Below are 144,179 nucleotides of genomic sequence, written 5' to 3' on the forward strand. Positions count from 1 at the left end.
TATCGCCCAGTGTTTACCCAGCTTGACCTCCACACTTCCTACCATCAGACGACATGAGGACACTACAGCCAAGCTTACACCACGGGAAGGCATCCGAAACAGAGCAATCCAGAGTAAACTGTATATTGGCCCTCATTCCGAGTTGATAGCTCGCTAGCTGCTTTTAGCAGCAGTGCACACGCTAGGCCGCCGCCCTCTGGGAGTGTATTTTAGCTTAGCAGAAGTGCGAACGAAAGGTTTGCAGAACTGCTCGAAAATCTTTTCATGCAGTTTCTGAGCAGCTCAACACTACTCCTATCTTGCGATCACCTCATTCAGTTTAGTTCCTGGTTTGACGTCACAAACACGCCCTGCGTTCGTCCAGCCACTCCCCCGTTTCCCCAGACACGCCTACGTTTTTAGCACACTCCCTGAAAACGGCCAGTTACCACCCAGAAACACCCACTTCCTATCAATCACTCACCAATCAACAGAGCGACAGAAAAGCGTCTCTCGACCTTGTGTAAAACTGCATAGTTTTGTGTGAAAAGACTTTGTGCGTGCGTACTGCGGCCCGTACGCATGCACAGAAATGCAGATTTTTAGCCTGATCGCTGTGCTGCGAACGGCAGCTAGCGATCAACTCGGAATGAGGGCCATTGTTATGACATTGTTGAGATATTGCCTTCATTGTTGTGGCAGCATATTAGCAATAATAATAATAAAAACTCCAATTATTACAAGGACACGAGATTAGGGAAATCCAAAAAGTAATTTTTTATTTTATTTATTCTTTATACAGCCACAAATGAACATAAATGAAAATTAGTTGGGTGTCACCTTCTTAAGAGATGACAAGTGCAAATCTCACAGTGCTAAGAGTGTACTTCCATATCTTCATTGCAGAGCATGCTTTCTGACAGGACACTGAGCTCCTGATGTACCTATTCACAAGCCCATCATGGCTTGTGAATAGGTCCCTCAGCACGCCACCACCCCTAACAGAGCCAGAAGAATGAAGAGTGGTGAGCACTGAGCCGGCATCCCGACTAGTGGGGCACCAGCCATTATGGCGGCATGAGGGTACGGAGACGCACGGCTTCTAAACGGGGCAGAATGCGTCTCCGGACACAGTACACAACTGCGTCCCCGTACACTGTACACAGTACCCAGACTGACACAACAGCCTTAAAACAGTTTTCTCCATTTTAAGCACCAGATTCCTCAGCACCATTTTCCCTCTGCAGTGGACACAGACGCTGACAGGACAGGGACACGCAGCTCCTCCAGTGTGACTCCAAATTAGCTCATCGGTACCAGGGGGTCATAGCAGTGGGGGGGGGGGGGGGGGGAGCGATTACTAGTGTACTAAGTCCCCTATCAGTGTACTTAGTCTGCGACCCTGCTAAGCTTGGCATTAGCATAAGGGCGCGGTGGGGGCTGGCACCAAACATCCGTGCCTCCCTGAAGGGCTCTTTGTGGGTTAATTGTGCTTAACCTTTTGTGTGTGTGTGTGTGTGTGTGTGTGTGTGTGTGTGTGTGTGTGTGTGTGCTGTCACATTTACATTATGTCAGGCAGAGTGTGTGTCTTGTACCACAGAGTGTTCCTCTTCACCAGGGGGCTCACTACTGGGTACTGAGTGTTCACAGACTAGCGGAGCTGAATCAGCATGGGTTAATTCTCTTAAGGGAATGATCTCAACTCTTTCTACAAAATTGTCCCGCAATGAGAAAGAGACACAATACTTAAAACAGACTGTGGACTCAGTCCCCAAGACAGCATCTCAATCCCCTCCCATTTGTCCGCAAAAGCTAGCTCTGGCCCATATCCTGCAGTCTGACACTGACAGGTCAGACATGGAGGAGGGTGAGGTAGATTTTGAGGGGGGGATGCTACTCTGTCACAGGGAATAGAGGCTCTTATAGAGGCTATCAGAGATGTTCTGCATATTCCTGATAAGGTGTCAGAGGAGAGTGAGGAATCTTATTTTAAATTCAATAATTTGTTATTTGAGTTTTGATTTTGCATTAACAACTTACATACAAAACAAACCTAAGACTACAAACATACCCACATTACACAGAAACAGCTGTACATTCACAGGGCACATGGAACAACCAGTGGATAACATATTGCATAAAACACACAGTCGCAGCTCGTCGGCGTCTGGGCGTGGCATACCCAAACACATCACTATCCATAGTAGCAGAAGCATAGCACAGTAAGCGCAGTATATTGAAACATAGCGTAGCAACGCCGGCCGCGAGGGCACCCACCCCCAAAACATCCCAGACCAAAAGAAAAGGGATACAAGTCTAAACATTATCTATCCCGAAAATATTTAGATTCCAACCACCTGCCCCATATTGTGAATAATTTCTTCTCCACCTTCCTAGCCAGGAACACAAATTTGTCGTGTGCAATAGTTTCATTGATCAGGGATATCCAAGCCTTAGGTGCCGGGGCCTCAGCAGCCAGCCACAGCCGGGCTATGCAGACCCTAGCCAGGGCGCATAGATTGATGACATATCGCCTGCTGGCCGGATCTAGAGCCTCCTCGTCCACAACCAGCAATGTACACAGCACAGGCGTACATATAGAAGAGGGAATACCGGTATCAATTATGGTGCGTATAACAACCTTCCAGAACAGAGACACGCTAGGGCACACCCAGAGCAGATGCCAAAAGTCAGCACCCATGGCTCCACACTTAAGGCACCGTGAGCTATGAGATCCCCCAATGTGTGTTAGCCTCACCGGGGTCATATACACCCTATGCAGAATATATAGTTGTATTTGCTGGTATCTGACAGAGGAAGTGGAGATCCGATGGGATCCCAAGGCAGTGTTCCACGCGTCATCGGATAGCACACCTACATCAGACTCCCATCTACCCCGGAGACATGGGTCGCCATGGTGCATCTGAAGAATGCGACCATATATCTTCGAGACCAAGTGTCCCGAGTCCAGTGTTCGCAGCATTAATTTGACCGGGGAATCAACAAGGACCGGAGGGCCATTCGGAAATTGGGCGGCCAGAGCGTGTCTCAGCTGAAGGAAACAAAAGAAAAACACAGAGGGGACATTGTGTGCCCGTTGGAGTTGTTGGAATGAGTTAAGGGTGCCATCGCTATATAAATGGCCTAAAGAATACACTCCCCAGTGTCCCCAGACCTCCCGGACCTGAAGCCGGCACAGCTCTGGCAGCCCATGAGCATTATCCAGTGGGGTATCAGGATCAACACCGTGACCTCGCATCACAGAGTGCACCAATTTCCATATTAGGATGGATTGTTTAATCAGTGGCAATGAGGACATTTTGACTCTACCGCAAAGGAGTAGCTGTAATGGGGAGCCACCGGGATAGTCATGGCGCATCATCAGCGAGTGCAAGGCCAGGGCATCGAGGTCGTTAACCCACTCCCAGACATGTGCCAGCTGTGCTGCATAGTAATAAAAACGGAAGTTGGGAAGAGCCAGACCCCCCAGTTCCCGTGACCTGGTCAGGGTATCCAGTCTCAGATGTGCCCGCCTGCTAGCCCACACCAGGGAGGAAAGCAACCCATTTATTTGTTTAAAAATTTTCTGCGGAATATAAACGGGAGAGTGCTGCAAAACATACAGAAGTTTGGGCTGAAAAACCATTTTAACCATGTTAACCCTTCCCGTAACCGTTAAAGGTAACTTCCCCCAGGCCTTCACCCGGGTACGGAGATACGTAATTTGAGGAGTGATATTCAGGGAGGAGAATTTCTGAGGATCATTAGACACCCAGATGCCCAGATATTTGAAGGAGTCCACCCACCGCAGCGGGAGAGCTACTAACGGGGCGGAGGGAACTTCGCCCTGAAGTGGGGTAATAGAGGATTTCTCCCAATTAATCAGGAGCCCAGAGTATCGCCCGAATCCAGTAATAACTTCTAAAATCTTAGGCATAGACTCAGCATAGCGATCCACAAACAGCAAAATATCATCGGCGTATAAGGCCACCTTATCCTCACGGGCACCCACTTTAAAGCCATAGATCCCCACATCCGCCCTCAGGAGGCACGCAAGGGGCTCAATGGCCATGGCAAACAGAGTAGGAGACAGTGGGCAACCCTGTCGTGTACCCCTAGATAGGGGAAAGGAGTGGGATACAAAGCCATTTACCGCACCCCTCGCCGAAGGAGAGGAATACAGTAATTGAACATATTTAATAAAGTTTGGGCCTACGCCAAATCTGCACATAACTTCCCACAAATAATCCCACTCCACAGAATCAAAAGCCTTAGCGGCATCCAAAGAAACAACTATGGAGGAAGAGGGGTCCCTATGGGGAATCTGTAGGAGGGTATACAGACGTCTAAGATTAATGGAAGTCGATTTAGTGGGCATAAATCCCGTCTGATCTGGGTGTATTATATGGGAAATAACTGCATTTAATCTGCCCGCCAGCACCTTGACCAAAATTTTAATATCAGTGGGTAAGAGGGATATAGGGCGATAGGACTCGACTTTCCTAAGATCCTTGTCAGGTTTGGGGAGAACCACAATCACTGCCTCCGCCATGGACGGAGGGAGAGATTCCTGTGTGAAGATTTGGCTATACAACTCAAGTAAAACGAGGGACAAAGAAATCCAAGTGATGCTTATAGACCTCGGAAGGTATGCCATCCAAACCTGAGGCTTTCCCACCAGGGGAGGCCCTCACGGCGGCCACAATTTCATCAGAGGAGATAGGCGCCTCTAACATAGCACAAGCCTCACTGGACAAAGTGGGGAAGCAAACCCCGTCTAGATAATCATTCAGTTGTGAGAAAGTACAATCCAGTTTGGATTCATATAAACGGCTATAGTAAGATACAAATTCAGCCGCCATTTGCGGAGTCTGAGTCAGGGGAACACCAACAGAGTTCACAATCTCTAGCACAACACCAGTAGGTCTATCACCTCGGGCCAGGGAGGCCAGGTATGACCCGGGCCTATCACCAGTAGCGCAAAATGTATGGGAGGAGAAAAGGAGTCTATGCTGAGTCTTTTCCATTAGATAATCTTTCCATTCCCTCTGAGCCGACAACCAGGCTAGCTTAGAACTGTTCAAAGAAACTTGTAAATATTGTAATTCTGCAGCGACACTCCGGGCCTCCAGCTCAACCTCCCGCCGCCTATAAAATTACTTCAGACTAGACACCCTTTTACTCAAACTCCCCCTCAGAAAGGCCTTAAACGTGTCCCATAGAATAGAGATAGATTTTTCAGCACTATTTAGTTCAAAGAATTCCCGCCATGCAGCCTCCAGGTCCGAGCCGTCCCCCATATGTACAAGCCAGAATGGATTAAATTTCCATACAGCTTGGCCTCTAGAGCAGTTAAAGTCTAAGGTAAAGGACAAGGGGGAGTGGTCAGAGATACCCCTAGTCTCGTACCTAATACCACTAACCCGGGGCACCATGTCGCTCGAGAGGAGGGCCAGGTCAATCCTGGAGAACGAAGAATGAGAGTGAGAGAAACAGGAGTATTGTTTAAGAGACGGGTGTCTCAATCTCCAAGGATCAACCAGGCCCAACCCCGACACCACATTTGCAAAAACGGAGTTCCCAGGACATGCTACGAATGAAGACATAGAGAGCCTGTCCTTCGCCGCATCTAACACATTATTGAAGTCCACCAGGCAAATAACGGAGATCCCGGGGGATGAGGCCATGAACCCAGCAGCCTTCTTAAGAACATCAGGGGAATAAGGAGGGGGCACATATACAGCTAGAAGGAGGACAGGGACATAAAATAGTCTACATTTCAAAAACACATATCTCCCCCAGGGATCCGTTTGTATAGACTCCAGCACAAAGGGGACGGTCCGCCTAATAAGGACTGAAACACCACGAGAGGCAGAAGTGTGCGTGGAGTGGTACGCCCATCCCACCCAGGGTCTTTTCAAGGATAAAATCTTACTACCCACCAGGTGAGTCTCCATGAGGCAGACAATATCAGCGGCATAATGTTTAATCTGTCGGAGTACCAGGGACCTCTTAACTTTATCATTGAGCCCTCTCACATTCCATGATAGCATTTTAAGCCCAGCCATAGGACGTCAGAAGCGTAATGAGCGCAACCCCCCGCGGCCGGCCACGCCCGCCACGCAGAAGTGTAGTCGACGCGTGCCAATGCTTAAATAGTACAGCTGCGATCCATATACATCCACAACATAAACTACCACACATAAAATAAGTACAACCCGAAACTATTCCCTGCCCCCCTCCCTGTATACCACCCCCAACATGCAGCATACTTGGATCCCAAAACAAAATACAAACACCTAAAGAGAAAAATAAACAATACTCCGTAGCACCATTAGCTAGTGCAAACACACCGCAATCGGGGCCAAGAATATAATGACCCTCGGGAGAGAAAAAAAAAAATAGAGGTAGCCACCAGCCACCGATTACCGCCCCTCCCATAAAATTGAGGGGAAATCATAGAGGTCCACCCCCTGGGTCAACCTAATACAGAAAGCGAAACATATACGGATATCAGAGAACCAAACATATCAAACCATATATGCAGCCCTCTCCCCCCCTCCCCCCCTGGGAGAGACGAGCATAAAAACAAAAAACTAAATAAATAAAAAAAAATAAAAAAAACACCTAACAGAGATATCCGAGCAGGCAAATGAACAACCACATAACCCGTCCCAATCTCGGGAGCAGAATAGCGGGGAATAAAATGGTCATCAGTATCAATCAGACCCTCCCACCTCCTACCGCCTTGCAGTAACTAGCTTGTATGAGCACAACAGGTAAAATAAACAGCAAGGAAAACAAAAAGGAGGGAACCGGAGAAAGTCTGCCTCCAGAGTTAGGCCAGGTGTTCAAGGATCCGCAAGGGCCCGTCTCGCCGGGAACCGTCTGTCCAGCCATACCATGGCCTCACGAGGAGTTGCGAAAAACTTTGTTTCCCCATCAGCCACCACCCGCAGCCGAGATGGGAAGAGCATGGCATATGGCAGGTCAAGTTCACGGAGTCTCCTCTTAACAGGCAGGAATTGAGCCCTATCTTTTTGTACATCCACCGCAAAGTCCGGGAACACCGATATGGGCGTCCCATTCCATTTCAAAGGGCCTTTGGTACGAGCCAGCCGTAACACTATGTCACGGTCACGGAAATGAAGGAACTTAGCAATAAAGGTGCGGGGTGGAGCCCCTGGGGGCATTGGGCGCAGTGGAACTCTATGAGCCCGTTCAACCGAGAAGTATGGCGAGAACTCCTCAGATCCAAAGGCATCCCGGAGCCATTTTACGAGAAACTCCTCGGGAGCGGAGCCCTCCTCCTTCTCGGGCAGGCCAACGAAGCGGACATTATTACGCCGCAGACGTCCCTCCATGTCTGTCAGCTTTTTGCGCACATCAGTCATCTGAGATTCCAGCGGACCGACAGAGTCTTCAACATTGGATATACGGGTCTCAGCCTCTCCCACTCTCTCCCTAACCCGCTGAAGGTCCTGATGAATAATGGAGAGGTCCGACTGCACCTGCCCAATTTTGTCAGCCAGACGTGCCTCGCTGGCGGTCACTGCATCCAACACTCTCTGTAATGCGGCATCTGGAGGGTCAGAGGAGGCGGAACTATACGCAGGAGATGGGGGTGATGCCTCAGATCTTACAGTCTCTCCCCTCTGTTGCTGAGAACCAGGATTACGGACAAATTTATCCATCGCTCCCGCCGCCGCTCTAGTCTGGCGGCCTTTCACCATTTTGGACAGCACGGTGTCACTCCCTCCAGTCAGCCGGGTATATCAAAGCAAATACAGGCAGGGGGGGGGGGGCGCCCGCTCCACCACCCCACAAACCGACCAGCGGGCGTGAAAGAGGATATAGATATGTATAAATAGGCAGCAGGGTCAGAGATTCCAAGTGGAAAGCAAAGTGTCCGCTGAAGGTATCAGGGGGGCAGGGACTGTCCCCCTCAAACAGAACCGTGGGTTGCAAGGGATCAGTCCCCCGACGCCAACCCTCAGGCGCAGCAGATCCACTCACGTCACATATAATGGAGGCAGGGTCGACAAGCTAGAGGAACGAAGCAGGAGGAGGGAGGATAGGTTATATGCACCTCACTGACACGGCTCCAAATATTAATAGTAACAATAGTCTCCACAGTAGTGGCTCGTGTCTCATATATCTGGGTCCCAGTCTGGAAGGGGACACACAGGAGCCAGGAGTCCGGAAAATGGCCGCGAAGACAGGCAGGGGTTATGACACAGGGCGGCTGCACTGCGCGTCTTCTAAGGTTTCCCCACAGCTAGAGGGCCGGGTGATGTGGCCTCGCAGCTCCGTCAACCGAGTCCCCTGTCAGCTGCAGCGGGCGGCAGCGGATAGCGGGAGCCGCACTTCCGGTTTCCCGGGCGGCGAGAGTCCACGGCAGCCGGGCAGCGCAGGCAGCCCACACTGGACCCTGGTGTACCCGCAGATCGATAGGGCGGCAGAGGAGAGTCCCACACTCCCGTCCCTCAGCGGGAATGGCTGACCGTAGCGGGCGACGGAGCACCACAGGAGCCGGACTTCCGGGTACAGGGAGACACGAGGCAGCGCCGGCTCAGCACGGATCAGGGCCCGCCGGGTAAACAGGGCTCCAGGGCATCGGGTAACAGCTGCAGCCGGCTCAATCTCACTCCAGGGGGGGCAGGAGACATTCACGAATCGATGGTCTCAACTTTAGACCCAGGGGGGGAATATAGGATAATAATACAGGATCAAGTGGCTGGAGAGCTGCACACTGCAAGTGCTACTCCATGCCCGTCCAGGCCACGCCCCCCAGGAATCTTATTTTAATGTAAAAAATAAGTCCTCAGTCACTTTTCCTGCGTCAAAGGAATTGAATACCCTGTTTGAAGAACCTTGGGTTAATCCTGATAAGAAGTTTCAGATCCCTAAAAGGTTGCTCTCATCTTTTCCTTTTCCTCTGGAGGATAGGAAAAAATGGGAAAATCCACCAATAGTGGACGCATCAGTCTCTAGGCTGTCACATAAAATCGTATTGCCTGTTCCTGGTGCAGCTTCCCTGAAAGACACTGCTGATTGTAAAATTGAGACTACTCGCAAATCATTGTACACAGCTGGAGGCCCAAAGACTCACTATTGCATGTGCGTGGATCACTAAGCCATTGCAAAATGGTCAGGTAACCTAATTGAGGGGTTAGATTCCCTATCTAGGGGGGATGTTGTCTTACTCCTGCAGCATATACAGGACTCTGCAAACTTTATAGTGGAAGCCATAAAGGAAATAGGCGTGCTTAACGCACGCACCACCGCTATGGCAGTGTCGGCATGCTGAGGCTTGTGGCTACGCCAGTAGGTCTGCTGACGCGGATTCCAGGAAAGGCCTATTATTCACAGGAGAGACTTGTTCGGAGATCAATTAGACAAATGGATCTCCACAGTTACTGCGGGTAAGTCTACATATCTTCCTTCCGCAGCCCCCCCCAACCAAGAAGACTTATTCAGCTTCTAAGTTACAGTCCTTTCGGACGGCCAAGTTCAAGGGCAAATCCAGAGGTGCTTCTATGTTCCTCCAGTGGCGCAAGAGATAAACCAAGCAAACCAGCAACACCAGGTGCTCAGGAACAGAGCTCCGGCTCTGCTTCCTCAAAGACTTCAGCATGACTGTGGACCGCAATGCCTGGAGGGCTGTCAGATGGGAGCTCGCCTACAATTCTTCAGTCAAATCTGGTGCAGTTCGTGCCAGGATCCCTGGGTCATAAATCTTGTTTCCCAGGGCTACAGACTGGAGTTCCAAGAGCTCCCACCTCACAGATACTTCAAATCAGGCTTACCAGTTTCACAAGAGTATACAAAAAGAAAAGGTCGCACAAGTCGTCTGTTCCTTTAAACCAACCCTCTTAAATGTTTACCGTTTTGTTCATATGAATTATCTTCACTGAGGGGTGCTGCCACAGGCAAGATAGGGTAATATATATGCAAATAAATAGAGAAACAAGATTGCCTTATAGTGGTGCACATTGCTAATATAAAATTTAACTTTTAATCTGTATTAATAAAAAACATTGCGAAATATAGGATAAAATATAGAAGTGAAAAAATAGAAAAAGTGTTTTAAAATATGTGACTCCTCGCACACAGGGCGTCCGCAAACTGTAAGTTCTGTATGCCTTTATAATATGCAAATGTTCATATATTTTACTGTATTTGTTAATAAACGTTATATAATTCCCAGCAGTGATTCATGTCTTGTTTTATATTTATTAAATATTATATAGTTACCAGCAATTCATGTCTTGTTCTTTATTCCTTATTTTAAATATAACCAATAAAGGTCATGTATGACAAGATATACTAATATTCAATTTATATGTAAGAGAATCACTATAGGAGTCTCTAACAAATCAGTGTGCTCACAGAAATCCCTGAGAGATCAATCTCTTTGGTTGTACCGCAAGAGAGTCCGATTAGATACAATAACCCAATGTTATATATCTTTCTTAAGAAGTTAATTTCTTCACAGCAAGATGTTTACAGATGATTTTATTAATTTCTATGTATAGTGTGTGTGTGTGTGTGTGTGTGTGTGTGTGTGTGTGTGTGTGTGTGTGTGTGTGTGTGTGTGTGTGTGTGTGTGTGTGTGTGTGTGTCTCTCCTTGGAATTCATTCATTCCAGTGAACAAAACAGTCCTTGCTTGGCTGCGTTTCTAGAATAAGTAACGTCCATTAAAGACCAGATCCATATCCCACAAATGTCTGGACATATGGTAGAGGTCACTATTATTCCATTTCCACACATTAAGAAGATACTGTATAATATAGTGCTAAGAGTCTAATGGATGTTGTTATATTATGTGTCTGTTCTGCATTTATAGTACACTCATTCCGTCTAGCTGTGACTCATATATTGCCGCATATATTTCAATGTTGTGGTTGATTCTATGGGGTTAATTCCTTTCTACACAGGCAAGTATTGATAACAACAGTCACACAGCGTCTGTGTCCTTTATTAGCAGCACAAGCATAGGTGTGCGCAGGGGGGGTGCCTGGTGCGCACAGGCACCCCCTAATGTCTGGCACCCTGATCTCACATGCCTGATGTAGCAAGCTGATTACTGTCCCCTCTACGCTGCACCCTGTCAGGACTTTATTAGCGACCGGACTCCTGGGTTAATCAAGGGTACCACTGCCACTGGCTTTCAAACTCCCAGCTCCACCTCCATGTACAAAAACAGTATGATGTGATGTGATTACCCGCCACACCTGCCACATGCCCACCTCTCTCCTTCAATGCTATGCCAACGCCAGCCACTGATGAGGATCAGCAACATTGACAGGTCACTCGTTTTTCCAGCAGCAGCAGTACTAGTCTGCGACTGTCAGTGTCAGTGAGTGACTGACTTGTAAGTAAGCTGCTGCAGCTTACAGGGGAAAGAGAGGGGGAGCCAGACCAGGCTGAGGAGGAGCAGTGTAATTGCAGTGAGTGCCATCAGAGGTGTTTGTTTGGTGCACACCGCAACATCTGACAATATATTTGCTTTATTAGGATTGGTACAAGGGTGGATATTTTATATTGCGTTGACCGTCAATAGATGGTGCTAGACACGCCCAAAAGGCGGTGCTAGACACACCCCTCTGACGGTGCACCCCCTAATAAAATGTGCTGCGCACGCCTATGAGCACAAGTCAAACAGTCTGACTATATGGGCTGTAACACACTGGCCGGTTTCTCCCGGATGGCAAAAAGCCGGACAAACTTTGTCCGGCTTTTTGCCATCCGGGAGAAACCGGCAGAGTCTGTCACACAGGACGGCTTTGGCCGTGTGTGATGCTGTGCACATGCTCAGCATCAGACACGGCTTGGAAAAAAAACGTTGTGTGTGAAAGCTCCCCTTCACACACACGGTCCACTGGCTGCAAAGACGGCCCGGCGCCCGCCCGGCAGCCGGACCTTCCAGTGGTGAGACCCGGCTGCAACCCGGCAGCCGGGCCGGGGCCGTGCAGTGTGAAGGGACCCTAGCCCTCACACTGTTAACTACAATGCCGGCACGGGAAAAAGCCGTCCGGCTTTTTCCCGGCCGGCAAAAGCCGGTTAGTGTGTTTTAGCTTTAACTCATGTGTGGCTCCAAATGTTTCAATATTGTAGCTATTCCTTAGCTTCTATCAGCACAAGCAGTTGTTGATTAATGTTGTTACACTGTCCATATTCTTTATTGGTAGCCCAGTTACACAGTCTAGCTGTGACTCATACACTGCTGTGAATGTTACAATATTGTAACTATTTCAGTGAGGTTAATTTCTATCAGTACAGACAGCTCTTAGAACATGATTTCTGTTTAAATCCGCAGTATGGTTTATTTCTGTGTGATTAGTGTGGATTATTAGTGCATTCCTTTATTGCAAATTATCCCACCTCAATAATTAACACAGTATATATCCTTCCCTAATTATCTACAGTATTTTACTGCATATATACCATACACTAAAGGGCAGATGTATTAACCTGGAGAAGGCATAAAGAAGTGATAAACCAGTGATATGTGCAAGGTGTTAAAGGCACCAGCCAATCAGTTCCAATATGTAAATTTACAGTTAGGATCTGATTGGCTGGTGCCTTTAGCACCTTGCACATATCACTGGTTTATCACTTCCTTATGCCTCCTCCAGGCAGAGCCGGCCTTAGGTATAGGCAAACTAGGCAAATGCCTAGGGCATTTGGTATGCTTAGGGGCACCAGCAGCTCCTGCTGATTAAAATGATATGCGGCATGCCTATATTCTGTGTGACTGCGGCTGTATCTGCATACGAAATGCTACGTTGTGTGCATTCCTGGAAATCACTGTAATGTAGCATTTCGTATGCAGATACAGCTGCAGTCGTACACAGAATATAGGTATGCAGCATATCATTTTAATCAGCAGAAGCTGCTTGTACATCCTAGCCATATAGTAATGCAAACAATATGCATTTTCATAAACAAAAGGTGCCCGACGTTAGCAGAGCTGCCAGCTGACTCATGCCAGGCATCTCCTGCAGAACTAGCGGCGGTGCTAGGGGGCACCAGCCAAAATCTTGCCTAGGGCATCATATTGGTTAGGGCCGGCTCTGCCTCCAGGTTAATACAGCTGCCCCTAAGTCTCATAATAGAGTGTAGAGTGTGTTGATAGTGGTAGCTGATTCTATGGGGTGAATTCCCATCAGCACAGACAGCTATTAATACATAGAATCACACAGCGTCTGTGTCCTTCACTAGCAGCACGAGTCACACAATCTGACTATAGCTCATGTGTGGCTCCAAATAGCTGTTAATTAATGTTGTTACACTGTGTCTATATTCTTTATTAGTAGCCCAATTACACAGTCTAGCTGTAACTTATATGGTGCTGTGAGTGTTGCAATATTATAACCATTTTCGTGGAATTAATTTCTATCCGTACAGACAGCTATTAGGACATGATTTCTATTTGGATCCAAAGTATGGTTTATTTCTGTGTAATTCTTGTGGATTATTGGTGATTCCTTGTTACAAAATATTCCACCTAAATCAATACATATCACACACTGAGTCTCATGGTGGAGTGTGCGGATAATAACAGCACGTTGAAACACTGCTCTCCGTATGGCTGTCTAAGCACACTTTCTATCTATATAATTGTACCCTTCGAGGGGTGTAATATTAGAGTATCAATCTAAATCACTGACATGCTATATCGCTGTGGTACACAAGACTATCTACATACACATTTCTCTATCTAAATGATCATTCCCTTCCGGGAGTGTGTAAGATCTTTGTTTCACTGCCTCGGCATTAAAACAGTAGCGGACGCCTCCCTGCGCAGAGCCCAGTGCTGGTTGCTTAAATATGGGGGAACCCCTGTCAATTTCCCCCCCATATTTTTGCAACCAGGGCCGGCTCAAAGAGCCCGAGGCTGGTTTGGTTTAGGAGGGGGGACCCCACGCATTTTTTTTTTTTTAAATTATAACATTTCCCACCCCTTCCCACTGAAAAACATACACGGATCTCATGGATCCGTGCATGCCTATACAAACACGGGATAAAAAAGCAGGTCTGTTTTTTTTTAGCACTTTTTCACGATTTGTATTTTAGCACGGCAGTGTTTGGCTATTGTCGGCAGTGTTTGTGTTTTGCACTTTTTAGTAAATGACCGATTTCTACCTAATTGCAGATGTATTTGACCGATGGTGTATTGATTCGTGATTTTTTCCTAGGACTTCCAAAATATTACGAATGCCCTCATCACTGCCGTGATTTTTGCTTAGTAAATTACCGAGATGACACTTTGAAGAAAAAACGGCATCTCGGTCAAAATCGGGACCTTAGTAAATATACCCCAATGTGTTCAATGGTGCGGTGCTGAGGCAGGGAAGGTCTGGATCGATATTGAGGCTACTGAATTGGGACTCTCTTCGATTTCCTCTCTTCTATGGTGTGGCTTCTCATCCGATTGTGTCTCGTTCTTTATCAATCTGGGATTATGCAAATAGAAAATATAAGAAAGGTAATGGATACCCAAGAGTATTCGGGCGCTGAGAGGCGAGGTGCTCTGCTAAGCAGCAGCCAAATTTAAGAGGGAAGTCACTCCCAATATATTTACACTGAAAAGGAGAAAGAAGGGAGGCTGCGCTTCAGGAGGAAAAGAACAATAATCCACTAAATGTGTACAGTTTTATAATTTATTAAAAACACTAACTTATTAAAAAGCAGCAATTTTCATAAAATTAAATGTGCCATGTGCATACAAAAAAAAGGGAAAGATTTTTTACCCAGAGTATTGGTTCAGGATAGATATCATATGAACTCAGGATCCGTTCCAAGTATTGCCCTAGAATACTGAAAGTCCAGTTGTAATCCACTGTGTAGAGTCCCTGTTAGATGTTGTTATGAGAGTCCTTTATAAATTCCATATGCCGCTAGAGGATTGGATTGAAATGCAATGTCCCGTATACAGTGGGTACCTCATGCAATGCGGTAATTGGATGGTGCATCTCTGGGACTCCTCTGGATAGCTGGAAAATTGATGAGGGCTGGTCCGGATCCAATTGAGGAGATGTCCTGCTCCAAAGGGTAAAAACCTGACGCGTTTCGCTACATATGCCTTGCAGCTTTTTCAAAGGTAACTAATAGAATAGAAAATAAATAGAAAATATAGTCTGGCTCCCTCTCCCACCCCTGTTATTCCGCTCCTCCATAATCCGGCTTTTCCTCCAGGAATGCATAATATAGCATTTCTTCCATGGAAAAGCAGAGGCATTTTGTTCCTTAATGATATTTCTAAGGATAAGAGTTTCCCCCAATTCTCTCAAATTCAAGATAATAATTACATACCGACTACATATTTTTTCCAATATTTACAAATTAGACACTTTCACTCTACAGTGAAACATACACTTGTTAATAGGCCATTATCTGCTTTTGAAGCAATGTGTCTCAGACGCTCTTCCACCAAAGGACTGATTTCTTTTATCTATACACTGCTCTCTGACGGCCCCACAACTCCACAACCTCCCTACAAAAAAGCCTGGGAAACGGATCTTAACTCTCCTCTCACTGAGGACGAGTGGTCAGAGATTTGGGACAATGCGGCCTCTAGCTCTATATGCGTCAAAATAAAGGAAAACATTTATAAGTTATTATATCGGTGGTACTATGTCCCCTCCAGACTTAGTAGGATCTATCCTGGTACTTCTGATAGGTGTTGGAGAGGGTGTAACTTAGAAGGCTCATTTATGCATATATGGTGTTCTTGCCCTAAGATAGTTAGCCTATGGAATGAAGTCGTCAACTTCATAGCAATTCTATTGCATATCCCCATTCCAAATGACCCCAAATATTTTCTTCTACCACTAGATATCCCAACATTATCCAAACATCAAAATAAATTGATACACCATGTGATCTCTGCGACCACCTGCCAAATTGCGATGGATTGGAAGCAATTAGCTGCCCCTTCTCTGCACACTATAATGTCCCATATTTGGTACGTGTACCGTATGGAATATATGACGAGCATCCTCAATAACTCTTTCAAAAAATTTATTGCCATTTGGTCTCCGTGGATCTCCTTTCATCGAATCAGCTCTCCTTTCGCCATTTGATACTTACCCCCATTGGCGGTATTTTTTTTATACGGGAGCATGTGAACTTTTATCCCTTTTTGTCAAGGGTCCAACCCACCCCCTTTATTCCTTATTCCTTCTTCCTTACTCTCTGTTCTTCTACTGTCCTTTAACCCTCTTTTTTTTCTTTTCTTTTTTCCTCTCTTACTTTCTGCCTTCTTAGGTTTATCACTTTCTTAAGTAACTACACCATCCAGACGTTTGTCTTTTCTTTTTCTTTATTTCTTTAGAAAAGGATAAAATGGATCACATACAGCAATTTAATAGTACAATGATTATCAGGTTTTTATAGGTGTTTTTATTTTATTAGATTGTGAATGTTGGAATTTGTGTTGATGTGCTGTGATCTCCCAATAAACAAATCTTTAAAAAAAAAAAAAGAAAATGGACAAGGCCAAAATCTGGACTTTTATGAAGACCAGATGTAGGCCCACATCTACTCCTGCTTGTAGAAAAAGCAGGAAACGTCCTAGATGAAATTCCACCGCAGAAAATTTTCTGCTCTCACACCAAGAGACGTATCTCTTCCAAATACGATTGTAATGCTTAGACGTTACCCCCTTCCTGGCTTGGATCATAGTCAGGATAACCTTGTTAGGGATCCCTCTCCTGGCTAGAATCAGCCTTTCAACTTCCATGCCGTCAAACGTAGCCATGGTAAGTCCTGATAGACGAATGGGCCCTGTTGCAGAAGATCCTCGCAAAGAGGAAGAGGCCACGAATCTTCAAGGAGCATCTCCACAAGGTCCGCGTACCAGGCCCTTCTTGGCCAGTCTGGAGCAATTAGAATTGCTTGAACTTTTTCCCTTTTTAGTCTCTTTAGCATTCTTGGGATCAGAGGAAGTGGAGGAAACACGTATACCATCTAATAGACTCATGGAGTCGCCATGGCGTCTACTGCCACCGCCTGTTGGTCTCTCGACCTGGAACAATACCGCTTGAGCTTCTTGTTGAGACGAGAGGCCATCATGTCGATCTGTGGATATCCCCATCGATTTGTCAAGCACCTGAACACTTCCGGGTGAAGGCCCCACTCCCCCGGGTGCAGGTTGTGTCTGCTGAGGAAGTCTGCTTTCCAGTTGTCTACTCCCAGAATGAAGATGGCTGACAACGCCACAGCATTTATCCCTGCAAAGAAGATAATTCTTGATACCTCTGACATTGCTGCTCTGCTTTTCATTCCGCCCTGTCGGTTAATATACGTTGTTGCCATCACATTGTTCAACTGGAGAACCACAAGTACCAGCATGCGGCGGAAAACCGGGCCCGCTGGTACCTGTAGTACTACTACTAAAAAAATACCCCAATAAAGACATTACACACACACACCTTGAAAGTATAACTTTAATGCATACATACACACCACCATATACACATACTTACCTTATGTTCACACGAGGGTCGGTCCCCTTCTCCAGTAGAATCCATGGTGTACCTGTTGAAAAAATCCTACTCACCAAATCCAGTGTAGAGGGCTCCTCGGATAATCCATTTGTAATCGACGTACTTGTAAAAATAAAAAAAGGGGACACCCGACCACGAACTGAAAGGGGACCCATGTTTTCACATGGGACCCCTTTCCCCGAATGCCAGAAACCCCCTCTGACTGATGTCTAAGTGGGTTTCTTCAGCCAATCAGGGAGCGCCACGTTGTGGCACCCTCCTGATCGGCTGTGTGCTCCTGTACTGTATGACAGGCGGCACACGGCAGTGTTACAATGTAGCGCCTATGCGCTCCATTGTAACCAATGGTGGGAACTTTGTGGTCAGCGGTGAGGTCACTTTCGGTCAACCGCTGACTACAAAGTTCCCACCATTGGTTACAATGGAGCGCATAGGCGCTACATTGTAACACTGCCGTGTGCCGCCTGTCAGACAGTACAGGAGCACACAGCCGATCAGGAGGGTGCCACAACGTGGCGCTCCCTGATTGTCTGAAGAAACCCACTTAGACATCAGTCAGAGGGGGTTTCTGGCATTCGGGGAAAGGGGTCCCATGTGAAAACATGGGTCCCCTTTCAGTTCGTGGTCGGGTGTCCCGTTTTTTTTATTTTTACAAGTACGTGGATTACAAATGGATTATCCGAGGAGCCCTCTACACTGGATTTGGTGAGTAGGATTTTTTCAACAGGTACACCATGGATTCTACTGGAGAAGGGGACCGACCCTCGTGTGAACATAAGGTAAGTATGTGTATATGGTGGTGTGTATGTATGCATTAAAGTTATACTTTCAAGGTGTGTGTGTAATGTCTTTATTGGGGTATTTTTTTAGTAGTAGTACTACAGGTACCAGCAGGCCCGGTTTTCCGCCGCATGCTGGTACTTGTGGTTCTCCAAGTACCAGCTTGCGGGGGAGGCTTGCTGGGACTTGTAGTACTGCTACTAAAAACAATATTCATAACTTTCAACAAAGGCTATCAGCCCCCCATCCGCAGCCCATTGGATGGGGGGGGGGACAGCCTCGGGCTTCACCCCTGGCCCTTGGGTGGCTGGGGGGGGACCCCTTGATTGAAGGGGTCCCCACTCCCCCAGGGTACCCCGGCCAGGGGTGACTAGTTGGATATTTGATGCCACGGCCGCAAGGCACTGTATAAAAGTGACCCCCGGCTGTGGCATTATCTGTCCAGCTGGTGGAGCCCGGTGCTGGTTTCAAAAATACGGGGGACCCCTACGCTTTTTGTCCCCCGTATTTTGGAACCAGGACCAGGCGCAGAGCCCGGTGCTGGTTGCTTAAATATGGGGGAACCCCTGTCAATTTTTTCCCCATATTTTTGCAACCAGGGCCGGCTCAAAGAGCCCGAGGCTGGTTTGGCTTAGGAGGGGGGACCCCACGCAATTTTTTTTTTAAGTTTAAACATTTTTTTTTTTTTTTACAAGGTGCACAATGAAACCCTGCACGGATCCCTCAGATCCGGCCGAGATTCATTGTATTAAAGCCGGCAGTGTTTTACAAGTCACTCACGTAAAACACTGCCTAAAAAAACGCATGACATCGAAAAAAACGAAAATGCAGAATACGGCAGCTTAGTAAATTAGTGGTAATCAATTCAAAAAGTTGCATATTTACACTTTCGATGTCATTCGTGATTGAACTTTGACCTCAAACGGAAAAATACGATTCTTAGTAAATTTACCCCATTGTGCCAACTGCGCAGCAATATAGTATTTTCTAAAATCTGGAATACCCAGTCCTCCACTATGAGTGGAGCGCTGAAGCAGTTGTAGGCGAATTCTGGGATGTCTATTCGTCCATATGAAGCGAGAAGACTGAAATCTCAAAAATGTAAATACATAGGACGGGATAAAGATTGGAAGAGTCTGAAAAAGGTAAAGGAGTCTGGGGAGTATGTTCATCTTGACTGAATTTATCCTTCCTATCCAGGAAACAATGTGAGAAGACCATGAGAGTAAATCTAATTTAATCTGGTCTAAAATACGGGGGAAGTTAGCTTGAAACAATTGATGATGTCTATGTGTTAAAAAAATACCTAAATATTTAAGTGTCTTCTTATGCCAAGTAAATGGAAATGAGGCTTCTAGGGTTAATTTGGTTGGTCCAGGAATATAAAAGTCTAATACTTCAGTTTTTCCAGTATTGATTTTATAGCCTGAGAGTTGGGAGTAGAGGTCAATTTCATTCAAAAGGGGATGTAAAGATTGGGTCGGATTTCCTAGAGATAGGAGAACATCATCCGCGTATAGGGCAATTTTGTGATCAGTCGGACCAACACGTACACCGATAAGGTCAGTGTTATTACGTATTCTTGCAGCTAGGGGTTCCATGACCAGGGCGAAGATTAGGGGGGAGAGTGGGCATCCCTGTCTAGTACCATTGTTGATCTGAAAAGGAGAAGAGGTGAGACGGTTAACAGATACTGTGGCTGTAGGGTGTTAGTATAGGGCCTGAATGCCTTGCGAGAATTTACCGGTAAAGCCCATTCTGTTAAGGACCTGAAAGGCAAAAGGCCAGGAAATTCGGTCAAATGCCTTCTCGGCGTCTAGTGCAAGGATCAGAGAGGGTAGTTTCTGTTTGTGTATAGAATGAATTATATCTATAGCCCTTCTGGTGTTGTCAGATGCTTGGCGACCCGGGATGAAACCCACTTGGTCTGGGTGTATGAGGTGAGGGAGATAGGAAGCTAAACGTTTTGCCAAGACCTTTGCATAGATTTTAAGATCTACATTGAGCAACGAAATTGGCCTATAATTGGCGCATTTCGTGGGGTCTTTGTCAGGTTTCGGAATCACCACAATGTTTGCTTGCAGAGAGGCCGGTGCGAAGGAGGAGCCACTTAGTATGCTATTGAACAGAGGAGTGAGGTGGGGGGTGAGTTCATTTACAAAGATTTTGTAATATTGGGCCGTGAAGCCATCAGGTTCTGGAGCAGCTGAAGACTGCATGGACTTGATGGCAGCTGTGACTTCCTCCGGTGATATGTCTGCATTTAGTGATGCTAGCTGAATATCAGTAATGGTAGGTAGCGGTGTGTTCAGTAAATATGTCCGTATATTCTCTAAGTCAGTCGAGGGAGAGGAGGATTTCGGCAGGTTGTATAGTAGTTTGTAAAAGTCTCTAAATTCATCCACCATGTCTGTGGAGTTATACGTAAGACCATTTGATTTTTTGGTGAAAATTTTATCAATAGTAGTGGAAGCTTGTTTGCGTCTCAGCTTAGCTAGCAAGGAGTCAGCCTTATCTGATTTATCGTAAAATCTTTGTCTCAGTTTTTGTAAGATGGTCGCTGCCCGTCGAGAAAGTAAAGCGTTCAATTGACCTTGAGATTGTCGATCTGGGATAGGAGTGGTGCTGAAGGAGATAGTTTATGTTGGGCCAGTAAAGCAGTTATTTGAGTTTCCAAGGATGAAATTTCTCGTGCTGCTCTTTTCCGCAGAATAGAGGTCTTAACCATTAGGTGGCCTCGGAGAGTGGCTTTATGAGCCTCCCATACAATTCCAGGAGTAACATCTGGGGTGGTATTTTCGTCAAAATAGTGTTTCAGGGTCATTTTGAGGTCAGTTAAGGTCGAAGGGTGTAACAATAATGTGTCATCCAGGCGCCATTTACGAGTTGGCGGAGGGCCCTGGAGGAGGTCTAATAAAATATACACTCCTGCATGATCGGTCCACGTAAAAGGGGATATGCCAGCGTCCGCAATTAAAGAGGTAGTGTAATGAGAGATGTGGAGCATGTCAATGCGTGAGTATTGCTGATGAGGGGCTGAATAATGTGTGTAGTCTCGAGCCGAGGAGTGGCATAACCGCCATGAGTCGCATAGGTTCAGTTGTTTAAGAGACGAGGAAAGGGTGAGAGACACCTTAGGAGTGGTAACGTCCTTTTTAGCATTTGAGGGGCCAGATTTATCTAGTGAGTGGTCAATAACAGTGTTGAAGTCCCCACCTAGGATTATGCGACTCTGTGCAACCTTTTGAAGACGCCTAAATAAAACTTGGAAGAATTGGGACTGATCTTGGTTAGGGGCGTATATGGAGGCGAAGGTGAAAGTTTCGGAACGTAGGGAACCGATTACCAGAATATAACGCCCTTCCGGGTCCGTTATTGTTTTAGAGTGAAGAAAAGGAATGTTGTGGTGAATCAAAATCGCGACCCCCCCTTTTTTTTACAATTAGCCGAGGCAAAGAAGGTCTGAGAGTACTGCTTGCCTTTTAGCTGGGTGTGCAGACCCGTGAGGTGGGTTTCTTGGAAAAAGACAATATCTGCTTTCTCTCTTTTACATGCGCTAAGAACCACAGTACGTTTTTTGGGGGAGTTTAGCCCATTAACATTTGATTGATAATAATTTCAGAGCCATGACTGAGTGGTAAAGAAGGGGCAAGCTCTAGATTCCCGGAAGCACTGAATGCGTTGGTAAAAAATAAAATAAAATAAAAAAAGAAAATATAAAAAAAAAAATAGCAAGGGTCCAACCCGAGATTAAAAAGGTCGGGAGGGAGGGGGAAAAGAGAGAAGTTAAGTTTATAGCATAGAGTGAAAAGAAAGAGAGACAGAGAGTGCCCATAGGGGCGTAAACCCTAAAGAGGTGGGTCCCGATCAGGGGCCGCAGTATCAGTGATGAAAAAATTGCAATCACTACAAACAAAGGGTGCATGGGGGTGGTGGGATTCGAAACTGGTGCCACCAGAAAACTCTGGTCCCCAACCTGTCGGAAAATTCCAACAGCATAACAAAGTTCCCTAAACGTAGGGAAAAGAAACAGTGTACTACCTGTAGGGGTAGGAGGGGAGGGAGTCTATAGGGGGGAGGGGGGGAAGGGGGGGCACTATTCAGGTCTGCATAACTTCTAAACAATAACACATAAGCAGCCATGTAGTAACGAGGTCAAAGGTGGCCCTATAACACATAATGACTGTCCAAAGATTAACTAGATAAACAAATAAATGTGAAATCGCATTGAATCAATAAAGGGGTATAACCTGGACCTTTAGGTGAACTTCCGTGTAGCAGATTCTCAGAGAAATGGTTGTCTGTGACCTGCATTACAAAACAAAAAAACAAAACCACAACACATAACACGGGGAGAAAAAGACAAGATATGACCTAGGGAGACTGAGCAAGGCCTGTGACCTATCGTTGAGACCGGCCCAATCATATAAAGAGCAAAAAAAAGTCATAAAAAAGGACAAAGTCAATTCGTTGTGGCAGTTGAGAGTAGAGGCACAGAAATCGACCAAGTAAAGTCAAGGGGGGTCCGCCTCCCCAGAACGTCGACGGCCCACTCTTGTCCATTCAGCCATTGGGGGCTTCGGGCGCTGAGATGCAGGAGGGATCGGGGAGGGGGAGGTGTGGGCAGGAGTCCGGGAGCAGATCCAGTTTTGCGAGTAATTTGTGACCCTGTACCAGAGTTTTGATTGGATATATGACATTATTGGCCGAGACTTGGAGGAGAAAAGGAAAGCCCCACCTGTACCGAATATTATGCTGGCGGAGAATCCTCGTAACAGGTTGAAGGTCCCTCCTCTTCTGTATGGCGGAAGGAGCCAAGTTCTGGAATATTTGCAGGTGCATGTCCCGTAAGGGAATAGTAGGAGTGTCTCGAGTGGCAAACAAAATTCGCTCCTTGGATCTATAGTAGTGTAGGCGGACAATAACATCTCTGGGAGGTTGAGATGCTGAGGGTTTGCTTCTTAAAGCTCTATGGGCTCTGTCGCAAATGCAGTTATCAGAAAGGTCTGGTAGCAGGTGTTGAAAAAAGTCTTTTAGAAAAGTCTGCAGGGAAGAACCGGACACAGATTCCGCGACATGCCGGAAACAAAGATTATTTCGGCGGGAGCGATTATCTTGATCTTCCTGCTTCTCCTTAAGCATTTCAATATCATCTTGGAGCCTGGTAAATTCCGAATCCATGCGCACTTGTGAGCGACAAAAGTCGTCGGTCTTTGTTTCCAAAGCATCCGTCCTGGAGCCCAAGGAGGCAATTTGCGTTTTAAATTCCGAGACCGCTTTGGAGAGTTCTTGGCTAAAAGCGGACTGCATGCATTCTAGTAAGCTGGTTATCACAGCCTGTATCTGTGGGTCGATACCAGAGTCAGAGGATTGTGGAGAAGATGGCGAGTCCAGGAGGGACCGCTGTGACTGTGCAGGTTTAGTTTTGTTTCCAAAAAAGTTCGTAGGGGCCGATTGGCCTTTCTTGGTTCTTTGCGACATAACGTAGGAGGGTAGGAGGAGGAATGCAGACTACACCTGAGGTATGGGAGGGAGGGAGCTTAGGTAGTACTCTTATACAAATGGGGGACCAGAGAGAGGTTAGGCCACATTAGAGAGACATGCCGTGGAGCCCCCAGAGGTCTCGTGACCAGAGCTCATCCTTTAAGGAGCGTTGAGAAAGGGTATTACAGTGTGTCACAATTAGTGAATTATTCTATTAATTTAGTATTAATTAGCAGGACTCCAGGTGCCAGTCAGACAATGCCTCCGCGGTGGGAGACGCACGGAAGTCCCACTTAACTTTCAGTGCCAAGGGGTACTAAGAGGGGGGCAATCTGTACCTAATAGTAAAGACTGACCCTAGAGTGGGGGTGAGAGGGACGGGTACTGGGGGGACACAGTGCAGCTCCCCGAATATGCCGGAGACCCACCACCACAGAGCCAGAAGGATATGGCCACTCAGCCTGATGATCCTGTGCACAGATCAGTCAGCAGACACAGCAACCTAGCAGCCTGACAGAGCCATGAGATGACAGCCGTTAGTAGAAAGGCACCCCTGTATGATGGGGCTTGCAGAGGTAAGTAGGTACAGTACCTCCGATCCTGGGTGTCCAGGATCCACCACACGCAGCCCGGTCAGCAGATGGTTAATGCTGGTGCACTGCCAGGGAGATCCGTCAGTGGCATGGCCGGTCGCAGGTGATGGGGACCCATAGCGCGCCCTCCACGGAGCAGGCAGCCAGGTCCTGGGCCCAGCACAGGAGAGCAATTGGCGGCACCTCCGGCCGCGGGCGCCGGGGATCCTCAGTGCACCCCCCCGGGATGCAGGCGAGCGGGTCCAGGGTCCAGTAGAAGAGCCGTCAGCGGCACTTCCAGTCGCGGGTGCTGGGGATCTCCAGCGCGTCCCCGGGATGCGAGCGGGGCCAGGGCTCAGCAGAAGAGCCGTCAGCGGCACTTCCGGTCGCGGGTGCCGGACCTCAACAGCGCGCCCCCCGGGTAGCAGGTAAGCGGGGCCAGACTCCAGCTGGAGAGCGGTCGGCGGCACTTCCGGTCGCGGCCGCCGGGGATCCACCGCGCGTCCCCCAGGCAGAAGGCAGACAGGACCGGGATACCACCTTTCAAACGGCTGGTAGGGAGAGGCAGGAGACCCGCAGGGCAATAGAGAATCCCGGATCACCGGGCCGCAGGAAGCAGGGGACACCCGTCGGGTAGTCACAGAAATCTAATCCCCGGCTTCATTAGGGTGCACAGGCCTCAACCCGCAGAGACGCAGGAGGCGTCTCCCGGCTCAGAGAACTGAAACCGGCCTCGTCCATTTTCTTTCAGAAACAAATGGCTTCTCTCCCTGAGGTCCAGACATTCTTGAAAGGTGTTCTGCACATCCAGCCTCCCTTTATGTCTCCCACGGCACCTTGGGATCTCAATGTTTTGCTGCATTTCCTCCAAACGGACTGGTTTGAGCCGTTACAGGAGGTGGACGTAAAATATCTTACATGGAAGACCGTAACACTGTTGGCCTTGGCTTCAGCAAGACGTGTGTCGGAGCTGGGGGCTTTGTCTTACAAAAGTCCCTATTTAATTTTTCATGAGGACAAAGCTGAACTCAGAACTCGTCAGCAATTTCTTCCTAAGGTGGTGTCTGCGTTTCACATCAACCAACCTATTGTGGTTCCGGTGGTCAGCGACACCTCTGCTACTTGAAAGTCTTTGGATGTCGTGAGGGCTTTGAAGGTGTATGTGAAAAGAACAGCTCGTCACAGAAAGACTGACTCGCGGTTTGTTCTTTATGATCCCAATAAGATTGGGTGTCCTGCTTCAAAGCAGACAATTGCACGCTGGATCAAACTTACTATCCAGCATGCTTATTCCACGGCAAGTTTGCCATGTCCAAAATCTGTACAGGCCCACTCTACTATGTCGGTGGGTTCTTCCTGGGCGGCTGCCCGGGGTGTCGTGGCTTTGCGGCTCTGCCGATCAGCTACTTGGTCAGGTTCGAACACGTTCTACGAGTTCGATACTTTGGCCTCTGAGGACCTTCAGTTTGGTCAATCAGTTCTGCAGGAGCCTCAGCACTCTCCCACCCGGTTTGGGAGCTTTGGTACATTCCCATGGTACTATATGGACCCCAGTATCCTCTAGGACATAAGAGAAAATAGAATTTTAATTACCTACCGGTAAATCCTTTTCTCGTAGTCCGTAGAGGATACTGGGCACCCGCCCAGTGCTTCGTTTTTCCTGCACTGTTACTTGGTTAAGTAATGTTGGTTCAGCCATTGATGTTCCTGTTTCAAGTTTGGTTAGCTTGGCTTTCATCTTGTTGTGTGTGCTAGTTTGGAATCTCACCACTATCCTTATCTATCCTTCTCTCAAAGTATGTCCGTCTCCTCGGGCACAGTTTCCTAGACTGAGTCTGGTAGGAGGGGCAAAGAAGGAGGAGCCAGCCCACACTATCAAATTCTTAAAGTGCGTATGGCTTCTAGTGGACCCGTCTATACCCAATGGTACTAAATGGATCCCAGTATCCTCTACGGACTACGAGAAAAGGGCTTACCAGTAGGTAATTAAAAATAAGATTTTAAACCTACCGGTAAATCTTTTTCTCGTAGTCCGTAGAGGATGTTGGGGACTCCGTAAGGACCATGGGGATAGACGGGCTCCGCAGGAGACATGGGCACTTTAAGAAAGACTTTAGGTCTGGGTGTGCACTGGCTCCTCCCTCTATGCCCCTCCTCTAGACCTCAGTTAGAGAAAATGTGCCCAGAGGAGATGGACAGTACGAGGAAAGGATTTTTGTTAATCCAAGGGCAAGATTCATACCAGCCACACCAATCACACCGTATAACTTGTGTATCAAGTAAACAGTTAACAGTATGAAAAAATAACGTAGCATCAGTCCAACCTGATGGAACTATAACATAACCCTTATGTAAGCAAAACTATAAACAAGTCTCGCAGAAGTAGTCCGCACTTGGGACGGGCGCCCAGCATCCTCTACGGACTACGAGAAAAAGATTTACCGGTAGGTTTAAACGTCCTAGAGGATGCTGGGGACTCCGTAAGGACCATGGGGATTATACCAAAGCTCCCAAACGGGCGGGAGAGTGCGGATGACTCTGCAGCACCGATTGAGCAAACAGGAGGTCCTCCTCAGCCAGGGTATCAAACTTATAGAACTTTGCAAAGGTGTTTGACCCCGACCAAGTAGCAGCCCGGCACCGCTGTAGTGCCGAGACCCCTCGGGCAGCCGCCCAAGACGAGCCCACCTTCCTAGTGGAATGGGCCTTAACCGATTTCGGTAACGGCAATCCTGCCGTAGAATGCGCCTGCTGAATCGTGTTACAGATCCAGCGAGCAATAGTCTGCTTTGAAGCAGGGCCGCCAACCTTGTTGGCTGCATACAGGACAAACAGTGCTTCTGTTTTTCTGATCCTAGCCGTTCTGGCCACGTAAATTTTCAAAGCCCTGACCACATCCAGGGACTCGGAATCCTCCAAGTCACGTGACGCCACAGGCACGACAATAGGTTGGTTCATATGAAAGGATGAGACCACCTTAGGTAGGAATTGAGGACGAGTCCGCAATTCTGCTCTATCCATATGGAAAACCAGATAGGGCTTTTATGTGATAAAGCCGCCAATTCCGAAACTCGCCTAGCCGAAGCCAAGGCTAACAACATGACCACCTTCCAAGTGAGATATTTCAACTCCACTGTTTTAAGTGGTTCAAACCAATGTGACTTAAGGAAACTTAACACCACGTTAAGGTCCCAAGGCGCCACCGGAGGTACAAAAGGAGGCTGAATATGCAGTACTCCCTTCACAAAAGTCTGTACTTCAGGTAAAGAGGCCAATTCCTTTTGAAAGAAAATGGATAAGGCCGAAATCTGAACTTTAATGGAGCCTAATTTTAGGCCCAAATTCACTCCAGTTTGTAGGAAGTGAAGAAAACGGCCTAGATGGAATTTTTCCGTAGGAGCATTCCTGGCCTCACACCAAGAAACATATTTACGCCATATTCGGTGATAATGTTTAGATGTCACGTCCTTCCCAGCCTTTATCAGCGTAGGAATAACCTCATCCGGAATTCCTTTTTCCGCTAGGATCCGGCGTTCAACCACCATGCCGTCAAACGCAGCCGCGGTAAGTCTTGGAACAGACATGGCCCCTGTTGTAACAGGTCCTGTCGTAGAGGAAGAGGCCCCGGATCTTCTGTGAGCATTTCCAGCAGATCCGGATACCAGGTCCTTCTTGGCCAATCTGGAACAACGAGAATTGTTCTCACTCCTCTTTTTCTTATTATTCTCAATACCTTGGGTATGAGAGGAATAGGAGGAAACACATAAACCGACTGGAACACCCACGGTGTCACCAGGGCGTCTACTGCTACCGCCTGAGGATCTTTTGATCTGGCGCAATACCTCTGTAGCTTTTTGTTGAGACGGGATGCCATCATGTCTATCTGGGGCAGTCCCCACTGACATGCAATCTGTGCGAAGACTTCCCGATGAAGTCCCCACTCCCCTGGATGCAGGTCGTGTCTGCTGAGCAAGTCTGCTTCCCAGTTGTCCACTCCCGGAATGAACACAGCTGACAGTGCGCTTACATGATTTTCCGCCCAGCGAAGAATCTTGGTGGCTTCCGCCATTGCCACCCTGCTCCTTGTGCCGCCTTGGCGGTTTACATGAGCCACTGCGGTGATGTTGTCTGACTGGATCAGAACTGGTTGGTCGCGAAGTAAGTTCTCCGCCTGATGTAGGGCGTTGTATATGGCCCTCAGTTCCAGGATGTTGATGTGAAGACAAGTCTCTTGACTTGTCCAGAGTCCTTGGAAGTTTCTTCCCCTTGTGACTGCTCCCCACCCTCTTAGGCTCGCGTCCGTGGTCACCAGGATCCAATCCTGAATGCCGAACCTGCGTCCTTCCAAAAGGTGAGCACTCTGCAGCCACCACAGGAGAGATACCCTGGCCCTGGGGGACAGGGTGATCCGCTGATGTATTTGTAGATGTGATCCGGACCACTTGTCCAATAGGTCCCATTGGAAAGTCCTTGCATGGAACCTGACGAAGGGAATGGCCTTGTATGCTGCCACCATTTTTTCCAGGACTTGAGTGCAATGATGCACAGACACTTGTTTTGGCTTCAATAGATTCTTGACTAGAATCATGAGTTCCTAAGCCTTTTCTATCGGGAAAAAAACCTTTTTCTGGTCTGTGTCCAGAACCATGCCCAAGAAGCTCAGACGAGTTGTAGGAACCAGCTGCGACTTCGGGATATTGAGAATACAGCCGTGTTGCTGTAACACCTTCACTGAAAGTGACACACTGTTCAGTAACTTCTTTCGTGATCTCGCTTCTATGAGGAGATCGTCCAAGTATGGGATAATTGTGACACCCTGCTTGCGCAGGAGCACCATTATTTCCGCCATTACCTTTGTGAAAATCCTCGGGGCCGTGGAAAGCCCAAACGGCAACGTCTGAAATTGGTAATGACAATCCTGTACCGCAAATGTCATGTACGCCTGATGAGGTGGATATATGGGAACATGAAGGTATGCATCCTTTATGTCCAGGGATACCATAAAATCCCCCCCTTCCAGGCTGGCGATGACCGCTCTGAGCGATTCCATTTTGAACTTGAACCGTTTTAAGTATAGGTTCAGGGATTTTAAATTCAATATGGGTCTGACCGAACCGTCCGGTTTCGGAACTACAAACAGGGTGGAGTAGTATCCCTTCCCTCTCTGAAGTAGGGGAACTTTGACCACCACTTGTTGAAGACACAATTTGTGAATAGCATTTAACACTATCTCCCTTTCCAGGGGAGAAGTCGGTAGAGCCGATTTGAAAAACCGGCGAGGAGGCACCTCTTCGAATTCCAGTTTGTATCCCTGAGAAACAATTTCTATTGCCCAGGGATCCACCTGTGAGTGAACCCAGATGTGGCTAAAAAGTCAAAAACGTGCCCCCACTGGGGCGGACTCCCCCAGCGGAGCCCCAGCGTCATGCGGTGGATTTTGCAGAGGCTGGGGAGGATTTATGTTCCTGGGAACTAGCTGTGCTGTGCAGCTTTTTACTTCTGCCCTTACCTCTGGCAAGAAAGGACGATCCACGCACTCTTTTGCTTTTATTTGAACGAAAGGACTGCATTTGATAATGTGGCGCTTTCTTAGGTTGTGAGGGAACATAAGGCAAAAAATTCGATTTACCTGCCGTAGCTGTGGAGACCAGGTCCGAGAGACCTTCCCCAAACAATTCCTCCCCCTTGTAAGGTAAAACCTCCATATGTCTTTTTGAGTCGGCATCACCTGTCCACTGCCGGGTCCAGAGGACTCGTCTAGCATAGATTGACATAGCGTTTATTCTGGAACCCAGTAAACTAATGTCTCTTTGAGCATCCCTCATATATAAGACAGCATCCTTTATATGGCCTAGGGTCAATAAAATGGTATCCTTATCTAGGGTTTCAATCTCCGCCGATAAGGAATCTGTCCATGCTGCAATGGCGCTACAAACCCAGGCCGACGCAATTGCCGGTCTGAGTAATGTATCAGAATGTGTGTAAATGGATTTCAAGGTAATCTCCTGCTTGCAGTCTGCAGGATCCTTGAGGGTAGCCGTATCTTGTGATGGCAGCGCTATCTTTTTTGACAAGCGTGTCAACGCTTTGTCCACCTTAGGGGATGATTCCCACCGTACCCTGTCCGTTGGCGGGAAAGGATACGCCATAAGAATCCTTTTGGGAATCTGCAGTTTTTTGTCTGGAGATTCCCAAGCTTTTTCACATAATTCGTTCAACTCATGTGAGGAGGGAAAAGTTACCTCAGGCTTTTTTCCCTTATACATGTGTACCCTCGTGTCAGGGACAGGTGGTTCCTCTGTGATAAGCAACACTTCTTTTATTGCAATAATCATATATCGAATACATTTAGCCACTTTTGGCTGTAACTTTACATCATCGTAGTCGACACTGGAGTCCGAATCAGTGTCGGTATCAGTGTCTGCTATTTGGGATAGTGGGTGCTTCTGAGACCCTGAAGGTCCCGGCGACATAGGGACAGACACGGGTTCACTCCCTGACTGTTCCTTAGCCTCAGCTTTGTCTAATCTCTTGTGCAATAAGTTCACAGTAGCACTTAAAACATTCCACATATCCACCCAGTCAAGTGTCGGCACCGCCGGCGGAGACCTCACATTCATACGCTCCACCTCCTCTCTAGGTGAGCCTTCTACCTCAGACGTGTCGACGCACGCGTACCGACACACCACACACACAGGGAACCTCTTATCTGAAGACAGTTTCCCCACCAGGCCCTTTGGAGAGACAGAGAGAGAGTATACCAGCACACACCCCAGCGCTGTATGACCCAGGACAAAAACACAATAACATTATGTTTACCCAGATAGCGCTGTTTACATATACAATATGCGTCAATTTTGTGCCCCCCCCCTCTCTTTAAAACCCTCTGTCTACTGTGGTATAAGCATGGGAGAGTCCGGGGAGCTTCCTCTCAGCGGTGCTGTGGAGAAAAAATGGCGCTGTGAGTGCTGAGGGAGAAGTCCCACCCCCTCGGCGGCGGGCTTCTGTCCCGCTGAAAATCTCAAAATTTGGCGGGGGCTCTTATATATGTACAGTGCCCAGCTGTACATATACTTATTTTTGCCAAAAGAGGTCTATATGCTGCCCAGGGCGCCCCCCCTGCGCCCTGCACCCTTACAGTGACTGCCGTGTGTGAGGTGTATGGGAGGGGTTCACTACGATATGCCGGCGGTCGGGCTCCCGGCGACCAGCATACCGGCGCCGGGAGCCCGACCGCCGGCTTACCGACAGTGTGGTGAGCGCAAATGAGCCCATTGCGGGCTCGCTGCGCTCGCCGCGCTATTTTATTCTCCCTCCAGGGGGGTCGTGGACCCCCACGAGGGAGAATAAGTGTCGGTATGCCGGCTGTCGGGCTCCCGACACCGGTATGCTGGTCGACGGGAGCCCGACTGCCGGCATACTGAAGACAACCCGTATGGGAGCAATGGCGCACAGCTGCAGTGCTGTGCGTTACCTCAGTGAAGATCATGAAGTCTTCTGCCGCCTCTGAAGTCTTCTTTTCTTCTCATACTCACCCGGCTTCTATCTTCCAGCTCTGCGAGGGGGACGGCGGCGCGGCTCTGGGATGGACGGCGAGGGTGAGACCTGCATACCAATCCCTCTGGAGCTAATGGTGTCCAGTAGCCTAAGAAGCAGAGCCTTGAAACTCACAGAAGTAGGTCTGCTTCTCTCCCCTCAGTCCCTCGATGCAGGTAGTCTGTTGCCAGCAGGCTCCCTGAAAATAAAAAACCTAACAAATATACTTTCTGTCAGGAAGATCAGGAGAGCTCCCTGAAGTGCACCCATCTCCTCTGGGCACAGTATCAAACTGAGGTCTAGAGGAGGGGCATAGAGGGAGGAGCCAGTGCACACCCAGACCTAAAGTCTTTCTTAAAGTGCACATGTCTCCTGCGGAGCCCGTCTATCCCCATGGTCCTTACGGAGTCCCCAGCATCCTCTAGGACGTTAGAGAAATCCTATTTTTCCTCTTTAGAAGGTGTGATAAATTACTGTTATAAATATGTAACTGCGTTAGCAACAAATAAGTTATTTTATACAATTTTCAGCGCTAAGGATAAAAAAATCCTGACTCAATAAATGAATATTATTTTCTACATTTCCTCTTTGTAATTGCCAAATGCAAATATGAATGGACAAATGAATAAAGCACTCTTGTAGTGATGCATTACCTAGTTCCTGTGATGGTATCCGTTCAGATGGTCGACATTCATTAGGTCGACATTGACATGGACAAATGGTCAACACATGAAAACATGGTCAACATGTCTTTTTCTTTTTAATTAGATCTTTAAGTTTTTCATACTTTACCATCCACATGGACTACGATTGGGAATAGTAACCTTGCCCGCAGCTGCAAGGGGACACGGTACACTAATTGTGGTTCGCGGTCATGTTACAGGAAAAAATGACACAAAAAACAGTTCAAAAATCCATGTCGACCTTTCCATGTGTCGACCATTTGTCCATGTCGACCATGTCAATCAATAGTGGTCGACCTAATGACTGTCCCATAATATTTTTTATTCCCCCCCCCCCCCCCCCCCCCAGCTATAACTTCGATGGTTTGCACATGGGCCCTCATTCCAAGTTGTTCGCTCGCTAGCTGCTTTTAGCAGCATTGCACACGCTAAGCCGCCGCCCTCTGGGAGTGTATCTTAGCTTAGCAGAAGTGCGAACGGAAGATTAGCAGATTTGCAAGTAGAAATTTTTTAGCAGTTTCTGAGTAGCTCCAGACTTACTCAGCCATTGCGATCAGTTCAGTCAGTTTCGTTCCTGGTTTGACGTCACAAACACACCCAGCGTTCGCCCAGACACTCCCCCGTTTCTTCAGACACTCCCGCGTTTTTCCCAGAAACGCCAGCGTTTTTTCGCACACGTCCAGAAAACGGCCAGTTTCCGCCCAGAAACACCCACTTCCTGTCAATCACACTCCGATCACCAGAACGATGAAAAATCCTCGTTATGCCGTGAGTAAAATACCTAACTTTTGAGTAAAATAAGATTTTACTCACCGGTAAATCTATTTCTCGTAGTCCGTAGTGGATGCTGGGACTCCGTAAGGACCATGGGGAATAGCGGCTCCGCAGGAGACTGGGCACAACTAAAGAAAGCTTTAGGACTACCTGGTGTGCACTGGCTCCTCCCACTATGACCCTCCTCCAGACCTCAGTTAGGATACTGTGCCCGGAAGAGCTGACACAATAAGGAAGTATTTTGAATCCCGGGTAAGACTCATACCAGCCACACCAATCACACCGTATAACTCGTGATACTATACCCAGTTAACAGTATGAAATATAACTGAGCCTCTCAACAGATGGCTCAACAATAACCCTTTAGTTAGGCAATAACTATAAACAAGTATTGCAGACAATCCGCACTTGGGATGGGCGCCCAGCATCCACTACGGACTACGAGAAATAGATTTACCGGTGAGTAAAATCTTATTTTCTCTGACGTCCTAAGTGGATGCTGGGACTCCGTAAGGACCATGGGGATTATACCAAAGCTCCCAAACGGGCGGGAGAGTGCGGATGACTATGCAGCACCGAATGAGCAAACACTAGGTCCTCCTCAGCCAAGGTATCAAACTTGTAGACTCTTGCAAAAGTGTTTGAACCCGACGTTCAACCGCCATGCCGTCAAACGCAGCCGCGGTACGTCTTGGAACAGACAGGCCCCCTGCTGCAGCAGGTTCTGTCTGAGCGGCAGAGGCCATGGGTCCTCTGAGATCATTTCTTGGAGTTCTGGGTACCAAGCTCTTCTTGGCCAATCCAGAACAATGAGTATAGTTCTTACTCCTCTCCTTCTTATTATTCTCATTACCCTGGGTATGAGAGGCAGAGAAGGGAACACATACACCGACTGGTACACCCACGGTGTTACCAGAGCGTCCACAGCTATCGCCTGAGGGTCCCTTGACCTGGCGCAATATCTTTTTAGCTTTTTGTTGAGGCGGGACGCCATCATGTCCACCTGTGGCCTTTCCCAACGGTGTACAATCATTTGGAAGACTTCTGGATGAAGTCCCCACTCTCCCGGGTGGAGGTCGTGTCTGCTGAGAAAGTCTGCTTCCCAGTTGTCCACTCCGGGAATGAACACTGCTGACAGTGCTAACACATGATTTTCCGCCCATCGGAGAATCCTTGTGGCTTCTGCCATTGCCATCCTGCTTCTTGTGCCGCCCTGTCGGTTTACATGAGCGACCGCCGTGATGTTGTCTGACTGGATCAGCACCGGCCGGTGTTGAAGCAGGGGTCTAGCCTGACTTAGGGCATTGTAAATGGCCCTTAGTTCCAGAATATTTATGTGTAGGGAAGTCTCCTGACTTGTCCATAGTCCTTGGAAGTTTCTTCCCTGTGTGACTGCCCCCCAGCCTCGAAGGCTGGCATCCGTGGTCACCAGGACCCAGTCCTGTATGCCGAATCTGCGGCCCTCTAAAAGATGAGCACTCTGCAGCCACCACAACAGCGACACCCTGGCCCTTGGAGACAGGGTTATCCGCCGATGCATCTGAAGATGCGATCCGGACCACTTGTCCAACAGATCCCACTGGAAGATCCTTGCATGGAACCTGCCGAATGGAATTTCTTCGTAAGAATCTACCATCTTTCCCAGGGCTCGCGTGCATTGATGCACCGACACCTGTATTTGTATTAGGAGGTCTCTGTCTAGAGACGACAACTCCTTGGACTTCTCCTCCGGGAGAAACCCTTTTTTCTTGTTCTGTGTCCAGAACCATACCCAGGAACAGTAGACGCGTCATAGGAACCAGCTGCGACTTTGGAATATTCAGAATCCAGCCGTGCTGTTGTAGCACTTCCCGAGATAGTGCTACTCCGACGAACAACTGCTCCCTGGACCTCGCCTTTATAAGGAGATCGTCCAAGTACGGGATAATTATTTCGGCCATTACCTTGGTAAATACCCTCGGTGCCGGGGACAGACCAACGGCAACGTCTGGAATTGGTAATGACAAACCTGTACCACAATTTTGAGGTACTCCTGGTGAGGAGGGTAAATAGGGACATGCAGGTAAGCATCCTTGATGTCCAGTGATACCATGAAATTCTCCAGGCTTGCAATAATCGCCCTGAGCGATTCCATTTTGAACTTGAACCTTCGTATATAAGTGTTCAAGGATTTCAATTTTAGAATGGGTCTCACCGAACCGTCTGGTTTCGGTACCACAAACATTTTGGAATAGTAACCCCGGCCTTGTTGAAGGAGGGGTACCTTGATTTCACCTGCTGGAAGTACAGCTTGTGAATTGCCGCCAGTACTACCTCTCTTTCTCCGAGGGCAGCAGGCAAGGCTGATGTGAGGTAACGGCGAGGGGGAGTCGCCTCGAACTCCAGCTTGTATCCCTGTGATACTACTTGCAGAACCTAGGGATCCACCTGTGGGCAAGCCCACTGGTCCCTGAAGTTCCCGAGACGCGCCCCCACCGCACCTGTCTCCACCTGTGGAGCCCCAGCGTCATGCGGTGGACTCAGAGGAAGCGGGGGAAGATTTTTGATCCTGGGAACTGGCTGTCTGGTGCAGCTTTTTCCTTCTTCCCTTGTCTCTGTGCAGAAAGGAAGCGCCTTTGACCCGCTTGCTTTTCTGAAGCCGAAAGGACTGTACCTGAAAATACGGTGCTTTCTTAGGCTGTGAGGAAACCTGAGGTGAAAAATTTTTTCTTCCCAGCTGTTGCTGTGGATACGAGGTCCCAGAGACCATCCCCAAACAATTCCTCACCCTTATAAGGCAGAATCTCCATGTGCCTTTTAAAGTCAGTATAACCTGTCCACTGCCGGGTCTCTAATACCCTCCTGGCAGAATGGACATTGCCTTAATTCTGGATGCCAGCCGGCAAATATCCCTCTGTGCATCCCTCATATATAAGACGACGTCTTTAATATGCTCTATGTTAGCAAAATATTATCTCTGTCTAGGGTATTAATATTGACAGGGTATCAGACCACACTGCAGCAGCACTATTCATGTTGAGGCAATTGCAGGTCTCAGTTTAGTACCTGAGTGTGTATATACAGACTTCAGGATAGCCTCCTGCTTTTTATCAGCAGGCTCCTTCAAAGTGGCCGTATCCTAAGACGACAGTGCCACCTTTTTTGACAAACGTGTGAGCGCCTTATCCACCCTAGGGGATATCTCCCAACGTGACCTATCCTCTGCCGGGAAAGGGTACGCCATCAGTAACTTTTTAGAAATTACCAGTTTCTTATCGGGGGAACCCACGCTTCTTTACACACTTCATTCACTCATCTGATGGGGGAACAAAACACTGGCTGCTTTTTCTCCCCAAACATAAAACCCCTTTTATGTGGTACTTGGGTTCATGTCAGAAATGTGTAACACATTTTTCATTGCCGCGATCATGCAACGGATGTTCCTAGTGGATTGTGTATATGTCTCAATCTCGTCGACACTGGAGTCAGACTCCGTGTCGACATCTGTGTCTGCCATCTGAGGTAACGGGCGTTTTTTGAGCCCCTGATGGCCTTTGAGACGCCTGGGCAGGCGCGGGCTGAGAAGCCGGCTGTCCCACAGCTGTTACGTCATCCAGCCTTTTATGTAAGGAGTTGACATTGTCGGTTAATACCTTCCACCTATCCATCCACTCTGATGTCGGCCCCACAGGGGGCGACATCCCATTTATCGGCCTCTGCTCCGCCTCCACGTAACCTTCCTCATCCATGTCGACACAGCCGTACCAACACACCGCACACACACAGGGAATGCTCTGACTGAGGACAGGACCCCACAAAGTCCTTTGGGGAGACAGAGAGAGAGTATGCCAGCACACACCAGAGCGCTATATAATGCAGGGATTAACACTATAACTGAGTGATTTTTCCCCCAATAGCTGCTTGTATACACACTTTTTAACCCTTTGAGCCTGAATACTACAGGGGAGAGGCCTGGGGAGCTGTCTTCCAGCTGCACTGTGAAGAAAAAATGGCGCCAGTGTGCTGAGGGAGTTAGCCCCGCCCCTTTTTCGGCGGACTTTTCTCCCGCTTTTTTCAGGAATTATGGCAGGGGTAATTTATCACATATATAGCCCTGGGACTATATATTGTGATGATTTGCCAGCCAAGGTGTTTATATTGCTGCTCAGGGCGCCCCCTCCCCCCAGCGCCCTGCACCCATCAGTGACCGGAGTGTGAGGTGTGCATGAGGAGCAATGGTGCACAGCTGCAGTGCTGTGCGCTACCTTGTTGAAGACAGAGGTCTTCTGCCGCCGATATTCCGGACCACTTCTTGCTTCTGGCTCTGTAAGGGGGACGGCGGCGCGGCTCCGGGACCGAACGATCGAGGTCGGGTCCTGTGTTCGATCCCTCTGGAGCTAATGGTGTCCAGTAGCCTAAGAAGCCCAAACTATCTCCAGTCAGGTAGGTTCGCTTCTTCTCCCCTTAGTCCCTCGCTGCAGTGAGTCTGTTGCCAGCAGATCTCACTGTAAAATAAAAAACCTAAAATATACTTTCTTTCTAGGAGCTCAGGAGAGCCCCTAGTGTGCATCCAGCTCAGCCGGGCACAAGATTCTAACTGAGGTCTGGAGGAGGGTCATAGTGGGAGGAGCCAGTGCACACCAGGTAGTCCTAAAGCTTTCTTTAGTTGTGCCCAGTCTCCTGCGGAGCCGCTATTCCCCATGGTCCTTACGGAGTCCCAGCATCCACTTAGGACGTCAGAGAAAATAACTAAGCCATGCGCTCTGCGAACCTTGCGCATGCGCAGTAAGCGACTAATCGCAATATAGCGAAACTCGGCAACGAGCGAACAACTCGGAATGAGGGCCATGGTGCTTTAACTACTTTGTGCTTAATTATGAATGTTGCAAACGGGGCCGGATTAATGGGGGGCGACATTGGGAGTAATCCTGGGGCCTCCACACACAGCAGTCACTGCAGCCGCGGCTTACAGAGATAACAGCGGGGGAGGCGACTGGTGAAGGGCAGGAGAAGCAGCGTATCCGGGAAGGCATTCTCTGCCAGGCCCGGTGCTCTGCTGCTGCAGTGATCGCAGCTTCCGGACTTTCCAGAATGACTGAGCTGCTGCTGGGCACAGAGCGGGGGAACAGTGGTGATCCTGCTGCCAGTGAGCGGCAGGGTGACGGCTGGGATTGAGGCTCCATAGCCACTACCGCTGAGGTAGGCAACACTGCCAGCAGGGACTTCATAATACCCCTTTTACCCTGCTGCTAAAAACCCGGGTTATTGCTGTGATGACCCGGGGGCAGCTCAGTGTAAAAGGGTTTACCCAGTACCAGATAGGAAGGACCCGGGTTGTAGTGCAGTGTAAACAGGGTAAGCCGGATCGATGCGACCCGGAACCCATTCACACAGTAGGAAGAGGCAGCGCTTGGAGATCATCTTATCTCCAAGTGCCACCTATGGGACGCGTCACCGCTGATGTCACCAACCCAGCAATATGCCGGGTCAGGGCTCTGTCAGAAAGGGATTTCTTGCCAGGTTGCACCCGTGTAGTACTCCCAGGTGCGACCCGTTATTTTAACATAAAAGCGATATTCGATGCATATAGATGAAGTCTTACTGCCGAGAGACGAAATGCGTTGAGTTTGCTGTATCCCTCTGCATGGTCAGATAAGCTCATACATTTTTTAACCTTGTGTGTTTTGTTTTACCATTTGTATGTGGATTTTTATGGTGGGACTACTATGTTCCTAAAAAGGTTACATTATTTACAGCTCTGCTTTCATATTAAGAACTTTATTCAGTAAGGACTGCAAAATTTGCAAACATCGTGATCGCAATGCAGACGCTGTTTGGCAGGAAGCTGGCGTTTCTGGGCGGAAACCTACCATATTCTGGGTGTGTCTGAAACTGGGCTGTTTCTAGCCAATTTGGCTCCCAGTGCGAGATTTCAAAATGCGCCCCCCCCCCCATTGCCATAAAAAAAATGCGCCCCCCCTCATAGCTATAAAAAAAACAAAAAACATGCGTGCGCTGGAGGCGCGCGCGATCCCGGCATAGGGTGTGTGACCTCATTAAAATGGGTGTGGTCTCATTAAAGTGGGCGTGGCCTCATCTGATATCATCACGGCCACCACAGGGAAAAATCAAAAGTCCCCATTTTACACAGTACGGCAGGCACGTGTCCCCATTTTGCACAGTATGGCAGGCACGTGTCCCCATTTTACACAGTGCGGCAGGCAGGTGTACCCATTTTACACAGTACGGCAGGCACGTGTCCCCATTTTACACAGTGCGGCAGGCAGGTGTACCCATTTTACACATTACGGCAGGCAAGACTCCCCATTTTACACATTACGGCAGGCAGGTGTCCCCATTTTACACATAACGGCAGGCAGGTGTCCCCATTTTACACAGTACGCAGGCAGGTGTCAAGTGGGGGGAAAGGAAGGGAGAGAGAGAGGGGGGGGGGGGGAGAGAGACTACTTACATATAGAGAATCTTCCCGCTCTTCGGATCGGGCCACCTCACCTCCCTCGTGCCGGCCGCCTCCTCCTTCCAGCTTGTCTGCTCCTCCATCATCCCGAGTACTCCTGCTCGGGGGACGTGGTTTTGCGGAATGAAGCGATTGCGTCGTGACGTCACGACGCAATCGCGTCATTCCGTGAAACTCCGCCCCCCTAGCAGAAGTGCTCGGGAAGAGAGAGGATCAGCAGACAAGGACACACAAAGTGCCACGGCGGTTGCACGGCTCACCCGCCGCAAGAAACGGCACTGGTCTGAAAAAACCCAGGCGTTTTTAAGGAGGGCCTCTGACATTAGTGATGACCACTACCACCCTCCTGTGTCGCAAGAATTGTGGACGACCTTGCCTGGTGCAGATAGGAAAAATCTTCAATGTTCCAGGAATTGCATATGGTTTTGCAATCAGTCCGCGTATTGCGATGCATTTGCAATTTCTGCAATGGGCTTTTTTTCTCTATTTCTGGACGGCAACTATTTGATCGCAGCAAGTGCTTTTTAGCAGAAATTGCAATCCTTACTGAATAAGGTCCTGATATTGCAGTGTTAAAAAATGGTACACACTATGTTGCATTTCTGCTTCTGTATTCCATGGGCTGGGTATAATACCATCCAAGTTGGCTGGAGTTGCAGGCTGCCACCGAACTTGGACATTTTTTTAACGCGCCTATCATTTACAAGGGAAAACCGTAACTTGTAAATGATTGCCACTTTAAAGAAAAGTCTGAGTTCGACTGGTAACCCGCACCTCTGGCAAACTCGGACAGAGTTACACCAAAGATATCTATGCCAGATAAGTAGTGCCATAATCTCCTGATTTCACTTTGTTCAACTTCTATGGGTGATGCATTAAAGACCCTGGTCCAGGCATGTCAAAACTGCAGCCCTCCAGCTGTTGTGAAACTACATATCCCAGCATGCCCTGACACAGATTTGCGGTCAGAGAATGCTAAAGCTGTGTCGGGGCATGCTGAGATGTGTAGTTTCACAACAGCTGGAGGGCCGCAGTTTGGACATGCCTGCATCAGTGCTCCACATTCCCTTCAAGGCCTAGGATTTTAGTTCATGTATTGATCAATGCATTTAAGCTTGCAGCCCAACTTTAAGGTTTATTGACAGCAGTTACAAGGGATGTACTACTATATCCCGGCAGCGGGGCGAGTGCAAAAGAGCCTCTTGCGGGCAGGGTGGCACACAACGCTATTTATTCTCCCTCCAGGGGTGTCGTGGACACCCCATGAGGGAGAATAGTTCTCGGTATCCCGGCGCCGCAATGCTGAGCGCCGGGATCCCGACAGCTGGGATATCGAATGCCTCCCGTTACAAGTTTGGTGATTCTGAGTGATAGAGTAGGACTTGCAGTGCGGTCACATACCACTTGCACCCCAATCCTGGGAATGTTGAGTGCAGTTTTGCACCCTAGGGCTGACACCGGCGAGTGCAGTGTATTAATGTTTTTATATATTTTGGTTATTTTTCAAAAATGACCTTTTAGTGATCACATCTTCCAAGGCACCCCTCTGTACACTAATTTATTTCTTAGTAGTTTTGCAGCAACTACGCTTAGTGACTGTCTCCCCTTTAAAAGCCAAGTCAGTGGGCAGGTGAGCTTTAAACCAGTTAGCATTTCTAAAGATTAATTCTGATGTGGCAGCAGATAACAGGTTGGTGATTCTAAAGGGGGTACTCACGGAGCGATATTCTAAGCAATCTGACTAGATTGCTTAGAATATCAGCCTGATCGCTCCGTGTGTAGCCCCCTCAGCGATAGCGATGCGCGGCCCCGCACATCGCTATCGCTGCTAGCGGGTCGCTCACTTCACCCGCTGGGTGAAATGAGCGTCCCCCCAGTCTCCCCCAGCACGCTCAGCACAGATCGCGCTGTGCTGAGCGGCGGGAGAGATGTGTGCTGAGCGGTTCGCTCAGCACACATCTCTCGTGCATCGGCCCGTCTATATGGGCCTTTAGTGATAGAGTAGGCCTTGCAGTGAAGTGGGGTCCCTTGACGTTGGGCTGCAAGCTTAAATGCATTGATCGATTCATTAACTAAAATCCCACTGTTTATTATCCTGAGTGCTGAGCTGTGTTATATACAAAGTCATTGATAGGGGCCCCCACAGACCTTAATCTGGCCCTGGTTACAAAAGCCTCACCTTTGCATTGTCACCAGGGGGTATATTTACAAAGACAGCTGCTGCTTGGTTTGAGTTTGTCCTCAGAATTTAAAGTTGCACTAAAATGAAGTTCAAAGCCTTGCATGTTTTACACTTAAAAGCAGTGCAGTTGTAAATGTTAACGTAAAACCCGCTGATATTAGTATTATTTAGTTAACATATTGTGACCAAGTTTTCCAACTGTGGATTAAACTTCCATTTCATATTTTATGCCAAAGCACAACAGCCTAATAGGCCCCATACATCATACATACGCAATGCACTGGAGCAATTCCCCGATCACCCGACGTCGGGGAATCAGGGAAATCCAACATTTTAGGATTCCCAGATTTGCAAACAAATCGGGTATTTTTAACATGCAGAATTTCTGATTCCCCGACAGATCATCATTGGCTGCCAATCGGCAGATCAGAATGGGTAGTAAGGGAAAGGTGGTGCAGATGGTGCTTGTTACACCAGGAAGAGGTTTCCAGCTGTTCATACATGTTCTTAGACATGTGCCCCTTTACTCTGTATATACTCGTGTTGTAGTTGAGCAATAGCTGCCATACAGTCTGCATTAATACAAGCAAACACTCGCTTGGAAAGGAGAAGTGTTTATTGTGTGGAAAGAGAAATGAGTAGTGTTAGACACGTCTATGGTTAGGAAACAGTGACTCTAACTACATGCTTTGCCAAGTGCCTGGTCAAATAGTGTTTCAGCACAAAACATTTCCCACATTCTGGACATTCAAACGGTTTATTCCCTATGTGAAGTTTTCGATGTGTAATGAGGCCTGAACGGTCAGTGAAACATTTCCCACACTCCGAACATGCAAATGGCTTCTCGCCTGTGTGAATCCTTTGGTGGGCAATAACCCCTGACCGGCCCCTAAAACACTTCCCACACTCAGTACATGAAAATGGCTTTTCGCCGCTGTGAATTCTCTGATGCGCTACAAGACTGGTCTTACAGTTGAAACTCTTCCCACACTCCAGACATGCAAATGGCTTCTCCCCTGTGTGAATTCTCTCATGCCTGACAAGGTGTGACCGACTAGGAAAAAACTTCCCACACCGAGCACAGGTGTAGGGCTGCACTCCAGTGTGAACCCTTTTATGTACAGAAAAACAAGAGCGGTCGGAAAAACATTTCCCACAGTCAGGACAGGAAAATGGCTTCTCTCCTGTGTGTATTCTCTGATGGGTTGCAAGATTTGTGTTACTTGCAAAACTTTTACCACATTCCACGCACACAAAGGATTTCTCCTGAGTGTGGGTCTTCTGATGCGTGGCCAAAATAGAGTTGCTGGTAAAACTTTTCCCACATCCGGAACAAGGAAAGGGAGTCTCCCCTGTGTGAAATCTCTGATGGGTGATGAGATGTGATCTAGTAGGGAAACGTTTCCCACAGTCAGAACATAAAAATGGCCTCTCACGTGTGTGAACTCGCTTGTGAGTATAAAGTCCGGAACGGTCTGTAAAACATTTCCCACAGTCAGGACACGCAAATGGTTTTTCCCCTGTGTGAATCCTTTCATGCGAGATAACATTTGAGCGATTGGCGAACCTCTTTCCACAAATGGAACAGGCAAAGGGCTTCTCTCCTGTGTGAATTCTGTGGTGAGCGCTAAGTTCCGACTTCCGGATAAAACATTTGCCACATTCGTTGCATGAGAAAGGTTTGTCGCCTGTGTGAATCCTCAGGTGTACATTAAAGTGAGTTATGTGGTTATACGATTTCCCACAGTAGGAACATATAAATAGTTTTACTGGTTTCTGTTGGTCTGTAAGAGCATCATCAACTTGTGTCAAACTTAGTGAGAAACCCACGTTTTCTCCTTTGTGTATTGCCCTATGTGTAAGAAGATCTTTCCCGCTTACAAAATGCTTCTGGCACTCTGAGCGGTTACTCACCACCTTTGCGGCAGCTTCTCGGCCAGCTACGTTTCCTTGCTCCCTGGAGCAGTCATTCCTGTGGCTAACAGAGAGCATGTATTGGGAGGGGCTATAATCTGGAACAGTAAAAGTCACAATGTCTGCAAGACTTCCTTCTAAGGAGTTAATGGCTTCCTCTTTAACCTGAACTGTTTTGCCCTCTAAGTGTGAAAGTTGGGCATTAGGACTTGCCATGTGTCCTTCTTCGTCCCAGTCTGGCTCTTCCTTCACACACACAGAAGTGCATTCGGTTGCTGTAAAAATGTTATCATCCATAGAATTTTCCTCCTCGTGTGAAAAGGATTCCTCCTTAACTTGAGCAAATGCATCATCATGGTTACTCCCAAACACTTCCTCGCAAGATTCGGACTCTGATTTTGTAGGACTAGACTTACAGTCTGAGTGTGCATGTTCCGTGAGTGTGTAATCACTGGTTGGTTTGGTCGCTGGTTCTCCAAGTGATGTGGATTCATTGGTTACACACTGCGCAGGCTGTCCTTTTCTGTTCCTTGTCTCATTGTTGTCACCTCTAAATGTACTTCTTGAATCTTGTGCAGGAAGAGTGGTGTGGAAACTGTCAGACGTGTTACTGTCCATGGGTTCACCTAATATAATAGAACACAAAAAATATTACATAAAAAAGTTAACCCCCCCCACAAACAATATGCATTAATGTTTGTTAAAGAGACAGTACACCAAGTACTTTAGAATGTTAACGTAACGGTCACGCACAGTTGAGGCATTTTATGAGCGGAGACAGTATGCATCCTATAAATTGGTTATCATTCAGCTACTGCCTAACGAATATTTATGAAGCCGGATCTGTGGCCATATTGTAAAATGCCACATTCAATACAGCACAATGGAGCATGGCTGGACACTGATTCCACTGCATTTTCTACCATTCATCACCAACATCATCTGACAGGTCACAATGTTGATCAGGGTCAGCAGCCATTTTGGAACACATCCATGTTGAGATTTCAGCCAAATTTGACAAAACTGCTTTGTGGTGGATATTTTAAAGTGGACAACTCACCAGAGAAAAATGTTTATTGAAGTAAAAATTGAAAATGTGAGGAAAAAACCCAACCCTACCCTCATAAGAGGGGCTTCACAATAATATGCCCAATACAGTAAATAAGTTACCCTCTCCTGTTCTTTGTCAGCGCTGCCCACCAGTAAGAAGCACTGTGGGGGGGGGGGGGGCAGAAGAGGAGATGGTTCAGAGAATCCAAACTCTGATCTTATCAATCATAGTCAAAATCGTAAGAAAAGTTAGCGCAAATCGCACCATGTGTATGCATTTGCGATGCCAATGTGCGGTCCCGCGGGATCGGCATCGCAAGGAAATATAGTGTGTGCAGGCAGGGTCGATAATGACTAGATCGGAGGTTCATGCCTCCGGCCAGTTTCTAGTCAATATTGCCCGTTAGCCAGAATTGCACCGTGTGCACCTTAAATGGCTATAATCCCCCGTAGGCAAGATGCACCAATATTGGTGATATTGGGGGACATTTACTAAGCAGTGATAAGAGCGGAGAAGTGAGCCAGTGGAGAAGTTGCCCCATCAACCAATCAGCAGCTCTGTATAATTTTATAGTATGCAAATTACAGTTGCAAGAAAAAGTATGTGAACCCTTTGGAATTTCCTGGATTTGTGCATAAATTGGTCATAAAATGTGTTCTGATCTTCATCTAAGTCACAACAATAGACAAACACAGTCTGCTGAAACGAATACATTAGTTACCAATTATAGGGCAGGGCAGCTTTAACCAACACCTCCAATCTCGTCTCATTGATTGGACTCCAGGTTGGCTGACTCCTGACTCAAATTAGCTCTTGGAGAAGTCATTAGCCTAGGGGTTCACATACTTTGTCCACCCTGCACTGTGAATGTTTACATGGTGTGTTCAATAAAAACATGAGAACATATAATTGTTTGTGTGGTATTAGTTTCAGCAGACTGTTTGTCTATTGTTGTGACTTAGATGAAGATCAGAACACATTTTATGACCAATTTATGCACAAATCCAGGAAATTCCAAAGGGTTCACATACTTTTTCTTACAACTGTATAGATGTTACTTCAGTGCTGATTGGTTGCCATGGGCACTTCTCCGCTCTTATCACTGCTTAGTAAATGTCCCCCATAGTCTAAAAGGCTGCAATTACTTTGTTCTAATGGACCATAAATAGAACAAGAAGCATTTATAGTCAAAGGGCATTTGTAAAGAAAATCCTCTCAGAAAGGTGTCCATCATAGTGACCGAATTAATCATGGTGCCATGAGTATTTAGCACAGTTTCAATTTAGTATATAGGCTATCTGGTATTTAATCTCACATAGGCAGAGCAAACTGGGTGGAAGCTCCCACTAATGTCAGTCAGAACAGTTCTAAATAAAGGTTTTTTTTTTCTAGGCTAAGTACTTTATGCCAATTTCCTTTTTGAGCACTTACATGTGAATATAGTAGAAATAAATAGGATTTTAATTACCTACCGGTAAATCCTTTTCTCGTAGTCCGTAGAGGATACTGGGGTCCACATTAGTACCATGGGGTATAGATGGGTCCACTAGGAGCCTTGGACACTTTTAAGAAATCAATAGTGTGCACTTGCTCCTCCCTCTATGCCGCTCCTATCAGACTGGAAACTGTGCCCGAGGAGACGGACATATACTGAGGAAGGATGTAACAAATCAGTGGTGAGATTTGAACCAGCACACACAAACAAGAGGAAAGCCATGCTGACCAAAACTGAACAGGAACAGCAACAGCTGAACCAACAACAATACTTAACGAAGTAACAGTGCAAGAAACACGAAGCACTGGGCGGGCGCCCAGTATCCTCTACGGACTACGAGAAAAGGATTTAACAGTAGGTAATTAAAATCCTATTTTCTCTTACATCCTAGAGGATACTGGGGTCCACATTTGTACCATGGGGATGTACCAAAGCTCCCAAACCGGGCGGGAGAGTGCTGAGGTTTCTGCAGAACTGATTGACCAAACTGAAGGTTCTCAGAGGTCAAAGTATTGAACCTGTAGAACTTAGCAAACGTGTTTGAACCCGACCAAGTAGCTGCTCGGCAGAGCTGTAAAGCCGAGACACCCCGGGCAGACGCCCAGGAAGAACCCACGGCCTAGTAGAGTGGGCCTGTACTTTAGGAACCGGCAATCCTGCTGATGAATAGGCCTGCTGGATAGTAAGCCTGATCCACTGAGCAATAGACTGCTTTGAAGCAGGAAACCCAATTCTCTTGGGATCACAGAGAACAAACAGCGAGTCAGATTTCCTGTGACGAGCTGTCCGCTTCACATAGATCTTCAAAGCCCTCACCACATCCAAGGACTTTGAGGTAGCAGAGCTGTCCATAAGCATCGGAACCACAATAGGTTGGTTGATATGAAATGCAGACACCACCTTAGGAAGAAATTGCTGACAAGTTCTGAGTTCAGCTCTGTCTTCATGAAAAATCAAATAGGGGCTTTTGTGAGACAACGCCCCCAGTTACGACAGATGCCTTGCGGAAGCTAAGGCCAACAGTGCAACGGTCTTCCACGTTACAAACTTTACGTCAACCTCCTGTAAAGGCTCAAACCATTCCGATTGTAGAAACTGCAACACCACGTTGAGATCCCAAGGTGCCGTGGGAGGCACAAAGGGCGGTTGGATGTGCAGAACACCCTTCAAGAACGTCTGAACCTCAGGGAAGGAAGCCAATTGATTCTGGAAGAAAATGGATAAGGCTGAAATCTGGACTTTCAAGGAGCCCAAACGTATGCCCACATCCACACCTGACCGCAGAAAAAGGAGGAAACGGCCCAGCTGAAATTCCACTATAGGAAATTTCCTGTTTTCACACCACAAGACAAATTTTTTCCAAATACGGTGGTAGTGTTTAGACGTTACCCCTTTCCTGGCTTGGATCAGGGTTGGAATAACCATGTCCGTGATCCACTTCCGGGCTAGAATTTGACGCTCAACAGTGATCGCGCTGAGCCCAAAAAAAAGTGGGTCCCAGGGACCCCTCACTTTTGAAAATTGGGGTCCTACCGGTCTTTTTCTGGGTCCCATCGGAATGAAGGTTCTTTTAAACTTAATCTTGTTTGGACACTACAAAAGTGTTGCAAGCTGGGGTGATGGGGGTGACAATGCTGCTGGGCTGTGTAGCATTAGGCAGGAAGTGAATTGGTGTCCCACCTCCCAGACCGCAAAGCAGAGGGAATGCGCGGCGAAGGCGCGCCACAAAATTTTAGGGGCGTGGCTTCGTGGGGAAGGGGCGTGACCACATAATAGTGCCAATTCACATTACACCACACAGTAGTGCCGTTTATACACATTGCACCAGGTAGAACCTCCTATGCACACTGCGCCAGGTAGAGCACTTTATACATATTGCGCCAGGTACAGCACGTTATACACTTTGCACCAGGTACAGCACGTTATACACAATGCACCAGGTACAGCACGTTATACACAATGCACCAGGTACAGCACGTTATACACAATGCACCAGGTACAGCACGTTATACACAATGCACCAGGTACAGCACGTTATACACTTTGCACCAGGTACAGCACATTATACTCTTTGCACCAGGTACAGCACGTTATACACTTTGCACCAGGTACAGCACGTTATACACTTTGCACCAGGTACAGCACGTTATACTCTTTGCACCAGGTACAGCACGTTATACACTTTGCACCAGGTACAGCACGTTATACACTTTGTACCAGGTACAGCACGTTATACACTTTGTACCAGGTACAGCACGTTATACACTTTGCACCAGGTACAGCACGTTATACTCTTTGCACCAGGTACAGCACGTTATACACTTTGCACCAGGTACAGCACGTTATACACTTTGCACCAGGTACAGCACGTTATACACTTTGCACCAGGTAGAGGACTTATACAAATTGCACCAGGTACAGCACGTTATACACATTTCTCCAGTTATTGCACGTTATACACATTGCGCCAGTTAGAGCGCGTTGTACACATTGTGCCAGGCAGAGCGTGTTATACACACTGCGCCAGGCAGAGCGCGTTATACACACTGCGCCCGGTAGAGCGCGTTATACACAATGCGCCCGGTAGAGCGCATTATACACAATGCGCCCGGTAAAGCACGTTATACACAATGCGCCCAGTAAAGCACGTTATACACAATGCGCCCGGTAAAGCACGTTATACACAATGCGCCCAGTAAAGCACGTTATACACAATGCGCCCAGTAAAGCACGTTATACACAATGCGCCCGGTAGAGCATGTTATACACACTGCACCAGGTAAGAGCACTGAGGCACACTGCACCAGGTAAGAGCACTGAGGCACACTGCACCAGGTAAGAGCACTGAGGCACACTGCACCAGGTAAGAGCACTGAGGCACCCTGCACCAGGTAAGAAAACTGAGGCACCCTGCACCAGGTAAGAGCACTGAGGCACACTGCACCAGGTAAGAGCACTGAGGCACACTGCACCAGGTAAGAGCACTGAGGCACACTGCACCAGGTAAGAGCACTGAGGCACACTGCACCAGGTAAGAGCACTGAGGCACACTGCACCAGGTAAGAGCACTGAGGCACACTGCACCAGGTAAGAGCACTGAGGCACACTGCAGTAATCACCGTCGTCCTCCTCCTCCCTCCCTCCCTCTCCCCCCCCCCCGGGCCGTAGCAGACACAGGGACACAGACAGGGAACGCACCACACGTGCAGGAATCGGCGTCCTCCGTGATCTAGTGGGTAAAGCTGGGCAAAGTACCTGGGGCTTCCCGCGGTGCCGTCTGAGGCAGTGGCCGCGCTACCGCTCTTGCCTTTGATGTGTTCTCTCAAAGCAAGAGAGGTAGCGCGGCCACTGCCTCAGACGGCACCGCGGGAAGCCCCAGGCACTTTGCCCAGCTTTACCCACTAGATCACGGACTCTGATCCCTGCACATAATTGCCAGCACCTCTCAGAGTCCCTGTGGCAACCCCCGTCCCCCATCCGCACTATAAACTTACGGACACCGAGTCACCCTTCCTCTGCAAGCAGCCTGGCGCCAAAGAGGAGGGGAAACTGGCTCCACCTCCTCTTTATATCATTCAGCACGGGGCCTGCATGTCAGTTAAACAAATCCCCCTTACAGATTGGCGGAATGAGGAGCGCGTCCCCGGGGACCCGCCCACTTTGTAAACTTGAGTCCCATGTCTTCAAAAACGGGTAAAAAACGCGCTATAGCGCGTTTTTGCGATCACTGGCTCAACCTCCATGCCGTCAAACGTAGCCATGTTAAGTCTTGACAGACGAACGGCCCCTGTTGTAGAAGATCCTCACAATGAGGCAGAGGCCACGGGTCCTCTAGGAGCATCTCCAGTAGATCCGCGTACCAGGCCCCTCTTGGCCAGTCCGGAGCAATGAGAATTGCTTGAACCTTTTCCCTTTTTATTCTTTTGAGAATTCTTGGGATCAATGGAAGAGGTGGAAACACAAACCATCTGGTAGACCCATGGAGTTACCAGAGCGTCCACCGCCACTGCTTGTGGGTCCCTCGAGCTGGAACAATACCACTTTAGCTTCTTGTTGAGATGAGAGGCCATCATGTCTATTTGTGGAGTCCCCCACCAACGTGTCAAAGACTCGAACACCTGCGGGTGAAGTCCCCACTCTCTTGGGTGAAGGTCGTGTCTGCTGAGGAAGTCCGCTTCCCAGTTGTCTACTCCCGGAATGAAGATTTCCGACAGCGCCACCGCGTGTCTTTCTGCCCAGAGGAGAATCCTTGTTACCTCTGACATTGCTGCTCTATTCTTCGTTCCGCCCTGTCGGTTTATGTACGTTACTGCCGTCACATTGTCCGACTGAACTTGAATGGCGTGATCTTGAAGAAGATGCGATGCCTGTAGAAGGGCATTGTATATGGCCCTTAGCTCCAGAACGATGATCGGAAGGATGGTTTCCTGACTTAACAATTTTCCTTGGAACTGTTCACCCTGGGTGACTGCTCCCCAACCTCTGAGGCTTGCATCTGTGGTTTAGCAGAATCCAATTTTGAATCCCGACCCTCGGTCAGGTGAGAAGTCTGAAGCCACCACAGAAGAGAAATCCTGGCTTTTGGCGACAGGTGTATCCGCTTGTACATGTGAAGATGCGATCCGGACCATTTGTCCAACAGATCCAGCTGGAAGGGCCTTGCATGAAACCTTCCGTACTGCAGAGCCTCGTAAGAGGCTACCATCTTCCCCAGAAGGCGAATGCATAGATACACCGATATCCGTGTTTGTTTTAGAAAATCCCGCACCATTGATTGGATTACCAATGCCTTTTCCAATGGAAGGAATACCTTCTGTACCTCCGTACCCAGTATCATCCCCAAGAACGGAAGCCTCTGTGTTGGTTCCAGTTGGGATTTTGGTAAGTTCAGGATCCACACGTGATCCTGGAGTAGTCGGGTTGAGAGGACAATGCTGTCCAACAACCTCTCCCTGGATGGTGCTTTTATCAGCAGGTCTTCCAGGTACGGTATAATGTTCACTCCCTGCTTGCAGAGGAGAAACATCATCTCTGCCATTACCTTGGTAAACACCCTTGGTGCCGTGGAGAGGCCTGGAACTGGTAGTGACAGTCCTGCAGTGCAAACCATAGATAAGCCTGATGAGGCGGTCAAATCGGAATATGAAGGTATGCATCCTTGATGTCCAGAGACACCAGAAATTCCCCTTCCTCCAGACCTGAGATCACCGCTCTCAGAGACTCCATCTTGAACTTGAACGGGTTCAGTGACTTGAGGTTTAAAATGGGCCTTACCGAACCGTCCGGTTTCGGTACCACAAACAGGTTGGAGTAATAACCCTTGGTTTGTAGTTGGAAGTGTAACTGGGACAATGACCTGAGTATGTACCAGTTTCTGAATTGCTGTCTGCAAAGTCATACCTGCTTCCGGAGAAGCTGGTAAGCCTGATTTGAAGAATCTGTGAGGTGGGAGTTCCTGAAACTCCAGTCTGTATCCCTGGGCGATAAGGTCCTTGACCCAGGGATCCTGGCATGATGTTGCCGAAACGTGACTGAAATAATGTAACCGGGCTCCCACCTGCCTGTCTTCCAGGCAGTGTGGTCCACCGTCGTGCTGAAGGCTTTGAGGAAGCAGATCCGGAGGTATGTTCCTGAGAACCTACAGCTGCTAGTTTTCTGGATTTACCTTTATTGCCTTTGAAGGCTGTAGAAGAACCTTTTGGTTTGCCTTTAAACTTCGCTGTCCGAAAGGACTGCAGTGTTGGAGCAGAGTAGGTTTTCCTAGCTGGGGGTGCTGCGGAAGGAAGGTATATAGACTTACCCGCCGTAGCTTTGGATATTCACATATCCAGTTCATCTCCAAAAAGGGCCTCGTCTGTGAACGGTAGGCTTTCCACGCCTTTTCCGGAATCCGCATCAGTAGTCCACTGGCGCAGCCACAAGCCCATGCGTGCTGACACTGCCATGGCAGTGGTGCGCGCATGGAGCAAACCAATTTCCTTTATGGCCTCCACCATAAAGTTAGCAGAGTCCTGAATATGCTGTAGGAGTAAAATGATCTCCCCCTGGGCAAGGAATCTAATCCATCAATTAGATTACCTGACCACTTAGCAATGGCCTTAGTGATCCATGCACAAGCAATAGTAGGTCTCTGGGCCACACCAGCAGCAGTATATAAAGATTTGAGAGTGGTCTCAATCTTGCGGTCAGCCGTTTCCTTTAAGGATGCTGCCCCAGGAACAGGTAAGACTATCTTACGTGACAACCTAGATACCGATGCGTCCATAATCGGCGGGTTTTCCCATTTCTTTCTATCCTCCAGAGGAAAGGGAAAGGATGTAAATAAGATTTTAAACCTACCGGTAAATCTTTTTCTCGTAGTCCGTAGAGGATGCTGGGACTCCGTAAGGATCATGGGGATAGACGGGCTCCGCAGGAGACATGGGCACTTTAAGAAAGACTTTGACTCTGGGTGTGCACTGGCTCCTCCCTCTATGCCCCTCCTCCAGACCTCAGTTAGAGAAACTGTGCCCAGAGGAGACGGACAGTACAAGGAAAGGATTTTTGTAATCCAAGGGCAAGATTCATACCAGCCACACCAATCACACTGTATAACTTGTGATATACTATCTAGTTAACAGTATGAAGAACAACATATCATCGGCCCAAAACCGATGAAACTATAACATAACCAATAACTATATACAAGTCTTGCAGAAGTAGTCCGCACTTGGGACGGGCGCCCAGCATCCTCTACGGACTACGAGAAAAAGAATTACCGGTAGGTTTAAAATCTTATTTTCTCTAACGTCCTAGAGGATGCTGGGACTCCGTAAGGACCATGGGGATTATACCAAAGCTCCTAAACGGGCGTGAGAGTGCGGATGACTCTGCAGCACCGATTGAGCCAACAGGAGGTCTTCCTCAGCCAGGGTATCAAATTTATAGAACTTTGCAAAGGTGTTTGACCCCGACCAAGTAGCAGCTCGGCACACAGCTGTAGTGCCGAGACCCCTCGGGAAGCCGCCCAAGACGAGCCCACCTTCCTAGTGGAATGGGCCTTAACCGATTTCGGTAACGGCAATCCTGCCGTAGAATGCGCCTGCTGAATCGTGTTACAGATCCAGCGAGCAATAGTCTGCTTTGAAGCAGGGCCGCCAACCTTGTTGGCTGCATACAGGACAAACAGCGCTTCTGTTTTTCTGATCCTAGCCGTTCTGGCCACGTAAATTTTCAAAGCCCTGACCACATCAAGGGACTCGGAATCCTCCAAGTCACGTGACGCCACAGGCACGACAATAGGTTGGTTCATATGAAAGGATGAGACCACCTTAGGTAGGAATTGAGGACTGGTCGGCAACTCCGCTCTATCCATATGGAAAACCAGATAGAGGCTTTTATGTGATAAAGCCGCCAATTCCGAAACTCGCCTAGCCGAAGCCAAGGCTAACAACATGACCACCTTCCAAGTGAGATATTTCAACTCCACTGTTTTAAGTGGTTCAAACCAATGTGACTTAAGGAAACTTAACACCACGTTAAGGTCCCAAGGCGCCACCGGAGGTACAAAAGGAGGCTGAATATGCAGTACTCCATTCACAAAAGTCTGTACTTCAGGTAAAGAGGCCAATTCTTTTTGAAAGAAAATGGATAAGGCCGAAATCTGAACCTTAATGGAGCCTAATTTTAGGCCCAAATTCACTCCAGTTTGTAGAAAGTGAAGAAAACGGCCTAGATGGAATTCTTCCGTAGGAGCATTCCTGGCCTCACACCAAGAAACATATTTTCGCCATATTCGGTGATAATGTTTAGACGTCACGTCCTTCCTAGCCTTTATTAGCGTAGGAATGACTTCATCCGGTATATCTTTTTCCGCTAGGATCCGGCGTTCAACCGCCATGCCGTCAAACGCAGCCGCGGTAAGTCCTGGAACAGACAGGGACCTTGATGTAACAGGTCCTGCCTTAGAGGAAGAGGCCACGGATCTTCTGTGAGCATTTCTTGCAGATCCGGATACCAGGTCCTTCGTGGCCAATCAGGAACAATGATAATTGTTCTCACTCCTCTTTTTCTTATTATCCTCAACACCTTGGGTATGAGAGGAAGAGGAGGAAACACATATACCGACTGGAACACCCACGGTGTCACTAGGGCGTCCACAGCTACCGCCTGAGGGTCTCTTGACCTGGCGCAATACCTTTGTAGCTTTTTGTTGAGACGGGATGCCATCATGTCTATTTGGGGTAGTCCCCACCGACTTGCAATCTGCGTGAAGACTTCCTGATGAAGTCCCCACTCTCCTGGATGCAGATCGTGTCTGCTGAGGAAGTCTGCTTCCCAGTTGTCCACTCCCGGAATGAACACTGCTGACAGAGCGCTTACATGATTCTCCGCCCAGCGAAGAATTCTGGTGGCTTCGGCCATTGCCACTCTGCTCCTTGTGCCGCCTTGGCGGTTTACATGAGCTACTGCGGTGATGTTGTCTGACTGGATCAGAACTGGTCGATTGCGAAGTAAGATCTCTGCGCGACGTAGGGCGTTGTATATGGCCCTTAGTTCCAGGATGTTGATGTGAAGACAAGTCTCTTGACTTGACCAAAGTCCTTGGAAATTTCTTCCCTGTGTGACTGCTCCCCAACCTCGGAGGCTCATGTCCGTGGTCACCAGGATCCAGTCCTGAATGCCGAACCTGCGGCCCTCTAGAAGGTGAGCACTGTTTAGCCACCACAGGAGAGATACTCTGGCCCTGGGGGACAGGGTGATCCGCTGATGCAATTGCAGATGCGACCCGGACCATTTGTCCAATAGGTCCCCTTGGAAGATCCTTGCATGGAATCTGCCGTATGGAATGGCTTCGTATGTTGCCACCATCTTTCCCAGAACTTGAGTGCAATGATGTACTGACACTTGTTTTGGTTTCAACAGGTTCATGACTAGAGTCATGAGTTCCTGCGCTTTTTCCGTCGGAAGAAAAACCCTTTTCTGGTCTGTGTCCAGAATCATGCCCAAGAAGGGCAGACGAGTTGTAGGATTCAGCTGCGACTTTGGAATATTGAGAATCCAGCCGTGTCGCTGTAACACATTCAGTGAAAGTGATACGCTGTTCAGCAACTTCTCCCGTGATCTCGCTTTTATGAGGAGATCGTCCAAGTACGGGATAATCGTGACATCCTGCTTGCGCAGGAGCACCATCATTTCCGCCATTACCTTGGTGAAAATTCTCGGGGCCGTGGAAAGCCCAAACGGCAACGTCTGAAATTGGTAATGACAATCCTGTACCGCAAATCTCAGGTACGCCTGATGAGGAGGATATATGGGGACATGCAGGTATGCATCCTTTATGTCCAGAGATACCAAAAAATCTCCCCCTTCTAGGCTGGTGATGACCTCCCTGAGCGATTTCATCTTGAACTTGAACCGTTTTAAGTAAAGGTTCAGGGATTTTAAATTTAAAATGGGTCTGACCGAACCGTCCGGTTTCGGAACCACAAACAGAGTTGAGTAGTACCCCTGCCCTCTTTGAAGCAGGGGAACCTCTACCACCACTTGTTGAAGACACAATTTGTGAATCGCATGTAACACTATCTCCCTTTTCAGGGGTTGTTTCGGTAGGGCCGATTTGAAAAACCGGCGAGGAGGCTCTTCTTCGAATTCCAGCTTGTAACCCTGGGAAACTATTTCTATTGTCCATGGAGCCACTTGTGAGTGGACCCAGACGTGGCTGAACAGTCGAAGACGTGCCCCCACAGGAGCAGACTCCCTCAGGGGAGCCCCAGCGTCATGCGGTGGATTTTGCAGAGGCCGGGGAGGACTTCTGTTCCTGGGAACTAGCTGTGTTATGCAGCTTTTTCCCTCTGCCCTTACCTCTGGCAAGAAAGGATGATCCACGTGCTCTCTTGCTTTTATTGGAACGAAAGGACTGCATTTGGTAATGAGGCGCTTTCTTAGATTGTGAGGGAATATATGGCAAAAAATTGGATTTACCTGCCGTAGCCGTGGAGACGAGGTCCGAGAGTCCCTCTCCCAACAATTCCTCACCCTTGTAAGGCAACAACTCCATATGTCTCTTGGAGTCGGCATCACCAGTACACTGTCGGGTCCATAAGACACGCCTAGCAGAAATAGACATAGCGTTTATCTTGGAACCCAGTAAACTCTTGTCTCTTTGAGCATCCCTCATATACAAGACCGCATCTTTTATATGCCCTAGGGTCAATAAAATGGTCTTCTTATCAAGAGTCTCAATATCCGTTGATAAGGAATCTGTCCATGCTGCTACAGCACTACAAACCCAGGCCGACGCAATAGCCGGTCTGAGTAACGTACCAGAATGTGTGTAAATGGACTTCAGGGTAACCTCCTGCTTGCGGTCAGCAGGATCCTTGAGGGTAGCCATATCTTGGGATGGAAGCGCTATCTTTTTTGATAAGCGCATAAAGGCCTTGTCCACCCTAGGGGAGGATTCCCACCGTATCCTGTCCTGCGACGGAAAAGGATACGCTGTTAGGATCCTTTTGGGAATCTGCAGTTTTTTGTCTGGAGTTTCCCACGCTTTTTCCCATACTTCGTTCAGCTCATGTGAGGAGGGAAAGGAGACCTCAGGTTTCTTTCCTTTATACATGTGTACCCTCGTGTCAGGGACAGGAAGTTCCTCAGTGATATGCAACACATCTTTTATTGCGATAATCATATATCGAATACCTTTAGCCACCTAACATTTGCACTTAAAACATTCCACATATCCATCCAGTCCGGCGTCGGCACCGCCGACGGAGACCTAACATTCATAAACTCCCCCTCCTCCTTAGGTGAGCCCTCAACCTCAGACATGTCGACACACACGTACCGACACACCACACATACACAGGGAAGCTCTTTTCTGAAGACAGGTTCCCCACCAGGCCCTTTGGAGAGACAGAGAGAGAGAGTATGCCAGCACACACCCCAGCGCTATATGACCCAGGAATAACACAGTAAATTAATGTTTACCCAGCAGCGCTGTTTTATGTATCTGCACCAATTATGTGCCCTCCCTCTACTTTAAAACCCTCTGTCACCGTGTGTCAAGCAGGGGAGAGTCTGGGGAGCTTCCTCTCAGCGGTGCTGTGGAGAAAAATGGCGCTGGTGAGTGCTGAGGGAGAAGCCCCGCCCCCTCGGCGGCGGGCTTCTGTCCCGCTCAATTTTTTCAATACATGGAGGGGGCTCTTTTTATACATGTACAGTGCCCAGCTGTACATGTGTATATACATCTGTGCCATAAGAGAGGTTTATATTGGCTGCCCAGGGCGCCCCCCCCACCCCCTGCGCCCTGCACCCTTACAGTGACCGGAGTGTGTGAGGTGAAGTGGAGCAATGGCGCACAGCTGCAGTGCTGTGCGTTACCTCAGTGAAGATTCAAGTGTCTTCTGCAGCCTCAGATGGGTCTTTTCCTCACATACTCACCCGGCTTCTTTCTTCCGGCTCTGCGAGGAGGACGGCGGCGCGGCTCTGGGACGGACGGCGAGGGTGAGACCTGCGTACCGATCCCTCTGGAGCTAATGGTGTCCAGTAGCCTAAGAAACAGAGCCCTGAACTCAGAGAAGTGGGTATGTTTCTCTCTCCTCAGTCCCTCGATGCAGGGAGTCTGTTGCCAGCAGGCTCCCTGAAAATAAAAAACCTAACAAAAATGCTTTCTGACAGGAAACTCAGGAGAGCTCCTGAAATGCACCCAGTCTCCACTGGGCACAGTATCAAACTGAGGTCTGGAGGAGGGGCATAGAGGGAGGAGCCAGTGCACACCCAGAGTCAAAGTCTTTCTTAAAGTGCCCATGTCTCCTGCGGAGCCCGTCTATCCCCATGGTCCTTATGGAGTCCCAGCATCCTCTAGGACAGAGGTTCTCAAACTCTGTCCTCGGGGGCACACACAGTGCATGTTTTGCAGGTCTCCTCACAGAATCGCAAGTGAAATAATTAGCTCCACCTGTGGACCTTTTAAAATGTGTCAGTGAGTAATTAATACACCTATGCATCTGCTGGGTTACCTGCAAAACATGCACTGTGTGGGCCCCCGAGGACCGAGTTTGAGAACCTCTGCTCTAGGACGTTAGAGAAATTAACCTTTTAGGGATCTGAATTTTTTTTGTCAGGATTAGCCCAAGTTTCTTCAAACAGGGCATTCAATTCCTTTGATGCAGGAAAAGTAGCTGAGGATTTCTTTATTACATTAACAAAAGATTCCTCCTCTACCTTGTCAGGAATGTGCAGGACATTTCTGATAGCTTCTATCAGGGCCTGTATTCCTTGTGACAGGACAGCATCCCCCCCACTTGCATCCACTTCACCCTCCTCTGGGTCTGATGTATCGTCATCAGTATCAGCCTGCATGAGCTGGGCCAGAGTACGCTTTTGTGGGCAAATGGCAGGGGTTTGAGACATTGGTATGGGAAAAGAATTCATCAGGTAATCCATAGACTGTCTTAAGTATTGCGTCTCTTTCACAGTATGGGCTAATTTAGTAGAAATATTAGATATCATCCCCATTATGGAATCTAACCATGGGGGTTCTGGCCCACTAGCCTGAGAATGTGTACTGTTCTGGGTACACGGTAGCGAGTCCCCAGGGGAGGACAGACACTCTGCTGTGCAGGACACACAGTCCGTGGACATGGTACTGTGAAGGGTCCCACCCACACGCAGAAGGTGAAACACAGTATAACCTACACAGAGCCCGCAGGTAAACAGAGAAATAGGAGCCAGCCACACCGCGCCCCTGTAGCTGAGTAAAAACACAGCTGGGTCGCCACACTAAATCCCTTCAGAGGACTTAGTATACTACATCCTCCTCCCCTTACTATGACCCCCTGGTACCGATGAGGAGACGTGGAGTCTTCTTGGAGGAACTGCGCGTCCCTGTGATGCCTGCCAGTATGAGCTACAGAGGGAAAATGGCGCTGGTGAGCTGCTGGATCAGCTCATAGTGAAGCCCCGCCCCCGTAATGGCATGCGGATTCCCGGTCTTTTTTATACTGACCTGAGGTTTAGAGCGCTTAATCCGAGGGTTAAAATCCTCTGTAAGCTGGATGGCCAGTGTGGGTATCATTGGTGGCTCAGCACGCCCGTCACAGCGGGACACACACAGCCGCATGTCATCCTGAGCCTCCGGAGCGCAGCCTGCATGTCAGCGCTGCGCTCCAACCCTCATGCCGCCATTTCCGAGTAGAAAACTCTTCAGGAGCTTCCCTAAGCGTGACCGGTTTATCCGGGCACATTTTCTAAACGGAGTCTGGTAGGAGGGGCATAGAGGGAGGAGCCAGTGCACACTATTGATTTCTTAAAGTGCCCAAGGCTGCTAGTGGACCCGTCTATACCCCATGGTACTAATGTGGACCCCAGTATCCTCTAGGACGTAAGAGAAACCCCCATGATGTCTTCCAATTAAGTGAAAACAAAGTCTATAAGTCTTTATAACACCCCCTCCATTACCAACAGGTCTATTCGTTACACAAGTATTGAAGCCAGAGCTGGGCCCACACATACGTGGGGCACGCGGCTGAGTAAGGCACCACACTGAGGAGGGCGCCGGGTAGCAGGAGTCAGACATCGCATATGCTCCTGATTGGAACCGGCGCCTTCCCTGACCCTTTCAGCAGCGGGGAGACTGGCAGGCGGTGGTGAGCCACGGTAAGCAGCACTGTTGGTGCTGGGGGCATATCTGTATCTGGCACTGGGGGCATATGTGTATCTGGCACTGCAGATTGTCTGACCACGCCCATGTAAATCTGGCACTGCAGATTGGGGTAGAATTGTCTGACCCGCCTCTTTTTTTGTGAGACCACCTCCCATTTTTGTGGCACGCGCTATCCCTTTAAAAATGTATCCCATCAAAAGGCACCAAAATTTTTATTTGTTTACAAAAAAAATAGGCTTGGGCCGGCCCTGATTGAAGCTGTGCTACCACCAACTGTATTATTTTGCACTAATACTCTCCCCCCTCATGCCTGCTACGTGATGGCGCTTTCCAGGTGCATCTCTGCTCCTTTCACCGTCCCAAAAATACAAGATGGGAAATGGGGTTACTGAGCAGGCTGTGCTTTGTTCTTCCTTTCACTCCCATCCCCACAACCACCACTTTTAAAAATTCCATTACCAGAGAAGAAGCATGGTAAATGTAACAGTACGTGATAGTGCAGCCAGATTTGGGCCTGCTTAAAACATGAGATTTAATATCTGAGCACTGTAATATTACCTAGGCGGCAACCTGCGCTACAGGGCTTTGGGAACTGTAAAACAGTATTACCTAATAAGTGGTCCTCATTTACCAAGCTCTTGTAGACACCTGTTGGTTATATAGGGATCTATTCATGAAGCAATGAAAAGAGTGGAGAAGTGAGCCTGTGGAGAAGTTGCCCATGGCAACCAATCAGCTGCTCCATAAAATAGGATTTTGGTACCTACTGGTAAATCCTTTTCTCGTAGTCCGTAGAGGATGCTGGGGTCCACATTAGTACCATGGGGTATGAACAGGTCCACCAGGAGCCATTGGCACTTTAAGAGTTTAAGAGTGTGGGCAGCTCCTCCCTCTATGCCCCTCCTACCAGACTCAGTCTAGAAACTGTGCCCCAGGAGACAACATACTTCGAGAGAAGGACTTAACACAGATAGTGGTGAGATTCATACCATCCTGAGCCTCCGGAGCGCAGCCTGCATGTCAGCGCTGCGCTCCAACCCTCATGCCGCCATTTCCGCCGGCGACCCGCTAACCGGGACGCCGGCGCTGTACTCACCACTCTTCTATCTTCGGCTCTGTTAGGGGTGGCGGCATGCTGCGGGAGGGTACACTCGCCGTGGTGGGGCTTGCGAATGACCCCCTCAGGAGCTCAGTGTCCTGTCAGCGGAGAAACAGGACCATTAACTCTTTAGGAAGTGGGCCGTTTTCCCCCCTAAGTCCCACGAAGCAGGCATGCTGGTGCCCTCCAGACCTGCCTGTAAAACAACAAACAGAAAATAAATGTAGAAAACTCTTCAGGAGCTTCCCTAAGCGTGACCGGTTTATCCGGGCACATTTTCTAAACGGAGTCTGGTAGGAGGGGCATAGAGGGAGGAGCCAGTGCACACTATTGATTTCTTAAAGTGCCCAAGGCTGCTAGTGGACCCGTCTATACCCCATGGTACTAATGTGGACCCCAGTATCCTCTAGGACGTAAGAGAAACCCCCATGATGTCTTCCAATTAAGTGAAAACAAAGTCTATAAGTCTTTATAACACCCCCTCCATTACCAACAGGTCTATTCGTTACACAAGTATTGAAGCCAGAGCTGGGCCCACACATACGTGGGGCACGCGGCTGAGTAAGGCACCACACTGAGGAGGGCGCCGGGTAGCAGGAGTCAGACATCGCATATGCTCCTGATTGGAACCGGCGCCTTCCCTGACCCTTTCAGCAGCGGGGAGACTGGCAGGCGGTGGTGAGCCACGGTAAGCAGCACTGTTGGTGCTGGGGGCATATCTGTATCTGGCACTGGGGGCATATGTGTATCTGGCACTGCAGATTGTCTGACCACGCCCATGTAAATCTGGCACTGCAGATTGGGGTAGAATTGTCTGACCCGCCTCTTTTTTTGTGAGACCACCTCCCATTTTTGTGGCACGCGCTATCCCTTTAAAAATGTATCCCATCAAAAGGCACCAAAATTTTTATTTGTTTACAAAAAAAATAGGCTTGGGCCGGCCCTGATTGAAGCTGTGCTACCACCAACTGTATTATTTTGCACTAATACTCTCCCCCCTCATGCCTGCTACGTGATGGCGCTTTCCAGGTGCATCTCTGCTCCTTTCACCGTCCCAAAAATACAAGATGGGAAATGGGGTTACTGAGCAGGCTGTGCTTTGTTCTTCCTTTCACTCCCATCCCCACAACCACCACTTTTAAAAATTCCATTACCAGAGAAGAAGCATGGTAAATGTAACAGTACGTGATAGTGCAGCCAGATTTGGGCCTGCTTAAAACATGAGATTTAATATCTGAGCACTGTAATATTACCTAGGCGGCAACCTGCGCTACAGGGCTTTGGGAACTGTAAAACAGTATTACCTAATAAGTGGTCCTCATTTACCAAGCTCTTGTAGACACCTGTTGGTTATATAGGGATCTATTCATGAAGCAATGAAAAGAGTGGAGAAGTGAGCCTGTGGAGAAGTTGCCCATGGCAACCAATCAGCTGCTCCATAAAATAGGATTTTGGTACCTACTGGTAAATCCTTTTCTCGTAGTCCGTAGAGGATGCTGGGGTCCACATTAGTACCATGGGGTATGAACAGGTCCACCAGGAGCCATTGGCACTTTAAGAGTTTAAGAGTGTGGGCAGCTCCTCCCTCTATGCCCCTCCTACCAGACTCAGTCTAGAAACTGTGCCCCAGGAGACAACATACTTCGAGAGAAGGACTTAACACAGATAGTGGTGAGATTCATACCAGCTCACTCATACAGGCACATCAAGTCAACTAGCTTGAACTAATCAGCAAACGGCTGAAACATTACTTACCCAGTAACAATGCAGTACGCAACTAAACAAAGTGATACTGAACCAAATAACAATTAGCAGGAAAACGAAGCGCTGGGCGGGCACCCAGCATCCTCTACAGACTACGAGAAAAGGATTTACCGGTAGGTATCAAAATCCTATTTTCTCTAACGTCCTAGAGGATGCTGGGTTCCACATTAGTACCATGGGGATATACCAAGGCTCCCAGAACAGGAGCCAGAGCATGGAGGCTCCTGCAAAACTGATTGACTGAACGTCAGATCATCAGAGGCCAAAGTATCGAACTTGTAGAACCTTGCAAACGTGTTTGACCACGACCAAGTTGCCGCTCTGCAAAGTTGTGTTTCCGAGACACCCCGGGCAGCCGCCCAGGAAGACCCCACCTTACGAGTAGAGTGGGCCTTAACCGAATTAGGACACGGTAGTCCCGCCGTAGAATAGGCGTGCTGGATAGTGAACCTAATCCAGCGAGAAATAGACTGCTTAGTAGCAGGACACCCAATTTTTTGGGGATCGTACAGGACAAACAGAGTCCGACTTCCTGTGACGAGACGTTCTCTTCACATAAATCTTCAGAGCCCTCACGACATCCAAGGACTTAATCGAGGAGTCAGTAACCACTGGCACCACGATAGTTTGGTTGATATGAAATGCTGAAACAACCTTCGGAAGGAACTGCGGATGAGTCCGGAGCTCAGCCCTATCCTCATGGAAGATCAAGTAAGGGCTTTTGAATGACAAAGCCCCCAGCTCGGAGACACGCCTGGCAGAAGCTAAAGCCAACAAAGTGACCGCTTTCCAAGTAAGAAATTTGAGCTTCACTTCCTGTAGAGGCTCAAACCAATCCGACTGGAGAAATCGCAATACCACGTTAAGGTCCCAAGGCGCCGTAGGCGGCACAAAGGGAGGTTGGATATGCAGAACTCCCTTCAAAAAGGTCTGAACCTCAGGGAGGGCAGCCAATTGTTTCTGAAAGAAAACGGACAGGGCTGAAATCTGGACCTTCACAGATCCCAACTTCAGCCCCATATCCACTCCTGCCTGCAGGAAAAGTAGGAAACGTCCTAGATGAAATTCCACCACAGGAAACTTTTTGGACTCACACTAAGAAACATATTTCTTCCAAATACGGTGGTAATGTTTTGACGTTACCCCTTTCCTAGCCTGTATGAGGGTAGGAATGACTTCTTTCGGAATGCCCTTCCGAGCAAGAATCAGGCGATCAACCTCCATGCCGTCAAACGTAGCCGCGGTAAGTCTTGATAGGCGAACGGTCCCTACTGCAACATGTCCTCTCGAAAAGGAAGAGGCCTCGGCTCTTCTTGCAGCAGATTCAGAAGGTCCGCGTACCAAGCCCTTCTAGGCCAGTCTGGGGCAATGAGAATCGCTTGAACCCGTGTTCTACTTATGAGCTTTAGGATTTTTGGGATGAGAGGGAGGGGAGGAAACACGTATACCGACTGGAACACCCACGGAGACAACAGGGCGTCCACTGCCACTGCCTGTGGGTTCCTCGACCTGGAACAATAGCGCCGAAGCTTGTTTAGATGAGAGGCCATCATATCTATTTGGGGTCGCCCCCAAAGATCTGTTACCTTGAACACCTCCGGATGGAGACCCCACTCTCCCGGATGGAGATCGTGTCTGCTGAGGAAGTCTGCTTCCCAGTTGTCTACTCCCGGAATGAAGATGGCTGACAGCGCCAACGCATGCTTTTCCGTCCAGAGGAGTATCCTTGTGAACTCTGACATTGCCGCTCTGCTCTTCGTTCCGCCCTGTCGGTTTATGTAAGCCACTGTTGTTACGTTGTCCGACTGTACTAGAATGGCCCGGTTTCTTAGAAGAGGGGCCGCCTGAAGAAGACCGTTGTAGACGGCTCTTAGTTCCAGTATGTTGATGGGCAGGCTGGCTTCCAGGCTTGACCAGCTACCTTGGAAGGTCACCCCCTGAGTGACCGCTCCCCAGCCCCGGAGGCTCGCATCCGTTGTTAGCAGGACCCAGTCCTGAATCCCGAACCTGCGGCCTTCCAGGATGTGAGGCAACTGGAGCCACCAGAGGAGAGAAATCCTTGCTCTTGGCGACAGACGAATCTTCTGATGCATGTGGAGATGTGAACCCGACCACTTGTCCAGGAGATCCAGTTGGAAGGCCCGAGCATGAAACCTCCCATACTGGAGAGCCTCGTAGGAGGCCACCATCTTTCCCAAAAGGCGAGTGCACTGATGAACCAACACCCGGGGTGGCTTCAAGACATCCCGGGACCATGGATTGGATCACCAAGGCCTTGTCCCACGGAAGGAACACCCACTGTACTTCCATATCCAGGGTCATTCCCAGAAACGACAATCTCCGGGTCGGTTCCAAATGTGACTTTGGGAAATTCAGAATCCACCCGTGGCTCTGAAGCAGCCGTGTTGTGAGAGCAATGGACTGCAGCAGCTGTTCCCTGGACGACGCCTTTATCAGGAGATCTTCCAGGTAAGGAATGATGTTAACACCCCGCTTCCGGAGCAGCATCATCATCTCCGCCATCACCTTGGTAAACACTCTCGGCGCTGTCGAGAGGCCAAACGGCAGGGCCTGAAACTGAAAATGACAGTCCAGCATTGCAAAGCGGAGATAAGCCTGATGTGGTAACCAGATCGGAATGTGAAGGTACGCATCCTTGATATCCAAGGATACCAGAAATTCCCCCTCTTCCAGACCTGATATCACCGCCCTGAGAGACTCCATATTAAACTTGAACTCCTTTAGAAAAGGGTTCAGTGATTTCAGGTTCAGGATGGGCCTGACCGAACCATCCGGTTTCGGTACCACGAAAAGGTTCGAATAGTAACCTTTTGCCAGCATGTGCGGTGGGACTTGCACAATGACTTGTGCCTCTACCGGCCTTTGAACAGCCTCCTGTAGCACTGTGCTGTCCTCCAACAAAGTTGGCAAGCCCGACTTGAAAAACCGAAGAGGGAAACTTTGAAATTCCAGACTGTATCCCTGAGAGACAATATCCACCACCCAGGGATCCAGGCTGGAGGAGACCCAGACATGACTGAACTGTCTGAGTCTCACCCCCACGGGCCCCACCTCCGGGCCGTCACGTCCACCGTCATGCAGAGGACTTAGGGGTACCCGAAGCAGGCATTTGGTCTTGGGAACCTGCAGCGGCAGGCTTCTTGGACTTAACCTTACCTCCCCTGAAGAAGGAACTGGAAGATTTGGCCTTTCTGGTCTTGTTGGGCCGAAAGGACTGCTGCGAAGCTGAGGCGAAGGACCTCTTCGGAGCAGTAGCTGCGGAGGGAAGATACGGAGACTTACCCGCTGTAGCGGTAGATATCCACACATCTAGGGCTTCCCCAAAGAGAGCCTGACCTGTACAGGGTAGCGACTCCACACTTCTTCTGGATTCCGCGTCGGCCGACTACTGGCGGAGCCACAGTCCCCGAAGAGCTGAAACAGACATGGAAGAAATTCCCGCCGCTATGGAACCCAGGTCCTTCATAGATTCTACCATAAAACCTGCAGAATCATGAATGTTACGTAAATACAATGCAACGTCATCCCTATCCATTGTATCCAAATCCTCCATCAAGGCAGCCGACCATTTCACTATAGCCTTAGCAATCCAAGCACTAGCAATAGTGGGATGTAATATGGCCCCTGAAGCAGTGTACATTGATTTCAGCGTATTATCAATTTTCCTATCCGCCGGCTCCTTTAAGGCGGTAGAATCCGGTACCGGCAAAACCACCTTTTTTGAGATTCTAGATACAAAAGCGTCAACAATCGGCAGGTTTTCCCACTTTTTTCTATCCTCCTCAGGGAAAGGAAAAGCTACCAGAATCCTCTTAGGGATCTGAAACTTCTTTTCAGGATTCACCCAGGCCTTTTCAAATATAGCATTCAGCTCTTTTGACGCAGGGAAGGTTAGCAAGGCTTTCTTGTTTTCAGTAAAGAAAGTCTCCTCAACCTGCTCAGGTGTGGTATCATTAACATTTAACACATCCCAGATAGCCTATATCAACAATTGTACCCCCCTTGCAAGAGATGCGGACCCCCGCAACACATCCCCATCACCATCTGTAGTGTCAGAATCTGTATCCGTGTCGGCTTGTGTTACCTGCACAAACGCACGTTTGTGTGGGTATATAGCGGGGTGACCTGAGGTACCTGACAAGGGCCACACAGCCATAGAGGACTGTAAGACCTGGGTTGCCGACTCATTACTGGTAACCCTGTCAGAAATCTGAGAAATCCAATTCCTGATAGAGGAAAACCACTCTGGTTCCCTTGCTGGAATCTGTGCTAAACCAGTGCTATCCTGATTGCATGGAATGGGATCATCCTGTGAGGATAAATCCTCAGCAGCATATGACACTGTATCTCTGGACATTGCTGCTAGTGACTCCCAAACAAACCACACACACAGGATGGGGTAAGACAGAGTTTCCCCCCCAAGAATGGCAAGAGAGAGAGACAGAGATTGGAGCCAACCCACACCAGCGCCCAAATCAAGGAAAAAAAACCCTTTTTTAGCGCTGACTTGTGCACCTTAATAGGACACACAGTCAAGTACTTAGCCTCCCCCCCCCCCCCTTCTACAACCCCCTGGTACCGTTACAGTAACTGGAGCTGCTGCGGAGGGATCAGGATCTTCCTCCTGCTAGGCAGCATGCAAGAAAATGGCGCTGGAACGCTGCAGGTCCGCTCTGAGAAGCTCCGCCCCCTCCCCGGCGCTGTCTTCCCGCTCATCTGAGTTTATATTTGATCTGAGGAGTTGTGCTGGCTGGGATCCCTGGGTCCCGACAGGCTTGCTGACCAAGTGTGAGGGGTAAGCGCTGGCCCAGGGTGCCCCTCACAGCGTCGCACAGTGTGCTGCTGGTACCATCCGGGAGCGCGGTATTAACAAATATTTGTATTTGTACAAATAAATATATATATTTAAAAAATGGGGGAATAAGGGTACCGGCGACTGGTGTGATTTAAAATGCAATTGTTAAAAGATTGATTTAAAAGCCAAAAAACTATATAATGATATAAACAAGTTTATTACTCACATAAAAGTAGGTTTAAAACATAAAACTACTAGTAAAATCTTAAGAATGCAAATGTCTTAGTAAAAAGTAAGGAGTTCTAACTTAGCTTTTAAAATAGGCACAGGGGGGTCACCACAGGGAGCCCAACGCGTTTCGTCACAGCTGACTTCTTCAAAGGGTACGGACAGAATGAGGTACTACGCCTATTTATACCCCTGATGAACTGACTCAGGGTTGGTGATGTCATAGCTAGTCATGTGGTATAATTAAAATATGCGGTATACAGAACAACAAGAACACTTAATTGGTACATAGATAAAAGCTATAGGGGGTAACATGATGTTGAGGACATAAAAAACGAGTGGTTTTTGGGCTGAAACAGTGTTATAAACGTCCAGAAATGTACTTTTTGTATTAAATTGCGGCACTTCCGCCACACTTCCGGTGACGGAGGGGACGCGTCACGTGACTCCGGGCTTTTCCGCCCCACTTCCGGTTACGTTAGTGCGCGTGCGCCGGCGACGTCATCCGCTCATTGCGCTCGCGTCTGCAGTCTCTACAGTTCACGACAGGTCTAGTCCAGGTTCCCATGTTCTACATGTCCATTAGTGCCAGGAGTTGCGGCGGCCATTTTACTGATGACAATCCCCATAGGAAACATAGGAAAACGTAGTGGCCATCTTTAAGGAGTCCTTGGAGACATAGTTTCATATTCCATCGGTAGTCATGGAAACCGGACCATGTAACAAGCAAAGAGAAAATGGTGAAGACTAATGTGCTGGTTCATATGATTGTATATACAAATAAATAGATATATACAAATATAAATAACCATAACAGATAAATATTTACATATATATATATATAGATACATGACATAGAAAAATATACGTTAAAACAGGCTGAGATCCAATAGTAAAAAACAATGCATTAAGGCAGAGTGCATATAGATAGAGAGGATATATCATGGAGTGCATGTGGCAATCAGGTGAATGTGAGTTTAGGGATATATGATGGTTTAAAAGGAGTAATTGCAGATATTCGCTGCCACATAGTGAGGGGAATTTACAGTAATGACCCACATGTATTTTGTGAAATCAATATAGTGCACTGGTGATAGTAAAGTAAAACCTGGATAATTATGTGTTATTGGAGTTAACTGGATAGCATCTTATGGTATTGATTAGGTCACTGGATAGCTCGATGTTATTTGTCAGTCCTTACAGTACCTGATATTCCCAGGCAGTCCCCCTCCCTGGTACTGATCAGGCCCAAAACACTGCTTAGCTTCCAAGATCGAACGAGATTGGGCGTACCAGTGTGGTTTGACTGTACTTGAGAGGTAAACATCTTAATGCCATGACCCGATCGCACATAAAACACACAAAAAACCTAGTTTGTTAACAAACTTTAATGTAACACAAATATCCATAAGGAGTGTGAGGTGAGGAGGGACGTGCGGAGGGAGCTGTGTGGCAAGTGAGGAATACGGAAGAATACAGCACCTCATAGAAAGGGTGCGATTTCATAGCTCTCATTCAGACCCACGGGTTGCAGGGTCTGGAGCTGGAAGATCCAGTACATCTCCCTTCTTGAGAGTTTGTTCGCGAGGTCTCCTCCTCTCTCTCCCAGGCGCACCAGCTCAATCGCTTTGAATGTGAGGTCCTCTGGGTTGGAGTTATGGTATGATGTAAAATGTCTGGAAACAGTATGGCTCTCCACCTTGTTCTTTATATTCCTTATGTGTTCCTGGATCCTCATCTTTAATGGTCTTTTGGTCTTGCCCACATATTTCTTCTTGCAAGGACATTCCAACAAATAGATGACGGACACGGTATTGCAGTTCATGAATTCCTTGATAGTGTAGAGTTCCTTTTCTTCCATATCGCTGAAGGTTTTCCGGTTCGGATGTAGGAACTTACATATATTGCATTTCCCGCATTTAAAAGAACCCACACATCTAGGCATAGTGGAGCTCTTGGTAGACTTCTCCTTAAGTAGGCTGGGTGCAAGGTGGTCCTTCAGGTTCCTAGATTTCTTGAAGATGATGACTGGTTCGGGCGGTAGGAGGTCTTTGAGGACAGGGTCCATGAGAAGAATATTCCAGCGAGTCTTGAGCGACTTCCTGATGTTCTTCTCATGTTGATTATAGGTGGTGATGAAGGCGACCGAGTCTTTTTTGGCGTCTCTTGGTTTGTATTTCAGAAGTTCGACCCTGTTGACCTTCCTTGTTTTTTCCAGAGCTTGTTCCACGATATGCCCGGGGTATTCCTTGTCTTGGAACCTCTTACTGTAGATTTTAAGTTGATCATCACAGTCTTTTGGATTGGTGCAGTTCCTCTTTATCCTCGAGAATTGTGATGCCGGAATGTTATCCTTCCACTTCTGGAGGTGGTTACTTCGGTAGTGTAGATAACTGTTCATATCCACCTCCTTTATGTAGTTCTTGGTGGTGATGCCCCCATTCTCACCGGTTATTACCAAATCCAGATATTCGACTGACTTGTCGTTAGTATTTGAAGTGAAGGTCAAATTAAAATCATTGTTCCCCAGCGTATTTAAAAACTCATTAAAAGATTAAATCGTGCCGTTCCAGATAATTAAAATGTCATCGATGTAGCGTCTGTAAAGCACCACATTTTCTTTAAAAGCTTCCAGGCCGTATACATGAGTCTCTTCCCAATGTCCCATAAACAAATTTGCGAAACTTGGGGCGAAAATCGTCCCCATAGCTGTGCCACAACATTGTAAGTAAAAATGGTTAAGAAATTTAAAATAATTATGACTGAGAATAAAAAGCATAAGATCACAGATAAAATCTCGGTGGGTTGGAGTCAGGGTTATATCATTGTTCAAGTATTCTCTGCATGCAGCTATGCCCTTGGAATGTTCAATACATGTATATAGGGATTGAACATCCACAGTCGCCCACATGTATGTATCCTTCCACTCCACTGTTCCGAGTACATTAAGTACTGATGTTGTGTCTTTTAGATAAGATGGCAGTGTTTTAACATATTTCTTCAGAAAAACATCCACGTACTTTGACAAGTTGGAAGTTAGTGAACCTATGCCTGCCACTATTGGTCTGCCAGGTGGATTCGTCAGTGATTTATGGATCTTTGGTAAAAAGTAAAAAATGGGGGTAATGGGATTGGATTGCATAAGAAATTGGTACTCTTCCTTCGTTATCACTGTGCTCCGTAGTGTAGAAGAATGGTCCTCAGTTCCTCTACAAATGATTCTTTTGGATCACTCTGGAGTAGTGTGTAGGAATTAGCGTCCCCCAGTAGTCTTTGTGCCTCTTTCGTATAGAGGTCGTGGTCCATTATAACCAATCCCCCCCCTTTGTCAGCTTGTTTTATGACTATATTGTGGTTCTTCTGCATTTTCTTCAGGGCTTCACATTCACGGTTCCCCAAGTTCTTTCCTTCTGTTTTCTTTGGTGCATTATCACACAAGTCCTTTTTCACCATGTCATAAAAGAGACTCACATTACTTCCTTTTGACTCGAGTGGGTAATATTTTGACGTAGGTTTAAGGCCAGATTTGGAGCGTTCTTCATAGTTGGTTATGACGGCATCTTCTTTACGTAAGAAATGTCTCTTTAAGGTGAGTTTTCTCACAAACTTATTCAAGTCAATGAAGGTCTCGAATTTATTCAGACCAGTTGTTGGTGCAAAAGTCAGACCTTTGCTGAGGAGTGTGACCTCAGGCTCCGTGAGTGTATGCTTTGAAAGATTGAAGATGCCTCTGTCTCGTGAATCAGTTAGTGTAGATTTCTTCTTTTCTGGTCTCTCCCTCCTGCCGCCCCGTTTTCCTCTTCTTCTAGAAGCCTTCTTTTCATGGGGGATGCCTGTCTGCTGTCTTCCCTCACCATTTTTTGTATTACGTCTTTCGTTCGTGCACCTGTTCTTGCAGATAAAAAATCCTGATCACCTGTGGAGTCTCTTCTTTGTAGGGCTGAGAATCTGTTACCTGTTCTTAAGTGTGGGTTCGATGGGGAATCCTCACTATTTGTTCTGTTCTTGTTTCCTTTGTTGGGTACCGTCTTCCATTGGTACCTAACCGCTCTGTTTGACTGATGGCCTGGAGCCTTGAATCGGCTCCAGTTCTTCATGTGTCCTTGATGATAATCATTTCTGTCCCGAAGAAATTTCTTCTCCTTCCCTTTGATAACTTCCCCTTCAATGTGCTCCAGTTTTTTATTAAGTACTTTCTCATTGATAATGTAGTCCTCCTTCTCCTTAAATCCGCTCATCTCGGTTTCTTTCGTTTCTTTCGTTCCTACATCCGAACCGGAAAACCTTCAGCGATATGGAAGAAAAGGAACTCTACACTATCAAGGAATTCATGAACTGTAATACCGTGTCCGTCATCTATTTGTTGGAATGTCCTTGCAAGAAGAAATATGTGGGCAAGACCAAAAGACCATTAAAGATGAGGATCCAGGAACACATAAGGAATATAAAGAACAAGGTGGAGAGCCATACTGTTTCCAGACATTTTACATCATACCATAACTCCAACCCAGAGGACCTCACATTCAAAGCGATTGAGCTGGTGCGCCTGGGAGAGAGAGGAGGAGACCTCGCGAACAAACTCTCAAGAAGGGAGATGTACTGGATCTTCCAGCTCCAGACCCTGCAACCCGTGGGTCTGAATGAGAGCTATGAAATCGCACCCTTTCTATGAGGTGCTGTATTCTTCCGTATTCCTCACTTGCCACACAGCTCCCTCCGCACGTCCCTCCTCACCTCACACTCCTTATGGATATTTGTGTTACATTAAAGTTTGTTAACAAACTAGGTTTTTTGTGTGTTTTATGTGCGATCGGGTCATGGCATTAAGATGTTTACCTCTCAAGTACAGTCAAACCACACTGGTACGCCCAATCTCGTTCGATCTTGGAAGCTAAGCAGTGTTTTGGGCCTGATCAGTACCAGGGAGGGGGACTGCCTGGGAATATCAGGTACTGTAAGGACTGACAAATAACATCGAGCTATCCAGTGACCTAATCAATACCATAAGATGCTATCCAGTTAACTCCAATAACACATAATTATCCAGGTTTTACTTTACTATCACCAGTGCACTATATTGATTTCACAAAATACATGTGGGTCATTACTGTAAATTCCCCTCACTATGTGGCAGCGAATATCTGCAATTACTCCTTTTAAACCATCATATATCCCTAAACTCACATTCACCTGATTGCCACATGCACTCCATGATATATCCTCTCTATCTATATGCACTCTGCCTTAATGCATTGTTTTTTACTATTGGATCTCAGCCTGTTTTAACGTATATTTTTCTATGTCATGTATCTATATATATATATATGTAAATATTTATCTGTTATGGTTATTTATATTTGTATATATCTATTTATTTGTATATACAATCATATGAACCAGCACATTAGTCTTCACCATTTTCTCTTTGCTTGTTACATGGTCCGGTTTCCATGACTACCGATGGAATATGAAACTATGTCTCCAAGGACTCCTTAAAGATGGCCACTACGTTTTCCTATGTTTCCTATGGGGATTGTCATCAGTAAAATGGCCGCCGCAACTCCTGGCACTAATGGACATGTAGAACATGGGAACCTGGACTAGACCTGTCGTGAACTGTAGAGACTGCAGACGCGAGCGCAATGAGCGGATGACGTCGCCGGCGCACGCGCACTAACGTAACCGGAAGTGGGGCGGAAAAGCCCGGAGTCACGTGACGCGTCCCCTCCGTCACCGGAAGTGTGGCGGAAGTGCCGCAATTTAATACAAAAAGTACATTTCTGGACGTTTATAACACTGTTTCAGCCCAAAAACCACTCGTTTTTTATGTCCTCAACATCATGTTACCCCCTATAGCTTTTATCTATGTACCAATTAAGTGTTCTTGTTGTTCTGTATACCGCATATTTTAATTATACCACATGACTAGCTATGACATCACCAACCCTGAGTCAGTTCATCAGGGGTATAAATAGGCGTAGTACCTCATTCTGTCCGTACCCTTTGAAGAAGTCAGCTGTGACGAAACGCGTTGGGCTCCCTGTGGTGACCCCCCTGTGCCTATTTTAAAAGCTAAGTTAGAACTCCTTACTTTTTACTAAGACATTTGCATTCTTAAGATTTTACTAGTAGTTTTATGTTTTAAACCTACTTTTATGTGAGTAATAAACTTGTTTATATCATTATATAGTTTTTTGGCTTTTAAATCAATCTTTTAACAATTGCATTTTAAATCACACCAGTCGCCGGTACCCTTATTCCCCCATTTTTTAAATTTTCCCAGCAGTCCTGTACCAGTACTGCGTTCTTAAGGGTTGGCAGACACCTTGTAGTAAGGTTGCGTGTGTTTTTTAATAAATTTTAGCATTTTTATTCACTTTATACTGAGAACCCACCTCACAAGTGGCGCTGTGTCAATTCCCTTTTCTACACAAATATATATATTTATTAACAGATTATTACATGGCGCACCAAATTCTGCTATGCGGTAAATCCTTTTCTCTAAGTCCGTAGAGGATGCTGGGAATGCTTCAAGAACCATGGGGTATAGACTGGATCCGCAGGAGACATGGGCAATTTAAGACTTTAAAAGGGGTGTGAACTGGCTCCTCCCTCTATGCCCTTCCTCCAGACTCCAGTTATAGGAACTGTGCCCAGGGAGACGGACATTTTGAGGAAAAGGATTTATATAATTTTTAAACTAAGGTGAGATACATACCAGCTCACACCTCAAACATGCCGTACAACATGGCATTCAACAACGTATGCAACGGCATGACCAACATCAGCCACAGACTGACTGAACTCAACCTGAGTGTAACCATAACCAAAACTGCAGATACAGCCCGCACTGGGACGGGCGCCCAGCATCCTCTACGGACGAAGAGAAAAGGATTTACCGGTAGGTATTAAAATAAGATTTTACTTACCGATAAATCTATTTCTCATAGTCCGTAGTGGATGCTGGGGACTCCGTCAGGACCATGGGGAATAGCGGCTCCGCAGGAGACAGGGCACAAAAGCAAGCTTTTAGGATCACATGGTGTGTACTGGCTCCTCCCCCTATGACCCTCCTCCAAGCCTCAGTTAGGTACTGTGCCCGGACGAGCGTACACAATAAGGAAGGATCTTTAATCCCGGGTAAGACTCATACCAGCCACACCAATCACACCGTACAACTTGTGATTTGAACCCAGTTAACAGTATGATAACAATGAAGTAGCCTCTAAAAAAGATGGCTCACAACAATAATAACCCGATTTTTTGTAACAATAACTATGTACAAGTAATGCAGACAATCCGCACTTGGGATGGGCGCCCAGCATCCACTACGGACTATGAGAAATAGATTTATCGGTAAGTAAAATCTTATTTTCTCTAACGTCCTAGTGGATGCTGGGGACTCCGTCAGGACCATGGGGATTATACCAAAGCTCCCAAACGGGCGGGAGAGTGCGGATGACTCTGCAGCACCGAATGAGAGAACTCCAGGTCCTCCTCAGCCAGGGTATCAAATTTGTAGAATTTTGCAAACGTGTTTGCCCCTGACCAAGTAGCTGCTCGGCAAAGTTGTAAAGCCGAGACCCCTCGGGCAGCCGCCCAAGATGAGCCCACCTTCCTTGTGGAATGGGCATTTACAGATTTTGGCTGTGGCAGGCCTGCCACAGAATGTGCAAGCTGAATTGTACTACAAATCCAACGAGCAATAGTCTGCTTAGAAGCAGGAGCACCCAGCTTTTTGGGTGCCTACAATATAAACAGCAAGTCAGACTTTCTGACTCCAGCCGTCCTGGAATTATATATATATATATATATATATTTTCAGGGCCCTGACAACGTCTAGCAACTTGGAGTCCTCCAAGTCCCTAGTAGCCGCAGGCACCACAATAGGTTGTTTCAGGTGAAACGCTGACACCACCTTAGGAAGAAACTGGGGACGAGTCCGCAGTTCTGCCCTGTCCGAATGGAAAATCAAATATGGGCTTTTGTAAGACAAAGCCGCCAATTTTGACAATCGCCTGGCCGAGGCCAGGGCCAACAGCATGGTCACTTTCCATGTGAGATATTTCAAATCCACAGATTTGAGTGGTTCAAACCAATATGATTTGAGGAATCCCAACACTACGTTGAGATCCCACGGTGCCACTGGAGGCACACAAGGGCTGTATATGCAATACTCCCTTGACAAACGTCTGGACTTCAGGAACTGAAGCCAATTCTTTCTGGAAGAAAATCTATAGGGCCGAAACTTGAACCTTAATGGACCCCAATTTGAGGCTCATAGACACTCCTGTTTGCAGGAAGTGCAGAAATCGACCTAGTTGAAATTTTTTCGTGGGGCCTTCCTGGCCTCACCCACGCAACATATTTTTACCACATGTGGTGATAACGTTGTGCGGTCACCTCCTTCCTGGCTTTGACCAGGGTAGGTATGACCTCTTCCGGAATGCCTTTTCCCTTAGGATCCGGCGTTCAAACCGCCATGCCGTCAAACGCAGTCGCGGTAAGTCTTGGAACAGACAAGGTCCCTGCTGGAGCAGGTCCTTTCTTAAAGGCCGATGCCACGGTTCCTCTTGGAACAGACATGGTACTTGCTGAAAGCAAATCCCTTCTTAGCTCCCGAGGCCATTAGTCCTCTGTGAGCATCTCTTGAAGTTCCGGTTACCAAGTCCCTCTTGGCCAATCCGGAGCCACGAGTATAGTTCTTACTCCTCTATGTCTTATAATTCTCAATACCTTGGTTATGAGAAGCAGAGGAGGGAACACATACACCGACTGTTACACCCACGGTGTTACCAGGACGTCCACAGCTATCGCCTGAAGGTCTCGTGACCTGGCGCAATACCTGTCCCATTTTTTGTTCGGGCGGGACGCCATCATGTCCACCTTTGGTCTTTCCCAACGGTTCACAATCATGCGGAAAACTTCCTGATGAAGTTCCCACTCTCCCGGGTGGAGGTCGTGCCTGCTGAGGAAGTCTGCTTCCCAGTCGTCCACTCCCGGAATGAACACTGCTGACAGTGCTATCACATGATTTTCCGCCTAGCGAAAAATCCTTGCAGTTTTGCCACTGCCCTCCTGCTTCTTGTGCCGCCCTTTCTGTTTACGTGGGCGACTGCCGTGATGTTATCCCACTGGATCAATACCGGCTGACCTTGAAGCAGAGGTCTTGCTAAGCTTAGAGCATTATAAATTTGCTCTTAGCTCCAGTATATTTATGTGGAGAGAATTCTCCAGACTTGATCACACTCCTTGTGTGACTGCTCCCCAGCCTCTCAGGCTGGCCTCCGTGGTCACCAGCATCCAATCCTGAATGCCGAATCTGCGGCCCTCTAGAAGATGAGCACTCTGTAATCACCACAGGAGAGACACCCTTGTCCTTGGATATAGGGTTATCCGCTGATGCATCTGAAGATGCGATCCGGACCATTTGTCCAGCAGATCCCACTGAAGAGTTCTTGCGTGAAATCTGCCGAATGGAAGCGCTTCGTAATAAGCCACCATTTTTACCAGGACTCTTGTGCAATGATGCACTGACACTTTTCCTGGTTTTAGGAGGATCCCGATTAGCTCGGATAACTCCCTGGCTTTCTCCTCTGGGAGAAACACCTTTTCCTGGACTGTGTCCAGAATCATCCCTAGGACCAGCAGACGTGTCGTCGGAACAACTGCGGTTTTGGAATATTTAGAATCCACCCGTGCTGTCGTAGAACTACTTGAGATAGTGCTACTCCGACCTCCAACTGTTCTCTGGACCTTGTTCTTATCAGGAGGTCGTCCATTTTCTTTGAAGACGAATCCTCCTTTCGGTCATTACCTTGGTAAGGACCCGGGGTGCCTTGGACAATCCAACGGCATCGTCTTGAAACTGATAGTGACAGTTCTGTACCACGAACCTGAGGTACCCTTGGTGAGAAAAGGCAAATTTTGGGACATGGAGGTAAGCATCCCTGATGTCCCGGGACACCATATAGTCCCCTTGTTCTTTGCTATCACTGCTCTGAGTGACTCCATCTGGATTTGAACCCTTGCAAGTGTTCAAATTTTTCAGATTTAGAATAGGTCTCACCTAGCCTTCAGTACCACCATATAGTGTGGAGTAATACCCCTTTCCTTGTTGTCGGAGGGGTAATTTTATTATCACCTGCTGGGAATACAGCTTGTGAATTGTTTTCAATACTGCCTCCCTGTCGGAGGGAGACATTGGTACAGCAGACTACAGGAACCTGCGAGGGGGGAAACCTCTCGACATTCCAATCTGTACCCCTTGGATACTACTTGTAGGATCCAGGGGTCCTGTACGGTCCCAGCGTCATGCTGAGAACTTGGTAGAAGCGGTGGAGGGCTTCTGTTCCTGGGAATGGGCTGCCTGCTGCAGTCTTCTTCCCTTTCCTCTATCCCTGGGCAGATATGACTCTTATAGGGACGAAAGGACTGAGGCTGAAAAGACGGTGTCTTTTTCTGCAGAGATGTGACTTAGGGTAAAAAACGGTGGATTTTCCAGCAGTTGCCCTGGCCACCAGGTCCCATGGACCGACCCCAAATAACTCCTCCCCTTTATACGGCAATACATCTTTGTGCCGTTTGGAATCTGCATCACCTGACCACTGTCGTGTCCATAAACATCTTCTTGCAGATATGGACATCGCATTTACTCTTGATGCCAGAGTGCAAATATCCCTCTGCGCATCTCGCATATATAGAAATGCATCCTTTAAATGCTCTATAGTCAATAAAATACTGTCCCTGTCAAAGGTATCAATATTTTTAGTCAGGGAATCCGACCAAGCCACCTCAGCTCTGCACATCCAGGCTGAGGCGATCGCTGGTCGCAGTATAACACCAGCATGTGTGTGTATACTTTTTAGGATATTTTTCAGCCTCCTATCAGCTGGCTCCTTAAGTACGGCCCTATCCGTAGATGGTACCGCCACTTGTTCTGAAAAGCGTGTGAGCGCCTTATCCACCCTGAGGGGTGTTTCCCACCGCGCCTTAACTTCTGGCGGGAAAGGGTATACCGACAATAATTTTCTATCGGGGGAAACCCACGCATCATCACACACTTCATTTAATTTATCTGATTCAGGAAAAACTACAGGTAGTTTTTTCACCTCACACATAATACCCTTTTTTGTGGTACTTGGAGTATCAGAAATATGTAACACCTCCTTCATTGCCCTTAACGTGTGGCCCTAAAAGAAAATACGTTTGTTTCTTCACCGTCGACACTGAAATCAGTGTCCGTGTCTGGGTCTGTGTCGACCGACTGAGGTAAATGGGCATTTTACAGCCCCTGACGGTGTTTGAGACGCCTGGACAGATACTAATTTGTTCGCCGGCCCTCTCATGTCATCAACCGGCTTGCAGCGTGTTGACATTGTCACGTAATTTCCATAAATAAGCCATCCATTCCGGTGTCGACTCCCTAGAGAGTGACATCACCATTACAGGCAATTTGCTCCGCCTCCTCACCAATATTTTCCTCATACATGTCGACACACACGTACCGACATACAGCACACACATAGGGAATGCTCTGATAGAGGACAGGACCCACTAGCCCTTTGGGGAGACAGAGGGAGAGTTTGCCAGCACACACCAAAACGCTATAATTATCCAAGGACAACCTTTATATAAGTGTTCCTTTTATAGCATTTTAATATATATACATATCGCCAAATCAGTGCCCCCCCTCTCTGTTTTAACCCTGTTTCTGTAGTGCAGTGCAGGGGAGATCATGGGAGCCTTCCCACCAGCCTTTCTGTGAGGGAAAATGGCGCTGTGTGCTGAGGAGAATAGGCCCCGCCCCCTTTTTGGCGGGCTTCTTCTCCGGAGTTTTAGATATCTGGCAGGGGTTAAATACATCCATATAGCCTCAAGGGCTATATGTGATGTATTTTTCGCCATACAGGTATTATACATTGCTGCCCAGGGCGCCCCCCCCCAGCGCCCTGCACCTTCCGTGACCGCTGTGTGAAGTGTGCTGACAACAATGGCGCACAGCTGCAGTGCTGTGCGCTACCTGATGAAGACTGAGAGTCTTCTGCCGCCTGGTTCCGGACCTCTTCATCTTCAGCATCTGCAAGGGGGGTCGGCGGCGCGGCTCCGGGACGAACCCCAGGGCGAGCCCTGTGTTCCGACTCCCTCTGGAGCTATGTCCAGTAGCCTAAGAATCCAATCCATCCTGCACGCAGGTGAGTTGAAAATCTCTCCCCTAAGTCCCTCGATGCAGTGAGCCTGTTGCCAGCAGGACTCACTGAAAATAAAGAACCTAAAAACTTTTTCTAAGCAACTCTTTAAGAGAGCCACCTAGATTGCACCCTTCTCGGCCGGGCACAAAAACCTAACTGAGGCTTGGAGGAGGGTCATAGGGGGAGGAGCCAGTACACACCATGTGATCCTAAAAGCTTGCTTTTGTGCCCTGTCTCCTGCGGAGCCGCTATTCCCCATGGTCCTGACGGAGTCCCCAGCATCCACTAGGACGTTAGAGAAAATCCTATTTTCTCATACGTCCTAGAGGATGCTGGGGATGCTTCAAAGACCATGGGGTTCATACCAAAGCTCTAGAACGGGCGGGAGAGTGCGGATGAGTCTGCAGCACCGATTGACCAAACAAGAGGTCCTCCTCAGCCAGGGTATCAAACTTGTAAAACTTCGCAAAAGCGTTTGATCCCGACCAAGTAGCAGCTCGGCAAAGCTGTAATGCCGAGACCCCTCGGGCAGCCGCCCAGGATGAGCCCACCTTTCTGGTAGAATGGGCCTTCACCGATTTCGGTAACGGCAATCCTGCCGTAGAATGAGCCTGCTGAATCGTATTACAGATCCAGCGTGCAATAGTCTGCTTGGAAGCAGGAGCCCCAATCTTGTTGGGAGCCCATAGGACAAACAGAGCCTCCGTTTTCCTAATTTGAGCCGTTCTGGCGACATAGATTTTCAAAGCTCTGACCACATTGAGAGACTTCGATTCCGCCACGGCGTCAGTAGCCACTGGCACCACAATAGGCTGGTTTACGTGAAACGATGAAACCACTTTTGGCAGAAATTGCTGACTAGTTCTCAACTCCTTAAAAACCACTAATAGTGTCTGGCGCTAGTTAATATATAATTGCGGATGGGTGCATGTGTCCACAGTCACACCTACCCCGCACAGATAATTAAGATATAACTTAATAATATTATTGCTTCTTAAAACTCATGTAATCTATAAAGCAGCAAAAGGTATACTGGCTTGTGGATATAGCCAACATAATCCCACCTGATTAAAACCAGATGTAAACTTGAACAAACTCTATAACCCCTTGCGCTAATATACTTAATTTGAGGCAACAGGACATGAATGGACTCAATATAGTAGTTTTAAGATAGTTTTAATATCTATAAAATCAATCAAATAAGAACACAAAAAAATATATCACTAAACTGAAATAATTAATATGCGCATATATATAAAACCCCAATAATAATTGAGCATAAGAGGTGGATCATATATCTAATGGTGACCACAGTGGGCTACTTAATACTCATAAAATTGATGATGTCCTTATTTTTGTTCTCAAATAGGACAGTCCCATTAGATGTGCTTATAAATATTTCATGAATTAAATATCATATATTGTGGTATAAATGGAGCCTTTTTTACCAATTGATGAACTTATCCGGATGCTCATAAAAAACGGATGGTTCTTTACTTGTGGGAGAGATGTCCAGAAATCATGGAGGAATTGATATAACACCCGAGGACTCAGTGCACCGCAAGCACTTGTAGAAAGAAGCTCCCGTTTTCCAGTTACCACAAATGGCGTCCTCCGTCTCCCACTAAAGCTGGCTCCCGTGCACACACCTTTGCTAGCTTTGAGAGAGAGATGTCAGTCCGTCTCTCGGGCTCTGCGCACCGCAGGCGCTAAACAGCTGATTGAGCTCCCGTCTTCAAGCCGCCGCATATAGCGTCCTCCCGTCTCCCGCTTGTCAGTCTCAGGCAGCACTGCACATCAATACGGACCAACCGATGGTGTCAACTGGGTCACACGTAGGGCACTTTCACTGACGCGTTTCGCTTCCAATTGAAGCTTCCTCATAGAGTGAAACCACTTTTGGCAGAAATTGCTGACTAGTTCTCAACTTCGCTCTATCAGCATGGAAGATCAAAGAGGGTATTTTGTGAGACAAAGCCGCCAATTCAGATACCCGCCTTGCGGATGCCAAGGCCAACAACATGACTACTTTCCAAGTAAGGAATTTTAACTCAACCTTACGTAAAGGTTCAAACCAATGAGATTGCAGGAACTGCAACACCACATTAAGATCCCATGGTGCCACTGGGGGCACAAAGGGAGGTTGGATGTGCAGTACGCCTTTCACGAAGGTCTGAACTTCTGGAAGGGAGGCCAATTCTTTCTGAAAGAAAATGGATAAGGCCGAAATTTGTACTTTAATGGAGCCTAACTTTAGGCCCGCATCCACACCTGCTTGCAAAAAATGGAGCCAACGCCCCAGCTGAAAATCCTCCATAGGAGCCTTCTTGGATTCACACCAAGATACATATTTTCTCCAAATACGGTGGTAATGCTTTGCCGTTACTTCTTTTCTAGCCTGAAGAAGTGTGGGAATGACTTCACTGGGAATACCCTTTCGGGCTAGGATTTGGCGTTCAACCGCCATGCCGTCAAACGCAGCCGCGGTAAGTCTTGATACACGCACGGTCCTTGTTGTAACAGGTCCTCTTGTAGAGGAAGAGGCCAGGGATCTTCTATGAGCAACTCCTGAAGATCTGGATTCCAGGCCCTCCTTGGCCAGTCTGGAACAATGAGTATCGCCGGAACCCTTGTTCTTCTTATGATCTTTATCACCTTTGGAATAAGTGAAAGTGGAGGGAACACATAGACCGACGGAAACACCCACGGTGTCACTAGGGCGTCCACTGCTATTGCTTGAGGGTCCCTCGACCTGGAACAATGGGGGTAATTCTGAGTTGATCGCAGCAGGAATTTTGTTAGCAATTGGGCAAAACCATGTGCACTGCAGGGGAGGCAGATATAACACCTGCAGAGAGAGTTAGATTTACTTAGGCCAGCCACACAGGCTCCCTGTTGCCAGTTCATCGTGTCAAAGTTGTTTCAGCTCCTGGTCCTGGTTATGCTGGTCTCTACTACTAAATCGTCCATAGAACTGCCATACTCTACCACAGTGCAATCCTGTCATCCTGCTACAGTGCATATTCTACCAGTGCTATTCTGTGATCCAGCTACAGTGCAATCCTGGTACATGCCTACTCTACCACAGTACAATACTGTCAACCTGCTACAGTGCATATTCTACCAGTGCTATCCTGTGATCCAGCTACAGTGCAATCCTGGTACGTGCATACTCTACCACAGTGCAATCCTGTCATCCTGCTACAGTGCATATTCTACCAGTGCTATCCTGTGATCCAGCTACAGTGCAATCCTGGTACGTGCATACTCTACCACAGTGCAATCCTGTCATCCTGCTACAGTGCATATTCTACCAGTGCTATCCTGTGATCCAACTACAGTGCATCCTGCTATGGTGCAATATCCACTACTGAACAATCCTATTGCAAAGTGCCTTCACAGTCCACAGTGTCTCTAGTATTTCCACAATCTACACCGTTTTCAAGTACTCAGTTTCCTGGCATCCCATGTCCCCTCAGTTCTCCCTTTCTTTTTGTGTTCTCTAGTTATTCCTGGTTGATATTTATTGTTTACAGTTGTACACTGCTTTATTAAACTTACTATTATACCGTGAACATCAGTCCCTGCTAATATGTTCTCAAAATAAGATTTTACTCACCGGTAAATCTATTTCTCGTAGTCCGTAGTGGATGCTGGGAACTCCGAAAGGACCATGGGGAATAGCGGCTCCGCAGGAGACTGGGCACAACTAAAGAAAGCTTTTAGGTCACCTGGTGTGCACTGGCTCCTCCCACTATGACCCTCCTCCAAGCCTCAGTTAGGACACTGTGCCCGGACGAGCAGACATAATAAGGAAGGATTATGAATCCCGGGTAAGACTCTTACCAGCCACACCAATCACACCGTATAACTCGTGATACTATACCCAGTTTAACAGTATGAAAACAACTGAGCCTCTCAACAAATGGCTCAACAATAACCCTTTAGTTAACAATAACTATGTACAAGTATTGCAGACAATCCGCACTTGGGATGGGCGCCCAGCATCCACTACGGACTACGAGAAATAGATTTACCGGTGAGTAAAATCTTATTTTCTCTGACGTCCTAGTGGATGCTGGGAACTCCGAAAGGACCATGGGGATTATACCAAAGCTCCCAAACGGGCGGGAGAGTGCGGATGACTCTGCAGCACCGAATGAGAGAACTCAAGGTCCTCCTCAGCCAGGGTATCAAATTTGTAGAATTTTGCAAACGTGTTTGCCCCTGACCAAGTAGCAGCTCGGCAAAGTTGTAAAGCCGAGACCCCTCGGGCAGCCGCCCAAGATGAGCCCACCTTCCTTGTGGAATGGGCTTTTACTGATTTAGGATGCGGCAGTCCAGCCGCAGAATGCGCCAGCTGAATTGTGCTACAAATCCAGCGAGCAATAGTCTGCTTAGAAGCAGGAGCACCCAGTTTGTTGGGTGCATACAGGATAAATAGCGAGTCAGTTTTCCTGACTCTAGCCGTCCTGGAAACATACATTTTCAAGGCCCTGACTACGTCCAGTAACTTGGAATCCTCCAAGTCCCTAGTAGCCGCAGGCACCACAATAGGTTGGTTCAAGAGAAAAGCTGATACCACCTTAGGGAGAAACTGGGGACGAGTCCTCAATTCCGCCCTATCCATATGGAAAATCAGATAAGGGCTTTTACATGACAAAGCTGCCAATTCTGACACACGCCTGGCTGAAGCCAAGGCCAATAACATGACCACTTTCCACGTGAGATATTTTAGATCCACGGTTTTAAGTGGCTCAAACCAATGTGATTTTAAGAAACTCAACACCACGTTGAGATCCCAAGGTGCCACTGGAGGCACAAACGGGGGCTGAACATGCAGCACTCCTTTCACAAACGTCTGAACTTCAGGTAGTGAAGCTAGTTCTTTCTGGAAGAAAATCGACAGAGCCGAGATCTGTACCTTAATGGAGCCTAATTTCAGGCCCATAGTCACTCCCGCTTGTAGGAAATGCAGAAATCGACCTAGTTGAAATTCCTCTGTTGGGGCCTTTTTGGCCTCACACCAAGCAACATATTTCCGCCATATGCGGTGATAATGCTTTGCAGTTACATCTTTCCTGGCTTTAATCAGCGTAGGAATGACTTCCTCCGGAATGCCCTTTTCCTTCAGGATCCGGCGTTCAACCGCCGTGCCGTCAAACGCAGCCGCGGTAAGTCTTGGAACAGACAGGGCCCCTGCTGCAGCAGGTCCTGTCTGAGCGGCAGAGGCCATGGGTCCTCTGATATCATCTCTTGAAGTTCCGGGTACCACGCTCGTCTTGGCCAATCCGGAACCACGAGTATTGTTCTTACTCCTCGTTTTCTTATTATTCTCAGTACCCTTGGTATGAGAGGCAGAGGAGGGAACACATAAACTGACTGGTACACCCACGGTGTCACTAGAGCGTCCACAGCTATCGCCTGAGGGTCCCTTGACCTGGCGCAATATCTCTCTAGTTTTTTGTTTAGGCGGGATGCCATCATGTCCACCTGTGGCCGTTCCCATCGATTTACAATCAGCGTGAAGACTTCTGGATGAAGTCCCCACTCTCCCGGGTGGAGGTCGTGCCTGCTGAGAAAGTCTGCTTCCCAGTTGTCCACTCCCGGAATGAACACTGCTGACAGTGCTAGTACGTGATTTTCCGCCCCTCGGAGAATCCTTGTGGCTTCTGCCATTGCCATCCTGCTTCTTGTGCCGCCCTGTCGATTTACATGGGCGACTGCCGTGATGTTGTCTGAGTGGATCAGTACCGGCTGGTGTAGAAGCAGGGATTTTGCCTGACTTAGGGCATTGTAAATGGCCCTTAGTTCCAAAATATTTATTAGGCGATGCATCTGAAGATGCGATCCGGACCATTGGTCCAACAGGTCCCACTGAAAGATTCTGGCATGGAACCTGTCGAAAGGAATTGCTTCGTAAGAAGCCACCATCTTTCCCAGGACCCGCGTGCAGTGATGCACCGATACCTGTTTTGGTTTCAGGAGGTCTCTGACTAGAGATGACAGCTCCTTGGCTTTCTCCTCCGGGAGAAACACTTTTTTCTGGACTGTATCCAGAATCATACCCAGGAACAGTAGACGTGTCGTCGGAACCAGCTGTGATTTTGGAATATTCAGAATCCAACCGTGCTGGTGTAGCACCTCCTGAGATAGTGCTACTCCCACCAACAACTGCTCCTTGGACCTCGCCTTTATTAGGAGATCGTCCAAGTACGGGATAATTAAAACTCCCTTTTTTCGAAGGAGTATCATCATTTCCGCCATTACCTTGGTAAACACCCTCGGTGCCGTGGAGAGTCCAAACGGCAGCGTCTGGAATTGGTAATGGCAATTTTGTACCACAAATCTGAGGTACTCCTGGTGAGGATAGTAAATGGGGACATGCAGGTAAGCATCCTTGATGTCCAGGGATACCATGTAATCCCCCTCGTCCAGGCTTGCAATAACCGCCCTGAGCGATTCCATCTTGAACTTGAATTTTTTTATGTATGTGTTCAAGGATTTCAAATTTAAAATGGGTCTCACCGAACCGTCCGGTTTCGGTACCACAAACAGTGTGGAATAGTAACCCCGTCCTTGTTGAAGTAGGGGCACCTTGATTATCACCTGCTGGGAATACAGCTTGTGAATTGCCGCTAGCACAGCCTCCCTGTCTGAAGGAGTAATCGGCAAGGCAGATTTTAGGAACCGGTGGGGTGGAGACGCCTCGAATTCCAGTTTGTACCCTTGAGATACTATTTGCAGGATCCAGGGATCCACCTGTGAGCGAACCTGCTGTTTGTTGCAGCCTTTTTCCCCTACCTCTGCCTCTGGACAGAAAGGACCCGCCTTTTCCACGCCTGTTTTTCTGAGTCCGAAAGGACTGTACCTGATAAAACGGCGCCTTTTTAGGCTGTAAGGGAACATGGGGTAAAAATGCTGACTTCCCAGCAGTTGCTGTGGAAACTAGGTCCGAGAGACCATCCCCAAATAACTCCTCACCCTTATAAGGCAAAACTTCCATGTGCCTTTTTGAATCTGCATCCCCTGTCCACTGGCGAGTCCATAAGCCTCTCCTAGCAGAAATGGACAATGCACTTATTTTAGATGCCAGCCGGCAGATCTCCCTCTGTGCATCTCTCATGTATAAGACTGAGTCTTTTATATGCTCTATGGTTAGCAGAATAGTGTCCCTGTCTAGGGTGTCAATATTTTCTGACAGGGAATCTGACCACGTAGCGGCAGCACTGCACATCCATGCTGACGCAATAGCTGGTCTAAGTATAATGCCTGAGTGTGTATATACAGACTTCAGGATCGCCTCCTGCTTTCTATCAGCAGGTTCCTTGAGGGCGGCCGTATCCGGAGACGGTAGTGCCACCTTTTTAGACAAACGTGTGAGCGCTTTATCCACCCTAGGGGGTGTCTCCCAACGTGACCTATCCTCTGGCGGGAAAGGGAACGCCATTAGTAACTTCTTAGAGATTACCAATCTTTTATCAGGGAAAGCCCACGCTTCTTCACACACTTCATTTAATTCTTCTGATGGGGGAAAAACTACGGGTAGTTTTTTCTCCCCAAACATAATACCCTTTTTAGTGGTACCTGGGTTTATATCAGAAATTTGTAACACCTCTTTCATTGCTTCAATCATGCAACGAATGGCCTTAGTGGACATTAGACTAGACTCATCGTCGTCGACACTGGTGTCAGTATCCGTGTCGACATCCGCGTCTGCCATCTGAGGTAGCGGGCGTTTTAGAGCCCCCGATGGCCTTTGAGACGCCTGGACAGGCACGAGCTGAGAAGCCGGCTGTCCCGCATTTGGCATGTCGTCAAATTTTTTGTGTAAGGAGTCGACACGTGCACGCAATTCCTTCCATAAGTCCATCCACTCAGGTGTCTGCCCCGCAGGGGGTGACATCCCTTCTATAGGCATCTGCTCCGCCTCCACATCATTATCCTCATCAAACATGTCGACACAGCCGTACCGACACACCGCACACACACAGGGAATGCTCTAACAGAGGACAGGACCCACAAAAGCCCTTTGGGGAGACAGAGTGAGAGTATGCCAGCACACACCAGAGCGCTATATAATGCAGGGACTAACTGAGTTATGTCCCCTATAGCTGCTGTTATATATACTGCGCCTAAATTTAGTGCCACCCCACTCTTTTTTACCCTTTTCTGTAGTGTAGACTGCAGGGGAGAGCTAGGGAGCTTCCTTCCAGCGGATCTGTGAAGGAGAAATGGCGCCAGTGTGCTGAAGGAGATAGCCCCGCCCCTTTTTCGCTGACTTTTCTCCCGCTTTTTTATGGATTCTGGCAGGGGTAATTATCACATATATAGCCTCTGGGGCTATATATTGTGGTATTTTTGCCAGCCAAGGTGTTTTTATTGCTGCTCAGGGCGCCCCCCCTAGCGCCCTGCACCCTCAGTGACCGGAGTGTGAAGTGTGTATGAGGAGCAATGGCGCACAGCTGCAGTGCTGTGCGCTACCTTGGTGAAGACTGATGTCTTCTGCCGCCGATTTTCCGGACCTCTTCTTGCTTCTGGCTCTGTAAGGGGGACGGCGGCGCGGCTCCGGGACCGAACACCAAGGCCAGTTTCATGCGGTCGATCCCTCTGGAGCTAATGGTGTCCAGTAGCCTAAGAAGCCCAAGCTAGCTGCAAGCAGGTAGGTTCGCTTCTTCTCCCCTTAGTCCCTCGCTGCAGTGAGCCTGTTGCCAGCAGGTCTCACTGTAAAATAAAAAACCTAATTATATACTTTCTTTTTAGAATCTCAGGAGAGCCCCTAGTGTGCATCCAACCTCGGCCGGGCACAAAATCTAACTGAGGGTTGGAGGAGGGTCATAGTGGGAGGAGCCAGTGCACACCAGGTGACCTAAAAGCTTTCTTTAGTTGTGCCCAGTCTCCTGCGGAGCCGCTATTCCCCATGATCCTTTCGGAGTTCCCAGCATCCACTAGGACGTCAGAGAAAATGGGAAATCCAAACGGATTCTGACATAGATTGCAGATTGAACACACCACACCCATATCTAACTCTCTCTGCACATGTTATATCTGCCCCTCCTGCAGTGCACATGGTTTTGCCCAACTGCTAAAAAATTTCTTGCTGCGATCAACTTGGAATTACCCCCAATATCTCTGAAGTTTCTTGTTGAGGCAAGACGCCATCATGTCTATTTGAGGAATTCCCCAACGACTTCTGCAAAGACCTCTTGATGAAGACCCCACTCTCCTGGATGGAGATCGTGCCTGCTGAGGAAGTCTGCTTCCCAGTTGTCCACTCCTGGAATGAAGACTGCTGACAGAGCGCTTGCATGTCTCTCCGCCCAGCGAAGAACTTTCGTGGCCTCCGCCAACGCCGCTCTGCTCTTTGTTCCGCGCTGGCGGTTTATGTACGCCACTGCTGTTATGTTGTCTGACTGAATCAAGACGGGCAGACCGCGAAGAAGATGTTCCGCTTGCAGAAGGCCGTTGTAAATGGCCCTTAATTCCAGAATGTTTATGTGCAGACAAGCTTCCTGGCTTGACCATTTTCCCTGGAAATTTCTCCCCTGTGTGACTGCTCCCCAGCCTCGGAGACTTGCATCTGTGGTCACCAGGATCCAATCTTGAATCCCGAACCTGCGTCCCTCTAGGAGGTGAGAACTGTGCAGCTACCACAGGAGAGAGATTCTGGTCCTGGAAGATTATTTTCCGGTGCATGTACAGGTGAGACCCGGACCACTTGTCCAACAGGTCCCACTGAAACACTCTGGCATGGAACCTGCCAAACTGAATCTTCCCCAGCAACCGAGTGCATTGAAGAATCGACACTCTTGCCGGTTTTCAGAATCTGTTTTACCATGTTCTGTATTTCCAGAGCCTTTTCCTCTGGAAGAAAAACTCTCTGGAATTCTGTATCCAGAATCATACCCAGGAACGACAGCCGTGTTGTCGAAACCAACTGTGATTTTGGCAAGTTTAGGAGCCAACCGTGTTGTTGCAGAGTTGTCAGTGAGAGCATAACGTTTTTCAGTAATTGCTCCTTGGATCTCGCCTTTATCAGGAGATCGTCCAAGTACGGGATAATTGTGATTCCCTGCTTGCGCAGGAGAACCATCATTTCCGCCATAACCTTGGTGAAAATCCTCGGAGCCGTGGACAGACCAAACGGCAACGTCTGAAATTGGTAATGACAATCCTGAACAGCAAACCTCAGGTAAAACTGATGTGGAGGATATATGGGAACGTGTAAGTAGGCATCCTTTATGTCGACCGACACAATAAAATCCTCCTCCTCCAGACTGGAGATCACTGCTCGGAGAGATTCCATCTTGAATTTGAATTCTTTTAGATAGAAATTGAGGGATTTTAGGTTCAGAATCGGTCTGACTGAGCCATCCGGCTTCGGGACCACGAACAGGCTCGAATAAAAGCCTTCCCCCTGTTGTGACGGGGGTACAGTGACAATGACTTGATTTTGACACAGCTTTAGTATTGCAGCGCATACTATCTCCCTTTCTGGAAGTGAAGCTGGCAAGGCCGATTTGAAAAATCGGTGAGGGGGCACGTCTTGAAACTCCAATTTGTACCCTTGGGCTACTATTTCTAATATCCAAGGATCCAGGGCCGAGTGAACCCAGACCTGACTAAAGAGTTGGAGATGTGCCCCCGCCGGTGCGGACTCCCGCAGAGGAGCCCCAGTGTCATGCGGTGGATTTGGTAGAAGCCGGGGAGGACTTCTGCTCTTGGGAACTTGCCACAGCCTGTGACCTTTTCCCCCTTCTTCTCGTAGCAAGGAAGGAAGACCCTCGTCCTTTTTTGTATTTATTGGGCCGAAAGGACTGCATCTGATAGTGGGGCGTTTTCTTTTGTTGTGCAGGAACATAAGGTAAAAATGATGACTTACCCGCGGTAGCCGTAGATACCAGGTCAGCGAGGCCGTTACCAAACAAGACACTACTGTTAAACGTTAGAGACTCCATAGTCTTCTTAGAGTCAGCATTAGCATTCCATTGATTAATCCACAATGCCCTCCTAGCCGAGACTGCCATGGCATTGGCCCTTGATCCCAAAAGGCCAATATCCCTCGCAGCTTCTTTTAGATAGGCTGCAGCGTCCCTGATATGACCCAGAGTCAAAAGCACGCTATCTCTGTCCAGGAAATCTTTATCAGATGACAAGTTATCTGCCAACTTTTCTATAGCGCTACTCACCCATGCTGATGCAACGGCAGGCCTGAGTAGCGTACCTGTAGTGACATAAATGGATTTTAGTGTATTTTCCTGCTTACGATCCGCAGGATCCTTTAGGGCTGCCGTGTCAGGAGACGGAAGCGCTACCTTTTTGGACAGACGCGATAGAGCTTTGTCCACCGTAGGGGTTGACTCCCACTTTTCCCTGTCCCCAGAGGGGAACGGATATGCCACCGGAATTCTCTTAGGAACCTGTACCTTCTTGTCAGGATTTTCCCAAGCTTTTTCAAAAAGAGCGTTCAGTTCATGAGAGGGAGGAAACGTTACCTCAGGTTTCTTTCCTTTATACATACAGACCCTTGTATCAGGAACAGCAGGGTCCTCCGTGATATGTAATACGTCTTTTATCGCCACAATCATGTACTGAATGCTCTTAGCCAGTTTAGGATTCAATCTGGCATCACTATAGTCGACACTGGAAACAGAGTCCGTGTCGGTATCTGTGTAAATGCACGTTTCTGTGACCCCGAGGGGCCCTGAGCTTGCGACAATGCATCCTCCATGGATTTTCTCTATGTCTGGTTCTTAGACTCAGATTTATCTAATCTTTTATTCAACCGAGCCACATTTGCATTCAAAACACTCAAAACATTTACCCAATCAGCCGTCGGCGGTGCCAACACGGTCACTCCCACAGTCTTTGTCCCCACTCCAGGCTCCTCCTGGGACGAGCACTCAGCCTCAGACATGTCGACACACGCGTACCGACACCCACAACCACACTGGGGCTATAGGGGACAGACCCACAGCAAAGCCTGTTAAAGAAACACAGAGGGAGTTTTCCCAGCTCACAACCCAGCGCCTATCCCGGTACTGAAAACAATTTAAATAATGCCCAAGACCTGTTAGCGCTTTTATAATAATATTAGCAGCACCAAATTAACTGTGCCCCCCCGTTTTGCACCCTGTTACTTGTACAGCAGTGTAGGAGGTCAGGACCAGCGTCTCTGCAGCTCTGTGAAGAGAAAATGGGCCGCAACCATTTTTCCCAGAACTCGAGTGCATTGGTGAACTGACACCCTTTTCGGTTTTAGCAGGTCTCAGACCATGTTCTGGATGTCCTGGGCTTTCTCTATTGGGAGGAAGACCTTCATTTGTTCCGTATCCAGTATCATACCCAGGAACGCTAGTTGAGTTGTCGGAATCAACTGTGACTTCGGTAGATTTAGAATCCAACCGTGTTGCTGGAGCACTCTCAGAGAGAGCGCCACACTGCTCAGCAATTTCTCTCTTGATCTCACTTTTATCAGGAGATCGTCCAAGTATGGGATAATTGTGACTCCATGCTTGCGCAGGACCACCATAATTTCCGCCATTATCTTGGTGAAAATCCTCGGGGCCGTGGAAAGTCCAAACGGCAACGTCTGAAATTGGTAATGACAATACTGTACAGCGAATCTCAGGTATTCCTGATGGGGTGCATATATGGGGACATGAAGGTACGCATCCTTTATGTCCAGAGACACCATAAACTCCCCCTCCTCCATGTTGGCTATTATCGCTATGAGTGATTCCATTTTGAATTTGAATCTTTTTATGTACAGGTTTCGGGATTTCAGATTCAAAATAGGTCTGACCGAACCGTCCGGTTTCGGGACCATAAATAGGGTTGAGTAGTAACCTCTTCCCTGCTGGTGCAGGGGAACCTTGATTATCACTTGCTGTATACACAGCGTTTGAATTGCAGCTAACACTACATCCCTTTCCGATGTGGAAGCTGGTAGGGCCGATTTGAAAAATCGGCGCGGGGGCACCTCCTCGAATTCCAGTTTGTAACCCTGGGAAACTATTTCCAACATCCAGGGATTCAGGTCTGATCTGACCCAGGCCTGACTAAAAAGTCGAAGACGTGCCCCCACCGGTGCGGACTCCCTCAGGGGAGCCCCAGCGTCATGCTGTGGGTTTTGGAGCAGCCGGGGAAGACTTTTGTTCCAGGGCACCTGCCGAAGCAGGTGCTCTTTTGCCTCTGCCCTTACCTTTGGCAAGGAAAGAGGATCCCCGACCTCTTCTGGACTTGTGCGACCGAAAGGACTGCATCTGATAGGGTGGTACTTTCTTTTGCTGTTGGGGAATATATGGTAAAAAATTTGATTTACCTGCTGTAGCTGTGGAAACCAGGTCCGTCAGCCCATCCCCAAACAATACATCTCCCTTATAGGGTAGTACTTCCATATGTTTTTTGGAATCCGCATCACCCGTCCATTGGCGAGTCCATAAGGATCTTCTCGCCGAGATAGACATGGCATTGGCCCTAGAAGCTAGCAATCCAATGTCCCTTTGAGCATCCCTCATAAATAAGACTGCGTCTTTTATATGGGCTAGAGTTAAGAATATAGTATCCTTATCCATATTATCAAAGTGATCTGTCAGCTCATCTGTCCAAGCTGCAATTGCGCTACACACCCATGCCGACGCAATTGTCGGTCTTAGCACAGCACCCGTATGAGAATAAATACACTTTAAGGTAGTTTCTTGCCTGTGATCTGCAGGGTCCTTAAGGGCCGCTGTGTCAGGAGACGGTAGCGCCACTTTCTTGGACAAGCGCGTCAGGGCCTTGTCCACAGTGGGGGGTGATTCCCAAATCTCCCTGTCCTGCTTAGGGAAAGGGTATGCCATATAAATTATTTTGGGGATCTGTGGTCTCTTTTCCGGAGTCTCCCAAGCTTTTCCAAAGAAATCATTTAATTCATGAGATGTGGGAAAATTAATAATCTGTTTCTTTCCCTTAAACATGTGTACCCTTGTGTCGGGAACCGAGGGTTCATCCACAATATGCAACACATCCCTTATTGCCACAATCATACACTGAATGGTTTTAGTCACACTAGGGTGCAATTTTACTTCGTCATAGTCGACACTGGAATCAGAATCCGTGTCGGTAGTAGTGTCGTGTTAAGGGACGCTTTTGAGACCCCGACGGGCCCTGTGAGTCGGTCCAATCCGAGGATTGACCCCCTGATGTCCCCCCTAATTCAGCCTTATCAAGCCTTTTATGTAAAGATGCCACACTTGCATTCAACATATGCCACATGTCCATCCAATCCTGAGTCGGCACAGCCGACGGGGACACACCACTCATTTGCTCCACCTCCTCCTTGGAGAAGCCTTCCGCCTCAGACATGTCGACACACACGTACCGACACCCCACACACAGAGGGATTAACCTATAATAAGAATTTACTTACCGATAATTCTATTTCTCGGAGTCCGTAGTGGATGCTGGGGTTCCTGAAAGGACCATGGGGAACAGCGGCTCCGCAGGAGACAGGGCACAAAAAGTAAAGCTTTATGATCAGGTGGTGTGCACTGGCTCCTCCCCCTATGACCCTCCTCCAAGCCTCAGTTAGGATACTGTGCCCGGACGAGCGTACACAATAAGGAAGGATTTTGAATCCCGGGTAAGACTCATACCAGCCACACCAATCACACTGTACAACCTGTGATCTGAACCCAGTTAACAGTATGATAACAGCGGAGCCTCTGAAAAGATGGCTCACGACAATAATAACCCGATTTTTGTAACTATGTACAAGTATTGCAGATAATCCGCACTTTGGATGGGCGCCCAGCATCCACTACGGACTCCGAGAAATAGAATTATCGGTAAGTAAATTCTTATTTTCTCTATCGTCCTAGTGGATGCTGGGGTTCCTGAAAGGACCATGGGGATAATACCAAAGCTCCCAAACGGGTGGGAGAGTGCGGATGACTCTGCAGCACCGAATGAGAGAACTCCAGGTCCTCCTTAGCCAGGGTATCAAATTTGTAGGATTTTACCAACGTGTTTGCCCCTGACTAAATAGCCGCTCTGCAAAGTTGTAAAGCCGAGACCCCTCGGGCAGCCGCCCAAGATAAGCCCACCTTCCTTGTGGAATGGGCATTTACATATTTTGGCTGTGGCAGGCCTGCCACAGAATGTGCAAGCTGAATTGTATTACACATCCAACTAGCAATAGTCTGCTTAGAAGCAAGAGCACCCAGTTTGTTGGGTGCATACAGGATAACAGCAAGTCAGTTTTCCTGACTCCAGCCGTCCTGGAACCTATATTTACAGGGCCCTGACAACATCTAGCAACCTGGAGTCCTCCAAGTCCCTAGTAGGCGCAAGGCACCAAAATAAGCTGGTTCAGGTGAAACACTGACACCACCTTAGGGAGAGAACTGGGGACGAGTCCGCAGCTCTGCCCTGTCCAAATGGACAACCAGATATGGGCTTTTTTGAGAAAAAAAAACCACCAATTTGACACTCGCCTGGTCCAGGCCAGGGCCAAGAGCATGGTCACTTTTCATGTGAGATGCTTCAAATCCACAGATTTGACTGGTTTTAAACCAATGTGATTTGAGGAATCCCAGAACTACGTTGAGATCCCACAGTGCCACTGGAGGCACAAAAGGGGGGTTGTATATGCAATACTCCCTTGACAAACTTCTGGACTTCAGGAACTGAAGCCACTTCTTTCTGGAAGAAAATCGACAGGGCCGAAATTTGAACCTTAATGGACCCCAATTTGAGGCCCATAGACACTCCTGTTTGCAGGAAATGCAGGAATCGACCGAGTTGAAATTTCTTCGTGGGGCCTTTCGGGCCTCACACCACGCAACATATTTTTGCCACATGTGGTGATAATGTTGTGCGGTCACCTCCTTTCTGGCTTTGACCAGGGTAGGAATGACCTCTTCCGGAATGCCTTTTTCCCTTAGGATCCGGCGTTCCACCGCCATGCCGTCAAACGCAGCTGCGGTAAGTCTTGGAACAGACATGGTACTTGCTGAAACAAGTCCCTTCTTAGCGGCAGAGGCCATAAGTCCTCTGTGAGCATCTCTTGAAGTTCCGGGTACCAAGTCCTTCTTGGCCAATCCGGAGCCATGAGTATAGTTCTTACTCCTCTACGTCTTATAAGTCTCAGTACCTTAGGTATGAGAAGCAGAGGATGGAACACATACACCGACTGGTACATCCATGGTGTTACCAGAACGTCCACAGCTATTGCCTGAGGGTCTCTTAACCTGGCGCAATACCTGTCCCGTTTTTTGTTCAGACGGGACGCCATCATGTCCACCTTTGGTATTTCCCAACGGTTTACAATCATGTGGAAAACTTCCCGATGAAGTTTCCACTCTGCCGGGTGGAGGTCGTGCCTGCTGAGGAAGTCTGCTTTCCAGTTTCCATTCCCGGAATGAAACACTGCTGACAGTGCTATCACATGATTTTCCGCCCAGCGAAAAGTCCTTGCAGTTTTTGCCATTGCCCTCCTGCTTCTTGTGTCGCCCTGTCTATTTACGTGGGCGACTGCCGTGATGTTTTTCCCACTGGATCAATACCGGCTGACCTTGAAGCAGAGGTCTTGCTAAGCTTAGAGTATTATAAATTTACCCTTAGCTCCAGTATATTTATGTGGAGAAAAGTCTCCAGACTTGATCACACTCCCTGGAAATTTTTTCCTTGTGTGACTGCTCCCCAGCCTCTCGGGCTGGCCTCCGTGGTCACCAGCATCCAATCCTGAATGCCGAATCTGCGGCCCTCTAGAAGATGAGCACTCTGTAACCACCACAGGAGAGACACCCTTGTCCTTGGATATAGGGTTATCCGCTGATGCATCTGAAGATGCGATCCGGACCATTTGTCCAGCAGATCCCACTGAAAAAATTTTGCGTGAAATCTGCCGAATGGAATTGCTTCGTAGGAAGTCACCATCTTTACCAGGACCCTTGTGCAATGATGCACTGATTTTAGGAGGTTCCTGACTAGCTCGGATAACTCCCTGGCTTTCTCTTCCGGGAGAAACACCTTTTTCTGGACTGTGTCCAGAATCATCCCTAGGCACAGCAGACTTGTCGTCGGGATCAGCTGCGATTTTGGAGTATTTAGAATCCACCCGTGCTGTTGTAGCAGTATCCGAGATAGTGCTACTCCGACCTCCAACTGTTTCCTGGACTTTGCCCTTATCAGGAGATCGTCCAAGTAAGGGATAATTAAGACGCCTTTTCTTCGAAGAAGAATCATCATTTCGGCCATTACCTTGGTAAAGACCCGGGGTGCCGTGGACAATCCAAACGGCAGCGTCTGAAACTGATAGTGACAGTTCTGTACCACGAACCTGAGGTACCCTTAGTGAGAAGGGCAAATTTTGGACATGGAGGTAAGCATCCCTGATGTCTCGGGACACTATATAGTCCCCTTCTTCCTGGTTCGTTATCACTGCTCTGAGTGACTCCATCTTGATTTGAACCTTTGTAAGTGTTCAAATTTTTTTAGATTTAGAATAGGTCTCACCTAGCCTTCTGGCTTCAGTACCACAATATAATGTGGAATAATACCCCTTTTCTTGTTGTAGGAGGGGTAATTTGATTATCACCTGCTGGGAATACAGCTTGTGAATTGTTTCCCATACTGCCTCCTTGTCGGAGGGAGACCTTGGTAAACCAGACTTCAGGAGCCTGCGAAGGGGAAACGTCTCGACATTCCAATCTGTACCCCTGGGATACTACATGTAGGATCCAGGGGTCCTGTACGGTCCCAGCGTCATGCTGAGAGCTTGGCAGAAGCGGTGGAACGCTTCTGTTCCTGGGAATGGGCTGCCTGCTGCAGTCTTCTTCCCTTTCCTCTATCCCTGGGCAGATATGACTCTTATAGGGACGAAAGGACTGAGGCTGAAAAGACGGTGTCTTTTTCTGCAGAGATGTGACTTAGGGTAAAAACGGTGGATTTTCCAGCAGTTGCCGTGGCCACCAGGTCCGATGGACCGACCCCAAATAACTCCTCTTCCTTTATACGGCAATACACCTTTGTGCCGTTTGGAATCTGCATCACCTGACCACTGTCGTGTCCATAAACATCTAATGGAAGATACGGACATCGCACTTACTCTTGATGCCAGAGTGCAAATATCCCTCTGTGCATCTCGCATATATAGAAAATGCATCCTTTAAATGCTCTATAGTCAATAAAATACTGTCCCTGTCAAGGGTATCAATATTTTTAGTCAGGGAATCCGACCAAGCCACCCCAGCTCTGCACATCCAGGCTGAGGCGATCGCTGGTCGCAGTATAACACCAGTATGTGTGTATATACTTTTTATGATATTTTCCAGCCTCCTGTCAGCTGGCTCCTTGAGGACGGCCCTATCTATAGACGGTACCGCCACTTGTTTTGATAAGCGTGTGAGCGCCTTATCCACCCTAAGGGGTGTTTCCCAACGCGCCCTAACTTCTGGCGGGAAAGGGTATACCGCCCATAATTTTCTATCGGGGGGAACCCACGCATCATCACACACTTCATTTAATTTATCTGATTCAGGAAAAACTACGGTAGTTTTTTTCACATCCCACATAATACCCTCTTTTGTGGTACTTGTAGTATCAGAAATATGTAACACCTCCTTCATTGCCCTTAACGTGTGGCCCTAATAAGGAATACGTTTGTTTATTCACCGTCGACACTGGATTCAGTGTCCGTGTCTGTGTCGACCGACTAAAGTAAACGGGCGTTTTAAAACCCCTGACGGTGTTTCTGAGACGTCTGGACCGGTACTAATTGTTTGTCGGCCGTCTCATGTCGTCAACCGACCTTGCAGCGTGTTGACATTATCACGTAATTCCCTAAATAAGCCATCCATTCCGGTGTCGACTCCCTAGAGAGTGACATCACCATTACAGGCAATTGCTCCGCCTCCTCACCAACATCGTCCTCATACATGTCGACACACACGTACCGACACACAGCACACACACAGGGAATGCTCTGATAGAGGACAGGACCCACTAGCCCTTTGGAGAGACAGAGGGAGAGTTTGCCAGCACACACCAAAAACGCTATAATTATATAGGGACAACCTTATATAAGTGTTTTCCCTTATAGCAGCCGTGGCCAACCTGTGGCTCTTGAGCCGCATGAGGCTCTTTCTTTATTCAAATGTGGCTCCCGACACTCAAAGTCACTTGACCACAACAGATCCTGGAAACTGGTCCACTCCAACCAGACACACAGCAGCACTACGGCGACTGAAAATTGAGGGAGCCAGATACTGGGCTGTAGTGACATATGAAGGTGGGCTGAAGTGACACAAGGGGGAGCTGGCTGGAGTGACACAGAAGGATCCTGGTAGGAGAGACATAATGGGGGAGCTGACTGGAGTGACACAGGAGGGTGCTGGCTGGAGTGACACAGGAGGGTGCTGGCAGAAGTGACACAATGGTGGAGCTGGCTGGAGTGACAAAGGAGAATCCAGGCAGAAGAGACACAATGGGGAGCTGACTGGAGTGACACAGGAGGGTGCTGGCTGGAGTGACACATTGACACATGGGGGAGCTTGCTGGAGTGACATAGGAAAGTGCTGGCTGGAGTGACACATGGAGGAGCTGAAGTGTATTATGTGAATATGGCTTTTTCAATATATTTTATGTGGATCTGGCATTTACATTGTATTTTATACCAGGGGTGTGCACACGCTCCTTTGGTTTGATGTCGGCTCTTTGACGTAACTAAAAGATTTTTTGGCTGTTTGTCTCTGACTGGTTGGCCACCCCTGCCTTATAGCATCTTTTATATATTTCTAACGCCAAATTAGTGCCCCCCCTCTCTGTTTAACCCTGTTTCTGTAGTGCAGTGCAGGGGAGAGCCTGGGAGCCTTCCCTCCAGCCTTTCTGTGAGGGAAAATGGCGCTGTGTGCTGAGGAGATAGGCCCCGCCCCTTTTTCGGCGGGCTCGTCTCCCGCTCTTTAATGGATTCTGGCAGGGGTTAAATATCTCCATATAGCCCCCGGAGGCTATATGTGAGGTATTTTTAGCCAAAAAAGGTTTTCATTTGCCTCCCAGGGCGCCCCCCTCCCAGCGCCCTGCACCCTCAGTGACTGCCGTGTGAAGTGTGCTGAGAGGAAATGGCGCACAGCTGCAGTGCTGTGCGCTACCTTAAGAAGACTGAGGAGTCTTCTGCCGCCGATTCTGGACCTCTTCTCGTTTCAGCATCTGCAAGGGGGCCGGCGGCGAGGCTCCGGTGACCATCCAGGCTGTACCTGTGATCGTCCCTCTGGAGCTAATGTCCAGTAGCCAAAGAAGCCAATCCATCCTGCACGCAGGTGAGTTCACTTCTTCTCCCCTAAGTCCCTCGTTGCAGTGATCCTGTTGCCAGCAGGACTCACTGTAAAATAAAAAACCTAAGCTAAACTTTTCTAAGCAGCTCTTTAGGAGAGCCACCTAGATTGCACCCTTCTCGGCCGGGCACAAAAATCTAACTGAGGCTTGGAGGAGGGTCATAGGGGGAGGAGCCAGTGCACACCACCTGATCATAAAGCTTTACTTTTTGTGCCCTGTCTCCTGCGGAGCCGCTGTTCCCCATGGTCCTTTCAGGAACCCCAGCATCCACTAGGACGATAGAGAAAAGGGGACAAAACCCCAACCAGGCCTTAGGAGAGACAGAGAGAGAGAGTATGCCAGCACACACCAGCGCTTAAAAACACTGGAATATATATGACCAGATAGCGCTTTTTATATATATAACCTTAATTCCCACTCACTGCGTCGCCAAAGTGCCCCCCTCCTCTTTTTTCCAGCCTGTGAAGTTCAGCAGGGGAGAGATCAGGGAGCCAGCGTATCCTCATGCAGTTCCTGTGGAGAAAATGGCGCTGGTTAGTGCTGAGGATCAAGCCCCGCCCACCCGACGGCGGGCTTCGGTCCCAGTAATTCTATATAAAAAATGGCGGGGGATTTTAGGATTTACTGTCCCACAGCCTAATCCTGCTTTATATTGCCAAAAAATGAGGAAACTTGCTGCCCAGGGCGCCCCCCCCTGCGCCCTGCACCCTTCAGTGCCTGCTTGTGTGTGTGTACTGGGAGCAATGGCGCGCAGCGCTTACCTCATGAAGATCTGATGTCTTCTGCCGCCTGATGTCTTCTTTGCCTTCTCATACTCACCTGGCTTCTATCTTCGGCATCTGTGAGGAGGATGGCGGCGCGGTGAGACCTGTGTTCCGACTCCCTCTAGAGCTAATGGTGTCCACTAGCCTTAGACACAGTGCCCAACTTGACAAGCCAGCTCTGCTTCTCTCTCCTCAGTCCCACGATGCAGGGAGCCTGTTGCCAACAGGACTCCCTGAAAATAAAAAACCTAACAAAATTCTTCAAAACAGAAAACTCTGGAGAGCTCTCTGCATTGTACCCTTTCTCCTCTGGGCACAGAATCTAACTGAGGTCTGGAGGAGGGGCATAGAGGGAGGAGCCAGTGCACACCCATAGTCAAAGTTCTTTTTAGGTGCCGTATCTCCTGCGGAGCCCGTCTATACCCCATGGTCCTTACGGAGTCCCCAGCATCCTCTAGGACGTAAGAGAAAAAAGGTTTAGGTACAAAAATGTCAGAAAATGAAACCGAAAACGCAGGTCAATCAAGTTCCAACTTTCATTCTCACATCACCTACTGTAGCTGTTCCAGAATAATAAGATTTTACTCACCGGTAAATCTATTTCTCGTAGTCCGTAGTGGATGCTGGGAACTCCGTAATTCCGTGGGGAATAGACGGGCTCCGCAGGAGACTGGGCACTCTAAAAGAAAGATTAGGTACTATCTGGTGTGCACTGGCTCCTCCCTCTATGCCCCTCCTCCAGACCTCAGTTAGGATACTGTGCCCGGAAGAGCTGACACAATAAGGAAGGATTTTGAATCCCGGGTAAGGATCATACCAGCCACACCAATCACACCGTACAACTCGTGATACTATACCCAGTTAACAGTATGAAATATAACTGAGCCTCTCAACAATAACCCTTTAGTTAGGCAATAACTATATACAAGTATTGCAGACAATCCGCACTTGGGATGGGCGCCCAGCATCCACTACGGACTACGAGAAATAGATTTACCGGTGAGTAAAATCTTATTTTCTTTGACGTCCTAGTGGATGCTGGGAACTCCGTAAGGACCATGGGGATTATACCAAAGCTCCCAAACGGGCGGGAGAGTGCGGATGACTCAGCAGCACCGAATGAGAGAACTCAAGGTCCTCCTCAGCCAGGGTATCAAATTTGTAGAATTTAGCAAACGTGTTTGCCCCTGACCAAGTTGCAGCTAGGCAAAGTTGTAAAGCCGAGACCCCTCGGGCAGCCGCCCAAGATGAGCCCACTTTCCTCGTGGAATGGGCTGTTACTGATTTAGGATGCGGCAATCCAGCCGCAGAATGCTCCAGCTGAATTGTGCTACAAATTCAGCGAGCAATAGTCTGCTTAGAAGCAGGAGCACCTATTTTGTTGGGTGCCTACAGGATAAAAAAACGAGTCAGTTTTCCTGACTCCAGCCGTCCTGAAAATATAAATTTTTAAGGCCCTGACTACGTCCAGTAACTTGGACTCTTCCAAGTCCCTAGTAGCCGCAGGCACTACAATAGGTTGGTTCAATTGAAAAGCTGATACCACCTTAGGGAGAAACTGGGGACGAGTCCTCAATTCTGCCCTATCCATATGGAAAATCAGATAAGGGCTTTTACATGACAAAGCCGCCAATTCTGACACACGCCTGGCCGAAGCCAAGGCCAATAACATGACCACTTTCCACGTGAGATATTTCAAATCCACAGTTTTAAGTGGCTCAAACCAATGTGATTTTAAGAAACTCAACACCACGTTGAGATCCCAAGGTGCCACAGAAGGCACAAAAAAGGGGCTGAATATGTAGCACTCCCTTTACAAATGTCTGAACTCCAGGCAGTGAAGCCAGTTCTTTCTGGAAGAAAATCGACAGAGCCGAAATCTGGACCTTAATGGATCCCAATTTTAGGCACATAGTCACTCCTGACTGTAGGAAGTGCAGAAAACGACCCAGCTGAAATTCCTCTGTTGGGGCCTTCCTGGCCTCACACCACGCAACATATTTTCGCCAAATACGGTGATAATGGTTTGCGGTTACTTCTTTCCTGGCTTTTATCAGCGTAGGAATGACTTCCTCCGGAATGCCCTTTTGCTTTAGGATCCGGAAATTCAACTGTCATGCCGTCCAACGCAGCCGCGGTAAGTCTTGGAACAGACAGGGCCCCTGCTGTAGCAGATCCTGTCTGGGTGGTAGAGGCCATGGGTCCTCTGATATTATTTCTTGAAGTTCTGGGTACCAAGCTCTTCTTGGCCCATCCGGAACCACGAGTATCGTTCTTACTCCTCGTTTTCTTATTATTCTCAGTACCTTTGGTATGAGAGGCAGAGGAGGGAATACATAAACCGACTGGTACACCTACGGTGTCACTAGACCGTCCACAGCTATTGCCTGAGGGTCCCTTGACCTGGCGCAATATCTAGTTTTTTGTTTAGGCGGGACGCCATCATGTCCACCTGTGGCCTTTCCCAACGGTTTACCAACAGTTGGAAGACTTCTGGATGAAGTCCCCACTCTCCCGGGTGTAGGTCGTGTCTGCTGAGGAAGTCTGCTTCCCAGTTGTCCACTCCCGGAATGAACACTGCTGACAGTGCTAAGACGTGATTTTCCGCCCATCGGAGAATCCTTGTGGCTTCTGCCATCGCCATCCTGCTTCCTGTGCCGCCCTGTCGGTTTACATGGGCGACTGCCGTGATGTTGTCTGATTGGATCAGTACCGGCTGGTTTTGAAGCAGAGGCCTTGCCAGACTTAGGGCATTGTAAATGGCCCTCAGTTCCAGAATATTTATGTGTAGGGACGACTCCTGACTTGACCAAAGTCCTTGGAAATTTCTTCCCTGTGTGACTGCCCCCCAGCCTCGAAGGCTGGCATCCGTGGTTACCAGGACCCAGTCCTGTATGCCGAATCTGCGGCCCTCTTGAAGATGAGCACTCTGCAGCCACCACAGTAGAGATACCTTGGTCCTTGGAGACAGGGTTATCAGCCGATGCATCTGAAGATGCGATTCCGACCACTTGTCCAAGAGGTCCCACTGAAAAGGTTCTTGCATGGAACCTGCCGAATGGAATTTTGCTTCGTAAGAAGCTACCATTTTACCCAGGACTCGTGTGCAGTGATGCACCGATACCTGTTTTGGTTTCAGGAGGTCTCTGACTAGAGATGACAGCTCCTTGGCTTTCTCCTGCGGGAGAAACTTTCTGTTCTGTGTCCAGAACCATCCCCAGGAACAGCAGGCGTGTGGTAGGAACCAGCTGTGACTTTGGAATGTATAGAATCCATCCGTGCTGATGTAGCACTTCCCGAGATAGTGCTACTCCGACCAACAACTGCTCCATGGACCTCGCCTTTATAAGGAGATCGTCCAAGTACGGGATAATTAAAAACTCCCTTTTTTCGAAGGAGTATCATCATTTCTGCCATTACCTTGGTAAAGACCCTCGGTGCCGTGGACAGTCCAAACGGCAGTGTTTGGAATTGGTAATGGCAATCCTGTACCACAAATCTGAGGTACTCCTGGTGAGGATGGTAAATGGGGACATGTAGGTAAGCATCCTTGATGTCCAGGGATACCATGTAATCCCCCTCCTCCAGGCTTGCAATAACCGCCCTGAGCGATTCCATCTTGAACTTGAATTTTTTTATGTATGTGTTCAAGGACTTCAAATTTAAAATGGGTCTCACCGAACCGTCCGGTTTCGGTACCACAAACAGTGTGGAATAGTAAGCCCGTCCTTGTTGAAGTAAGGTCACCTTGACGATCACCTGCTGGGAATACAGCTTGTGAATTGCCTCTAGCACAGCCTCCCTGCCTGAGGGAGTTGTCGGCAAGGCAGATTTGAGGAAACGGCGGGGGGGAGACGCCTCGAATTCCAGCCTGTACCCCTGAGATACTACTTGAAGGATCCAGGGATCCACCTGTGAGCGAGCCCACTGATCGCTGAAATTTTTGAGGCGGCCCCCCACCGTACCTGGCTACGCCTGTGGAGCCCCCGCGTCATGCGGTGGACTCAGAGGAAGCGGGGGAAGAATTTTGATTCTGGGAACTGGCTGACTGGTGCAGCTTTTTCCCTCTTCCCTCGTCTCTGTGCAGAAAGGAAGCGCCTTTGACCCGCTTGCTTTTCTGAAGCCGAAAGGACTGTACCTGATAATACAGTGCTTTCTTAGGCTGTGAGGAAACCTGAGGTAAAAATTTTTCTTCCCAGCTGTTGCTGTGGATACGAAGTCCCAGAGACCATCCCCAAACAATTCCTCACCCTTATAAGGCTCTATGTGCCTTTTAAAGTCAGCATCACCTGTCCAGTGTCGGGTCTCTAATACCCTCCTGACAGAATGGACATTGCATTAATTCTGGATGCCAGCCGGCAAAATATCCCTCTGTGCATCCCTCATATATAAGACGACGTCTTATGTTCGCAAAATAGTATCCCTGTTTGACAGGGTTACAGACCACGCTGCAGCAGCACTATCTGCAGGTCTCAGTCTAGTACCTGAGTGTGTAAATACAGACTTCAGTATAGCCTCCTGCTTTTTATCAGCAGGTACCTTCAAAGTGGCCGTATCCTAAGGCGGCAGTGCCACCTTTTTTGACAAACGTGTGAGCGCCTTATCCACCCTAGGGGATATCTCCCAGCGTAACTTATCCTCTGGCGGGAAAAGGTACGCCATCAGTAACTTTTTAGAAATTATCAGTTTCTTATCGGGGGAACCCACGCTTTTTCACACTTCATTCACTCATTGGATGGGGGAACAAAACACTGCCTGCTTTTTCTCCCCAAACATAAAACCCTTTTTTAGTGGTACTTGGGTTAATGTCAGAAATGTGTAACACATTTTTTATTGCCGGGATCATGTAACGGATGTTCCTAGTGGATTGTGTATATGTCTCAACCTCGTCGACATTGGAGTCAGACTCCGTGTCGACATCTGTGTCTGCCATCTGAGGGAGCGGGCGTTTTTGAGCCCCTGATGGCCTTTGAGACACCTGGGCAGGCGCGGGCTGAGAAGCCGGCTGTCCCATAGCTGTTACGTCATCCAGCCTTTTATGTAAGGAGTTGACACTGTCGGTTAATACCTTCCACCTATCCATCCACTCTGGTGTCGGCCCACAGGGGGCGACATCCCATTTATCGGCATCTGCTCCGCCTCCACATAAACCTCCTCATCAAACAAGTCGACACAGCCGTACCGACACACCACACACACACAGGGAATGCTCAGACTGAGGACAGGACCCCACACAGCCCTTTGGGGAGACAGAGAGAGAGTATGCCAGCACACACCAGAGCGCTATATAATGTAGGGATAAACACTATCACTGAGTGAATTTTCCCCAATAGCTGCTTGTATAAACAATATTGCGCCTAAATTTAGTGCCCCCCCTCTCTTTTTAACCCTTTGAGCCTGAAAACTACAGGGGACAGCCTGGGGAGCTGTCTTCCAGTTACACTGTGAAGAGAAAATGGCGCCAGTGTGCCGAGGGAGATAGCTCCGCCCCTTTTTCGCTGACTTTTCTCCCGCTTTTTTATGGATTCTGGCAGGGGTAATTATCATATATATAGCCTCTGGGGCTATATATTGTGATTATTTTGCCAGCCAAGGTGTTTTTATTGCTGCTCAGGGCGCCCCCCCCCCAGCGCCCTGCACCCTCAGTGACCGGAGTGTGAAGTGTGTATGAGGAGCAATGGCGCACAGCTGCAGTGCTGTGCGCTACCTTGGTGAAGACTGATGTCTTCTGCCGCCGATTTTCCGGACCTCTTCTTGCTTCTGGCTCTGTAAGGGGGACGGCGGCGCGGCTCCGGGAACGAACACCAATGACGGGTCCTGCGGTCGATCCCTCTGGAGCTAATGGTGTCCAGTAGCCTAAGAAGCCCAAGCTAGCTGCAAGCAGGTAGGTTCGCTTCTTCTCCCCTTAGTCCCTCGTTGCAGTGAGCCTGTTGCCAGCAGGTCTCACTGTAAAATAAAAAACCTAACATATACTTTCTTTCTAGGAGCTCAGGAGAGCCCCTAGTGTGCATCCAGCTCGGCCGGGCACAGAAATCTAACTGAGGTCTGGAGGAGGGGCATAGAGGGAGGAGTCAGTGCACACCAGATAGTACCTAATCTTTCTTTTAGAGTGCCCAGTCTCCTGCGGAGCCCGTCTATTCCCCATGGTCCTTACGGAGTTCCCAGCATCCACTAGGACGTCAGAGAAAAATAAGAATTTACTTACCGATAATTCTATTTCTCATAGTCCGTAGTGGATGCTGGGGACTCCGAAAGGACCATGGGGGATAGCGGCTCCGCAGGAGACTGGGCACATCTAAAGAAAGCTTTAGGATTATCTGGTGTGCACTGGCTCCTCCCCCCATGACCCTCCTCCAAGCCTCAGTTAGGATACTGTGCCCGGACGAGCGTACACAATAAGGAAGGATCTTGAATCCCGGGTAAGACTCTTACCAGCCACACCAATCACACCGTACAACTTGTGATCTGAACCCAGTTAACAGCATGATAACAGAAGGAGCCTCTGAAAAGATGGCTCACAACAACAAAAAACCCGATTTTTGTAACAATAACTATGTACAAGTAATGCAGACAATCCGCACTTGGGATGGGCGCCCAGCATCCACTACGGACTATGAGAAATAGAATTATCGGTAAGTAAATTCTTATTTTCTCTAACGTCCTAGTGGATGCTGGGGACTCCGAAAGGACCATGGGGATTATACCAAAGCTCCCAAACGGGCGGGAGAGTGCGGATGACTCTGCAGCACCGAATGAGAGAACTCCAGGTCCTCCTCAACCAGGGTATCAAATTTGTAGAATTTAGCAAACGTGTTTGCCCCTGACCAAGTAGCAGCTCGGCAAAGTTGTAAAGCCGAGACCCCTCGGGCAGCCGCCCAAGATGAGCCCACTTTCCGTGTGGAATGGGCTTTTACAGATTTTGGCTGTGGCAGGCCTGCCACAGAATGTGCAAGCTGAATTGTACTACAAATCCAACGAGCAATCGTCTGCTTAGAAGCAGGAGCACCCAGCTTGTTGGGTGCATACAGGATAAACAGCGAGTCAGATTTTCTGACTCCAGCCGTCCTGGAAACATATATTTTCAGGGCCCTGACTACGTCCAGCAACTTGGAATCCTCCAAGTCCCTAGTAGCCGCAGGCACCACAAATAGGTTGGTTCAGGTGAAACGCTGAAACCACCTTAGGGAGAAACTGAGGACGAGTCCTCAATTTCGCCCTGTCCAAATGGAACATCAGATAAGGGCTTTTTCAGGATAAAGCCGCCAATTCTGACACGCGCCTGGCCCAGGCCAGGGCCAACAGCATGACCACTTTCCATGTGAGATATTGTAACTCCACAGATTTAAGTGGTTCAAACCAATGTGACTTTTGGAACCCAAAACTACATTGAGATCCCAAAGTGCCACTGGAGGCACAAAAGGAGGCTGTATATGCAGTACCCCTTTTACAAACGTCTGAACTTCAGGGACTGAAGCTAGTTCTTTTTGGAAGAAAATTGACAGGGCCGAAATTTGAACCTTAATGGACCCCAATTTCAGGCCCATAGACACTCCTGTTTGCAGGAAATGTAGGAATCGACCCAGTTGAATTTCCACCGTCGGGCCTTACTGGCCTCGCACCACGCAACATATTTTCACCAATTGCGGTGATAATGTTTTTGCGGTTACATCCTTCCTGGCTTTGATCAGGATAGGGATGACTTCATCCAGAATGCCCTTTTTCCTTCAGGATCCGGTGTTCAACCGCCATGCCGTCAAACGCAGCCGCGGTAAGTCTTGGAACAGACAGGGTCCTTGCTGGAGGTAGAGGTAGAGGCCACGGATCCTCCGTGAGCATCTCTTGAAGTTCCGGTTACCAAGTCCTTCTTGGCCAATCCGGAGCCACGAATATAGTGCTTACTCCTCACCATCTTATCAATCTCAGTACCTTGGGTATGAGAGGCAGAGGAGGGAACACATACCCTGACTGGTACACCCACGGTGTTACCAGAGCGTCTACAGCTATTGCCTGAGGGTCCCTGGACCTGGCGCAATACCTGTCGAGTTTTTCCCAACGGTTTATAATCATGTGGAAGACTTCTGGGTGAAGTCCCCACTCTCCCGGGTGGAGGTCGTGCTGAGGAAGTCTGCTTCCCAGTTGTCCACTCCCGGAATGAATACTGCTGACAGTGCTATCACATGATTTTCCGCCCAGCGAAGAATCCTTGCAGCTTCTGCCATTGCCCTCCTGCTTCTTGTGCCACCCTGTCTGTTTACGTGGGTGACTGCCGTGATGTTGTCCGACTGGATCAACACCGGCTGACCTTGAAGCAGAGGTCTTGCTAAGCTTAGAGCATTGTAAATGTCCCTTAGCTTCAGGATATTTATGTGAAGTGATGTCTCCAGGCTTGACCATAAGTCCTGGATATTCCTTCCCTGTGTGACTGCTCCCCAGCCTCGCAGGCTGGCATCCGTGGTTACCAGGACCCAGTCCTGAATGCCGAATCTGCGGCCCTCTAGAAGATGAGCACTCTGCAACCACCACAGGAGGGACACCCTTGTCCTTGGTGACAGGGTTATCCGCTGATGCATCTGAAGATACGACCCGGACCATTTGTCCAGCAGGTCCCACTGGAAAGTTCTTGCGTGGAATCTGCCGAATGGGATTGCTTCGTAGGAAGCCACCATTTTACCCAGAACCCTTGTGCATTGATGCACTGAGACTTGGCTCGGTTTTAGGAGGTTCCTGACTAGCTCGGATAACTCCCTGGCTTTCTCCTCCGGGAGAAACACCTTTTTCTGGACTGTGTCCAGGATCATCCCTAGGAACAGAAGACAAGTCGTCGGAACCAGCTGCGATTTTGGAATATTGAGAATCCAACCGTGCTGCAGCAACACTACCTGAGATAGTGCTACACCGACCTCCAACTGTTCCCTGGATCTTACCCTTATCAGGGAATTGTCCAAGTAAGGGATAACTAAAATTCCCTTCCTTTGAAGGAATATCATCATTTCGGCCATTACCTTGGTAAAGACCCGGGGTGCCGTGGACCATCCATACGGCAGCGTCTGAACTGATAGTGACAGTTCTGTACCATAAACCTGAGGTACCCTTGGTGAGAAGGGTAAATTTTGACATGAAGGTAAGCATCCTTGATGTCCCGAGACATCATGTAGTCCCCTTCTTCCAGGTTCGCAATCACTGCTCTGAGTGACTCAATCTTGAATTTGAACCTCTGTATGTAAGTGTTCAAAGATTTTAGATTTAGAATCGGTCTCACCGAGCCGTCCGGCTTCGATACCACAACAGTGTGGAATAATACCCCGTTCCCTGTTGCAGGAGGGGTATCTTGATTATCACCTGCTGGGAATACAGCTTGTGAATGGCTTCCAAAACTGTCTCCCTGTCAGAAGGAGACATCGGTAAAGCCGACTTTAGGAAAACGGCGAGGGGGAGACGTCTCGAATTCTAATTTGTACCCCTGAGATATCACCTGAAGGATCCAGGGGTCTACTTGCGAGTGAGCCCACTGCGCGCTGAAATTCATTGAGACGGGCCCCCCCACCGTGCCTGATTCTGCTTGTAAAGCCCCAGCGTATACTGAGGGCTTGGCAGAGGCGGGAGAGGGTTTCTGTTCCTGGGAACTGGCTGATTTCTGCAGCCTTTTTCCTCTCCCTCTGTCACGGGGCAGAAATGAGGAACCTTTTGCCCGCTTATCCACGAAAAGACTGCGCCTGATAATACGGCGTCTTCTCATGTTGAGAGGCGACCTGGGGTACAAACGTGGATTTCCCAGCTGTTGTCGTGGCCACCAGGTCTGAAAGACCGACCCCAAATAACTCCTCCCCTTAATAAGGCAATACTTCCAAATGCCGTTTGGAATACGCATCACCTGACCACTGACGTGTCCATAACCCTCTACTGGTAGAAATGGACAACGCACTTAGACTTGATGCCAGTCGGCAAATATTCCGCTGTGCATCACGCATATATAGAAATGCATCTTTCAAATGCTCTATAGGCAAAAATATACTGGGTATAGGGTATCAATATTTTCAGTCAGGGAATCCGACCACGCCAACCCAGCACTGCACATCCAGGCTGAGGCGATTGCTGGTCGCAGTATAACACCAGTATGTGTGTAAATACATTTTAGGATACCCTCCTGCTTTCTATCAGCAGGATCCTTAAGGGCGGCCATCTCAGGAGAGGATAGAGCCCTTACAAGCGTGTGAGCGCTTTATCCACCCTAGGGGGTGTTTCCCAACGCACCCTAACCTCTGGCGGGAAAGGATATAATGCCAATAACATTTTAGAAATTGTTATCGGGGGAAACCCACGCATCATCACACACCTCATTTCATTTCTCAGATTTAGGAAAACTACAGGTAGTTTTTCCTCACCGAACATAATACCCCTTTTTTTGGTGGTACTCGTATTATCAGAAATGTGTAAAACATTTTTCATTGCCTCAATCATGTAATGTGTGGCCCTACTGGAAGTCACATTTGTCTCTTCACCGTCGACACTGGAGTCAGTATCCGTGTCGGCGTCTATATCTGCCATCTGAGGTAATGGGCGCTTTATAGCCCCTGACGGCATATATCTGGACAGGCACAAGCTGAGTAGCCGGCTGTCTCATGTCAACCACTGTCTTTTATACAGAGCTGACACTGTCACGTAATTTCTTCCAACAGTTCATCCACTCAGGTGTCGACCTCCTAGGGGGTGACATCACTATTACAGGCAATCTGCTCCGTCTCCACATCATTTTTCTCCTCATACATGTCGACACAAAAGTACCGACATACAGCACACACACAGGGAATGCTCTGATAGAGGACAGGACCCCACTAGCCCTTTGGGGAGACAGAGGGAGAGTTTGCCAGCACACACCAGAGCGCTATATATATACAGGGATAACCTTATATAAGTGTTTTTCCCCTTATAGCTGCTGTATAGTTAATACTGCGCCTAATTTGTGCCCCCCTCTCTTTTTTAACCCTTTCTGTAGTGTAGTGACTGCAGGGGAGAGCCAGGGAGCTTCCCTCCAACGGAGCTGTGAGGGAAAATGGCGCCAGTGTGCTGAGGAGATAAGGCCGCCGATAAGGGGGCGGAGCCTATCTCCCGTTTTTTTATGTATTTTGGCAGGGGTTAAATGCATCCATATAGCCCAGGAGCTATATGTGATGCATTTTTTTGCCATCCAAGGTGTTTATTATTGCGTCTCAGGGCGCCCCCCCCAGCGCCCTGCACCCTCAGTGACCGGAGTGTGAAGTGTGCTGAGAGCAATGGCGCACAGCTGCAGTGCTGTGCGCTACCTTGTTGAAGACAGGACGTCTTCTGCCGCCGATTTTCCGGACCTCTTCTGCCTTCTGGCTCTGTAAGGGGGCCAGCGGCGCGGCTCTGGGACCCATCCAAGCTGGGCCTGTGATCGTCCCTCTGGAGCTAATGTCCAGTAGCCTAAGAAGCCCAATCCACTCTGCACGCAGGTGAGTTCGCTTCTTCTCCCCTTAGTCCCTCGATGCAGTGAGCCTGTTGCCAGCAGGTCTCACTGAAAATAAAAAACCTAAACTAAAACTTTCACTAAGAAGCTCAGGAGAGCCCCTAGTGTGCACCCTTCTCGTTCAGGCACAGAGATCTAACTGAGGCTTGGAGGAGGGTCATGGGGGGAGGAGCCAGTGCACACCAGATAGTCCTAAAGCTTTCTTTAGATGTGCCCAGTCTCCTGCGGAGCCGCTATCCCCCATGGTCCTTTCGGAGTCCCCAGCATCCACTAGGACGTTAGAGAAAATAAGAATTTACTTACCGATAATTCTATTTCTCATAGTCCGTAGTGGATGCTGGGGACTCCGAAAGGACCATGGGGAATAGCGGCTCCGCAGGAGACTGGGCACAAAGTAAAAGCTTTAGGACTAGCTGGTGTGCACTGGCTCCTCCCCCTATGACCCTCCTCCAAGCCTCAGTTAGGATACTGTGCCCGGACGAGCGTACACAATAAGGAAGGATTTTGAATCCCGGGTAAGACTCATTACCAGCCACACCAATCACACTGTACAACTTGTGATCTGAACCCAGTTAACAGCATGATAACAGAAGGAGCCTCTGAAAAGATGGCTCACAACAACAATAACCCGATTTTTGTAACAATAACTATGTACAAGTAATGCAGACAATCCGCACTTGGGATGGGCGCCCAGCATCCACTACGGACTATGAGAAATAGAATTATCGGTAAGTAAATTCTTATTTTCTCTAACGTCCTAGTGGATGCTGGGGACTCCGAAAGGACCATGGGGATTATACCAAAGCTCCCAAACGGGCGGGAGAGTGCGGATGACTCTGCAGCACCGAATGAGAGAACTCCAGGTCCTCCTCAGCCAGGGTATCAAATTTGTAGAATTTAGCAAACGTGTTTGCCCCTGACCATGTAGCTGCTCGGCAAAGTTGTAAAGCCGAGACCCCTCGGGCAGCCGCCCAAGATGAGCCCACTTTCCGTGTGGAATGGGCTTTTATAGATTTTGGCTGTGGCAGGCCTGCCACAGAATGTGCAAGCTGAATTGTACTACAAATCCAACGAGCAATCGTCTGCTTAGAAGCAGGAGCACCCAGTTTGTTGGGTGCATACAGGATAAACAGCGAGTCAGATTTTCTGACTCCAGCCGTCCTGGAAACATATATTTTCAGGGCCCTGACTACGTCCAGACACTTGGAATCCTCCAAGTCCCTAGTAGCCGCAGGCACCACAATAGGTTGGTTTAAGTGAAATGCTGAAACCACCTTAGGGAGAAATTGAGGACGAGTCCTCAATTCTGCCCTGTCCGTATGAAAAATTAGGTAAGGGCTTTTATAGGATAAAGCCGCCAATTCTGATACACACCTGGCTGAAGCCAGGGCTAACAGCATTACCACTTTCCATGTGAGATATTTCAAGTCCACAGTGGTGAGTGGTTCAAACCAATGTGATTTTAGGAATCCCAACACTACCTTGAGATCCCAAGGTGCCACTGGAGGCACAAAAGGAGGCTGTATATGCAGTACTCCCTTGACAAACGTCTGAACTTCAGGAACAGAAGCTAGTTCTTTTTGGAAGAATATCGACAGGGCCGAAATTTGAACCTTAATGGACCCTAATTTGAGGCCCATAGACAGTCCTGTTTGCAGGAAATGCAGGAATCGACCCAGTTAAAATTCCTCTGTAGGGGCCTTCCTGGCCTCGCACCACGCAACATATTTACGCCAAATACGGTGATAATGTTGTACGGTTACATCCTTCCTGGCTTTGATCAGGGTAGGGATGACTTCATCCGGAATGCCTTTTTCCTTCAGGATCCGGCGTTCAACCGCCATGCCGTCAACGCAGCCGCGGTAAGTCTTGGAACAGACATGGTCCCTGCTGGAGCAGGTCCTGTCTTAGAGGTAGAGGCCACGGGTCTTCCGTGAGCATCTCTTGAATTTCCGGGTACCAAGTCCTTCTTGGCCAATCCGGAGCCACGAGTATAGTCTTTACTCCTCTCCTTCTTATGACTCTCAGTACTTTTGGTATGAGAGGAAGAGGAGGGAACACATACACTGACCGGTACACCCATGGTGTTACCAGAGCGTCCACAGCTATTGCCTGAGGGTCCCTTGACCTGGAGCAATATCTGTCCAGTTTTTTGTTGAGGCGAGACGCCATCATGTCCACCTTTGGTTTTTCCCAACGGTTTACAATCATGTGGAAGACTTCTGGGTGAAGTCCCCACTCCCCCGGGTGAAGATCGTGTCTGCTGAGGAAGTCTGCTTCCCAGTTGTCCACTCCCGGAATGAACACTGCTGACAGTGCTATCACATGATTTTCCGCCCAGCGAAGAATCCTTGCCACTTCCGTCATTGCCCTCCTGCTTCTCGTGCCGCCCTGTCTGTTTACGTGGGCGACTGCCGTGATGTTGTCCGACTGGATCAATACTGGCTGACCCTGAAGCAGAGGCCTTGCCTGACTTAGGGCATTGTAAATGGCCCTTAGTTCCAGGATATTTATGTGAAGTGACGTTTCCATGCTTGACCACAAGCCCTGGAAATTTTTTCCCTGTGTGACTGCTCCCCAGCCTCTCAGGCTGGCATCCGTGGTCACCAGGACCCAATCCTGAATGCCGAATCTGCGGCCCTCTAGGAGATGAGCACTCTGTAACCACCACAGGAGAGACACCCTTGTCCTTGGAGACAGGGTTATCCGCTGATGCATTTGAAGATGCGATCCGGACCATTTGTCTAGCAGATCCAACTGAAAAGTTCTTGCGTGGAATCTGCCGAATGGAATCGCTTCGTAAGAAGCCACCATCTTTCCCAGGACCCTTGTGCACTGATGCACTGACACCTGGCCTGGTCTTAGGAGTTTCCTGACTAGGTCGGATAACTCCCTGGCTTTCTCTTCCGGGAGAAACACCTTTTTCTGTACTGTGTCCAGAATCATCCCTAGGAACAGCAGACGTGTCGTCGGAATCAGCTGCGATTTTGGAATATTTAGAATCCATCCGTGCTGTCGTAGTACTATTTGCGATAGTGCTACTCCGACCTCTAACTGTTCTCTGGACCTTGCCCTTATCAGGAGATCGTCCAAGTAAGGGATAATTAAGACGCCTTTTCTTCGAAGAAGAATCATCATTTCGGCCATTACCTTGGTAAAGACCCGGGGTGCCGTGGACAATCCAAACGGCAGCGTCTGAAACTGATAGTGACAGTTCTGTACCACAAACCTGAGGTACCCTTGGTGAGAAGGGCAAATTGGGACATGGAGGTAAGCATCCTTGATGTCCAGAGACACCATGTAGTCCCCTTCTTCCAGGTTCGCTATCACTGCTCTGAGTGACTCCATCTTGAACTTGAACCTTTTTATGTAAGTGTTCAAGGTTTTCAGATTTAAAATGGGTCTCACCGAGCCGTCCGGCTTCGGTACCACAAACAGCGTGGAGTAATACCCCTTTCCCTGTTGTAGGAGGGGTACCTTGATTATCACTTGCTGGGAATACAGCTTGTGAATGGCTTCCAATACCGCCTCCCTGTCGGGGGTAGACGTTGGTAAAGCAGACTTCAAGAACCGGCGAGGGGGAGACGTCTCGAATTCCAATTTGTACCCCTGAGATACTACCTGCAGGATCCAGGGCTCCACTTGCGAGTGAGCCCACTGCGCGCTGAAATTCTTGAGACGGGCCCCCACCGTGCCTGAGTCCGCTTGTAAGGCCCCAGCGTCATGCTGAGGACTTGGCAGAAGCGGGGGAGGGCTTCTGGTCGTGGGAAGAAGCTGTCTGTTGTAGTCTTTTTCCCCTTCCTCTGCCCCAGAGCAGATATGAGTGGCCTTTTGCCCGCTTGCCCTTATGGGGACGAAAGGACTGAGCCTGAAAAGGCGGTATCTTTTTCTGCTGCGAGGTGACTTGGGGTAAAAAGGTGGATTTCCCAGCCGTTGCCGTGGCCACCAGGTCCGATGGACCGCCCCCAAATAACTCCTCCCCTTTATACGGCAATACTTCCATATGCCGTTTGGAATCCGCATCCCCTGACCACTGTCGCGTCCATAATCCTCTTCTGGCAGAAATGGACATCGCACTTACTCTTGATGCCAGAGTGCAAATGTCTCTCTGTGCATCTCGCATATATAGGAATGCATCCTTTAAATGCTCTATAGTCAATTATATATTGTCCCTGTCCAGGGTATCAATATTTTCAGTCAGGGAATCCGACCAAGCCACCCCAGCACTGCACATCCAGGCTGAGGCGATTGCTGGTCGCAGTATAACACCAGTATGTGTGTATATACTTTTAAGGATATTTTCCAGCCTCCTATCTGCTGGCTCCTTAAGGGCGGCCGTTTCTGGAGACGGTAACGCCACTTGTTTTGATAAGCGTGTGAGCGCCTTATCCACCCTAGGGGGTGTTTCCCAACGAGCCCTAACCTCTGGTGGGAAGGAATATAGTGCCAATAATTTTTTAGAAATTAGCAGTTTTCTGTCGGGGGTAACCCACGCTTCATCACACACTTCATTCAATTCATATGATTCAGGAAAAACTACGGGTAGTTTTTTCACACCCCACATAATACCCCTTTTTGTGGTACTTGCAGTATCAGAGATGTGCAAAACCTCCTTCATTGCCGTGATCATGTAACGTGTGGCCCTACTGGAAAATACGTTTGTTTCTTCACCGTCGACACTGGAGCCAGTGTCTGTGTCCGTGTCGACCCACTGAGGTAACGGGCGTTTAATAGCCCCTGACGGTGTTTGAGACGCCTGGACAGGCACTAACTGAGCTGCCGGCTGTCTCATGTCGTCAACAGTTTTCTGTAACGTGCCGACACTGTCACGTAATTCCTTAATTACGGCCATCCATTCAGGTGTCGACTCCCTAGGGGGTGACATCACCATTATAGGCAATTGCTCCGCCTCCACATCATTTTCCTCCTCATACATGTCGACACACACGTACCGACACCCAGCACACACACAGGGAATGCTCTGATAGAGGACAGGACCCACTTAGCCCTTTGGGGAGACAGAGGGAGAGTTTGCCAGCACACACCAGAGCGCTATATATGTATAGGGACAACCTTACAATAAGTGTCTATCCCTTATAGCTGTTTATATCTGTTATTTTGCCAAATAAGTGCCCCCCTCTCTTTTTTACCCTGTTTCTGTAGTTGCAGGATGCAGGGGAGATTCTGGGAGCCTTCCTACCAGCGGAGCTGTGTGGGAAAAATGGCGCTGTGTGCTGAGGAGATAGGCCCCGCCCCCTTCACGGCGGGCTCTTCTCCCGCTTTTTTCTGGAAAACTGGCAGGGGTTAAATACATCCATATAGCCCAGGAGCTATATGTGATGTATTTTTTGCCAAATAAGGTAAATTCATTGCTTCCCAGGGCGCCCCCCCCCAGCGCCCTGCACCCTCAGTGACCGGAGTGTGAAGTGTGCTGAGAGCAATGGCGCACAGCTGCAGTGCTGTGCGCTACCTTATGAAGACAGGAAAGTCTTCTGCCGCCGATTTATGGACCTCTTCTTGCTTCAGCATCTGTAAGGGGGCCGGCGGCGCGGCTCGAGGACCCATCCATGGCTGGGCCTGTGATCGTCCCTCTGGAGCTAATGTCCAGTAGCCTAAGAAACCCAATCCACTCTGCACGCAGGTGAGTTCGTTTCTCTCCCCTAAGTCCCTCGATGCAGTGAGCCTGTTGCCAGCAGGTCTCACTGAAAATAAAAAAACTATTTAAACTTTTACTCTAAGCAGCTCAGGAGAGCCACCTAGATTGCACCCTTCTCGTTCGGGCACAAAATCTAACTGAGGCTTGGAGGAGGGTCATAGGGGGAGGAGCCAGTGCACACCAGCTAGTCCTAAAGCTTTTACTTTGTGCCCAGTCTCCTGCGGAGCCGCTATTCCCCATGGTCCTTTCGGAGTCCCCAGCATCCACTAGGACGTTAGAGAAATAAGATTTTACTCACCGGTAAATCTATTTCTCGTAGTCCGTAGTGGATGCTGGGCGCCCATCCCAAGTGCGGATTGTCTGCAATACTTGTATATAGTTATTGCCTAACTAAAGGGTTATTGTTGAGCCATCTGTTGAGAGGCTCAGTTATATTTCATACTGTTAACTGGGTATAGTATCACGAGTTATACGGTGTGATTGGTGTGGCTGGTATGAGTCTTACCCGGGATTCAAAATCCTTCCTTATTGTGTCAGCTCTTCCGGGCACAGTATCCTAACTGAGGTCTGGAGGAGGGGCATAGAGGGAGGAGCCAGTGCACACCAGATAGTACCTAATCTTTCTTTTAGAGTGCCCAGTCTCCTGCGGAGCCCGTCTATACCCCATGGTCCTTACGGAGTCCCCAGCATCCTCTAGGACGTAAGCGAAAAAAGGTTTAGGTACAAAAATGTCAGAAAATGAAACCGAAAACGCAGGTCAATCAAGTTCAACTTTCATTCTCACATCACCTACTGTAGCTGGTCCAGAATAAGGTAAATACCCACCAAGAACAGCGCCACCTTCTGGTTCCCAACATAAATTAGGTAGTAATAATATAATTAAAGAAAATGCTCTCTCTACTGCTTCCATGTTATGGACACATCAGATGGGCACTATATGGATGACATACGGGCAAGTAAGGGTGTGTGTGGGGGTGCTGGGGGGAGTACCTTTGGGTCACGTCACGTGCATCTGCTTCCAAAGTTGCCAGCCCTCCCATGATGCACAAAATGGCCGCCTGGGAGCCTATTGGGCGTAACATGCGCAGAGTGAGCGCTTATTGGCAGCCAGCGTATCCATCCTCCCTCGGTCACCGGCTCCGGGACCTTCTCCCCGTCTGGGAGGGGCTGCAGCTGTGCTGTGTTGACATCGGCCTGGGGCTGCAGCGCGCGGGTGCTCTCGGGAGTTATAGTACATTGACGCATGCGAGGAAACCCAAAGTGAAGTCTGCGCATGCGTGGGCAAACGTTGTTACCATGGCGGCAATAGCGCGTCTATGGTAAGTAGCAATGCGGCCATGATGAGTAAGGGCAAACTAGGCACTGTGCAGAGAAAGGCAGATGAACATGTATGGTTACACTGCCTCCAACTGTACCTTTTTAATAGGTACAGTACCTTTCTTTTATGGTCTGTACCTATTTTTGGCTCTAAAAGCTTCCATTGAAAGTATAGGAAAAGGGACTTGGCCACGCCCCCTTTACCCGTGGCCACGCCCCTTTCCCCTAATTTGTACCTGTTTTTATGTGTAAAATGTTGGAGGGTATGTGGTTATGGGTACAAACTAGTAGATATATCTGCAGATATATCTATGGACGGATCGGGCAGTGTGCTGTGCATACACACTGCCCGATCCGTCGGGGACTGACGTCATGAACTGGGCGGGCGTGTGTACACGCCCACCCAGTTCAGCTGTCAATCACCGCCGGCCGCCGCAGCATGTGTACGGGCGGTCGGCCGACCGCCCCCGTACACACACAGCGACGCGCCAATATATTGGTAGATATATTGGCCGTCGGCTGTGCTGCGCGGCCAACGCGATACGTCTGTGAACGACGGAGTTCACAGATGTATCGGCCGTACACACTGGCCGACGGTCCCGCGATCTATCGGCCGTTCAAGAGAACTGCCGATATATCGACCAGTGTGTACGGGCCTGCAGATTCATTAAGCTCGGTGAAGTGATAAAGTGGAAGGTGATAAAGATCCTAACTTCCATGTTACAGGCTGGGTTTGAAAAATGACAGTTAGGAGCTGACTGGCTGATCCTTTATCACCTTCCAATTTATCACTTCACCGAGCTTAATAAATCTGCCCCTTATTTTGTTATACACTCAGATGAGCCCATATTTCAGGATACAGTCTGTGTTTGTAGTATTTGGAAACTTTCTGTTTTTACTGGAATAACTTGCAAAATTATCCTTGATACAGAGACTGATCACCTTATACCGTAAACTAGACTCACCTATCTACTCTATTTTCTGAAAGACCGGCCATGGTAGTTATAACATGCAGAATAGGCCCAATTAAGAATTGCAGATAGCAAATTTAAAAAAACTGTGCATGTGCCGTCGCAAATAAACACATAATTGCGTGTCTCCAGCAGATTCTACTACATCAGGCATGTCCAAACTGCGGCCCTCCAGCTGTTGTGAAACTACATATCCCAGCATGCCCTGACACAGTTTTGCTGTCAGAGAATGCTAAAGCTGTGTCGGGGCATGCTGGGATATGTAGTTTCTCAACAGCTGGAGGGCCGCAGTTTGGATGGGTGGTCTTCTGTATGCCGAATGTCGGGATCCCGGCGCACAGTATACCGGCGCCGGAATCCGACACCCGGCATACCGACAACTATTCTCCCTCGTGGGGGTCCACGACCCCCCTGGAGGGAGAATAAAATAGTGTGGCGCGCGCCACCGTGCCCACAGCGAGCCCGCAAGGGGCTCCTTTGCGTTCGCCACGCTGTCGGTATGCCGGCGGTCGGGCTCCCGGCGCCGGTATGCTGGGCGCCGGGAGCCCGAGCGCCGGCATACCGTACGACACCCGTTTGGACATGCCTGTACTATATACTGAACTTGGCCATTTTTTGGCTTCTATGAAATTTTTGTTTATGGGTGGCAAATGGGCAGCAACCATGCACACACACAAAAAGAACAGTCTTGTGGGAGTATTGTGCATTCAGTCACATTAGCATATGGCTCACATCAGGCACAACATAATTATTCGGAGATGTGCCTGTGTATGTCCTGTGATTGGGTGTAGGTGGTATTGTATTATGCCTATGGATATGTTTCTTTTATCTGCTACTTTGCTTTAGTGAGTCTATAGATGAGGCACCGTTATTATTTTTGTGAAATATGTATAATGCATTTTGGGTTACCTAACGGATCCACCGGGCAGGAACTACATGCATGGGACCTAACTGAATGGCCGGCAAGCCATGTGTGTATTTCACATGTGTAGGGTTTGACATAGCCAGTTTATAAGACATTATATATAGAACTAAAAGTAATTTTTATAATAAAAATAATGCAAATAATTACTTTACAATTTTTGACACCTCATCCCAGGGTTGCTGAGAGAGGCCAGGTAAAATGTGCAGCCACTCCTCCTTCTGCGATGGTTTGAATGAGGCCTGAAGTTCGCCAGATTGCCATGGCCACGCCCCCATACATATGATTACAGCCCTTTCATATTGGGGCATGACATTTCTAATGGTGATGGCGACCTTGCTTAAATCTATTATTATCTTTTCTGTTTTGAACTGTCACAGCAGTGTAAAGGGTATATTTAAAAAAAAGTTCAGGTTTATAGAAGTGGAGGTGCTACCCATAGCAACCAATCATATTCTACTTATCCTTTATCTAGCACCGTCTAGAACAGGCATGGCCAACCCATGGCTCTCCAGCTGTTGTGAAAATATAAGTCCCCTGACGCTGTTTTACTATAAGGAAATGCTAAAACTGTAGCAGGACATGCTGGGAAGAGAAGTTTCACAACAGCTGGAGAGCCACAGGTTGGCCAGGCCTGGTCTAGAAGATAATAGCTAGAATCTATTTAGTTGCTATGGGCAACATCTCCACTTCTATAAACCCGCACTTTAGTAAATATACCCCTAAATATCTATGATAATGAGGCTGCAATTTCTTACAGTTACTATCCATTCAGCAAGGCTAAAAACAAAGACATTTCACTTTGTTCAACTGATGAAAAATGTACGCGATAGCTAAAGTCAATGAGAGATCATGGGCGGATGTATTGAAGTCCGAGTTCGGCGGCTATGCGGGATGCCGGCCAAACTTGGACATTTTTTTAAAGGGGCAATTATGTACATGGCTAAACCATGTCAACTAATCTATATAATAATTGTATAAGGTCTGTCCAGTCAAGCCTGCGCGTGCCCCAGCAAATCGTTCTGCCAGGGAGACTGGACAGACCTAGAAGAGGAGAACCGGCTGCTGGGAATGAGGTAAGTATATGAGAATGAGGTAAGTATACCGGGGAGAATTGGGGCCAGGATGGAGTGGCAGAGTGCGGGGCTGTGACTGAACAGGGGGGGGGGGGGGGGAGGGGTGTTAATGCTGCAGCTGACAGGAGGCTGTGACAGAACGGGTGAGGGGGTCATAACAGCGGGTGGAGGGAGGGCTGAATCATGCTGCGGTCGACAAGGCTATGAGCAATATTGTGCCTGCGCAGCCCCACAACCATCGGATGTGTACATAAACCATTGGGTTTACGTACAAATCTTAATTAGGCCCTTATTACACTGCTCTCTCACAGAGTGGAGTCAGCTAAAGATCGCCACACCTACAAAGTAAAATCTGATTGATACCGTACCTTGAAGTCTTACTATACATAAGCATATTACCTAAGGAGTCACTAACCTGAATATTTTCTCACATATTAATTTCACACCTAGAGATTGCTATTTTATTTGGCCTATACACAGGTCTTTATATCTTTGTGTTACACTATTGTTGATTCCTTTTATTTTGCATGTAATGAAAATTGAGAATTATCCACCCATTTCCATCAAAGAGATTTAAATCTCAAAGGGAAGTACTGTTTTTATTGTATACTATTTTCCGGGTAGTCATCAGTGCCTTGAGGGTTTCTCCTTTGTTGTGTTCAGTATTTCCTTATTTGTTGCTTTTGGGCACAACAAGGAATGACTCTGGCTACATGATCACCTGAATAAGAACCCCATCCTCCACTTTACCTCACCCCACAGATGTTATGGAGGTGGAGGCGACGATAGCGAGATATACTTTGAATGTTCAGAGTGAAGGACAGTGAGAAGTCCAGGAGGGATGCTATTGGCAGAATGAGAGAGGGGGGAGGATGGGGCCCTGTAACCTCATCACCTCTGTAAATCTAACTAGCCCCCATTCATCCTCAGGGGTCCTACATTATATGCCTAGGATACTAAGGGGGGAATTCAGTTTCCAGCGCAGGGTGCAGATTGCCAATGCAGAGGTATTTACACACTGGCTACGGCATGCCATCTTGCACCTACCGCCCGGCCAATCGAACGCCAGACTTTTGTGTGAGACCGGGCTACTGTACAGCGTGGCTATTGTGCTGATTCAGCCAGATGAGGTACTCCCCCCTAAAGGACTGCAATTACTGTGCAAGGAAATAGGGATCCCGTGTGTTAGGCTATCATGCAAACTTGCATCTTTTCCCCCTACGTTCCCCCATGACTCTGGAAAAAGTGTTCAAATTAATACGTGTCTTAGATGCCTGTACGGTAAGAAAGCTCCCCACTGACATCATAGGATGTGTCCTGATCACCAGCACCTTCTGAACGGGATCCGGTCTCCAGGTTGACAGTAACGGGGTCGACCACTATTGGTCAACAGTGACTAGGTCGACAGGGTCTCTAGGTTGACATGTTCTAGGTCGACCTGAGTTTTTCACAATTGTTTTCTTTTTTTTACCTTTTTCATATTTAACGATCCACGCGGACTACGATTGGGAATAGTAACCTTGCTCGCAAGGTGATACGGTGCACTAATTAGGGTTCCCGGTCACTGTACGGAGAAAACAACACCAAAAAAACATAAAAAAAACTCATGGCGACCTACGCCATGTCGACCTTGCATATCACACCCCTTCTGAACACCAGCAAATCCATAAGGAGATAGAAAGAGGACTTGTATGATCCGGTGTGAATTTAGGCGCCAGATAATCTGCCCCTTAATGTACCTTGTACTGCCAAAATATTTTCTGTTCTTTTTGCACGGTGGTTTGAGCCCACATGTACCTAAAAAAAAAAATAAGATTTTACTCACCGGTAAAACTATTTCTCGTAGTCCGTAGTGGATGCTGGGGACTCCGTAAGGACCATGGGGAATAGACGGCTCCGCAGGAGACTGGGCACATCTAAAGAAAGATTTAGGTCTATCTGGTGTGCACTGGCTCCTCCCCCTATGACCCTCCTCCAAGCCTCAGTTAGGAACTGTGCCCGGAAGAGCTGACACAATAAGGAAGGATTTTTGAATCCCGGGTAAGACTCATACCAGCCACACCAATCACACCGTATAACTCGTGATAGGAACCCCGGTTAACAGTATGATAACAATTGGAGCCTCTGAAGAGATGGCTCACAACAAAACCCGATTTTTGTAACAATAACTATGTACAAGTATTGCAGACAATCCGCACTTGGGATGGGCGCCCAGCATCCACTACGGACTACGAGAAATAGATTTACCGGTGAGTAAAATCTTATTTTCTCTGACGTCCTAGTGGATGCTGGGGACTCCGTAAGGACCATGGGGATTATACCAAAGCTCCCAAACGGGCGGGAGAGTGCGGATGACTCTGCAGCACCGAATGAGAGAACTCCAGGTCCTCCTCAGCCAGGGAATCAAATTTGTAGAATTTAGCAAACGTGTTTGCCCCTGACCAAGTAGCTGCTCGGCAAAGTTGTAAAGCCGAGACCCCCTCGGGCAGCCGCCCAAGATGAGCCCACCTTCCTTGTGGAATGGGCTTTTATTGATTTAGGCTGCGGTAATCCTACCGCAGAATGTGCCAGCTGAATAGTGCTACAAATCCAGCGCGCAATAGACTGCTTAGAAGCAGGAGCACTCAGCTTGTTGGGTGCATACAGGATAAACAGCGAGTCAGTTTTTCTGACTCCAGCCGTCCTGGAAACATAAATTTTCAGGGCCTTGACTACGTCCAGCAACTTGGAATCCTCCAAGTCCCTAGTAGCCGCAGGCACCACAATAGGTTGGTTCAAGTGAAAAACTGAGACCACCTTCGGGAGAAACTGAGGACGAGTCCTCAATTCTGCCCTATCCATCTGGAAAATCAGATAAGGGCTTTTTTTAAGACAAAGCCGCCAATTCTGAAACCCGCCTGGCCGAAGCCAGGGCCAACAGTACGACCACTTTCCACGTGAGATATTTCAATTCCACAGTCTTAAGTGGTTCGAACCAATGTGATTTCAGGAATGCCAAAACCACATTGAGATCCCAAGGTGCCACTGGGGGCACAAAAGGAGGCTGAATATGCAGAACTCCTTTGACAAAAGTCTGAACTTCAGGCAGTGAAGCCAGTTCTTTCTGGAAGAAAATCGACAGAGCCGAAATCTGGACCTTGATGGACCCCAATTTTAGGCCCAACGTCACCCCTGCTTGCAGGAAGTGTAGGAATCGACCCAGTTGAAATTCCTCCTTCGGGGCCTTCATGGCCTCATACCAAGCAACATATTTCCGCCAAATGCGGTAATAATGTCTTGCGGTGACATCCTTCCTGGCTTTGATCAGGGTAGGGATGACTTCCCCAGGAATACCCTTTTCCTTTAGGATCCGGTGTTCAACCGCCATGCCGTCAAACGCAGCCGCGGTAAGTCTTGGAACAGACAGGGTCCCTGCTGCAGCAGGTCTTGTCTGAGCGGCAGAGGCCAAGGGTCCTCTGCCAGCATCTCTTGAAGTTCCGGGTACCAAGCTCTTCTTGGCCAATCCGGAACCACGAGTATGGTTTTCACTCCTCGCATTCTTATTATTCTCAGTACCTTGGGTATGAGAGGTAGAGGAGGAAACACATAAACTGACTGGTACACCCACGGTGTCACTAGAGCGTCCACAGCGATCGCCTGAGGGTCCCTTGACCTGGCGCAATATCTTTTCAACTTTTTGTTGAGGCGGGACGCCATCATGTCCACCCGTGGTCATTCCCAACGGTTTACCCGCATTTGGAAAACTTCTGGAAGAAGTCCCCATTCTCCCGGGTGTATCGCCCATCGGAGAATCCTTGTGGCTTCTGCCATCGCCATCCTGCTTCTTGTGCCGCCCTGTCTGTTTACATGGGCGACCGCCGTGATATTGTCTGATTGGATCAGTACCGGCTGGTTCTGAAGCAGGGGCCTTGCTTGGCATAGGGCATTGTAAATGGCCCTTAGCTCCAGAATATTTATGTGAAGCGAAATCTCCTTGGAAACTTCTTCCCTGTGTGACTGCACCCCAGCCCCGAAGGCTGGCCTCTGTGGTCACCAGGACCCAGTCCTGTATTCCGAATCTGCGGCCCTCTAGTAGATGAGCCCTCTGCAGCCACCACAGCAGCGACAACCTGTTTCTTGCCGACAGGGTTATCCGCTGTTGTATCTGTAGATGGGACCCGGACCATTTGTCTTACAGGTCCCACTGGAACGTCCTTACGTGGAACCTTCCGAATGGAATTATGCTTCGTACGAAGCTACCATTTTTTCCAGGACCCGTGTGCTTCCACTGGAAGAAACACTCTTTTCTGGTCTGTATCCAGAATAATTCCCAGGAACAGAAGACGTGTCGTCGGGACCAGCTGTGACTTTGGAATATTGATAATCCAGTCGTGCTGTTGTAGCACTTCCCGAGAGAGTGCTACCCCCCCACTACCAACTGTTCTTTGGACCTCGCCTTTATCAGGAGATCGTCCAAGTACGGGATAATAAAAACTTCCTTCTTGCAAAGGAGTATCATCATTTCGGCCATTACCTTGGTAAAAACCTTCGGTGCCGTGGACAACTCCAACGGCAGCGTCTGGAACTGATAGTGACAGTCCTGTACCACACATCTGAGGTACTCCTGGTGAGGAGGGAAAATGGGGACATGCAGGTACGCATCCTTGATGTCCAGGGAGACCCTGTAATCCCCCTCGTCCAGGCTCGTAATAACCGCCCTGAGCGATTCCATCTTGAACTTGAATCTTCTGATATAAAAGTTCAAGTATTTTAATTTTAAGATGGGTCTCACCGAACCGTTCTGTTTCGGTACCACAACCATTGTGGAATAGTAACCCCTTCCTTGCTGAAGGAGGGGCACCTTGACAATCACTTGTTGTGATTATAGTGTTGAATAGCCACCAACACCGCCTCCCTGGCAGAGGGAGGTGCCGGTAAGGCAGATTTTAGGAAACGGCGGGGGGGAAGAACGTCTCGAACTCCAGCCTGTACCCCTGAGATACTACTTGAAGGACCCAGGGATCCATGTGAGAGAGCACACTGGGCGCTGAAATTTCTGAGACGGGCCCCCACCGTACCCGGGTCCGCCTGAGCAGCCCCAGCGTCATGCTCTGGACTTACCGGACGCAGGGAGGACTTCTGCTCTTGGGAACTAGCTGTGTGCTGCAGCTTTTTCCTCTACCTTTGCCTCTCGGCAGAAAGGATGAGCCTCTAGCCCTCTTGCTTTTCTGGGGCCGAAAGGACTGTACTTGATGATACGGTGCTTTCTTTTGTTGTGGGGTAGCCTATGGCAAAAAAGTCGATTTCCCAGCAGTAGCTGTGGAAACGAGGTCTGAAAGACCATCCCCAAACAGTTTTACCCCCTTATAGGGCAAAACTTCCATGTGCCGATTCGAGTCGGCATCGCCTGACCATTGCAGAGTCCATAACCCCCGTCTGGCGGCAATGGACCTAGCGCTTATTTTTGATGCCAGCCGGCAAATATCCCTCTGTGCATCACGCATGTATAAGACCACGTCTTTTATATGCTCTATTGTCAGCAAAATATTGTCCCTATCCATAGTAATTTTCCGACAGGGAATCTGACCACGCAGCGGGAGCACTGCACATCCATGCCGAAGCAATGGCTGGTCGCAATATAAAGCCCGAGTGTGTGACTATATCTTTTAGGGTAACCCCCTGCTTTTTATCAGCAGGTTCCTTCAGGGCGGCCGTATCCGGAGACGGTAGTGCCACCTTTTCTGATAAGCGTGTAAGCGCTGTATCTACCCTATGGGGTGTTTCCCAACGTGACCTATCCTCTGGCGGGAAAGGGTACGCTGCCAATTACCGTTTAGAAATTATCAATTTCTTACCGGGGGAAGACCACGCTTCCTCACACACCTCATTTTATTTTCTCAGATGCAGGAAAAACTACTGGTAGTTTTCTCTCACCAAACATAATACTCTTTTATGTGGTACCTGGGGTATTATCATAAATGTGTAATACATTATTCATTGCCTCAATCATGTAACGGGTGGACCTATTTGGAGGGTACACTAGTCTCATCGTCGTCGACACTGGAGTCGGTATCCGTGTCAACATCTGTTTCTGCCATCTGAGGTAGCGGGCGTTTTTAGAGCCCCCCATGACATTTGAGACGCTGGAACAGGCACAAGCTGAGTAGCCGGCTGTTCTGTGTCGTCGACCTTTTGTGTAAGGAGTTGATACTTTTACGTAATCCTTCCATAAGTCCAACCACACCGGTGTCGATCCCGCAGGGGGTGACATCACATTTACAGGCATTCGCTCCGCCTCCACATCATTATCCTCCTCATACATGTCGACACAGCCGTACCGACACACAGCACACACACAGGGAATGCTCTGACAGAGGACAGGACCCCACAAAGCCCTTTGGGGAGACAGAGGCAGAGTATGCCAGCACACACCAGGGCGCTATATATCACAGGGATATCACATATAAGAGTGTTTTCCCTTATAGCTGCCTATATATATTGTATACTGCGCCTAAATTGTGCCCCCCCTCTCTTTTTAACTCTTTCTGTAGTATTGACTGCAGGGGAGAGCCAGGGAGCTTCCCTCCAACGGAGCTGTGAGGGAAAAATGGCGCCAGTGTGCTGAAGGAGATAGCTCCGCCCCTTTTTCGCGGACTTTCTCCCGCATTTTTATGGATTCTGGCAGGGGTTAAAAAGCACCTATATAGCCTCTGGGGCTATATATGGTGCCAGTTTGCCAGCCAAGGTGTCAGTATTGCTGCTCAGGGCGCCCCCCCCCATGAGGAGCAATGGCGCACAGCTGCAGTGCTGTGCGCTACCTTGGAGGAGACAGAAGTCTTCAGCCGCCGATTTTCCGGACCACCTTCTTGCTTCTGGCTCTGTAAGGGGGACGGCGGCGCGGCTCCGGGAACGGACGACGAGGTCGGGTCCTGTGTTCGATCCCTCTGGAGCTAATGGTGTCCAGTAGCCTAAGAAGCCCAAGCTACCACCACTTAGGTAGGTTCGCTTCTTCTCCCCTTAGTCCCTCGATGCAGTGAGCCTGTTGCCAGCAGGTCTCACTGAAAATAAAAAACCTAACAAACACTTTCTTCCTAGGAGCTCAGGAGAGCCCCTAGTGTGCATCCAGCTCAGCCGGGCACAGAAATCTAACGGAGGCTTGGAGGAGGGTCATAGGGGGAGGAGCCAGTGCACACCAGATAGACCTAAATCTTTCTTTAGATGTGCCCAGTCTCCTGCGGAGCCGTCTATTCCCCATGGTCCTTACGGAGTCCCCAGCATCCACTAGGACGTCAGAGAAATAAGATTTTACTCACCGGTAAATCTATTTCTCGTAGTCCGCAGTGGATGCTGGGGACTCCGTAAGGACCATGGGGAATAGCGGCTCCGCAGGAGACTGGGCACAGCTAAAAAAGATTTAGGACTACCTGGTGTGCACTGGCTCCTCCCACTATGACCCTCCTCCAGACTTCAGTAAGGATACTGTGCCCGGAAGAGCTGACACAATAAGGAAGGATTTTGAATCCCGGGTAAGACTCATACCAGCCACACCAATCACACCGTATAACTCGTGATAATATACCCAGTTAACAGTATGAACACAACAGAGCCTCTCAACAGATGGCTCAACAATAACCCTTGTAGTTAACAATAACTATATACAAGTATTGCAGACAGTCCGCACTTGGGACGGGCGCCCAGCATTTACTACGGACTACGAGAAATAGATTTACCGGTGAGTAAAATCTTAGTTTCTCTGACGTCCTAGTGGATGCTGGGGACTCCGTAAGGACCATGGGGATTATACCAAAGCTCCCAAACGGGCGGGAGAGTGCGGATGACTCTGCAGCACCGAATGAGAGAACTCAAGGTCCTCCTCAGCCAGGGTATCAAATTTGTAGAATTTTGCAAACGTGTTTGCCCCTGACCAAGTAGCAGCTCGGCAAAGTTGTAAAGCCGAGACCCCTCGGGCAGCCGCCCAAGAAAAGCCCACTTTCCTCGTGGAATGGGCTTTTACAGATTTAGGGTGCGGCAGTCCAGCCGCAGAATGTGCAAGTTGAATCGTGCTACAGATCCAGCGAGCAATCGTCTGCTTAGAAGCAGGAGCACCCAGCTTGTTGGGTGCATACAGGATAAATAGCGAGTCAGTCTTCCTGACTCCAGCTGTCCTGGAAACATACTTTTCAGGGCCCTGACTACGTCCAGTAACTTGGAATCCTCCAAGTCCCAAGTAGCCTCAGGCACCACAATAGGTTGGTTCACATGAAAAAATGATACCACCTTAGGAAGGAATTGGGAACGAGTCCTCAATTTCGCCTTTCCCATATAAAATACAAATAAGAGCTTTTGTCAATTCTGATACACGCCAAGGCCCACAGAATGACCACTTTCCACGTGAGGTATTATAGCTCCACGGATTTAAGTGGCTCAACCCAATGCGACTTCAGGAAATCCAACACCACGTTGAGATCCCACGGTGCCACTGGGGGCACAAACGGGGGCTGACTATGCAGCCCTCCCTTAATAAAAGTCTGAACTTCAGGCAGTGAAGCCAGTTCCATTTTGGAAGAAAATCGATAAAGCCGAAATCTGGACCTTAATGGAACCCAATTTTAGGCCCATAGTCACCCCTGACTGTAGGAAGTGCAGAAATCGACCTAGCTGAAACTTCTCCTTTGGGGCCTTCCTGGCCTCACAGTACGCAACATATTTCCGCCATATGCGGTGATAATGGTTAGCGTTCACTTCTTTTCTAGCTTTAAATAGCGTAGGAATAACTTCCTCCGGAATTCCCTTTTCCTTCAGGATCCGGCGTTCAACCGCCATGCCGTCCAACGCAGCCGCGGTACGTCTTGGAACAGACAGGTCCCCTGCTGCAGCAGGTCCTGTCTGAGCGGCAGAGGCCATGGGTCCTCTGAGATCATTTCTTGGAGTTCTGGTTACCAAGCTCTTCTTGGCCAACCCGGAACAATGAGTATAGTTCTTACTCCTCTCCTTCTTATTATTCTCATTACCCTGGGTAAGAGAGGCAGAGAAGGGAACACATACACCGACTGGTACACCCACGGTGTTACCAGAGCGTCCACAGCTATCGCCTGAGGGTCCTTGACCTGGCGCAATATCTTTGTAACTTTTAGTTGAGGCGGGACGCCATCATGTCCACCTGTGGCCTTCCCCAACGGTGTACAATCATTTGGAAGACTTCTGGATGAAGTCCCCACTCTCCCGGGTGGAGGTTTCTTAGTTGTCCACTCCGGGAATGAACACTGCTGACAGTGCTAACACATGATTTTCCGCCCATCGGAAAACCCTTGTGGCTTCTGCCATCGCCATCCTGCTTCTTGTGCCGCCCTGTCGGTTTACATGAGCGACCGCCGTGATGTTGTCTGACTGGATCAGCACCGGCCGGTGTTGAAGCAGGGGTCTAGCCTGACTTAGGGCATTGTAAATGGCCCTCAGTTCCAGAATATTTATGTGTAGGGAAGTCTCCTGACTTTTCCATAGCTTTGGAAGTACCTTCCCTGTGTGACTGCCCCCCAGCCTCGAAGGCTGGCATCCGTGGTCACCAGGACCCAGTCCTGTATGCCGAATCTGCGGCCCCTAGAAGATGAGCACTCTGCAGCCACCACAACAGCGACACCCTGACCCTTGGAGACAGGGTTATCCGCCGATGCATCTGAAGATGCGACCCGGACCACTTGTCCAACAGATCCCACTGGAAAATCCTTGCATGGGACCTGGCGAATGATATTTCTTCGTAAGAAGCTACCATCTTTCCCAGGGCTCGCGTGCATTGATGCACCGACACCTGTATACGTATTAGGAGGTCTCTGTCTGGAGACAACAACTCCTTGGACTTCTCCTCCGGGAGAAACCCTTTTTATCCTGTTCTGTGTCCAGAACCATACCCAGGAACAGTAGACACGTCGTAGGAACCAGCTGCGACTTTGAAATATTCAGAATCCAGCCGTGCTGTTGTAGCACTTCCCGAGATAGTGCTACTCCGACGAACCACTGCTCCCTGGACCTCGCCTTTATAAGGAGATCGTCCAAGTACGGGATAATTATTTCGGCCATTACCTTGGTAAATACCTCGGTGCCAGGGACAGACCAACGGCAACGTCTGGAATTGGTAATGACAATCCTGTACCACAATTTTGAGGTACTCCTGGTAAAGAGGGTAAATAGGGACATGCAGGTAATCATCCTTGATGTCCAGTGATACCATGAAATTCTCCAGGCTTGCAATAATTGCCCTGAGCGATTCCATTTTGAACTTGAACCTTCGTATATAAGTGTTCAAGGCTTTCAATTTTAGAATGGGTCTCACCGAACCGTCTGGTTTCGGTACCACAACATTTTGGAATAGTAACCCCGGCCTTGTTGAAGGAGGGGTACCTTGCTTTCACCTGCTGGAAGTACAGCTTGTGAATTGCCGCCAGTACTACCTTTCTCCGAGGGCAGCCGGCAAGGCTGATGTGAGGTAACGGCGAGGGGGAGTCGCCTCGAACTCCAGCCTGTATCCCTGTGATACTATTTGCAGAACCTAGAGATCCACCTGTGGGCAAGCCCACTGGTCCCTGAAGTTCCCGAGACGCGCCCCTACCGCACCTGTCTCCACCTGTAGAGCCCCAGCGTCATGCGGTGGACTCAGAGGAAGCGGGGGAAGATTTTTGATCCTGGGAACTGGCTGCTGGTGCAGCTTTTTTCCTTCTTCCCTTGTCTCTGTGCAGAAAGGAAGCGCCTTTGACCCGCTTGCTTTTCTGAAGCCGAAAGGACTGTACCTGAAAATACGGTGCTTTCTTAGGCTGTGAGGAAACCTGAGGTAAAAAATTTTCTTCCCAGCTGTTGCTGTGGATACGAGGTCCCAGAGACCATCCCCAAACAATTCCTCACCCTTATAAGGCAGAATCTCCATGTGCCTTTTACAGGCAGCATCACCTGTCCACTGCTGGGTTTCTAATACCCTCCTGGCAGAATGGACATTGCATTAATTCTGGATGCCAGCCGGCAAATATCCCTCTGTGCATCCTTTATATATAAGACAACGTCTTAAATATGCTCAATGTTAGCAAAATATTATCCCTGTCTTAGCGTATTAATATTATCTGACAGGGTATCAGACCACACGCTGCAGCAGCCCTATTTATGCTGAGTCAATCGCAGGTCTCAGTATATAACCTGAGTGTGTAAATACAGACTTCAGGATCGCCTCCTGCTTTTTATCAGCAGGTTCCTTCAAGGTGGCCGTATCCTAAGACGGCAGTGCCACCTTTTGACAAACGTGTGAGCGCCTTATCCACCCTAAGGGATATCTCCCAACGTGACCTATCCTCTGGCAGGAGGGTACGCCATCAGTAACTTTTTAGAAATTACCAGTTTCTTATCGGGGGAAACCACGCTTCTTTACACACTTCATTCATTCATCTGATGGGGGAACAAAACACTGGCTGCTTTTTCTTCCCAAAAATAAAACCCCTTTTATGTGGTACTTGGGTTCATGTCAGAAAATGCGTAACACATTTTTCATTGCCGAGATCATGTAACGGATGTTCCTAGTGGATTGTGTATATGTCTCAACCTCGTCGCCACTGGAGTCAGACTCCGTGTCGACCTCTGTGTCTGCCATCTGAGGTAACGGGCGTTTTTTTGTGTGTGCCCCTGATGGCCTTTGAGACGCCTGGGCAGGCGCGGGCTGAGAAGCCGGCTGTCCCACAGCTGTTATGTCATCCAGCCTTTTATGTAAGGAGTTGACACTGTCGGTTAATACCTTCCACCTATCCATCCACTCTGGTGTCGGCCCCACAGGGGGCGACATCCCATTTATCGGCCTCTGCTCCGCCTCCACGTAACCTTCCTCATCCAACATGTCGACACAGCCGTACCGACACACCGCACACACACAGGGAATGCTCTGACTGAGGACAGGACCCCACAAAGTCCTTTGGGGAGACATAGAGAGAGTATGCCAGCACACACCAGAGAGCTATATAATGCAGGGATTAACACAATAACTGAGTGATTTTTCCCCAAATAGCTGCTTGTATACATATATTGCGCCTAAATTTAGTGCCCCCCCTCTCTTTTTAACCCTTTGAGCCTGAAAACTACAGGGGAGAGCCTGGGGAGCTGTCTTCCAGATGCACTGTGAAGAGAAAATGGCGCCAGTGTGCTGAGGGAGATAGCTCCGCCCCTTTATCGCGGACTTTTCTCCCGCTTTTTTATGGATTCTGGCAGGGGTATTTATCACATATATAGCCTCTGGGGCTATATATTGTGATATATTTGCCAGCCAAGGTGTTTTTATTGCTGCTCAGGGCACCCCCCCCCAGCGCCCTGCACCCTCAGTGACCGGAGTGTGAAGTGTGTATGAGGAGCAATGGCGCACAGCTGCAGTGCTGTGCGCTACCTTGGTGAAGACTGATGTCTTCTGCCGCCGATTTTCCGGATTCTTCTTGCTTCTGGCTCTGTAAGGGGGCCGGCGGCGCGGCTCCGGGACCGAACACCAATGGCCGGTTCCATGCGGTCGATCCCTCTGGAGCTAATGGTGTCCAGTAGCCTAAGAAGCCCAAGCTACCACCAGTTAGGTAGGTTCGCTTCTTCTCCCTTTAGTCCCTCGCTGCAGTGAGTCTGTTGCCAGCAGATCTCACTGTAAAATATAAACCTAAAATATACTTTCTCTAGGAGCTCAGGAGAGCCCCTAGTGTGCATCCAGCTCAGCCGGGCACAGGATTCTAACTGAAGTCTGGAGGAGGGTCATAGTGGGAGGAGCCAGTGCACACCAGGTAGTCCTAAATCTTTCTTAGCTGTGCCCAGTCTCCTGCAGAGCCGCTATTCCCCATGGTCCTTACGGAGTCCCCAGCATCCACTAGGACGTCAGAGAAAAAAAAAAAAAACACATCCCAATCACCTTCTGACTTCTCCCAGCAGATGATACAATTTAACTTCTTTCCTTCCCACCCATACATATCAAAGATAAAATTGCACTGCTGGATACATTTGTGAACATGTATGACCTTTACATGTGTGAACCAGTTATGCAGGTCACAGAGGTGCAGATAAGAACCACTTGGCCCATCTTGTCTGCCCCTTTTTTTAACCATATTGTTACCACAAACCCCATTTGATGCTTATTTCTTTGTAAGGATATCCTTATGCCTATCCCATGCATGGTTAAATTGCTGTACTGTCTTAGCCTCTACCACCTCTGATGGGATTCTATTCCACTTGTCCACTACTCTTTCTGTGAAGTAATTTTTCCTCATATTTCCCCTGAACCTACCTCCCTCCAGTTTCAGTGCATGTCCTCGTGTTCTAATACTTCTCTTCATTTGAAGAATGTTCCACTCCTGGACTTTGTAGATAGACTACTACGTTTTGTTTGTGCAAAAAAATGCACTCCCCTCTATGTCATGACCACTTTAATAACTGCCAGGGCTGGCTGGCACTTGGTGAACCATAAGCACCAGTATGCCCAAACATCCATGACACCTAGCACCTGTAAAAATACAATTATTAAAAATAAAAAAAAGATAGCCACACCATATATAATACTTAAATATAAACACCCCCACACAACCCTCATTCACCATTGTACTAATACATATATTCCACAGGTCCACATAAAAGGGGGTCATTCTGACCTGATGGCTCGCTGCAGTTCTTCGCAACGATCAGGTGTGAACTGCGCGCGAATGGCTGACAGCCGACGGCTGTCGTTGCCTAGCGATCGCCTCTGCCTGTTTGACAGGCAGAGGCGGTCGCTGGGCGGCACGGCGGCGTTTGCCCATTTTGTGTGCGCTGTCCGGTCAACGCAGGAGTGGCCAGACCGTAACGGCTGCATGACATCACATACACCCGCTGCGACCCGGGCAGCGACGAGTAGCTCCCGGCCAGCACGCAAAAGCTGCGCTGTCCAGGAGCTACTCCTGAAGTGCAAAAGCATCGCCGCTGTGCGATGCTTTTGCACTTCTGCGACTGGGCAGGGACTGACATGCGAGGCGGGCTAGCCCTGTGCTGGGCGTCCCCCCGCATGTCTGTGTTCCTGATCGTAGCGGTGCTAAATTTAGCACAGCTACGATCAAGTCGGAATCACCCCCAAAATCCACAATCCTCGAGCTTGGCAAAAACCACTTAAAATACACAAAAAACACATAACTATTTCTTGGAGTAGTGCCTGTTGCAAATGTCTGGGGGAAGCTATTTTATACAATACAAAGACAATTTGGGGTGATTAAAGTGCGCAATGGGTCAGCCAGTTAAGACGGAAAATAAGATTTTAAACCTACCGGTCAATCTTTTTCTCCTAGTCCGTAGAGGATGCTGGGGACTCCGTAAGGACCATGGCAAAAGACGGGCTCCGCAGAAGACATGGGCACTAAGAAAGAACTTTAGATATGGGTGTGCACTGGCTCCTCCCTCTATGCCCCTCCTCCAAACCTCAGTTAGAGAAACTGTGCCCAGAGGAGACGGACAGTACGAGGAAAGGATTTGTTAATCCAAGGGCAAGATTCATACCAGCCCACACCATTCACACCGTATAACTAGGGTATATACGAACCAGTTAACAGTATTAAACAACACAGCATCAGACCGAGACTGATGAAAACTGTAACATAACCCTTATGTAAGCAAAAACTATATACAAGTCTTGCAGAAGTAGTCCGCACTTTGGATGGGCGCCCAGCATCCTCTACGGACTAGGAGAAAAAGATTTACCGATAAGATTTTAAACCTATTTTCTAGGTTTAAAATCTTATTTTCTCTTACGTCCTAGAGGATGCTGGGGACTCCGTAAGGACCATGGGGATTATACCAAAGCTCCCAAACGGGCGGGAGAGTGCAGATGACTCTGCAGCACTGACTGAGCAAACAGGAGATCCTCCTCAGCCAGGGTATCAAACTTGTAGAACTTTGCAAAGGTGTTTGAACCCGACCAAGTAGCAGCTCGGCACAATTGCAACGCCGAGACCCCTCGGGCAGCCGCCCAAGAAGAGCCCACCTTCCTAGTGGAATGGGCCTTAACCGATCTTGGTAACGGCAATCCAGCCGTTGAATGAGCCTGCTGAATCGTATTACAGATCCAGCGAGCAATAGTCTGCTTTGAACCAGGAGCGCCAACCTTGTTGACAGCATACAGGACAAACAGCGCCTCTGTTTTCCTGACCCTAGCCGTTCTGGCTACGTAAATTTTCAAAGCCCTGACCACATCAAGGGACTCGGAATCCTCCAAGTCTCGCGTAGCCACAGGCACCACAATAGGTTGGTTCATATGAAAAGAGGAAACCACCTTAGGCAAGAATTGAGGATGGGTCCGCAATTCCGCTCTATCCATATGGAAAACCAGATAGGGGCTTTTATGAGACAAAGCTGCCAATTCCGACACTCGCCTAGCCGAAGCCAAGGCTAACAACATGACCACTTTCCAAGTGAGATATTTTAATTCCACTGTTTTGAAGTGGTTCAAACCAGTGCGACTTAAGGAAACTCAACACCACGTTAAAGATCCCAAGGCGCCACCGGAGGTACAAAAGGAGGCTGAATATGCAAAACTCCCTTCACAAAAGTCTGTACTTCTGGGAGAGAAGCTAATTCTTTCTGAAAGAAAATGGATAGGGCCGAAATCTGAACCTTAATGGAGCCTAATTTTAGGCCCAAATTCACTACAGTTTGTAGGAAGTGAAGAAAACGGTCCAGATGGAATTCCTCCGTAGAAGCATTCCTGGCCTCACACCAAGAAACATACTTTCGCCATATACGGTGATAATGTTTAGCTAGCCTTTATCAGAGTAGGAATGACCTCATCCGGAATGCCCTTTTCCGCTAGGATCCGGCGTTCAACCGCCATGCCGTCAAACGCAGCCGCGGTAAGTCTTGGAACAGACAGGGCCCCTGTTGTAGCAGGTCCTGTCTTAGAGGAAGAGGCCACAGATCTTCCGTGAACATTTCCTGCAGATCCGGATACCAGGCCCTTCGTGGCCAATCTGGAACAATGAGAATTGTCTGTACTCCTCTCTTTCTTATTATTCTCAACACCTTGGGGATGAGAGGAAGAGGAGGAAACACATAGACCGACTGGAACACCCAAGGTGTCACTAGGGCGTCCACTGCCACCGCCTGAGGGTCTCTTGACCTGGCGCAATACGTCTGTAGTTTTTTGTTTAGGCGGGACGCCATCATGTCTATCTGGGGCAGGCCCCACTGACTTGCAATCTGTGCGAAGACTTCCTGATGAAGTACCCACTCTCCTGGATGTAGATCGTGTCTGCTGAGGAAGTCTGCTTCCCAGTTGTCCACTCCGGGAATGAACACTGCTGACAGTGCGCCTACATGATTTTCCGCCCAGCGAAGAATCCTGGTGGCTTCCGCCATAGCCACTCTGCTCCTTGTGCCGCCTTGGCGGTTTACATGAGCTACTGCGGTGATGTTGTCTGACTGGATCAGAACCGGTAGGTCGCAAAGCAAAGTCTCCGCTTGACGAAGGGCGTTGTATATGGCCCTTAGTTCCAGGACGTTGATGTGGAGACAAGTCTCTTGACTTGACCAAAGACCTTGGAAGTGTCTTCCCTGTGTGACTGCTCCCCAACCTCGGAGGCTCGCGTCCGTCGTCACCAGAACCCAGTCCTGAATGCCGAATCTGCGACCCTCCAGAAGGTGAGCACTCTGCAGCCACCACAGGAGAGATACCCTGGCCCTGGGGTACAGGGTGATCAACTGATGAATCTGTAGATGTGACCCAGACCACTTGTCCAGTAGGTCCCATTGGAAGGTCCTCGCATGGAACCTGCCGAAAGGAATGGCCTCGTAAGATGCCACCATCTTTCCCAGGACTCGAGTGCAGTGATGCACAGACACCTGTTTTGGCTTCAATAGGTCCCTGACCAGAGTCATGAGTTCCTGGGCCTTTTCTATCGGACGATAAACCCTTTTCTGGTCCGTATCCAGAATCATGCCTAAGAAGGTCAAACGGGTCGTAGGAACTAATTGTGACTTCGGGATATTGAGAATCCAGCCGTGTTGCTGTAACACCTCCAGTGAAAGTGACATGCTGTTCAACAACTGCTCTCGTGATCTCGCTTTTATTAGGAGATCGTTCAAGTATGGGATAATTGTGACCCCCTGCTTGCGCAGGAGTACCATCATTTCCGCCATTACCTTGGTGAAAATCCTCGGGCCGTGGAAAGCCCAAACGGCAACGTCTGAAATTGGTAATGACAATCCTGTACCGCAAATCTCAGGTACGCCTGATGAGGTGGATATATGGGAACATGAAGGTATGCATCCTTTATGTCCAGGGACACCATAAAATCCCCACCTTCTAGGCTGGCGATGACCGCTCTGAGCGATTCCATCTTGAACCTTTTCAAGTATAGGTTCAAGGATTTTAAATTTAAAATGGGTCTGACCGAACCGTCCGGTTTGGGGACTACAAATAGGGTTGAGTAATGCCCCCTTCCTTGTTGAAGCGGGGGAACTTTGATCACCACCTGTTGAAGACACAATTTTTGAATTGCATTTAAGACTATCTCCCTTTCAGGGGGAGAAGCTGGTAAGGCCGATTTGAAAAACCGGCGAGGAGGCACCTCTTCGAATTCCAGCTTGTAACCCTGGGAAACAATCTCTATTGCCCAAGGATCCACCTGTGAGTGAACCCAGATGTGGCTGAAAAGTCGAAGACGTGCCCCCACTGGGGCGGACTCCCTCAGCGGAGCCCCAGCGTCATGTGGTGGATTTTGTAGAGGCCGGGGAGGACTTCTGCTCCTGGGAACTAGCTGTGGATGGCAGCTTTTTCCCTCTGCCCTTACCTCTGGCAAGAAAGGACGAGCCTCGTGTTCTCTTGTTTTTATGTGACCGAAAGGACTGCATTTGATAATGTGGCGCTTTCTTAGGCTGTGAGGGAATATAAGGCAAAAAATTTGATTTACCTGCCGTAGCAGTGGAGACCAGGTCCGAGAGACCTTCCCCAAACAATTCCTCACCCCTGTAAGGTAAAACCTTCATATGCCTCTTTGAGTCGGCATACCTGTCCATTGCCGGGTCCATAGGACTCGTCTAGCAGAAATCGACATAGTGTTGACTCTAGAACCCAGTAGGCCAATGTCTCTTTGAGCATCCCTCATATATAAGGCAGCATCTTTAATATGACCCAGGGTTAATAAAATGGTATCCTTATCCAGGGTATCCAATTCCGCAGATAAGGTATCTGTCCACGCTGCTACAGCGCTACAAACCCAAGCCGACGCTATCGCCGGTCTGAGTAAGGTACCAGAGTGTGTAAATGGACTTTAATGTAGCCTCCTGCTTGCGATCAGCAGGATCCCCGAGGGTAGCCGTATCTTGGGATATCAGTGCAACCTTTTTGGATAAGAGTGTCAACGCTTTGTCTACCCTCGGGGAGGATTCCCACCATATCATGTCTTTAGTCGGGAAAGGATACGCCATAAGAATCCTTTTGGGAATCTGCAGTTTCTTGTCTGGAGATTCCCAAGCCTTTTCAAATAACTCGTTCAGCTCATGAGAAGGGGTAAAGGTTACCTCAGGTTTCTTTTCCCTATACATGTGTACCCTCGTGTCAGGGACAGGGGGTTCATCTGTGATATGCAAAACATCCTTTATTGCAATAATCATATATTGAATACTTTTAGCCAATTTTGGCTGTAACTTTGCATCATCGTAGTCGACACTGGAGTCAGAATCCGTGTCGGTATTAGTGTCTTCTATTTGGAATAGTGGGCGCTTTTGAGACCCCGAGGGTCCCTGCGACATAGGAGCAGGCAGGGCCTGACTCTATGCATAATTCCTGGACTCAGCTTTGTCCAACCTTTTGTGCAATAAATTTACATTAGCACTTAAAACATTCCACATATCCACCCAGTTAGGTGTCGGCGTTGCCAACGGAGACACCACATTCATTTGCTCCACCTCCTCACTAGGAAAGCCTTCTACCTCAGACATGCCGACACACGCGTACCGACACACCACACACTCAGGGAAACCTCTTATCTGAAGACAGTTCCCCCACAAAGGCCCTTTGGAGAGACAGAGAGTATGCCAGCACACACCCAGCGCTAATGACCCAGGAAAAAACACACTATATGTTTACCCAGGTAGCGCTGTAATTATCTATTTGCGCCAAATTATGTGCCCCCCCCTTCTTTAAAACCCTCTTTCACTGTGTAAGCAGGAGAGAGTCCAGGGAGCTTCCACTCAGTGGTGTGCTGTGGAGAAAATGGTGCTGGTGAGTGCTGAGGAACAAGCTCCGCCCCCTCAGCGGCGGGCTTTGGTCCCGCTAAAAAATTAAAAATATGGCGGGGGATCTCTCCTATATACAGTGCCCAGCCTGTATATAAGTTTATTGCCACCACTTTTGAGGTCCATATTGCTGCCCAGGGCGCCCCCCCCTGCGCCCTGCACCCTTACAGTGACTGCCGTTTGTGTGTGCTGTGTGGGAGCAATGGCGCACAACACTACCGCTGTGTGTTACCTCAGTGAAGATCTGAAGTCTTCTGCCGCCTTTGAAGTCTTCTTTCTTCACATACTCACCCGGCTTCTGGCTCTGCAAGGAGGACGGCAGTGCGGCTCTGGGACGAACTGTGGGGTGAGACCTGCGTTCCGTTCCCTCTGGAGCTAATGGTGTCCAGTAGCCTAAGAAAATAAGAATTTACTCACAGGTAATTCTATTTCTCGTAGTCCGTAGTGGATGCTGGGAACTCCGTAAGGACCATGGGGAATAGCGGGCTCCGAAGGAGGCTGGGCACTCTAGAAAGATTTATGACTACCTGGTGTGCACTGGCTCCTCCCACCATGAACCTCCTCCAAGCCTCAGTTAGGACACTGTGCCCGGACGAGCTGACATAATAAGGAAGGATTTAAAATCCCGGGTAAGACTCTTACCAGCCACACCAATCACACCGTACAACTCGTGATACTATATCCAGTTTGACAGTATGAAAACAACTGAGCCTCTCAACAGATGGCTCAACAATAACCCTTTAGTTAACAATAACTATTTTCAAGTATTGCAGACAATCCGCACTTGGGATGGGCGCCCAGCATCCACTACGGACTACGAGAAATAGAATTACCGGTGAGTAAATTCTTATTTTCTCTGACGTCCTAGTGGATGCTGGGAACTCCGTAAGGACCATGGGGATTATACCACAGCTCCCAAACGGGCGGGAGAGTGCGGATGACTCTGTAGCACCGAATGAGAGAACTCCAGGTCCTCCTCAGCCAGGGTATCAAATTTGTAGAATTTTGCAAACGTGTTTGCCCCTGACCAAGTATCTGCTCGGCAAAGTTGTAAAGCCGAAACCCCTCGGGCAGCCGCCCAAGATGAGCCCACCTTCCTTGAGGAATGGGCATTTACAGATTATGGCTGTGGTATGCCTGCCACAGAATGTGCAAGCTGAATTGTACTACAAATCCAGCGAGCAATAGACTGCTTAGAAGCAGGAGCACCCAGCTTGTTGGGTGCATACAGGATAAACAGCGAGTCAGAGTTTCTGACTCCAGCCGTCCTGGAAACATATTTTCAGGGCCCTGACAACGTCTAGCAACTTGGAGTCCTCCAATTCACTAGTAGCCGCCGGCACCACAATAGGCTGGTTCAGGTGAAACGCTGACACCACCTTAGGGAGAAATTGGGGACGAGTCCTCAATTCTGCCCTATCCATATGTAAAATCAGATAAGGGCTTTTACATGATAAAGCCGCCAATTCTGACACTCGCCTGGCCGAAGCCAAGGCCAACAACATGACCACTTTCCATGTGAGATATTTTAGATCCACGGTTTTTAGTGGCTCAAACCAATGGGATTTTAAGAAAAACTCAACACCACGTTGAGATCCCAATGTGCCACAGGGGGCACAAACGGGGGCTGAATATGCAGCACTCCTTTCACAATGTCTGAACTTCAGGTACTGAAGCTAGTTCTTTTTTTAAAGAAAATCGACAGAGCCGAGATCTGTACTTTAATGGAGCCTAGATTTAGGCCCATATTCACTCCTGCTTGCAGGAAATGTAGAAATCGACTTAGAGGAAATTCCTCTGTTGGGGCCTTTTTGGCCTCGCACCATGCAACATATTTCCGCCATATGCGGTGATAATGCTTTGCCGTAACATCTTTCCTGGCTTTAATAAGCGTAGGAATGACTTCTTCCGGAATACCCTTTTCCTTCAGGATCCGGCGTTCAATCGCCATGCCGTCAAACGCAGCCGCGGTACGTCTTGGAACAGACAGGGCCCCTGCTGACGCAGGTCCTGTCTGAGCGGCAGAGGCCATGGGTCCTCTGATATCATTTTCTGAAGTTCCGGGTACCAAGCCCTTCTTGGCCAATCCGGAACCACGAGTATCGTTCTTACTCCTCGCCATCTTATTATTCTCAGTACCTTTGGTATGAGAGGCAGAGGAGGGAACACATAAACCGACTAGTACACCCACGGTGTCACTAGAGCGTCCACAGCTATCGCCTGGGGGTCCCTTGACCTGGCGCAACATCTCTTTAGCTTTTTGTTGAGGCGGGAC

At 48.5% G+C, this 144,179-nt stretch overlaps 1 protein-coding gene and 2 pseudogenes across 4 annotated transcripts; 1 reads left to right on the forward strand and 2 right to left on the reverse strand.

Moving 5' to 3' along the window:
- Nucleotides 1–42,562: 42,562 nt before the first annotated feature.
- LOC135054928 (gastrula zinc finger protein XlCGF57.1-like) lies at nt 42,563–119,648 on the reverse strand. 4 transcript variants are annotated; one of them, XM_063958417.1, is made up of 2 exons: nt 119,382–119,648; nt 42,563–44,504 (listed from the first exon to the last, which is right to left on the reverse strand). In XM_063958417.1, the coding sequence occupies exon 2, from the start codon at nt 44,494–44,496 to the stop codon at nt 42,625–42,627; it is 1,872 nt and encodes a 623-aa protein (XP_063814487.1). In that variant the 5' UTR covers nt 44,497–44,504; nt 119,382–119,648; the 3' UTR covers nt 42,563–42,624. The 4 variants fall into 4 exon arrangements, with proteins under 4 accessions (XP_063814487.1, XP_063814486.1, XP_063814488.1 ...); XM_063958416.1 differs by lacking the exon at nt 119,382–119,648 and adding an exon at nt 119,217–119,331; XM_063958418.1 differs by lacking the exon at nt 119,382–119,648 and adding an exon at nt 100,909–100,990.
- On the reverse strand, nt 69,171–69,290 carry LOC134898248 (5S ribosomal RNA; annotated as a pseudogene).
- Nucleotides 72,818–72,937, forward strand: LOC134898250 (5S ribosomal RNA; annotated as a pseudogene).
- Nucleotides 119,649–144,179: the final 24,531 nt, after the last annotated feature.

This window comes from Pseudophryne corroboree, chromosome 3, assembly GCF_028390025.1.
Source record: "Pseudophryne corroboree isolate aPseCor3 chromosome 3, aPseCor3.hap2, whole genome shotgun sequence".
In the NCBI taxonomy this organism is placed as follows: Eukaryota; Metazoa; Chordata; class Amphibia; order Anura; family Myobatrachidae; genus Pseudophryne; species Pseudophryne corroboree.

Coding starts and splice junctions, on each gene's coding strand:
- LOC135054928 (XM_063958416.1), bottom strand. CDS start 119,301: ATGGAAGCAGTAGAGAGAGCATTTTCTTTAATTATATTATTACTACCT. Junction 44,505..119,216: donor AGAAGGTGGCGCTGTTCTTG/GTGGGTATTTAC, acceptor CTATTATATTAG/GTGAACCCATGGACAGTAAC.